Source organism: Gasterosteus aculeatus, chromosome 7 (genome assembly GCF_964276395.1).
Source record: "Gasterosteus aculeatus chromosome 7, fGasAcu3.hap1.1, whole genome shotgun sequence".
NCBI lineage: Eukaryota > Metazoa > Chordata > Actinopteri > Perciformes > Gasterosteidae > Gasterosteus > Gasterosteus aculeatus.
This window is the reverse complement of record NC_135694.1, coordinates 27,486,466-27,630,644: the sequence shown is the minus strand read 5'-3', so window position 1 is coordinate 27,630,644 and position 144,179 is coordinate 27,486,466. Positions and strand designations below refer to the sequence as shown.

Sequence of the window (144,179 nt, the reverse complement as noted above, 5' to 3'; positions counted from 1 at the left end):
AGAGTGAACTACTGCAATGCACTTTCCTGGATTTACAGCAGTCAATACTACTGCTACCTGCGTCGGCTGGATGTGGTATGTTGCAAGGAAACAGCAGCAAAGAAATTCTCAACTGGTGTTGTCATTCTCCAGTAATTAGGAACTATATGTGGTCATATTATTTTGTGTATGTTTCTGTTGTGTTACTGCCATTTCTCAGTCTTTCTATGGAGTCTACATATCTAGACAGAAAACAGTGTTAAAAGAACTACAGCGCTTGGAAGAGAGAGAGAGAGAGAGAGAGAGAGAGAGAGAGAGAGAGAGAGAGATGGGGCTACAATGTGTTCTGATGGGCATCAAGTAAATAGGAGCTGGAAGCATGGACATCGTTAACAGGCATCATTAGTGTCCCGACGGCCACATAAATAATATAAAAAATGCACCGGGGTGCCTTTTTTTTCCCCATTTAGCGCCCAGAGCGTTGGCCAACTGGGTGAAGAAGCTTTGCGTGTGTTAGAGTGTATTTCCATCACGCTCTACTCCCATTGTGGCAACGTCCTTCCCTTTTTTTTTGTGGTTTCCCCTGCGGTTTGGATGCTTTCCTGCACCGTGCAGTATACCGTGGAAAGAAAAGTCCATTATATGAAATGCAAATATACTTCACGTCTATTTGAGTGACATGGCGTGACCCAGGACGTGCTGTTATTCAGCCAGACACAGTCTTCACTCGTGGGAATCGATATTGTTCCACAGTGCTATAGTCTCCTATTTCTGTGTTTCGGATGTAGAAGTCACATGTTACTTACATATGTATTATTAAGTCACTTAATTAGCTTGACGACTTCAGACACAAAAACGTCCCACAAGGGGACATGAATGTGACGACAATGTAATACGGTGTTTTTGGAGGAATTCTTTCCTGGTGGGGACTTGCCTCGTATGATTGAAGATTCATTCTGAGGGGAGACAAGTTCAAAGATGCACGGATGAAAGTTGTGTGACGGGGAAGACAAGGGGATCAGAGAGACCCAGAAGTGCGGGAAAAAAGGGAACTCTGCGGCAAAACAATAAAAGGCGAAGCGGCAGGAGTGTGAAATGCTCGTCTCTTAGGAGCGTGCCGGAGGAATGGGGGGGGGGGGCGTGGTGGGAGAGACACCCAATAGGGAGTGACACGCGTCACCCAACACTGCTCTCCTGTGCAGCAATGTCTGCATTTTCTTTTTTTTGCATCAACAAAACATGACCTATTAAAACGAATCACAACTCCATTCAATCGCCGTCTCGACTGCACAGAGACCAACTATGAAACGCACAAAAGTTTGAATTGCTGGATGCAAGGAGGACCGCACTGGAAAAGAGCAGGCAAAACGCACTTGTTTTAAAACCTGCACGGATAAATATTTGTGGCTCCTTGAGGGTATTTCGACTTGCTGTAAGCACATCTACATATTACAGCTTGACACTATGACACAAATGACCGAGGCCCATGGACACGATGATCCCTCCATGACGGTGGGGGATGGAGGATCTGGTTTTGTCGGCAACAGACCCACGAGAAAGAAAAGAAAAAAACGCCGTGCTGTAATGCACGATCATGTCGAATGATCCTTCATGAGAAATGCCAGATGGAACAGCAGAGCTTCATTAATGCTACCTCAGCGCGCAAATAGACAGTGCTGGCAATTAAAAAGGGCTTTTTGGGGGACACGCGACTTGATTCAGTTTTGGCACACAAGTGCACGTTCCTCCCAAGCGTTTGGTATTAGCGTTCCAAACCGCAAAAACGTTAGTTATTCTAATGTTGCTTTCAGCACACGATTAACACATTTGTTCAATTATGAAGAGAAAAGAAAGTTAACTTTCAAATGTCTCTGAATTATGAATTACTTATTTGTGCTCATTTGACACAGATTTTTTTTTAAATCCAGTCACATGATTATATTATGATAATATTAGAAACTGGCGACATAATTGATATAATATTAATACGTTTTGGGTGTAAGAGGAAATATGTAAACATGAATTAAATATCAAGTCTAACTGTTATACTTATTCCATAAGCGTTGGATGAGAATCAGGGACCCACGTGTCACTCCTCCATCTTCCTGCCACCTTTCTAATGCATTCTGGGAAAGGTTTCAAACCGTGAGGCCGTGTCAAGGATTGAGGGGGAGGGGGGGGGGGCGTGGATAAAGAAAATGGAAAGATATTAAGATATTGAAAAATTGAATTTCAAGCACCATAAGACATCAAATCCTTCACAGCTGAGACGACTACATCAGTGGTGAGCACACACACACACACACACACACACACACACACACACACACACACACACACACACACACACACACAGGAACACACACTCCTACGGACGCACATCGGCATGGTGTACGCACATCCCATTAAGATTCTATCATACGTTCGGGATCTTTCACACACAGACACACACACACACACTGTGACATGTGCACACACACATAATCATCATATCGCTGGTGTTCACCTTGACTCAACAGAGGGCTGCCTTCATGAATCCCTCCTTATCAAGCCTCTCAAATGCAGCCATATGTGTGACCGTGGGATCTGACTGAAATATGTAACACTATCAGCAGCGGTGACGGGCACTCCTGTCACACACACACACACACTCACACACACACACACTCTTGCACACACTGAAACAGAAGCAACAGTAGTTAACCAGTGTCACATAATATATTGATTGATATATTGATATTAAGATCCTCGTGGCCTCCGTGTCCTGCTGGCCCTAATAGAGCCATTGTTGATGTTGGGAAAGTTGCTTGGATGATATTTTAGATTACTCATAATATTTTATGAATTACTCAACGGCAAAGTAGTTAGTTTGACAAGAGACCGGAGCAGGTAAATGGAAAAAAAGAGGAACACAGCGTTCAAATACACCAGGGAGGTGCATGTGATGAGACACAGGGGGATTCAGTCCTCAATCCCAGAGGGACGGGGCAGACAATACGCTTGTAGACGAGAGCAGGCGGCAGCGGAAGGGAGACGTTGATCAAAAACAGTTTCCAGCTGCCTCCAAACGAGTAAACTACAACTCAAAGATCCGCTCTGGTTTACAGACCTCATTCGGATTTATTATTGTACACTCGTTTTGATTAGTTCTATACAAATAAGGAGGATGGTTACGTCGGAGCATGTGACTTGTAGCCAAAAGTTGTGATTTGGTTTTGTATTGAACATAATGTGCACCAAGGAATAATATTTAAAGTATTGGTAAATTTATAAGTAGTCTTTTAAATGTGGCCTACGGCGGTAGGAGAAGGCAACAGTAACCCCACAGTACAATTTTCTTTACCAGTACTTACTGATTTATCTAATATGATGTGGATCAAGATGTTATTCTAACTTGCAAAAGTATTTTATATCAGTTGAAGGGTCTAAAGTAATAAGAAACACAGAAGTACCAAATGCCCTGAGACGTTTCTTGGCATTTCCCGTGTTCCTGCGTACATTAGTACACAGTCAACCGAACATACAATCAAACAGACAGTTACTCAGGCATTTCCATTCAGCATCCTTCTCCCTAAAGGCCTGTACCAACAGCAAAAGTAGACGGAATGGAGAGACCGGCGTGAGGTGGGGGAAGACACCCGGGACTCCAAACATGTCAGTGCATGGAGTGGGAACTGGCTTATTGCTAATGCAGCTCCGGCTGACTTTGAAAAAAAAAAAAAAGAGAGGAGAAATATGTTGGAATGAGACTGAAATGACGGAGAAAAAGGGAAGAGAAAAAAAAAAGTGATAGGAGGAAAGAGTCGGACAAACCCGAGAACACGCTTTTAACATTTTTTTGAATTGGTGGAATTTTGGAGTCGGATGTGCAAGGACGGCCTGCAGGGAGAGCCGTCTCAGGGCAGCAAAGCACTGGGGGACGAGAAGAGAAGGAACACGGGTGGATCAACGAGGTTGATGCTCTGGCATCCAGAGGGAGATCCCACCTGCAGAGCGAAGCCATTGGGCATCGACACTTCCCCTTACATGATTAATGGAGCTGTCACTTTTGACAAATGCACTGTGTACGTGACCTACTTCAAGACAACATTCTCCTTTCGCCTGCTCCTTTTTCTCACTATGTAAACCGAGGGCCGATCACAGCTGACAACTTTGACTGCAGAGGCAGAAACAGGGCAGATGTTCTCTGCCACCTGATACCAGTAACAAAATATTGCAGTAATATCAATATTTCTGTGAACAACGAGCCATAAAAACAACCTGATCCAACAGATATAGGTGACACGGTCACAACCCCCACCATCAGTGGGTAAGTAGCTTGAACCTTCGATTGGTATTGTTGCCCAAACCTGAAATTGTTTTTTGTAATATGCTAGAAAAGATCCAGTTGAATAAGTTGAACTTCTGAGAGGAGGCCGTCTTTATAAATAGGACGTGTAACTTGTAGGTTTTGTCCCAAGTGGTGTAACTATATACTTCTTCTTCTATGTTTAGTTTATGTTTTTCTCCGTAGGCCGTCTCTGCTCAATAACCCCTTAGGGCCTGAACGAAACATCTAAACCCTGCTAGCACACTTTGTAGAGTTCCATTCATAACATATGTGATTGTTTTTTTTTTAAAATCTCATTAATTTTAGTTTACTTCTTCATGCTTATTTTATTTTTTTATTTTAGAAAATTCCAATCCAAGCCTGACTGTTTGAACTTATGTTTTCACCTTATTCCTAAACTCAGCATCCTGCTGCTCACTGCGGCACCGTCGAATGGAACGAGCTGCCTGATGTGTGAACCCGGGAGCAGCAGAAGAAGAACAGAAGAGGTGTACGGGGGGAACCACGGCCTCCCCAGGGATCAATCTAAGGTTAGATGTATGCAAGTGATCCCTTTTCAACAGGATTACTCGATTAATCCTGCGACCCTTACCTTGACATCCTTGTCACCAAAAAGAAGGGGTCGAATAAGGTGCCGTGCACTAAAGACACACAGCGAGAGCAGCTCCCTTTGAGAAACGATTTACTGGGATCAAAGCTCGCGCTTGAGGTCCCGTGAATGACTTGAGTGGAGCCTGCCGGCCCCCTCGCCGGCCCCTCGCCTCCTCATCCTCTCCCACGTGTGTTGTCATGTCCGCACACACCCTAACACGCACTCCTGTCGGTGTCGTCGGCCGTTGCGTCACGTGGGAAAGTCGGCGCACACAAATGTGCATCCTTGCGACGCTGTGATCCTTGAGGTGTTTGTGAGGGGGGGAGAGTGACAGCTCATGTCAAGCCTTTCGCCAGACGGGAGCAGATCGAAGGCAAAAAATACCCAACAACATAGAGACGGAGAACCCTGGTCTTGGCCCGCTCACCGGAGGCTGTTGAGAGCACGACAAGTCCATTCACACGTCCAAGAGAGGAGCAGAAGAAAAGGATAGAAGGGTACAAACAGACACACAGCGACAGATAAGCACATGTACAGGCCTTCAAAGAGACTTATTCACACGCTTTTATTATAGGCAAGAATTTCCCTTTTTTGTCATGTGCCTTCATTTTCTAATCCAACACTATGGCGTGACTTCCCCTCGGGATGAGGCGACACAGTTGGGGACGTCTAATTGTGATATATGTTGTGGTACTTGAACACCAAACAAAGACAAAGATAAAACAAGTTTGACTGTTCAACCTAAAAAAAACTATTTTTTACCAAAATACAAAAGAATGCCATGCATTTTGCCGTGAAGATTAATCAACGTAAATGGGACACCTCTTCCATGTATGTGCAGTAACTATGGCACTAAGTCATCAAGAATAAATAAATGAAACGATTCCGGATCCAAGTCTTTCCTGCTTATGTCATCAATCCACGGACGGTCGGCAGCCGCAAATGGGTTACATTCACACATAACCAGACACTTGCGCTTCTGTGCACAAATTGATCGATTTGACAGGGGACATTCGGGACATGTCATCATGGCTGTAAAAATGAAATGACTTTCATCACTTGCTGAGGACGCAGAGCAAGAGGGACCCGGGCCCCTTCACTTTCTTCTCACAGCTCTATCCCAATATGTCTTCCTCCCGTCACCTCATGTGTCTTTATTCCATTTTTAGTTTACTTTTGTTCTTTCCTTTCTGCTGATAATCCCTTATTTCTGTGCTCTCTCTTGTTTCTCCTTCCCTTTTCCCCTTTCCCATATCATTCTTCATTTACAAATCTGTTTACATTCAATCTCATGTATGCTTTAATCCGGTGTTTATTATCCAGAATATCATGGTACTAGAGATTGACCTTTCATGAGAGACTTTTTCATCAACTTGTGACTAAAATACCAATACGGAGATACATTTTAGAATAATAAAATAATATGTGGATAAATGATTAATTGTCTAATGGTAAAAATATGCATCAATGTGCTTCACCACATTTAAAGTAGTGTGCAAAGAGCAGTCTGTTGTCTCCTGGGTTGACACCAGTGGACAGGCATCCTACATGTTGCTTGAATTTTCTTCCCCCGTGACTTACTGCAAGGACACCATGAGTAAAAAAAAGACATGCTTGACATTTATACTTATTCCAGACATCCTGCGACCTTCTAGTCAGGCCGTTGGAGTGCATTCTGATATTGAAGTAGGGGGAATAAGAGGAATTTGTTGCGTGTCAAGCTTTCAATTAAATTTGAATCAATTTTAAATTAATGAAGGATCGTCTTTACTAGAAATTCCCCAATTGACGTGTTGGAAAATAAGCCCAATGTGGCCATGAATCACAAGTATCCTTTACAACCCTCCTACCACACAATATAAACCTCATGTTTGCCAGTAATCCTGATGTAACCGACACATTCCTCGTCGTAAGGCGTGCATGTATTTCTGCTGGATCTCTCTATGATGGAGACTCCAATATCGCACTAATTTCAGATTGAAGTCAAACACATAGACCATAAACCTCTTCTCCTGAAGGAAGAGAAACGGGCAGCTTGGGCCAAACACTCCTTCATCCTCAAGGAGTTCTGTCCGCCTGACATACAGACCTGTGAGGTTTAACACTTTTCCACTTTCACATGTACTTCTAACAGATGGAGAGCTGGGAAAAACTCCATCTCTGTCTGGCGGTATCTGTTGTCTAACATCATCTCTCTCTCTTCTCTCTTTTCCCCACGGCACCGCTCCACCTCCTTCGGTCTTATATCACAGGGAACATTGTGGAGAGCAGACGGGGGAAGCTGTCAGGATGCATCTTGAGACACATTGAGCACTGCTTCTGACATTGTAAATGGGTTAAACAAAGGCCCAAGGAGAGTCTCTTGAGCGATTCTAATCATCCAGCATCGAGACCGAGAAATGTGACGTAGGTTGACAGTTAACTTAGAATATATAGTGTGAGGGGCGGGGTTGTGTGCACATAGATGGGCAAATTAAATGATCTTGATTGTACAGGGAACATACTAAATACACTCAAGTTATAAATAACAGATAACGTGAAAGGAACGTTTTCACATTGGTGTTTCTTTTAGCCAATTGTGTGTATAAAATATTTAAACCAAAATAAATCCCTAATTTGGAGATAATTACTGATCACACAGCCGGATAAACATTTAAATGCACCACTGGGGTCCATGCCAACTAGTTCACACATAACTGCAAACTACGGCCCAATTGATTATACAGTGATTATCAGTGTGTGAAGGACGAAAAAGAACATTAGAAAAGCTGTTTGAGGTTTTGGCGAGTTTTCATTCGTGAATTCTATTCAGTGTTTTATAAAAAGCAGAGTCCCTTTGAAGCGGTGCCCCTGCTTTGTTGGGAAAGTGGTTGTCTGAACGCTCCGTGGAGATGAAGTGGAAATACTGATCCAAGCAAAACACCATTCAACTGTCCCTGCCTAGACAAACAAGTTACGACAAAATGTAATTCACAGGTTCTGTCCTCTCATCTGACCCCAGAAGAGAGTTAAGCGATAGTTTTAGAGCTTTCTGGGAAAGATTCTTTTCCCCTGTAGCTAAAAATCTTTGTGTTCCATTTGATTGCTGAGGCAGAGAAAACAGAGGTATGATAATGTTTTGAATAGGAATGAATAAAAAATAAATCCAAATCCAATTTTGAGTCCCATTGCATTCTTTTGAATGCGGCACACCACTAACATTTGCATTAACAAATGCTTTTGTGACCTGCCCATTGCAACATGCTGTAAACACATTTATGACATAACATCACATTGTACACTTCATGTAAAACCGGTTTTAACATATATACAGTTTGGACACACTTTCTCATCTAATTGAATTGGAAAATGTGTACTGAATATGTATATATAAGGTAAAAACCACCTCAAGTAATTGTGAAAAACCTTTTTTTTTGTAATATCCGCAGCTATCAATGCTATTAATGTCAACTATGTTACGACATTTTACCAAGAGATGGTTTTAAAAGGTGTACATCTTTCTTTTAGCATTAATATAGAATATTGCACCATGCACACAGACATATTTTGAGCTTACTCTTGAGCTATGTGTCAGTATGAATGCCGTCGTGTTTTAAATGTTTGTTGTTTTCTAAAGCAAAATCCTATTTACTGTTGGCCATGTCCCTACAACTCAGAGTAATCAAATAGTATCTGACAATGCCCATTGCAATGTTCTATGTAAATAGTGTGATTCATATCGCTTTAGAGGCCATTTGCCTTTAGCGTCCTTGAAATCCAACAAAACATCTGAGATTAACTTCACTCAGGGATACATCAAAATCCCTCCACATAATACATTCTGTTGCCTCGCCTTAAGTTAGACCTGACATTGGGCCTCTACGACGCAGCAGCCCATGGTCACAACTCTCCCCAGAAATCAGCTAACAAAAGAGCTTATATGGAGGATCAACGTGAGTTAGTGTTATCTCCCTTTTCGGCCTGAAGCAGTCACGCAGGGAGAAAATGTCAGGGAGGGAAACTGATTCACATTCAGTGTCGGAGCGCAGCTGTCAGTTTGAGAATCCACAGAACGCGCAGTTCTGGGAAGGGTTCTCTCTGCTGGTTCAGCTAATCGCAGTCATTAGTTAAAAACAAGTCATATGTCCTGTGCTATAATTCAGCTTGGGAAATACTCAAAGTACTATTGACACTTTGACCTTTAGCCGCTAGCTGCTAAATATGACCACCGAACATCCCTGTTGTTCATCAGATGAGTACTGCCCAAATAAGTCAGCATGCCTAAAGAAATACGTCATATTTTTAAGAAAGCGAGCTCATAGGGCCCCAGAAACAGGCTTCAGCTCTCACATGAAATGCAATTACTCACTAATGTTGTGGGTCTACCCTGCGGACGTTGGCCACCTCCAGTGAGAGGCATTCAGGAAGCACTTATGTCCTGAATGCCTTATTCAGGAGGCAAACTTGCTGATCTAAACTGTGAACAACAGCACACGCGGGGGCATTTTGCTAGTGGATGTGTATAGCCGTCGGCAGATATGTTCACGTCTGAGGCTACATTACGAAACACCGTAATGTGCACTATTTAATGTTTTCTGCCGACGGACAAAGTTAGTGACAAGCCAGTGAACAGAGGTGAAAGACGAGTAAATATTGGACTTAAAATCGATGTGTCTGTGTGTCACCATATAGAAAGACCACTGTTTTCAGGTTGTTCGTGATAAGAATGCTGATAACCAAAAGTGGCAAAAAAACCCTTCTAATACTGAATCAACCGGAGAATAATGTATTGTTGTTATGTATTGTTTTAAAAAGTAGAGTTTGGACAATTGCAAACTTATTAAAAAATCTAACTAAAATAACATTCAAAATCTTTGAACGTTCCCTGTGCTAACGCAATTTGTTATTAGGAGATGAAGAAAACAATACGCATGCTCGCCACACTCGATCCTCTGCATCAAACAGACCGTCTGTTCCTTAATGACTTCCCACCTGCCGCAATAATTAGCTGCCCACAACAAATCAACGGAGCATGCATGGAATACAGAGAGGGGAGAGGGTTGGTTCTACCAAGTGCCTGTCGAAAACAATTTAACTACCTTTAGTTAACAAAATGTTTTTTCTCAAATGTGTTTGTACCTACAGAACTCTGAAAGGATTTTTAATAGTCAGGGATTTAAGAGAAAACCCTACACACAGTGCGGCAACTGCTTGCTGAAACAGAGCAGCTGTGATATTGATCGTTTGGTTAGATAGCCTGTGGCGCAGAATGGCGGAAAAATCGGTGGCTTAGTGGACCAAGGCCAAGTTTGATGGCCCAAGGAACACGTACTATACGCATTAACAGCAGATGCTGGGTAGACGTTTGCATATTCATAGCCATACATGTAAAAACTAGGGCTGTCAATAGATTAAAAAAAACGACTAATTGATTTTGAAATAGACTAATCACGATTAATCTAGAGGTTTGTTTGTTTAAATTGCGTTAACTGCGTTAAATTATTTAATCACATTAATCCAAGCAACACTAATCACATAGATTAACGCGTTAATGTTGACAGCCTTAGTAAAACCCCACACGTGTCACATTTAAAAGGCAAACACATAACTCATTGACACAAAGTTATCTTTGACCTTTGAAATATATAAATAAATTGTTTGGTACTTCAAAGTACTACAAGTATTGCTTTAGAGAGTTTGTTAACTTTCCCCTACTTTCAGATTGACTTCTTCTAACGCATCGTCTTAGGGGGGAATGCTTTGTATTCTTGAGCGCTTTTACAATTTCACGCACCCCTCAAACATCAAAACATAAAGAAATGTGAAGAGCAGCTTGCGAAAGTGATTCAAGTCCCTGCTTGACAACAGTTGCCTGTATGGCCGTTAGACTTAGGAGGGTGCATGCATGTGTGCTTGTGTGTGTGTGCGTGTAAAGTGATACTCCCTTCCTACCCTTGGTCTCCATGCTGGTATGCTAACGCATGGCTGTGGATGTTCCCGAGGCCTCCGTCTAATTGGATCTCTACAGGGAACACTGATGCTTTCGTACTTCCGTATTGCCATCACTTGCGACATCCAGCATGCCAGTTATTCTTAATCACACACTAAAAGACACACACTACCAGACACATGCTCGCAAAAGCAGCCGTAACATATGTTAATGGTATAAAAAGGCTCATCAATGCCAATAAACATTTTCCTAGATCAGTTAGGTTGGGGGCAACTCTGTCGAAAATTTATTACAGGAGCGTAATTTGGACAGCAGCATAGTGGGGCCTATTTACTTAATCTAACTCTCATCAAGCAGAAAGATCCCATTAACATTTTTTTCCAATTTTTGAATATTTTGAACAAAGATGGACTTGACTGACACATTCGGCTTCTACTGTCACAATAAATTACATTTCTTGACAGCCCAAAAAACAACACGAGGGGCCGCATCCCTTGTGTGAACATTGTTTTATGGCTGATGTCTTGTGAACCTTTTTTCAAATCCATCCGGTTGTATTATGTGTCCCCCGTGGTGATCGGCTCTCAAACCCAATAAGGGTTCCACAGAAGAAGAGGGCCTGATGCATCTAAATAGATGCATCTAAATAGCTAAAATATATACACACTCACAATATTCTGGTCAATTAGCAAGTGATGCAATTAATAGTAAATGTACTGTGCAGAAATTTTGCAACATGCGTGTGTAGTGCTGTACTATTTGGCTGCTCTAATGTAAAATGTTACAATTCCAGCTTAAACCAATGCCCAAACCCAAACCATAACCATAAACTAACCTAAACCGGACCATACCCTCACCTTCAAATATATTATGCTTTTGTTTGTGTTTGTTTTTCATTAAATCAAAGTTGTTATGGCTCTCCTTGATAAATCCATGTGCATCAAACTTGAGTCATGTCAACCATTAAGATCAAAACCCAGAATGGCAGGTGATGAAATTTAAATTCACAAGAGAAGGTCATGCTGTGTGGTATCTTCACACAACCAGTATAGGTTGTTATAGCTGCAGAACTCCTCGCCCATTTCTATAGGAATTAAACCGTGTGAAAATAAATTGGGCAGCCTGTCGAAATGCTGCGCAGGTTTGACGGGCGGACATGCTGTACGTGGGCCAAGTTACGGAGCTGAGACGCAGCAGATGGTGAGACATCCATACGGGGATTTAAAGACACGGGACTGTCAGAATTAAAGTTAAGGAATCTGTGGAGCCAAAGATGAGCACCTTGCACAACTTCTCAGTGAAAACAAGTTGCATGGGTTTAAAATAGCGCACAGAATTTAAAGCGCAGACTATTTCATGCACGCAGCTCTTAAAAAGGCCGGCGGCTAATGGTGCAAACGGCACAGCACAACAACAGTCTTTACAGATTTGACTTAAAGGGGAACCCTGAGGGTGGGCTCTTTGCACATTACATATGTGGGATTGTCTTTCACTTAACAACAACTGACCACCTTGGAACAGAATGACCACCTAGATGGTCGTATTTTAAACAAGCTCGACGAATGGATAAAGTCTGCACTAAATTGTTTCTTTGTTTGGGATTCTTGCAAAAGAGCCTGGTTGCTATAGTTACGTTTGCCATGGCTCCCTTGCAGGCAAGCGTTGGACGGGAAGATGAGAGATCGATCCGTTAACAATCGCTTCCTTTGAACATGATGACATGTTGACATGAAGTTGGGTTTGTTACATGAAGTTACATGATGACATGAAGTTGGGTTTGTTATTTGTCTTTTCCACTTGTAAGCCGAATAAATTAACGTTGGTTTGTGAATAAAGGGCAGAGAACACTGGTGTGGATGGGCCATTGATCCTCAGCATTGTCAACATGTTATTGTGAAAGCCGATTACGTTCGACTCATCAACTGGTGACCTTAAAACCAAGGAGGTGTCTTTGTGTTCAGAGGAATTGGAATATTGAAAAACTGACACCTGGTCAGTGACCTTCACTAACACATTTATATCCATATCCACACTTTGTCAGATGTTCAGTACAACTCTTACATAATATAAACATGCTTGCAGAGAGTCCTCAGTCCTTTTCCAGAATACAATACAACACAATCTTCTAAAATATTCTGGCTGAAATCTGAGCTCAAGGGTACAGAAGACTAATAATATCCATCTTGGGTCACTGTCGATAGGATCAAGTCACTGCTGATTTTGATCTTTTCATGGGATGTATTGGATATCCATATATTGAATTGTAATAAAGACAACTTTATGCTTTAAAGAAACGTGAATATTGCTTAATAAACTATAGCAGCATACGTTTCTGGCTATTAGGCGTGTGTTTCCTGTACATTATGTAACCAACCAACCACACTCACAAGCATATGTGACATGCATCAGGTTATATTTTTATATATGGCGACCGTGCTCCCCACTCACCCACAGGGGCGCCTGTGGGTGAGTGGGGAGCACGGTCGTCCTCCAATCAGAGGGTTGTCGGTTCGATCCCAGGCCCGGCTAACCCGCATGTCGATGTGTCCTTGGGCAAGACACTTAACCCCAACATTGCTCCTGTAGCTGCGACTACAGTGTGTGAATGTTAGTTAATGATGGCAGGTGTCACTGTGTATGGTTCTCCTGCCATCAGTGTATGAATGGGTGTGAATGGGTGAATGTCATGTAGTGTTAAAGCGCTTTGAGTGGTCGGAAGACTAGAAAAGCGCTATACAAGTACAGTCCATGGACTATACAAGTACAGTCCATATATAAATAACTGATACTACTGTGTATGTTGAGAAAGTATTTCTCAAAGACTAATTGAGCCTCACTACTTAAGCAATGCGAGCAGTAAGAATCAAATTATAACTTTTCGTGTGTTTATAATACGATTTCTCTTCTTTGTATTTGAAATATTGGTCAGCCGGTTAAAAAACTGTTCATCCCCCCCCCTCTGTCCTGTCAGCTCAGCGGGGGCTGTGCTGTTGACTGGACAGCTGGCTTGTGCACTGACATTTGTAACTGAGGTCAGAGTCGGTTGGGTTTGAATGGACGGCCGCTCAGGCCCGGCTTCCTCTGTGAATTTACAGTAACGCTGTCTTCACTTGGGTTAAAAATGTATTCGTTTTAAGGTAATCTGGAAACAATGATCTGGAACGAGCTGAGAGTCGTTTGGATGAGTTCGATCTACGGTGATGTGAAAGTGAAATGCAAAAAAAAAAAAAAAAACACATTGGAGTTAATTGCTCAAGTGTAGCTTTGCAGAGAAAACTAATCATTTTGTAGGTTGAGGACAAAAGCTGATTTATAGCCGTTCACACTTATGAGTATAAAGCGGCAGCATACCAGCATAGCTCACTCTATTTCCATTTTTTCCACTCGCTGTCTCTCATATTTAATTATCTGAATCCAATGTTGGGTATACTTTCAATTATATTTCTCATACGTTTTTCTGTGTGCATTTAATTGTAAAGCACTTTCACTGTAATACCGCAAAGCCCTCGAATCCGATATGTATTCAAACCTCACTCGACACATCAACACAACACATGCAGAGGTGGAAAATGAAAGCCGCCTTCGTTTATCGTGCGGCGTGAAGCCACCTAGGAGGAGAAAAAGATTGATTTGGTCCCCCCCCGCTCCCCCCATGATGAGACGTCCTCCCACATAACCTTCACCCCTGGGCTGCCTTTAATCAAGAACAATGTGGAAGAGAGAAATGTGTCTTGAGTTTGGCAGCGGCCGTCCTCTGAACATTCTGACCTTTCAGCAGATGGCCTGCTTATCATTTAATAGGTCGAAACCATTTGATGACTCCCACTCCTCATTTACCCCGGATCCATACAACTGAACAAAGAGAATATCTGGGTTAGTGAAAGTGTGGGCAGGAATAACTAATGTGCAGTGTCATGGCTCATTAAAGCATCAGATATACACTACAAAGCTACCGTCGTCACAAGTGATTTCATCTTAAAATAATGACTTAAATGTGAGCAAACAACTTCACATCAAATGACTTCACTTTATTATTCTTTCTAAAGGAACTTGGAGCAGCCACTACAAATAAAAGAGACGGAGAGAGACACACACATCAATGCATAAATTCTGAACAAAAAACCAACATAATATCCAACAAACAAGCCATAGACATAAAGACAGGAAAACACTCTGCAACAAATGGTGCAGGTTAAAAGAATGAGCTACTTATTCATAACGTTTTAGGAGAAAATATGTAACGTGATGGAGACTTAATCTGATGTAGATAAGAGATAACTTTTGTTTTAATGGAGTAATGGTCAAGGTGCAAAGCCTTCTTCTGATATAAAAGGTAAACTAGAATCTTTCATTAAATAAATAACATGGTTTTTTTTCTCATGTGTTTCCTTTTATTGAATTGTGAGCAATTTAATAATATATATATATATATATATATATATATACATATATATATATATATATATATATATATATATATGTCAACGCACTGAGTAGGCACTTCTTTTCTCTGCTGATTCGTTCCTCCAGGCCAAAACACTGACACTGTTTACTGAAGCTCTAACAGGTCACTATGGAGAAGTTGAGTAAACAAGTGATGCTAAATGTGTCAAATTCTCCAAAATCCCCTCTCTGATTCGCTGTCTCGGTTCCAAAAATCTTACCAGACTTTATAACAATACCACTGGGTCTTGGGACTCAATGAATGCGCAGATTTGTGTAACTTGTAACGCCTTAAGCAAGTGGCATCGCTGAAAGCTTGAGCATTTGATCCAGCGCCCGCTGTATTTATAGTGAAATGTTAATTAGTGTTATAATTTATGCGGCTTTGATTGACTCTTGTCTTGAGGGGACTCAACTCTTATACACAAAACTTTTATTTTGGAGATTTCATCCGCCTGGCAGAAGATGCTGAGACAGAGAGACAGAGAGAGAGAGAGAGAGAGAGAGAGAGAGAGAGAGAGAGAGAGAGAGGCCTTTTGATCACGGGAAAACAAAGGCGACCATCGGTGGACACGGATGAGGCGTCAGAGAGGGACAACAAAGCTCTAACAAACTCAAACCCTCGAACTGAATTCAGGTTGTTTGTTTTCTCGAATCCAATCACGATGCATGCTGGCACTGAACACCATGGGGTGGACGAGTGTTTTGGAACGAGTGCATTGCGAGTTTGCCAAGGTGTGATTACTTTTTGCACTCGTGTGGGAAAGAAGGCGCAAGTAGGACGGAGGTCTTCTTTCTTGAGCAATCTAAATCATGGCATTCAGCCCGCTGGTGCTGTTGTGTGTGAAGGTTTTCGTAGCGATGTGAGGCTCAAGCTGCACTTGGACCGGTTCCTTGCAGACTAGAAACATTGCCTTCTGAATCAAGAGTAGCGTTTACTGAAGTGAAATCAAACCGTCAGAGTGGAGTGTTCGTTGGTGCCATAATCAAAAAGCCAAATTTGATTGTCTTCCTCTAAACATCTGCTATGTGAGATTAAACCGGCGCCCTCATGCAGTGACATCCGAGGGACATGTCCACCTCAGCACGCTGGCGTCCTCGGTAGCTTATGAATTGCTCGGCGTGCCTGCATCTGCTCCTCTCCGTCCCAGAGGGACAGACTCCCCCGGACTCAGCCGTCTCTCTTCCTGCTTTTGTGCCTTGAAATTCTGCGCAAGAAAAGTCGTTGGAAAAATAAACAATTTCCAAAGTAAGGCGGCCGTGTAAAGAGGGGACTGTTTGGGCCATTGAGCACAATTACACAGTGTGTGGGTCTGAAGGGCTCATGGGCTACTTTTTTTTTTCGTTTTGGAGAGAGCCGTGTAAGCTTTAATGAGAGCCAAGGACACCACCTGCAGATGCAAATGCAAGTGCTCTTCTTTAATCTCCAGTGCCCTCGTCCCCAAATCCACTTTAATAGGAATTTGGTAACTATGTGTGTGCATGGGAATAAGCTGAACCCTCGTTTCTAATCTGTGAATGGTGATATGACTTGATATTCAAAAGATTTTATAAGTATCTCACCTTTTCTCTCATTGTCACACACACACACGCGCTAATACTTTCATATCAGCCTCCATCACCTTGACAAAGTTTCACACCTTTAGAAGAAATCCAGAGGGTACAGATAAACTACTTAAATGTACGACTGTACATGTTTTTAAATGTGAAATAACTTAAGTCCACATGGGGGAAAAAAGCGTGTGTTACGGCTCCAGATAACAGAACGATGTATCCATTAAATCGACCTCCATGCCCTCGGCTAGCGTGATAAAGAAACACAAGTGAATGGCGTTCTTTTTTGGCTTATGCCACCGTGAGCGTCAAAGACAACTTTCCAAACTGAAGCGCGCATGTTCACACACCGATGCACCAATCAACAAACACACACAACAACACAGCACCAGCTTCCTGCTTCCTTGCTGTCACACACACACACAGACACACACAACTTGTCTCATTGATGTTTATTGTTGTTAATGGCACCAATGAAGTGGCGTTTGAAAAGGTTTGCCAAATATAACAGAATAGAAATCCATCTGAATCACGACATGAGACCCAGTCGGGGCGTGTGGCCGTTTTTGGTTTTAAATAGGCCTCGTTTGGTAAAAAGAGGCCGATAACTGGTATGTGGACACTAATACACAAATTCTTATTTTGTTTATGTTCGGGGCGTTTCAGCTCGAAGCGTTTGGTCCCCACGAGGAGATGCAACCAGCAAGCAGCGCATCCTCGTTGGCCTTCCGCTCACAGCAGCGAGGTATCGGTTTGTTACATCGTTGTGGGTTTCATGTTCTCCTGTTGGTGCGCGAGTTGGTGTTGTGTGTCACAGGCAGACATAGAGAGGCGCCGACAGGCCACAGCAGGGCGACGCCTGCAACCTCCAACCGCGTTGCACAGAGGCGGGAGGCTGTTTGTTTGTGCTTTAGAACATCACCGCTGTGAAACATTGGGAAGGTAAAGTTGAATCCTTCATGTTCCTTTGCTTTGTTCTCTCTTCATCTTGTCTCTCGGTACTTAAGTCCTTGTCTTTCTAGTTGAAGTGGTCCCTTATGATATTACACAGCTTTTAATATAGCAGTCTTTTCTTTGCCTTAACCTGTGAAGCCTGACACATGGGATAATATTTAGAAAGAACACATTTTCTTTTCACATATGATTATAAAGACACAGAATTTCACCTGATGTGTAACTGTAAAAGCTCCTCTGTGCTCAAAGATGTAGTAATAACAATGCGTTGTTTGACATCAGGAAACACCAGCGTGTTAATGTTAACAGCACTTTATTTTATTAAATCAGATTTGTGAAACAGGACAGATTTATCAGAAGAATGGAGTAAATTGTTAAACGCCTGTTTGTTAGATATCTATATTCTCTGTCTAAAAAAACTAAATGGTGAGTGATCTGCCAATCTGAAAAAATAGGCCACATACTGTACATGGCCCATTTGAAATAACCAGTTATGCAGTGATGTTTTTGTGGTTGGAAGGCTGAACTCTTACATTATGCCAGAATGTTTCCGAATATTTCACACTGCAAGGTGCCTTCGAGCTGAAAACCGCCAGTCAACGGCCAATTACTCCTGAACTCTGATGGAAGGCAAAGTTCCTCAGGTTCCAACTTTTCGTCGCAATCTTGCGAGGGCTTATTAGAACCAATCAATTGATTCAAATCACCTGATTCAAAAGGGCAGCGGAAAAAAAGAGCGAAGCCACGCAACTCGAACCGTGCTCAGCGCTGACGGAGAGGAAGAGCTACGGCAGATATTATTTAATAAAGATCGGTAAGAAGCTGCAACTTTGTGTGAATCTTTTTTCAGCTTTCTGCTTGAAGGGCAAAAGTTTTCCACTACTCCCCTCCATGTATTCTCAATAGCAGGAACGTGGGGGGAAATCAAGATGACTGTCCAGCTGCAGTTGGTGCAAACCTGCGCGGAGAACGCGTACTTAAAAGCACCTGCAGCAGAAGGGAACCTAAGGAAAACTCATCAGTGCAAGTAGAGCATATTGCCTAATATGGAATCGACAGATTGACTTCAACTGCCATGTACACTTTATCAGCGGGAGGCCAATGATGTGAGAACCATGTCCCACTGGATCGATGTGCTCACACTGCGTATAATCAGCTCGGCCCTTTACCGTTTTCGTTCAGGCGGCGCTTTGAAACTGTCGAAGAGGACGTTGGCTGATAATATCACGCTCTCTGCTTAACGCCTTATTAAAATCTACACTGGCAGATGAACAACTTCAGACACTGATGATGTTGACCTTTGTAGCGGGACCTGTCCCAGACGGACCCGCAGAAATAATTGGCCGTGGATTGGCCACAGTCGCTGGGGGATAAGGATGCACTTTATGAAGGCTTGTTAACCCATTTTTATACTTTGTACACAAGATATCTGCGCCATAATTAATTATTCCCTGCTGCCATTAATCCATTCATGTTTTGACTGACAATATTTTCATTTGGGCGAAAATAAAATCGTTGGATTGTCCAATTTTTTTATAACTTTGTCTAGCCAAGTCAATCCATGCTATGCTAATGGACTGGCCCTTTGCGTCCTGCCTATTCCTCATCAAGGCCATCGCCGGCCACGGGCCATTGGTAAGCTAATAGCTCATTTTCACAAGCCAAGTCAGGAGGAAATAATGATTACATTAGATTACATTCAACTTTATTGTCATTGCACAGTGAGTAGAATAGGCCAACTAATAAAAACTCTAGATTGAACCAATACCGGACAAATGGCTACATTTGCAGCACTTCTTACCTAAATCAAGTGCTGCAAATGTGATGTTGGGTTTCACATTAGGATGAATTTCCTAAAGCAAGCACAACGGTTTAACGGTTACACTTTTTTAATGGTCTTTGCAAACATATCAAATATATTCACATATTTCAGTTCTTAACATCAAAAGTTGAATTTGGCTGAGTCACCGCTCTACTCCAGTTCCAGCCCTCTTGCTTGTCAGTCCTTTTGTTCAGCACAAGTAGGATCACTGAGTCATCGGGAGTTAGAGGAGGTCGCAGAGACCTTAAGTGGGAGATGATACATCTTTTTACAAAGAGGACAGAAATAGTTTATTTTAGTTTCCAACATTTTTGCCACAGTTTTAATGAGATTTTCCATCCATTTACATAATATAGGTGTGGGGACATTCATCTCATGCCAAGACAAAGAAATAGGCTGTCATACTGAGTACCTGACATATACTGAAACAATAAAATGTGAGTTTTTTGGACATTTGCAGGACAAACGTTGAATAACAGTTGCCGTATAAACATGTCAGTGGGCATGAACAAATGCGCTCAGCTAAACATTCTGCTGTCGTCAGGAGTTGGAGTTTGGAACAAGAGGAATTTCTTCTTAACACATTTTCAAAACTGCTTTCTTACTTTTCTTTTGTCAAGAAAAGTAAGTCAGTGTGAAATTTTAATTAATAGTAATTAGTGTCACTTTTACGTTGCGGTCTTACTCCAAGGGGACGCTTGATGAATAAACAGAACGTTCTTCATCAGCATTCATAGTTCATCCTTCGCTTTGTTTTTGTAAAAAAGTATCCAGCATCCAGCCACACAAGTAATAATTAAAACAAATGCATGATGGCAGGGACAGGTTGTCTTTTGATAGAGCTTGAACTCGCCTAACAGTGCTTTAATGAAACCACATTTCAGAATCTGTTTACGTCAGTAGACCCAAGCAGATTCCATTCATACCTCTGCTTAAGAAATGAATAACAGTGTATTCCAGTATTTGCAACGTTCTTGAAGCAATTATTTGTCATTCATTGACGATGATCTTCTTTGCCTTTTCAAATCAAAAGATAAAACATCACAGCTATTTTTCCTTTTTTTGTTCCTTTTTACAACCTTCTCTCAGAGTTTTTTTTTTTATTACTTTTAACACACGATGCCTATGAAGGCCATCTACTGCTCGTTGAACTACATTTTATTTTTGAATAGGAACCCTCGTTCAACGTGGTTTGCCGAACACGTCCTGCCCACTTCGGAGCACATTACCCAGATGGATACCCAGATTCACAAATTTCTTGAAGCACTGAAGTGCTCAGAATTCTTTCCGTGATGGATGAATAACATTTCAAACATCCAAAGTGCATTGCTCACTTTGATAGACCACTTTGAGGTGCCATTTGACATTTTTTGTTCGAGATCTGATATTCAGGGAGGTGACATCTCTCAGCCTGACAGCAGTGCTTTTCCACTTCCTCTCCTTAATAGCAGCCCACTCCACCTCCAGTCTTAGTTTACATATCTGTGTAATGGCTGGAGGTTCTTCTCTAAATCACTGACATCAAAGTTACACCTTAGCACTGATTGTGTTTTTTTTTAACTTGTTGCAAAAATGCTCCGTGGCTAAATTACTTTAGGTAATTAAAGTACCGTGCTTCACCTCACAATAGAACAATGCCTTTACCAGTTCACCATTCATATTTTCAAAGACCATTTCAGTCAGCTCTACATGTTAAATACATTTTTTTTCTAAAAATCTTTCTTTATTATTTTGTGTGTGTTCCCAAATGTTCGACATGCCGTCTGTGCAGATTCCTGCGTCCTCTTTAATATGATGGGTTCCTTCGGTTCGATCTTTCCACCATGGCATCAATCTCACGTTCCTAATGAAGTTACAGAGGAAAAGTTAATACTTGATCCCGCTCAAACTCTGATCAAATGTGTATCACAACGCACAAGGACAAATATTGATGTGTGAGAAAATACTCCACAAAAATGTGTCTCTGTTGTATTTCATACTTAAATCTCTCTCTCTCTCTCTCTCTCTCTGTATCTCTCTCTCTCTATGCATGGATAAGCCAATAAATAAGCTCCATGCCTAATTTACAGATGATTTCTTCCATTAATCTGCAGTCTGCCGATGTTGTTCATTTATTCTACTCCTCTAACCTCCTGTTGTCGCAGCTGCTGGAGGTCAGGAATGGAAACTTTGTGAGTGAGTGAGTGTCTAACTGGGGGTGTGTTTGTTGTATTGTGTGTGCGCAAACGTCTGTATGGGCATGTGGAGGTGTTTGCTTCTGCACGTTTTTGCACTAATCGTGTGTTTGTGTGCGTGCATTTGAGTTCCTGTTTGTGTTTTTTTTTTGCATATTTGGATCCTTTGCCAACATGCTTGTTGTTGGGGCAGAGGAACAGGTGGAGTACGAAGGGACACACGCACAGCGAACGAAGCAGGTTACACCTCTTTCAATTGCATCCACCGCAGCACGTGAGGGGAATGCAGCTCTAGCCAACGTTATCCGCAAAACAAGGTGAGAGTGGGCTCTTCTCATTTGCAGGTTGTGTGCATCGTAGTCTTCGTTCTTTTGACATGTGACCCCGAAATTGAATTTAGAGCTCCGTGTTCAAGGATGTATCGATGCCTAAAATGCATCTCAATGAGAGAGGAGGCAGAAGGAGTCGTAAGGGCAAACACACCAAGTTAACCTTTGCGGAAGTATTTTGGCGCTTGCGGCCCGTGCAAGGTGGCCACAATGGACACCTGATGCGGCTATATTTCATTTACATTCTTATAAAGGGCAGCTCACAGGCCACGACGGCAGCATTTTGCTCAAGGCTTGTGTCTATGAAATTTAATGAACCTCGCGTCTCTTTCCCCCCTCCTCTTACATGTGCTCTCCTTGATCCCTCCCAAACTCTAAACTGAAAGGTCAAGCGCTTCTCATACTGACAACCCATTGGCTCCATTGATCTTGATCATGAGTTAATTGGCTGTTGCTTATTGAGGTTTACACTAATTAGCTGAATTAGAAGCGTTACAGCATAAGCTTTGGCAGTGCCAGAGACAGCACTTGTCGTCATGGGCTCGCCGATTGCCTCTGCTGAAGCCTCCTCGTCTCCTCCACAGGCAGCCACAGAAAGTACGGCGAGGTGGAGCAAAGGGCACCGACGGGTCCTGTCACTTTTTATCATCACAATCAACACTGGCTGTTTGGAATGAAAAAGACGGGAAACAAGGACCGAGGACACGAGGAAAACAGCTCAAGGCTTCATCGCACAGCGCGTGCAGCTTTTTGTGGATAACTGTGCTACTTTGACTGTGGATGTCTGCAGCAGGTTTAATTAAACATTAAATAATGTTAAAGTCGACATTAAACATGCATGTAATCCAATCACATCACAGAAACTGGACGTCACATAAATGACACGGCGACAACACTATTTCTCCCCCGTCGTTGATGGAAAATGTGTATTCTTAGAACCCGGCTGACTCATTGAGTTACACAATACATTCCATTAAAGTCAGGTGCAGCATGATTCAGGTTGGGGATCGACTTCAAAGCCAGCGGAGGAATTTTGTTCAGGCGGGGTAAATAATGAAAGAAACAACGTGGCAAATGCTGAGAATAGCATCGGTGATCGTGTTCATGTTGTGAAATTCTTTCTCTATCGCAAAAAGCAGAGTGACCTGAAACCCAGATGCTTACTTTACCGTCTCCTACAGTGCGTCTCCGTCATACGCCGCTTCACACCGATCCCAAAGACCTGCTGGGGGGGGCGACGCCCGAGGCAAATAAACGAAAACATGACAGAAGCTGCGTGAGCCAAAACTGCTCGAAAAAACAAACACAGTTTCCATGCAATCACAGACCTCAGTGAGAACGCGTCTGGGTGGGATTTACCTGGCATGGCATCGGTGGTTAATGTGTCATCCGAGTCCAATGGAGCCAAGGAGGCCATATGCACACACTCGGGGGGGGGGGGGGCTGAGTCACGGAGCCCTGGTCCTGTGGTCAACTGCTCGAGCCAACGTGACAGACCATATGGAGATGAATAATCTCCATGGCGTGGTTCAACGCTTGACCAGTGAGTTTAAGGAACGATCCAATAGAGGCTGCATATGTTATTTGTAACAGTATGTATATCCACGCACATGCAAACATGAATAAAAACAAGATCTGTGAAGGGCTGCGTTGTGTTCTTTCTCTTAACTGCTGATTAATTAAGAAGAAGAAAGCCTTTACGGTCATTTAGAGCGACAGAGCACAGCCGTATTCTCCGCGGACCCGTCGGACGGCTGTACGGAGACTGCGTGATAATAAGTGGCCCATTAGGAGCTTCGGCGAGAGGTGCCGCGCTTTGCCACTGTGTTAGACGGAATAATCGAGGTGCCCGCTCAGTCAGTAATGGAGCTTTGCAGCACTGGGGAAATAGTCCATTCCGAATGAGATGCCCATCTGTGTGTGTGTGTGTGTGTGTGTGTGTGTGTGCAGCTGAATAGATGAAATTGCCCTTCCTAGATTGGGGCACTGCATGGACCTGATATCTTTAGAAAAGATTGGATTTGTGGTTAGTTTTTCTTCTTTTTACTCGTGTTATATTTTTGATTTGTAAAAACTGTACAGAGCATAAATTCCACGACTGTGAAATGTGATTTAGGGTTTTGTGTTTTTAGAATAATGTAATTGATGGGAATGGTTCACCGTGTCTATCTTCGTGCTTCTAACGGGCAAAAAAAAAGCACATTTCGATCTGATGTTACCCGAGCCTGACAAATGGAAGTCAAGCTAATGGAGAGCAACACACATGGAGCTATTGATGTCAAGCAAAAGCAAACTGGCAGAGATAACCCAGGCGGTCCCACTTGAAATGACAGCACATCACGATTGAATATGTTGACCGCTCAAGTACTGGCGTCATCAGAGCGCAGCATGAACAAAAACAGGAATCCAAACCAGAAAAAATCAATACTTTGCTCAAAGGCTTTCAAAGCGTCAAACGTCTTGAAATACAAGGATTGGCTTGAGCGTGAATGTCTCTGTATTCTGGTAGCGGATTTATTGGGTAAAAATAATCCAGCCATCGCTGCCATGTCCAGGGCTAATTGAGAGAATCCCATTTTGAACCCACGGCCTCTCAGTGTTCTTCCTTTGCCTCGGCAGTATCAACACGGCACATTTTCTGAAAATCATTTCTGCAGACGTCATTTAATCGGACGCTGGGGCTTCTGCAGTGTGAGTATGCAGCTGACCCAGAAGTGGACTCGGGGAGAAGTAAGTAAGTAGGATTTTATTGAAATGAATTCAAGCAATTCGATTCAATTCAATTCAAAAACAATTCTGCAGTTGTATAACTGGCATGACCAGAGTCAGAGCCCCCCAGTGAAGCAGTTTAATGGGAATTGCTGACATCTGTTCTGCTCTTACTGGGTAAAAATACAGGCAGACATAAAGCTGTCAGACGCGGGCATTTTCAGTTAGCACCCTGCGAGTCGATGCCTCAACTCCTCCTCGGGCGCGTGGTGATGTGAGCGGTTCATGGGGGCCTGAGGAGCCGTCTCAAACCCGCCTCCAATGGCTCTCATTGGTCGAGAAGCACGGTGACGTCGCACCCTTACTGTGACCCACGATGTGTCCGTGTGTCTATTCAGAGAGTAGGCGAAATACCTTAATTAAGGAATAATGACAAAATAATAACGTGATGATGTCGTGTTAAGGTGCCCAGCACCACTTTTAACACTTTGGCTTGTTGATCGTTTTGCGTTCGTGCGACTGTGGGCCGCAAATACAGGAATATAAAGGAGAAGCTGTGTCTGCAGGCGAGGAGTGTCGGACTCGATGGCGTCTCCATCTTCCCCGGCTGTGTTTGTCTCCTTATCAGTGCTCACCACTCTACCAGCTTCGTGTCAGAGTCAATCAACAACAGCATCCCGACAAAACGCACGCTTTGTTCATCTCGGCGGCGGGAAGGTAAACGGCGCCATTGGTCATGGAGTTGTTGTCACCACGAGTTGTCACAGGAACAGGGAGATTCATTCTTCTCGAGCTTCTCCTGCTCCTCAAGCTGTGTGTCACATTGTCATTGTCACACCCGCACATCTCAGCTACCGTGTTGCTCAGCGAGACTCTTTTCATCCATATGTATGCCGTGTTGTGCAAACACCCAGCAGTCAAAAGTCAGAAAAATAAAATCGATTGAAATTGTTAATTTTTTGGGGGGTGAAAACAAATTTAATTCAGACGGGTCAATACACCGCAAAGCACAACGATTTTGCCAACAAATTAATCCGCGTAAAAGCTTTTTAAATAGTAGTGTTTACTGTTTTCTGAGCTTCATATCATGTGAATTAAAAACAGGAGACCGGGATAATTAACACTGCAAACAGAGTTTAAAGGCCAAATCCCATCAAGCTGTAGTCCTGGTGTGACCCGCTCTTGCTCATACTGGACAGAAACAGCTACCGACTGAGGGACACACCCTGCACGCCACATAAAAGGTCATGCAGAGGGCAGCATCAGAGATATGAAAGGTCAGTGTAACTTAACACTGAGATTAAAGTCACCCGTCTCCACCCCAAGTGAGAGTGATTAAGAGCACGGACAGCTGCACGGCTAGAAAGTGATGGACGCTGTGCGCGCGTGCCGATGTGCACGTGCTTTACTGTTGCCGACACCTTGATGACGGCCATAGAAGTGTGAACAACCAGCAACTAAATGAGGGCATGGCACACTTTTGCACCTAAAAACCACCGGCACAGTCAATCTATTCTATAATCTGACAAAGAACAAAATACAAAATAAATCTATTGGTTTGATAGCGTGTGAGGCAATAAGCTTTATGCAGGAAATAATTCTGTGCTGCTGCATTTCATGAAACATTAGAAAAACTGGGTCAAAACAGTAATGGCGTGTTTCTCTGGCCTGGCTGTTATGGTGTCTAACTTCAAAGGTAAGAAGTAGGTTGCTAGTAGTAGTTGCTAGTGTTTAGTGATGAAATGCCAATAGAGTCACACGGCTGAACGTCCAGCGACAACTCAGCAGTCGTAATTGTCATCAGCCACATTAAGAACGTCAATGCTAACGCAAATACCACATTTGTTCCACACTATCAAGAACATGAAACAAAATGCCACGTTCAGGCCGTCTCCGGGACATCGGGGGGGGGCGGTGAGGGGGGGTCTGCTCTGATCTGCTCTGTCAGCTTGTAGATGGTGGCCAGCCGCCGTCAGTGTGACGGCTGGACACTGAGGACACGAGTGGTTTTGCATTCGGGACACACTCGCCTCGTGTTTGTGCCCGAGACGATTCCATTACCTGACAGGAGACCCAGAGAGCTCAGCTGTGATCCCCATGGCAACGTGACACACACACACACACACACACACACACACACACACACACACACACACACACGTCTCTGTTCTCACCACAAAAACGTCTTCCCCGCGATGTCACTTTTGCACAAAGATTATTTCTCTCACTCTACTATCTGAATTAAACATTGGCGGTGTTGGGATGGTCGGCCATGATGACGTCTGATGTTTAAATCCTTAAAAAACACACAAATTCATACGCACCTTTTGTTGGGATAGTCATTTTAATTGAGCTATTTAATTCTTCCAATGTCTAAGTCATGCGGTTCACTCTGCGTCATGTCCGATTTGCATTAACATGAATTATAGCTGTCCTCCTCCCCTTCGTAGTGCACATTTCATTAAAATTACTTCAATTGTGGGGTATCCAGGTTGTGTAAAACAAATTCAAATTAGATTTGCAGGTCGCAGTGTCGATTGAAGTCGGTTGCCTGAAGTGAGCACATGATGAAAGTGTCAAATGAAAAGAAAAGTAGAAAGAACAAGTTTAAAACCCAGGAAAGTAAGTCTGCAATTTCATGTTAATGTTTCAGAAGCAGCTTTTCAATTTAGCTTTTTCAATATAGCACTTTTAACCTTCTTGATGCTTTCCTGAAGAATGGGAAACATTAGAAGTAGCAGTAGTATCAGAGACATTTCACATATAATGTATGCAATGCATTTCCATTTTCTTTTTCAGTCAAACGAAACGGAAACCATTTTACAAAAACGTATATGATTAAACTAAATAGTTACGCGTTTGAGTGTAATCTCGGTAATAATGTATATTGTACGCTCCACTGTTGCCATCCTGAGGTCAACTGTTAGAACAGTTCCACACCACTGTGTTAATCAGGCTCAACGCGTGATGCAAAGGGAAGTGTAGTTCTGCTGAGTAAGTTAAAAGCAGAAGAAGTTGGAAAACAGAGAATGAGACAATACGCTTAGAATGAAAAGAGATGAGACAAAAAAATAGGGGCATCATCAAGGTCATAACATTTCATTTAGGGAGCTTTTGTGCTGCAGATCTGGATTTGAATGCAGTAACAATTAAAATGCGGATCACGGCAGTCGGAGGCTTTGGGAAATGAGGCGTTTTGCCAAGACACACTCTGTCAGAAATTCAATATGCAACGGCTACCTCGCTGCTAACCAGCGTCTGCGGCCTGATTACAGAGTTTGTCTATGATGAGTGCTTAGACGGACAGTCCATTAGTTCACTGACATCAATCTCCATCACTGTCCTCCTTGTCCCCACATCCATTGTTCCTAAAAATGAAACCACTCACAACATTTTAGTGGATTGATTGGGGCTCACTATCGCCATTTAACAAATTGAGGTTTAGCCCGGTGATGATCCATCTCTGTTAATAGAAAGTGAAACCAAGATATAAAGTTGCCTCACACACGGACTGTCTCGCTCCCCCGTCCTGCCTCGCTCCCTCAAACCCTGCCCCTTCTCCACAACTCCATTATGAACCCGTTCATATCGGCAAAACAATCCACACAGAACCCAGGACTCACATATTCCTGTGTGACACTGCCTCCTAATACAGAAAAAAAAAGAATTATTTCTGATCCTGAAATGCAGACGAAGAGGATTGTGCCTTAAAAGAAGCTATCAACACCTGTCATTAACACACCTTCAATCCAAGATGTCATTTACACATATTCATGAGGATCCGTCCCTTTGCAGTCACGTAACAGTGTGAATCCTTTCGACATTGTGAAATGCACACGGCAAAGGAGGTTCCTGTAACAACGATGTAATGCAATCAATCTATAGGTCATAAACGTAACAGCAAACAGGCAGCTGTGAATGGAGAGGAAATACACCTGTCGATGACTGTCTGTCATTTCATCTGTCATTCCACATCACATTGAGCGCCTTTAGATGGTTGAAGTCGGCCGATTTCCCTTCCATCCCAATAGTGTCCCTTCATATTTACATAACGCTGCTGACCGTCATTGCAGAGTTGGCACTTTCCCCATACTGGTTGATGTGTTGTGGCCTCTCACGCGCAGCACTGAAAACAGGCAACTTTCTGTTGTAATTGAAAACAAAATCTATTTAGCAGCATTAATTGATTACCCAGTTCACTGATGACTTCACCTGAAAATGTTTTTTGGGATTATTTTTCTAGTAAAAAAATACTGCGATAAAATAAAGTACTCCGTTGGCAAAGTATATTAAGTCACCTGGCCATGTTTGCACGACTGCTTCAAGTGTAAATAAAGTGGCTATTTGACAGGAGCATCAAAGGTGTGAAACCTAGTGAGAAATGAGCATCTGTCACCCTGCAGCATAGCATGTGGTCAGAGACTTTTTCCACCAGAGAATCATTATATCATTGTTTTTTTTCCTCCAAAAAATATTCCACTAACAAGCTAAAACAACACTGAGTGCATTTAAAATAGGAAATATTTGGCTAACCGCGATTAGGACTGTTCATAAACGGATCATTGTCTGCTTCCTACAGTCCTCTCTCATAAAAACTCTCATTCTATTGAAAGGAGAATTACAGCGAGCATTTACCAACGGTGCTGCTTTAGAACAGTCCATGGTAATAGTAATGATCATGCTGATAACCTCTGAGGCTTTGGAAGACGGTAACAATGGAAATCGTGTGCTGACGGGAAATTAAAAGTTGTCATGCTGCTTTCAAACAGTGCTTACAGAAAACGCAACCTCCCTTGACATTTTGAAATACTAACCACGATATAATATTCAGCCCTTCTGCACCCCACTGAGCTGTGGATAAACTGGCAAGTCGCTCTGGCAAGTCTTTAGTTGCTCTCGCGAAATGCATTTGTCCCATTCCTCACCACAAATAACACAAATTAATCTAATGTAGGAAGCTTTAATTCATATGCAGACAGAAGACTAAAACACAGGATTTGAATTTTTTAAAAATATTTAGAAATATCAACCGACCAAATCTTTAAAAAAAAAGAAGTATTTTCTGTGTAGCAATAATTTAAAAGGTCTCCCCATAGGCAGAAATTAACACTCAGCTCTGCTAAATTGTCCTTTCTCTACCAGCGACTCGCTAATTTAGTCTCTGGGCTGCAATCCAGAGACCTATAAGCTACATTCTAATGTCGATCTGCAACACATATCCATGACAACTTGTTCTGCACTGCGGTGACACTGAGAAAAAAAGATCCCTTTCCTGTGCCCATGTTTCCCTCCCTCTCCACCACATCCATATGCGTTGCATTCGGCTCTATTATCGCCTCCTCTGCCCCCACATCTGGTTCCGCTGTGGCTCCACACGTATTACAAGCTACCAAGAGACAATTAAAAGGGACAATAAAACATCTTATTATAAACGTACATAAACGTGAATCATGTGTCAATCCTGCGTCATTCTCTTGTGTGTTTTAAATCTGACTCGAATGCGTCGGCATGCATTTCGAATTCAGGCATAATGTGTGGAGGAGTGATGTTTTCTTTTTTTTTTTGCACTCATCAACGCATGGAACAGTTTGTTCTCATCTCATTTGCGAGAAATAGATATGAAAGGCTCACGTGGCGAGTACACATACTACATGTGTGTCACAGCGAGGGCGCTTGTTGTGTTGTTGTCAAAGCAAACAACAAACTGCGTTCAGGCTTCTCAGGACGTATGACACACTGGAGAATGTAGTCATGCGCCATGTAGGCTTCAGTGCAGCGGCCGTATTGCACAGATGTATTTTTGAAAACACGCCCGAGGCTGCAAAGTCTCGTCTTAACCCTTCCAGATGTGGTGTACGTTGCGTCTGATAACAGTGACTCACGCATACATGAATGTGGTGAAAGGTCTATTAATTTGCACCTCATCAGATCAGTGTTAATCACGGGACGAGCCAGGAATGTGTATGCGACATGGATCGTGTAATATTGACAGATCTTCAGAGTGTAACCATGTAACCGGAGTACAGTTCTGTATTCCTCATTTCATGTGGAAACAAAAGCCATCAAGGTTGTACAAACCGTCCACGATCTAAGCACACAGAGGCTTAACATACAGTAAATCGACTGACCACAATAGTAAAGTTTCCTAACAGTTCATAATCTTTCATGTCCCACATGCCCGACTGCTACTTTCAAGTGTGTGGGGATGTTTCAGGTTGTGTGCCTTTATTAGTGTGCACGGACATACACTTTTTGTGTTCTTTCCAAGGCGGAAGAAAGTGAATCTTGCTCCCTTTATCTCTTTTGCATGGAAGCCTCATGGTGGAGCCTAAACCACGCTGCGGGGTAAAATGACTAATTCGCCACACAGAAATAACACATTTTACTAACTAATGCATTTCATAGATTAACATAATATGCATGTTCCATGGAGAATAAAAACATGCACTGTAAGATCACTACTACCCTTGTGGTTACTGTGTTAATAAGGTCACAGTCTGATAGAAGGTATAATGCTTGCATGAGTAAATATTATAATAATAAGTATGCTGGCATTTACTTTTTGCATGTGTTTGAATGTGTGAGCATGGCTTTTAGACGGTACAAGTGTAGTTGCTACACACTTTAAAAGAGATTTCCTTGGTTATTCCCCAGCAGGATGAGCCACAAACATCCTTCCGCTCTCACTCTGGTGATCACTTTTGATTTGCTACGAGTTCCGTTCTCTTCATTGAAACAGAAGCTCTAGTGGATGTTTAAGTCATGTGTTTAATGTAAGATATTAGTTATTGTTAGATCTAAACCATATACAGGTTTTTGCAGTGCTTTCAGATTGTGTAACATATATTCTCTTTGGAGGGCAAAAGCCAAATGAGCATTAAAAAGCTAGAAATGAATCCAAACACACAATAGGGGACGAGACAAGAACAGCATTCACACACAGAAAGAAGGACACCAAACGGAAGCACAGTGGAGGTATTTGCATATTTGAGACTTTTCAGTTTTTTTTTTCACAGGCCAAGAGATTAGATAAAATTGAAAAGAATGAGTGGGAGAGGAGACGTGTCAAACCTCCAGAGATAGAACACATTCCTATACTTTGCATAAGTGTATGCAATTATCTCTAATGAGGCACACAACAAGGGACACAACTTGCTCTTCTTGTGAAACCCACTGGGATTTGGTCCTCTTCAGGAAACGTTCGCTGGGTTCCTAGATGTATCTTAATTTAAAACCAGTGTAGTGTGAGAGAGAATCAGTGATGTCTCAGATTTCAGATGAAGTGATGAGAAAAGTGAAGAATGAGAATTGAGATTACAGGCTGAAGAATTGTAACACACTTGGCGTTTACGAGGAATAAACAAACACTGGACCCAATTGTCAGAGTATAAAACACGAGTTCATGTTTAGGCAGATTTGCTTGAACCTCATTTTGACGGAATGCATCTCGCAATCATTGGGTTTTAAAGAACTTCCAACACGTGTTTTGTCAAAAGCTTCTCAAACGCAACAGCATCAATGTGTGCGGGACATTTCATATGCTTATTTTTGATTTCTAAAGAATGAAATACTCATACTTTTTAATGGAAATACTAAATATTTTATCTGAGAAAGCTATGAATAAAATATGATATTGTTTTGCGAAGCTAAGCATCTCCAGAGCTTTTTTGCTGAGAGGTTTTCTTCCCCCCCTGTTAGAAGTTGAACTATAAAGCATGCAAGCAGCAAATCACGCGCCTCTCAGGAGGACTGTGGGTCCAACCAGCACCCACAGTCCTCCTTTTACAATCACATATTCGTAGTATACTCAAGTATGTAACGTGACTACTTCAATGGGGTCGAACTGACTCTCCACAATACAAACTGAGCTGCCCACCAATGTATTTGTTCACTCTAAATGAAAAGCGGGACAGCGGAGCGAACCCTCTTTTCAAGTTTGCCAGCACAAAAGGTGATGCCCAGTTGATTTAACTTGTGAACGCTAAAGTCAGCTGATAGACACGCCGGTAAGTTGGGAATCACAGAGGAAGAGAAATAGCGAAAACCACAGATTTGTGAGAAAATGAAAGCTGCCAAGTTGTCTTTCTGACTCAACATCCTCAGAAATAAAACTAAAATAAAACATTCAGCTGTGCGGGGAGCGGTCCTCATGATGGAGCTCTTCAAAGCCATCTCAGTAATATCATCCGTGCATGTGCAGCCAAACACACATTGCCAAAGTGGAACACTGGCACTTGCATTTTACTACGCTAGTGTTGGATTCGGACCACTGAAACCCATCTGAAATTTGCTAGGAGGCCGATTGACTGAATCTCTGTTTCTAGGTCGTCGGTTCCCCGCGGAGCCGCGTGTGACTGGTGAGAGAACATCCAACGCAACAAATGATGCAGAAGAGGAGATATACAGAAGAGAAATGATTGTCCCTCTTGCATACTGAAAAGACAGATTAGGTATAGGTATTGATCACTAATGAAATATGCTTGCAGTCTAAGGCTTTTGTTGTTAGTTTTTGTAAACAATCTTTTTCAGTTGTGTTCAGCTTTGTATGAAAATATTTATTGGTTCATTTGTCCTCAAATCTTTGTATTACTAAAAGTAGTATTCATTTAAGAAATACTACGTGCCTTATCTAAATCACATTGAGTGGATGGAGCTCATGAACAGCATAAACGTTATAATGAAAATATTCACTATACACACTTTTTGGTACCGTATCATTTATTTTCCACTCTATTCATCAGACGGTAATTGAGGAGTAAGATTGAACCCATAAAGGAGATACATTTGTCAATATGAAATTATCCTTCATTAAAATGTTGACAAAAAACTATTTTCTCAGAAAAAAATGAATATTTCATTTTAATAGAATACGTGACTGAAAACAAATCAGGGCCGTCCAACGTGAACTCTGATGTAGATGACTCTTATTAGCAGCAACTGAGAAGAGATTCTCCGGTGAATGCTGCCCATTCAAATCCTTATCACACACACTTTCACACAGACACACGGTGTACGTGCAGAGAAATTGTAAGTTTTCTAAGCCCTCAAAATCTTTCATGGGGGTTTCAAAACCCTGATTCTTTCTGCTATGATGGATTCAGTATATTAATAATAGACGGGGCCATTATTCTGGGATATCCAATTTAAAATGATGAAAAAGTTATACACTGAGGCTTCAGTGAAATGAAAAGACATGCAGAAGGGTGCTAGGAAAGGGGAGATGTGCAGAATATTCTATTAGTCCAAAGTAAATGACTCTTGTGTGATTTCTTAATTACTCACAGCAGTTACAGCCTCGGCTGGACTTATGACGCTTTGAAAATTCACAACTAAAAAGCCTGTGTGTGCACAAAATCCCCCCAAAAATAAATTATTATGTAGACTTCAGGGCAAAAACGGCCACTGGACTCTTTGTACTGATATAGGAATGATTGAGGTGTCATTTGTCCCAACCTAATACGTGTGATCAAACTAAAGTAAGAGCCAGAAAGATGCCAGTGAAGGTAGTACACACCCAGAAAAATCCCAAGAAGATGTTTAGTCAGCCACAATAATCAAAATGTACCATGACTGTGCAGGACCTGAAGGGTGTCAAACAAAACGTGTCGAAAAATGAGATGCAAACCGCGTGATCCTGTCGCATAACAAAGGTAGCGTTTATTTCCCATATTGCTGTTTGCAATGTCAACATTTAACTGAGACGTCAGGAACACTCTGTACTTCCTAAAACATCAGTGGGTGAAGCGAAACGCTCGTGAGGGAGCTGATTTATGAACGTTTTCAATCTCCATGACAACTGAGGGAACTCCATCTGCTGATGAACACGAGCTGCTCAGTTAAAAGCTGCAGACAATCCAAGGGGCGTGGATCGAGTGTTGGTACGAAGCTAATAATTTGAGCTTGGGTTGAGATCAAGCACACTTAGTTTTGCCAAATTGTGTGAATGCATTGTTTACATGTTGTTCATACATTTGTTGTATCCTGTAACCGAAGACAACACTTCTCCAATACTTCACAAATTAACCATTTGAGCTTTTTTATTAACCATTTGACAATTCAACATGTGAGAAAAACAAATGAAGTAATGAGTTTTTGATGAATCAATTTGGCTAGGTTGGTTTGTAAGGAAGTGCCGGGGTGAAAGGCGGAATAAAGAGACAGTAACAATAAGGGAGTTGGTCACTTTAACATATGTGCAATTATGTCCACCGCATTAGACAAATGACCTTAAAACATACACACATATTCACACCCGTCCCACACTAAGTAGATGAATTGAGCCCATTCATCACAATGACCAGATCTATTTAACCTTCACGGCCCTTCATGGATCCGGAATGAAGTCAATCACATTTCAAGTTGTTCTTTTTTTCATTCTGTCGTCACCCTCTCTCCCTTTTGTACCCACTTTATTCTTCCTTATCCGTCTCTTCTCTCTACAGCTCTTCTATATTCCACTAAAAAGCCCACGGGGGGGACGGAGTGTGCAGGATGTAACAAAGAAGAAAGAAGCACTCACTGCAGACAGCGCTGCGGGATCCAATCCAAGCTGAAGCAAATGCAAAGACAATATCTCAACAATAGTAACACAATTTGAATTCGATGATTTTGTCCTTAATGCTTTGGTGGAGGGGACAATTGCTGTTGTCACTCAACAACAACAACAACAACAAGCCAAAGCAGATTTGGTGCTGCTGCAGCTGTTACATATGAGGCGAACAACCAATGAGACAATCATGCACCTTGTGAGGACATTATTATGGACGTAAGAGACACTGTCTGACAGCAGCAGCAGCATATTTTCCGTGTTTTTCCCACACTGATGATCAGGTGCTGCTTTGTGACGCAGCCACACTTTACTTCCTCTCCAAGGCATCAACAAAGTACACTTGACTTTGCCCCAAAATGACTTGATTTGATTCACGTGATGATGAATTCTAAGTGTAAGTGTAAATTTGTTGACAAGCTCAAAAGCAATTGGCTGCTACAAGTAAGTGTTAATTTATTAGCGTGAAGGTTTAGTATTTCTGTGAGTGTCCATTCGGCTTGTGTATTTGTTGCTATAACTTGACCTTCAGCTTTATGGATTGCCTGGTTTTTCCCCACACGTTAATCTCCAAGCTTGTTTTTAATGCCATGTTGCCTTGGGCAACAAAATGTCATATTGACGTTGTGCAATTTGCTGTTCTCTGATTCTGTTGATACCTTGTTGTGGTGAGGGTGGGAAGGGTGAGCTTACTAACCCTTTTTCCGATAATCTGACTTGATCGATGGGAAATCACAGTGGAGAGGGTTTGTTCCAGAGACCACAGTTGGATTCGGACCTCTGGGACTGGATCACAGTCATTATTTTTCATTGTGGATGAGGTCAGCAATCATCCAATCAATACATCCTATTAAGTCGTGGTGTTGTAGGTTTAAGATTTTCTCTTTTTTTAGACACTTTTCTATTGGTGATATAGCCTAATGGATGTATCCACATTGGCATATACATATACAGTAATACAAAAGTCAAATACAAATCAGATGCGAGTTGATTTTTCTTCCTTCCTTCACTGGTAATTATCTTGGGAACCACTGCTCAGGACCCGCAGACTTCTTTATTAGGTCTGTTTGCACCTCGTTGCTGGATACCATTTGGGGTAAGTGAGAAAATATGGATTGCAATTTATGTGAACTGACACCTTGAGTACACTCCAACAAGCGCACACACACACACACACACACGCACACGCACTCTGTTGGTGCCATTGCAGTTTTCCCGTGTTAAAGAAGCGTTTGTGGGAAAACGCAGACCACACCAGGCAACAAACTGGAGACCACCTGGACCAGCTGTGATAGAAAACACAAAAGTCCTATGAATAAACAGCGGAACAACACTGCACTGCAATCAAGGGGAAGCAGCTATAGTATAATGGGCTGTTTACATGCCTCGAAGCTGTGGTGAAGTGTCAGTACGCAGAGAGAGCACTTTATTCTTAGGCCGGGTTTAATCAGAATAAAATAACAGACTGTAAGGCCTTGGCAGGGGCTTGTTATGGCCTTGGGGAGGATTTAAATCAGTTTGAAAGGTTGTTGTTCCTGCGTTGTTTTTATCACATCAGTTGGCATCAAACATTAACATCTAATTTGTATTTTTAGTTTTAACAGTTTACTTGTGAACTACGTGACTTCTTTTGCAGGTTGCAGAAACACCTTTTCTATTTCAGGCTGGTCTCACACAAAATGGTGTATTTGCATATAAAGTGTATTTCTTAAGTGCACGACACGACACAGACGTACAAAGATTATAAAAAGTTGTTGTTTGAAGTTACATTGCGTCCTCGTGATACATTCTGTAAGTATCTAATTAGTTATTTTAAGCCAAACCGGGACATTTTTTTTCCATATCTTAATAAAGTACTTTTGTTGCCTGAACCAATCAACTTCAAAAGTTGCACGTTATAAACATCATTACGAGCAGGGTTGTGGAATGACTCACAAAAAGCCCCAAAGAATTAATCTCCATAAAAGTGGCATGGCACTTTTTAAAATGTGTTTTTTATTTTTTCTTTCAAAATAAAATATGAACTCTTACTCTTATAGTCTTATGTTATTTCTTTTGGAAGATATACGTATCGGTTTAAAATGACTTTTTATTACCTACTACTACTACCACTACTGCTATTTGCCTACTAGCTCATTACTGGACTTTGGGAATCTATTCTGCGGATTAGTCAATAGTACTCTGCTACTTATTCATCATTTAGGCTCAAATGTAATAAGCTTTCACTTCCATTGGAACTGAAAGCTGCACAATTCAATGAATTACTGCAATTCAATGAATTACTGCAATGCACTCTCACAAAACACCCTGTTGTATATGTCACCGCGTCGGTCAGTTCACACCCCAAAAATCCGTCCTGACTAATGACTTCAGAATGATAATGATTATATGAAATATCTGAGCACTGAAGAGACAAAAGAACGATACATTGACAAACTAAGGTCTGCAATCTAAATTTATTATTGTTCAGTGAAGAGTGCAGAAATAACATTTAAGACAGCAGTGAGATTTAACATTATTTAAGACAAACTCAAAAGACAGATCTTCACTGTCCGCTAGCTGTTACACGAACAAACCTCCTGACTGCATTGCAGGTATAAAATTCATATTCTGTGGCTGAAGCTTGGTCGTCTCTCTGCAACAGGGCCTGAACAGAATGTAATCATGGGAGGAACAGGGCATCAGGCTTCCCTTCTACCTGCGCCTCTGCATCTGTCCATCTCTAAAGAAACGTGTCAGACGATCTATTTAAGAGCTGGCGTTTTATTTCACTTCATTTTGGGACGATGAATCTTCCAGATTTGAAAGCGAATGGAACGTTCCTGCTCATGTGGCATAAGCACATAAGACATATGAGTCTGGTTCATTTTAGGGCCAGTGTACAGCACTTGATTGCCTCATAAAATCAAATCATCCATTTTATTTCCAGATGTAAAAAGCCAGGAGCTTTACTGTCAGAAGAAGTGAAGGCTTTTCACCTTTTCATTCCCTTAAAACATCAACATCACCTGAGGTTGTTTTCTGTCCTAGAGAGCCCTCAGTAGTTCCTCACTTTTGGCTTTTTCAGTTTGAGGGCTAATATGAGGTGAAGCCTTTTCGGGGGCCGGTCTAATAAACGATCCGTTCCACATGCCTGCTGCGTGTATGTTTTTACTGCAGACTGACGGCACGACGGAACAAAGTCGCCCCTATTGAAGAAGAAGCCGTGCGATCAACCGAGTAATTGGGACGAGTAATCCAACAGGAGTGTGAGCCGGGGGGGCCGATCAGTCAACCGACCGACGGGCCGCCAGCCGACCGATCGCCTGAGCCACTGAAGTCGATGGCGCGGCTTTACTGGTTCCTAGCATACTAATGATGACATTGCACAGGTAGGCAGAGAGCGTGATGGTGAGAATGGACGAGTGAGAGGAACAGAAGCACAGATAGAAGAGCAGCAGGTGAGCAGAGGCAGTTCAGCTCTGGATGAGACTCCAGCAGCCGCAAGTGGAATATCAAGAGACCCTCTCTCTCTCTCTCTCTCTCTCTCTGTATCTCTCTCTTCAAAAATAAGACTTCAGATAACCTGCAGGATTTATATCAACAGATAAATACAAACAATAGAATTAAACGACTGCCCTATTTTTCTGGATGAATCCTTTTTTCTCCACTGTGTGTGTGAGGCTTCAACGGACGCACTGTGATGGCAGCAGGTCTGCTGAGCTGCCAGCAGGGGGGAGTGCTGATCTCTGCAAAATGTGACAGAAAACCACGCGGCACGCACTCGTAAAAAGGCCTATTTTGTTCCAAAGATCTTTTTTTTTTTTTTGAGATTCGCAACCATGTGATACACTACGAGCTTGGAGGTTAATGTTTTTATATTTGTTGGTCTGTTGCAGCACCCACAGAAGACAGTTTACTGGCCGTCAAAGTAAACTTAAATCCAAGAGAAGGTCGCGGCATGTTTCCGCTCTACTGCTGACTGGCGACTTCCATTCGGAGGCTCAATCAGTTTCGTCCAGGGACAAGACTCTTTGTTGCTTCGTACAAGGACAACGGTAAATAGGGGGCCGTGGGTACGTGTGTACCAAAACTTTTATCGAAATGACAGCTCAGATCCAATACCTTCAGGTCAAGCTTGGATAATTTACACCCACACAACATGTGTCATAGGTCATGGGCTAAACATCAATATGACTTTGACGGTGATGATGAGGTCTTTGACCTGCTGCTGTCAGATAACCACATTTCATGTTGAGACTTCTTCTGTAGCTGCAAACAAACAGACTGAATCAAGCCAAACGTAAGGACGACACCTGTCATTCCACTGACGGATGCTTTCCAACGTGACGTCAGACGTTCAACTCAGTCTATAGAAAACAAAACAAAAATGATCACATGTAATGTTACATTGATGTTGCGCAGATGCAGTTTAGCACAAATTACGGGAGGGACCGGTGGGTCGTCCCTCAGGGACAGTTCAGGACAATTCACATCCTGTATTGGGGTGACATGAAATCTCCCATCTATTTTTTGAGGACGGGTCCCTGCTGACCTGCATGTCGGGGGTCTCTGTGCGGCCACTGGAACATTTTCCACAACAAGCTGCTGCTTCGCTAAAATGTCTCCACTGACGTAGGACATTTCTGGTGGGGGGGGGGAGTCACAGTGTGATTTCCAGTCAATGCGATGACAGTCTGTGCTGACCAGCTGGCCCCCACCTTCACGCTGATCTTCAACAGATCCCCTCCAGCTTCAAACGCTCCACCATAATCCCGATCCCCCTAGAAAGCCCCCCATCACAGGATAGAAGACCACAGGCTCGTCGCCCCCCCCCCACACAGCTGGTCCTCAGCTGTGGTCAGTGCAACCTGCAGCTGAAGAAGCTCAAAGCTGTGGAGATGACAGTGGACTTTAGGACGAGTCCCCCAACAGGCTTCTGGAATGCAAACTGGGCCTCCAGCATGGACGCCATCAGAGAGAAGCCCCAGCAGAAGGTTGTGCTTCGTTAGGGACGCGGCCCACTTCGTCCACAGGCAATGTTTTATTAAAGGGTAAAACGATAAAACCCGTAGGGTCACGTTTTCAGAAACATATGGAGTAACATGTCTAACGAGTCGCACTCAAATGATCCTGATCACATTTTATTTTGAACTTAATGTTACTGATATCTCATAGATTCATTATCTTAACTGTAAAAAATGCTGTTGTAATATATTTACCTTGTACAATGAAAAACTTGTTGCGTAGCACATAAGCACTATAAAAGATATGTGAAATCATTCTTTCTTGCTGTTTTGTTGTCTGGCCCCAGCATTCCTCTCCTGTTTTATTTGGGGCAATTTCAAGGTTACGCTCTCTGATTCTAATGAACTGCATACGAATATGAAACACAACACGTACACATCCCAACAGTGACCTGAACAAAGAGCCGCTGAGGCTCAAAACCACGTTAAAGAAAACTACTTCTGTTGAGCTTTTCAGTGCGGTGATCCACTTAACCTTTCCTTTAATTCATAGTGAAGTTTGTAATCTCATATCGTAATGTCTCGTCCTCTGTGTATTCGGGCAAAGTTCATGCATTTTAACAATAACAGCAGATTAACAGCATAATAACCAGCGGCACAAAGTGGGCGGTTCCTAATCCCGTCGTTCTGGCGCCTTTGCTTGAACCACACCTTTCTGACCTCCTTTGTATCCCTAATGAAAGCAACTCTTCTTGATTCTAATATCATTTCTGATTGGGCTGCATCATTTCATTTTGGATATTAAAATACAAGACCATTATTGCGAAACTCTTCCCTCCGTGTTCTTTTTTCCACATTCAAATGTTAAGGAAATTAAGTAAATTTGAGATTGCTTGTAGGTGCAGGCGATGCAGCTGTGCAGCACCGTACTGTACGTGCATTCGGATGTATTGTCTATGAGCTTCGCACTGTAGATGCTAGAGATCCAGAATGAGTGAGTATTAGTCGTGTCTTTTGACTGTGACGCCTGAGTTGAAAAGTTGTGTGAGAGCCCTTGAGCAGGAAACGCCGTAATGGATACGAGTGTGTGGGGCAAGACGTTCAATACTACTGTCGGGTTGTGTTCAAGTGTGTCCGTGTCTATATGTGCACATATTTGTGTGTGCTTGCAGGTGTTTCCATATGTCTGCTTCCTGAGCGAGGACCAGCTGCTCACAGCAGCCACATCAACTGCTGTAGTCGTGTAACTCATCAGCAGTTCTTAGGGAGGGAAAATAGAGACGGAAAAAGCCACTGCACAAGCATTTGTTATGCATCACATATGGCTGTGTATCTTTATATATACGTGTTGTGATGCCTGTACGTATTAATGTGTCCATCGGTCGACTCGGCTGTGAATGTCGACGTTATTACTCAAGCGTTAGGCCTCAGTTTTGCGGTTTAACTTCACTGTCAAAGCTGATGATGTAGTTTGAGAAAGAACGCTGTGAAAAGGAGCTGCCGAAAATATCTCACCGCCGCTACTTTGAAACTCCCTTTATGTTTAACAGCCCCGTAAAACAATGCGCCGACCGCAAAGGTGAAAACACATCTTGCTCGTGTTCAGCGGTCCGTGAAGTAAAGATGCAGATATTAAGCCAACTGAATCCGTCAGGATTCAAAACCAAGAACTCTGTGTTTCCAAAGCGGATTGTTGAGCAGACTGAGCAGCTCGCCCTGACCTGAGGACGCACCCACGGACCGCACAACACATCATGTGCAACGTTCCGTAGCACATTTGCCTCGCTTTGTCAATATAATCGCAGGTGCTGTTGTTGTAAAATGAGCAAGAATTGTCTATTTCAGTCATTTCTCCTCTGGGGTTTTATCTCCTGTTGGGTCAATTTTGGAGGGCTTCTTTTTGTTGGGTAACCAAAAAAACAAAAATACAGAATGGATAATTCCTTTAAGAAGAAAGGATGTGATACTGCAACAGGATTCAAGACCAATTCAGCTCCACTTCCTGTCATTTTATACTTTAAAATTCCCTCAAATCGAATCATTCTATCCCGCTGTCCTCATGCAAACGTCATCAACTACCGACTCTTACATGTTGGAAATCATCCCTCTCTCTATACTGAATTACTGTATCCTTTGTGAGGTTATTTTGTGTATAATTGCATTTGACACTATTGTAAACAAACCGAGCAGCAGGAGGGAGAAATTACAGCGAATAAACATTCATTCATTCGTGTGGGCACATCATTTCAGAGGGGGCTTCACCGGCTACGCGCAATGCTGACATGCAGATTGAACAATTGACGCAATTAAGGTTTAACAGTTTTAGAAAAAAAAAATGTTGTTCATGAATCTTTTCTTTTTCATGCAAATATATTCCCTTCTGGATCTACGAGTTCAGCTGCTGCTGAGAAAAATCGTTACGCACGGAAGCCCAACTCTTGTGAAATGTGACAACACTGCATTTCCAGGACAAAAGCCAAGTGAAATACACTGGAAATTCTTTATATTTTATTGTATACAGATAACAAGACGCCTCGCCCACACTACCAGTCACCTTGACACTATTCTTCCGGCTTATTGATGCGTTTCATACTTGAACACAACTCTAAAACCTAAAAAACTTGTATCAGACTACTTTTGCGTGTAAAAACACGTTCAATTAGCGCCTGAACACGTCCTTTAAAACATCCTTTAAAAGTGAAGAAAACCCCTTTTTGTAACACCCAGATAAGATTTGTATTCCTCGTTGTGCTTTGTCTATAATCTCTCTCCTCTCATCTTCTTACACACACATAAATATGCACGACAGCCGATGCATGGCTAACCACTGTCAGTTGGAGCTAAACAAAGCGATTACAATTCTCCAGGTGAGCGAGCGATAAGGCAGTTTCCTAAATGATGGAGGCCAAAGTTACGCTTTCCACCCTTTTCAATTGTTAAAGATTCTTACTGAGTTTGAGAAAAATGTCAACTGCTATTTTCCGTTGAATGCGCACCTCCAAACTAAAAGCAAACATACAAACTAAAATGTGTCCAAACACGCATGTTACTTGAGAGGAGCAGGCAGCATCCTTCACCACCAATCTCTCTCGCGCACGCTGGTTTCCTTACTAACGGGTGAATTGGTGTGTGTCACACCGGGTATTTTCATGTACGCTTCAAGCTGCAGTTTGTATGAGCAACAACAGAAGGGACATTAGAGAGGGGGGGCACTCTAACGTTAAGTCAAGTTGACAGCTTTGTTTTTTTTGGTCCATTTCGTGTTGTTTTGATGTGACACACGGCCTCACCCCCTCTCAGACTTCCATCGACAACCTTCGGAAAACACTGAAACATGCGTTGGCACTTTGATCAAGTATAAAGAGACGATTCGGACTTAAAACTGCTGTGTCCTGAAAAGGGAGCTGGGCGTGACACGGACTGCGCCACAATCCATCAACTCCCAGCCACATGGGGTGCAGAGTACGCAGTGAGTCCGTGGCAAGTGGCTCAAAGAATCACTGCCTCCTATCTGACGCAAATGAATTGCTCTCACTTAAGGGCCCCCCCCCCCCCCCCCCCCCGTCAGCTCGGAGAATAAGATTTTGTACTTCTGCTTCTCCGAGAAAAAAACAAAGTGTTTTGTTACGGAGTGGTTTGAACGATACGAGGAGTGATTTGTATTTAAAACCTTTTTCAAAGGTTTCTGCAGACATTCAAATGAGATAATAAAAAAAAAGAACAGGATGCAAAGCAAAAAAAAAAACGCGGTTGTTATCTCGGAAATAAAAAAGCAATAGGAATTCTGTCAGTTTTTAAGTCCTAGAAGTCAGTTCCATTTAAAAAGCCGGGACAGCTGATTGCCAAAGCCACCCGCCAAGGGACGACTACATATGGACATCAGCTTTCATCTGCCCCATGGGTGGTAGCGGCAGGCCACGAGGACAGGCGACCTCGGTGGCCCGACCTCGGGTGACTTATGAGCGGCTGCCTGTTGACCGGTAGCGCAGATCGCTCACGTTGTTTGATCGACACACAGAGACGACGGCAGGCCGACACGGCGCCTGCTCCTGCAAATATTTGAGAGCGTAAATCAAGGCCGTGCAGCTGAATGCTAAAACTCACAGCATAGTCGCACAAGTGCACCAAGTTACACGGAAACTAACACAAACGTACCCAGCGTTCAATGAGGAACGGCCCTATTTTACTGACTGTGACACAAACCAAATGAGCTATATGCAAGAAGAACAGCCCAACAAGGCTATTTAAACAGAAGAGTTATTGTGCGCGTGATATCAGATTGTCTGCTGCAGGCACAGCTCGAGTGGTTTTCCATACAATGGGACAGCCAGGAGTTCATCTTCTGTCTGCAGTAAGTTCAGTTCTTAACCTCACAGCGTCTCTCTGTTCTTCTTGTACAGGCCCAATTCCACTCACGTCTGCATTTGACAAAAAAGCAAGTGCGTCGGGACGTTAAGATGAAAGGCAGATGTCTGAATAGTTCTTTGTTAAGAGGTTGTAAACGATATCACTGCAATGTGATAAATACATCAAGGGTAGCTTGAAATAGAAAACAGGTGTGTGACGGCACTTTTAAAGAGCTGCTGTATCTTTATTCAGATGTGAAATCCCTCTACTTCAAGTGTACAATTAATCAAGCAGTGGAGCAGGGCAGCCCAAAGGCAAAGGGAGGCATGATGGATGCCTAGCATGGGCACTAACAGGTCTCTTGGACTTTCCAATGGTAATTATACCAGCATAATAGGTCCCCGGAGAATAGTTGAAATTACTGGACGGAACACACAGTGACAACAAAACAGTCATCTACCATAGATCACTATTACTGCCGGAGCAACGGATGCTGCAATGCATGCTGTTAAGCTAAAGAGGTAAAATTTGTTCCTTCTGCAAATCTAGAGGGTTGGACGAATTACATGTGAAATATATCAAATGGGGTGTGAATCCTATTTCTGTTCAAGATATTCTGTATTACTAAGTCGGGGGAAACTTTGAAGGACACAACAAACAAGGTCACTCCAAAATACTGAATTAAAATGTAAAATCTTGCCAATTTTGAGGCTCTGAATATGGATAACTGAGTAATACTCAGACCACACTGAGCATTTCTGATCTGCTGCTTACCTTACAATCCATCCCGACCCTTTATGTTGTCTGGGTCGGTTCTCTTATCTGTTCCCAGAATGAGAACAAACACAGAGAAATTCAGTTTTTCTGTGCCACGTATCTGGAACAAACTGAAAGAAAGCTGCATAGGGGCAGCCTGCCAATTTAAACAGTGTCCAGTTATACTATGAGAATGTTCTCAAAGGATTCAATGTGATTATGAATTAACACACAGCTAAATCTGTGGTGAACTTCTTTTCTTGTGATCGCCGTTTTGTTTGATACCCGACTACAAATGTGTAAAAGATTACTAAGCCATTCGAAATTCGTCATACAAATCCGACGCTGACTCATGCTTTTTGTACATTTCTGTGGCCTTTTTTTTTTCTTCCTTTCCACCCTGCAGCTCTTTGTACTCCTCCCTCTCCTCCCCTTTGCTTTTGTCCATCCTCCTGTCCCTCCAAACCTGGTGGGATTTGCTCCTGTTGGATAGGCCCAGAACCAGATGGTGCTCGAAGGCTTAAAGGTTCGGAGTGGCACTGTTTCTGATTTGTGCTTATCTGGCCGTAAGCCGCCTCTCGTGCTGCAGAAAACATCCGGGCCAGTGGTTCATGTCTGTTTATGCGGAGCGCTGCTGACCTTTGGGATTCCAGCCATCCAGTCTGCTGCACAAGGGGACAAGCTGTCTGCCCCCGGTGCTCCATGATGCAAAGCACATGGCACTTGATAAGACCTTAAAAACTGCTATGTTTGCATGCATGTGTGTGCATGTGCTGTATGAGCTAGGGGGGAAAAAAAAGACACACACATTTTGTTGTTGTGTGCTCATTTACTGGATACACAAATCATTTAGAGATCCCTCACTCTCTCACACAGAGACTAAGACACATTTAGACATATCAAACAACTGCTGAAATGGGAAATTCAATATCATGCTCTGCAACTCTGATGGTTATCTTCCCTTATCTGCTTTGTCATACCGGCAGTGCTCACACTGAAGAGGTGCGTGATAAGGAGGGGGAGGTGGGTTGCTAAAATAACAGGAACGTGACCAGAGATACTAGAAGCAACGTGGGGGTCTTCTCCAGAAAGTCTGTGGCAACACGAATATGAGACAGATCGCAGGTGGAAAGGAGAAAGAGCCCGAGAACCTGAATGTCGTGATGAATTAACAAAAGGAAATATTCAAACTCTTTTTGTGCGTTCATACGTTATTGTGCGCGTTAATTAAGATAATGCAGCTTGTCAGTGAAATCATCTGTAATTGCTAATTACATTTACCAACCAAAATACATTCACATTGCTTTATCGAATCTCAAAATCTTCCTTTCATGGGGGACACAAAGACCACCACGGAGTCAACCATCTCGCTGTCTAGTTGTCCGTGGGAGCCAGTCGGTGGGCTTGTCTCCCCTGTAGTGGACTCTGAATCTACTTTAAATACATCCAGAGTAAGCCAGTAGGTGACACTGTTCTCTGTAAAGATCTTTGACTTTGTAGTTTGACTTTCAGCGTCTTTTTATCTCTACAATATTCCATGGATGGAAAAGGCTGTGACAGAGGAGAATGAGGATAAGGAGGCAGAGTCACAAAAAGAAATGTCCTTATTTTCATCTGCTACTTATTGTTTCTTCATATGATTGATTTCTGAAAAGTGAATCTGTGTCAAGGATAATACCCCCCCCCCCCCCATCTTACTCCAAAAATAATGCCATGAGAAGATGCATTTGGGAGTTTATGAATGTGTCCTGGTTTGCTTTGGTGCTCAGTGTTCCTTTGTTTTTCATACTGATGCATCATATTTTATCAGACGCTGGAGGCAGAAATTGAGTTGACTTCGAATGCCCTCCTGAAGCAGGACATCTTATGGTGATCAACAGGTGGTCTCGTTGTTGAATGGCACTATTTACGTGTGAAATCTTGAGCGGCTTTATCGAGCACTGACTGTCATCCTGTGCTTACTGGTCCTTCACGTAGAAAAGCCATTTCCATTCCCTCTGTTATACGCTAAGTATGAAACTATTACCCCATTGCAGTTATTTCCATTTTATTTTGGCTTTCCATCTAACTCCATCATCTATTTCCGTCTCTTACCATGTACACGTTTTCCTCTCTCCTCCCTTTTCACGCATTCACCCTTTAGCTCCTGCATGCCGCCATCAGGTGCAACATGTCCCCCCCCCCCACTTCTATCAGCAAATGAAGCTCACCCAGGGCCACTGGCAGATCAGTATCATTTCAGTTTAACAAAAAGACAATTAGTCATTAAAAGGACAACCCTTTACCCCCTCTGACACACACACACACACACACACACACACACACACACACACACACACACACACACACACACACACACACACACACACACACACACACACACACACACACACAAGTTCCACAGCAATCATTCTACATCTTTCACAAATCTCTGCTTTAGCCGCCATCACTCTCCCACTCTCAGTCATTCCATCTGCCATCAGCCCGTCCTCTCACTCAGCGTCTCCGTCTGTTCCTTTCTCCGTCTCACTGACCCTTTCAATCATTAGCTTCTTACTCACAGTTGCCTTAACGTGATAAATGCCGCGTCTTGCTGCGAGGGTTATTTTCAGTTGGGCGTACACATCTCGTATTGGGTACATAAACGGATGGTTAAAGTAGGGAATTAAATGCAAGAATTGAAATAAAATTATACCGGGCACAGGCATGCAAGCCCTTATTGATCAAGCAGCTTACAATTCTCAGCTGGAAAAGATTGTTAGCAAAGTGTGCTTAATCAGGGCAAACTCCCTTCACTTCAATCAGCAGGTGGCTGGCAATCAAAATGCGACAACTTGACCCGGGTCCAGAGGCGTCATCGCACTTATTCACCAACAAACAAACACACAGCAATGCCACATACACTTCTCTCTCTCTCTCTCTCTCTCTCTCTCTCTCTCTCTCTCTCTCTCTCTCCCACTCTCTCTCTGTTTCTCTTCATTTTTTGCACGCGTGCATGTTCCTGTTTACGTGCTTGCACTTCCAACTTCAGTGCGGCAGCGCAAAAAAGACTGATCATTTGAAACAACTGTGACCTTGTCAGTCAATATTGCCTGGTTAAAATGGTCTGTTTGCATTATTAAAGGCTGCAATCAGTCAGGTGTGATTCAGCTGCACAACATTAAAGCACCGTCCACTTATCCTGCTGCACTGTTTCAGCGTGGAAGCTGTGTCGGTGTACTTTAATTTACATAAAAACTCTTTTGAATTGGCGTCTACTCCCCTCTGCTTAAGCATTTCTTTGGCCGCCAAAATGAATAAATGTGAAAGCAAAAGTAACTAAATATTAGCTTGGTGTGTAATCCAAATAATGCAACCCGGAAAGTGCAATTTACAACTTCGCTCAATGACGGAAATGTCATTCTCACTCACACTCACTCACTCTTTTGTCTCTGCTACAGAGAATTTGATTATGGAAAACAACATACGATGTGAAAGATACAACAAAACTGTTTGGTTTATGCCTTGCAGGTTGACAAAGGACCCTGAATATTAAAAACTTGCATTGTGCTGTGCTCTCTCATGGTCAGAGGGGGGCGGAGAGCAGGCAAAGAAGTGCATGATGACAAAGGAATAAAAAGAACTGAGGAAGGTTACTGTGTATTTGTATGGAAAATAACAATAAAGTTGATCCCTGGAGCTGAAAACAGGTCAGAATGACTTTTGCCTCTTGCGGGATTCACCGCCAATATGACTTTGTTTTATTATTAGTGTCAAAGCTTAGGGGATGTACCTATTGTTCTGGTGCTCTAGATCTAGTTTCCCTGACCTATATGGCAGACATCATTGTGTTCTCAAATATTATCATTATCATATTATGTCTGGATTGCCATGCATCTGTCATTGGGGCACATGCATCTATAATTCAGACACTTTCTTAATTAATCAAATAAGTTGCTGGTGAAGAAAGCTGCAGTTCCATAAACTGGAAACAGTAAATGAAAGAATATTGTGAATATTGCAACCCTACTATTTAGCAGGCGGTGAGGAATTGTTGAACTTGAAAGTAACACATGTTTTAAACATATTATCCATTTGCACTTAATAAGATAATTTAGTGAAATATCAAGGGATTTTTTTAGACATTTACTGGGATTTAGCTCCTTTTCTTATCTTCTAAATCCATGGATGTAATACAGAATGTGTTTTTGAGGCTCATTTCTCACTACAGTTACCATGAAAAATGACCAAGAAGGTAACACCTAAGACAAAATGCTGTATAGACTATCCTGAATTGTATAGAATAGTCTCAAATGACATTCTGTGTTAAAATTGCCTCATCCATCTGATCTCATTATCTTTCAAGATTATACATTTACACCAGAAATGCTAAAACCGTCCTTAATTATTTTTCCCACTGTAGGCTCAATGGCTTTCAAAGATGACTGTAGGAAGAGGCTGATTCGTATAAATCAGATTACAGACACACTGCAGAAGAGTGCAATGCAGGACGTTTGATTAAACATGAAACTACAAAAGTTAAAGGATGAGGTGCTTTTAACTGAGCTTTAGGTGAGTAGACAACTGCAAAAAAACACTTGTTGCAATAGTGTCTTGTTTATGCAAACGTATGTGCCCCCCCCCCACACACACATGCATATGAAATGTGCATACAAATGTGTGCTCACACACGTAATCGCACTCCTACACAGGAACACACTCCTACATGGAGTCAACTAATTCGGGCTTGTGTTGAGGAGAGGCAGAAAACATGCTGTGCAAAAATAGATAAGCCCAGTTAGAAAGTCAAAACATCAAACAATGAGAGTTAACATTGATTGGCGTCTTTGTTGTCACTGTTATCTTTCATGTTCAACCGTATACACAATGGAAGCCAATACGGCGACAAAACATTTGAGACAACCGGTTATTACACAAGACAAGCATATAATCATACCCGTCAAACAATTAAAATCACAGGCCCCGTGGTTATTTTTTGTGATAAAGTATCAAAAAGAAAATCTCATTATGTTGCGATTGCCTGGCAGCTTTTTCTAATGATGAATTTCCAACAAAATCTTCTCCTCTCTTTTCCTCTGTGACATCTGCTTCACTGGTTTTAACCATCATGACTTAAAGCTTACTGTTCTGTGTGCATTTCCCTGCGAGTTTGCTCGTCATAGACAAATGTATCAATAAGTCGGCTAGCTTCAAACTATTCCGTGTTGGAGCTTGTGCACCAGCTGGCACTGCTGGGGAGGAAAAAGTCTCCTCTCAACCTCCAGCTGGTGCTTCCCACCCTCCCACCCACCCAGGCCCCAACAGCTTGCATCCTTATCAATTCCCTCTTCTTGACACATCACTAAAAAAACCTTTTCTCTCAACTCCTACTGCCTTCTTTAAAAATCCCAGATTCCTTCAGACCATCTTTCCTATTCACAGGGAATATCTAAGGATGAATCAATAGTGTTCCAGCTTGAAATGTGGAATCACTGGAGCGGAGTTGAGTTTTGAGGAGAATAGCTATCAAGCTACAGTACATATGTGGTTATAGCTGGTTGGATAATCTGTAATGCGCCAGCTCACATTTGGAAAGATGTTTAAAACGAACAACTGGTATTACTGCAGGTTTCTGTATGATGCAAATGCCAGTACAAGCCTGGTGTTAGTGGCTTAGAAGAGCTGCAGGAAGAGGTTGGTGGTGTTTTCTTTTTTGTGCTTACCATGTAGTTCCACTTTGATTATGATATAATATTCTTGCAGAAATACCACAGCGTTGATACAGTAGTCTATTTGAGGGAATTCAATTAGTCATAGTCCACCTGCTCCAGTGAGCAGTTTCATGAAATCAAAGAAAACCAGTCATGTTATTATGCCTCCGCAAGTTGCTAAAACTGTAGCAAGTTTTAGTTCAAATTTATGTCTTTCCAAAATATGATTACTTAAACATTTGATTCTAAATGGCTATTTAGGCAGGTTTGGTAGTATTAAACACATTGGAAATGAGTATTTTGTCACACGCAACTGTGACAAGAGAGCATTTTCAAATACATTTACTTAAACAAATTGTAATTTTGACATTTTTGCTCCACTTCTTAATGCCATCCATCTTAAAAGATATAAATTAGACACAAGAGAGGCCCCATGAGTGCTTGTGCCGACAGGACACCAACTCAGCATCTATCGCCTCTCTTATCTTGCTGCTTTTCTCTCTGCTTCCTCACCTTACTTTTCCCCAATGTCCGACACATCCCTCTGACTGACACTTGCAGCCAAAGGAGAGGAGGCACGAGTGGAATTCAAAGAAGTGAAGCACCTCGTCTGCTGACAGCCTGCTGGCCGTCCCTCCGAAGACAGGTCAGGTGTGAAATGAGAACTGCTCAACCAGAGCTCTTTTTGTCTGATCTGCACGTGAGTTTCTGCACTTTATTTGTGAGTGCCTGCATGTATGTAGGACACAGAGGACCCCGTGCACCTCCACATGTCTTTGTGCATGAAGAAGCTGGCGTTGCATTTACAGCCTACACTCACTGTTATGAAAGACTTGTCTCCGGTTTGTTTCTTTTTGTTTTGTTAGATTTAGAACTAGAGTATTGCACACGACACGCTTAAAACTTTGTGCCTGCTTGTCTCATCAATAGATTGGACTGGATGTTAATTGATAACCACTCCCATAACCAGTGAGCAAAAAAGTCAGTGACTGTGGGAACGACATGTAGCCCTTCTGATGTGCAACTGGACATGCTGCAGTATTTATGGATTTGTCACCGTCATAGCAACATGGGTCTTTTTTGAAAAACGGGGAGGGATGCAAACAAAAAAACTATAGAGTTGTACCCATTTGCAACACGAAGAAATAATGACAAACCATCAAAACAGAAACCGTATTTAATTCCTGGAGAGTTTTTCACTCAGCAAACCCTACCTTAAGAGAAAGAAACTGAGCGTGCGTCCGAAAAGAGGTCAACTTGCCTGAAATATGTGTGTGTAGCCGTGAGCATAATGCAAACCTCTGCAAACATTACCTTAAGATTTAAGGGCACAAGCGTGCGTCCCAAACGAGGTCAACCCACCGCTGTGTGAAATGTCTAGTGGTTGCAGCGAGCACGCCGCAGGCCTCAGCAAACACCATCCCGTGATTTAAGGCTGCAAGCACGCGTCCTAAACGAGTGAGTCAAGCGTCTGTTTGGTAGGAGGCAAAGCGAAATGTTCAGCAAACATTAGGATATTGACCTACTTTAAGGTTAAATATCGATAATATTTAAATATATATATATATGAAGCACTAAGCCTGCTACCGACCTCAACTTTTAGGTGTTGCTTTTCTGGGAGGGATGCGAGCGTGGATCCCGAGAGAGTTCATGCTATCTAGATCAAGCAGTGAATCCCCAGCCAACCACATTTTATTTATTTATTTACTCATTATTTAGTTAAATTTGTACCCAATCGCCGCCCCGTGTGAAAACTCCAACATGTTTAATGTTAATTTATACCGATTTAAAAGGTATTGAATAATCGTTCAGTTTCAATGACATGTGCCAGAAAAATTCTCATAGTAATTTCAAGAGGGGTCACCCAGACGTTATGACAACAACAAGATTTATACCTACTTAAACCATCTGAGGATTGTTTTAGGTTCATTCCCTTACCTAAACCATCGCGCAGGTGTTTAACAACTTGTGAATCACATTCTGGACACGCCTGGCTTCAGCAAGTTGCCAAACTATCCTGCTGCCCACAGCACTGTTTGGGTTTTGTAGCTGCAAATTGCTTGAGGGACCAGGGGTCTAAAAGGGAAGGAAGAAGTGCAGCGGAATGTCCACATGAGATCAAGGTGACAGGATGCATTCGGCATGCTCAATTCCATACGCCTAAGATAAAGTGCTGGTATTTTACAGCCTCTCTCTCACTTGGACTGTTGTGCTTCCTGACAACGTTTTACTTGTATCCAGCTGTACAGGAGGAAGCAGAATGTTCATCGCAGAATTTGAAGGGTTTATTAAAATCACAATTACCGTTTAGTCGGAGAACATGAGAGATGGAGAACAATGTCGATTTAGAGATAAAACTTTGGTGAAAATGTTCCTGTGAAATGCTGAGAACAGATTCAAAGCAATGTGAAGCAGCTAACACGGATGAGTTGTAATGTGATCACAGTTTTCACCTTTTCATAGCGGAGCAGCAGAGAAATGCTACACGCATCTTTTGCGCGTCACACGCTGACATGTTTGGGGAGGCATGTGCAGATGCATGTTCATGAGATGTCAATGCCCTGCTGGATGGCGAGGGGAGAGGGATGGGGGGGGGGGGGGGGGGCTACTGCTTCCTTGGCCGTGTTCCAACGAAGATGATTATAATGATGCTGGAAATTTAATTGGTGTTCATAAATAAATGCAACAGAAAGAGGCCGCCCAGTTTCCTCTCTTTCTGATGATAATCCACCTTGAGGCATAATTCCAGGATTTCTTTAGATTGTTAACGGCGCTGCAGCAGGATCAAGATGCTAGATGTGACAATGCCACGACACTGCAGCAGTTTATCGCTCTCTCAGTTATTTATGCCCATTTTGTCCAATTAGTGCAGCAGGTAGGGGCTTAGTAATCGATCTGAGATAGAAAAGAGATTGATGAATTTCCATTCGCATGTCTCCAGGACAAGTTACAATTTTTTTACATCACGGTTGGATTGTCTTGAATCATCCCTGAGCACCTGGCACACAGGACTCGGTCACATCTCATAATTAGCTTCTAGATGGGCTTTTTTATGTTTGCTAATTTGTGCCCTGAGGCCTTGGTATTCAAGCCTTACCAATTTAGCTTGCGTGCTGACGTACAATGTATGTATTTAAATGTAAAAAAGAGGAATTATTGTGATGGCTCGTGAACATTTGTTTCAAGCAGCTAATTGTGTTGATGACCTCTTTGACTGTTGGAAGGTAGGAGATTTGTTTTTTTTTTCCCGGACTACCAATCTTGTTTTTTACCCAAAGGAGTACTCCGGGTCCCATGAGTCTGAGTTAGTGGTCATCAGGAGAAATGATGAACAGGATGAGAGATGATAGTGTCACAAGCTAAAGGTCACCTTTTGTTTCATAAAGCTTTGTGACAGTCGGAAATTAGAAATTAGACCGGGTCTCATCTTTTCTGAATCCATTTTCTTTCCATTAGAGCCAGTCAAAAAGAATCATAAAAGTGACACTTCATACAGTGAAATGCAAATTCCCTAAATTAAGTGGTTTGTTCACAATATGAATCATTCATTACAACGTTTTGTTTGTCCCACTGCATTCGTTCTTCAGCTGTTATTTGTGTTATGGGGCTCTGGGAATTTAAACATCATTTAAACACATGCAGTCTATGTCAAATATGAACTTAAAATGAAACATTAACAGTTGATGATTTTCTTTTTCTGATTCGAATGATTAACCGCAGTTATTCTTTTTTGGTTTTCTTCTGTATGAGGAAGGAAATACTGCGAACATCTGCTGTCAGATGCTTTTAAGATGCGTCATTGTCAATAAGGCAGTTCTGCTATCGCTTACATGAGCAACCAGCAAAGGATGGACGTGACAGATCCCATTAAAGCCAATAGAGTAGTTCCCCCACCTCAACGCTGTGAAAACTCAAATTTTGTCTTTTCATTTTAAAGGCTGCTAGAAATGCAAAGTGCTTCAGAAAAAAAAATCCTATAACTGATAAATGTGGGATTATTACATTTTCTGACAATTCACTTGAGGGATTTACTTGATGTAAGAAATCTTGTTGAAAGCTTTTCTCCCACGACGCCCCAAAGAACCGACACAACATTGCCACACAACACAGTTTTATAATTCAAGCTATACACAAAAAAGGAAATGAGTGGAGCGTGAGACTACTACGCAGATTAAGGACTTTGACACAACACGGCCATTTACGTAACAAACATACTTACGCGTGCGTGAACAATACTAATTAAGATGGGAAAACATATTTGGAAGACTTTGCGTGTAATGCGTGAAAATGTTATTGCCTTCGCTGACTCCAAAACTGAGGCTAAATGCATAAATCAATGATGATGTAAAGCCCTGTGTCATCATTCATCTGTTTTTATTAGTTGAATAGGTCAACAAACTTAATGAGGGTAAAATTAAACGTGTAATAAAGTGTATATAGAAGACTGAGTGAGTCGAGTCATTTTTGTATAGCCCAATACCACAAATTTCCCGCAAGAGGCTTTACAATGTTTATTTTTAAAACAACAAACTGCCTTGTCACTGTATGACGATGAGTAATGTAGCAATGGAAATAATTGAGTTACTGTTATATTAGACACTGCCAAGTATAAACTCTTAGATTGAATGGATTGATTTGTCCGTGACACCGTCTACTCCTGGCATTAATAATCCAATTAAATTGGATAGTGCTCCTTGTTGTCTTGGGTGTGCCCCGAGAAGACAAACCTCAAAGTCAGATATGCGGCCCCCCTCCCCGTGATGGGGGGCATTACAGGTGTCAGCGCGCCACGCTGCAAGATCTGCACGAATCTCAATCAAATCAGGCGATTCCTGCATGCAAACGTTTTTTTGGTGCTTTGTATTGTTTTTATGACTTCCTATTAATGTTAGCAAAAAAAAAATGCTCATAAGGAACACACACATTGTTATTTCCTGTTGTTATGCAGCCCCATTAGCTGTTCAATAGATGGGACTGCACTTTTTGTTTGATGACTAATAACTATTATTGAATTGGAAATGTGTTTTTCATATATATATATATATATATATATATATATATATACTTTGTACAAAAAAGAAAAAACTGAGTTGTGTGGGAGAACTGATCCACAATCTATCTGCATTAACGGGGATTTTATAATATTATGCCATAATACAAAAAACACGCATACAGAATCATACGACTACAACAATTTCTGATTATGAAATATGTTTGAGAAAGGGTTCAGCCTGATTTCATTTTGACATTGAGGGGAACTAACATTGAAATAACAGTGTTGTGCTTTGTGACGCCAAGGAGCTGTAATGAAGCCGTGTGGTTCACCTGCTTGTCACCTTGTCCAACAGTCCTGTTGTGCGTTTCTGCCACTGCTGAAGTCGTGTCTGTTCTGACTGCACAATTTAGTTCCAGCTGTTTGCTCGTGAGCTCGGTCTGTTTTTGACTGTTGCTCACTTGGCTGCTGCATTTCATTTTCACTGACTTACCTTTCTGTCGCCAAGCTTGTGTTTCAACAAGCAACACACAAACTGCTTTAATGTCCTACGTTCTGTTGCCTCTGCAAACGGCTTCCTGTGCCTCACTGACTTTATGACATTAGCATTTCATAGCAGGGTCTGCACAGGCGTTACTAATAACATTGGCATACAGTCATACAGTCATGTGATCGAGCCGCCATGCACAACACTAGCAGCTGGAAACGAAGGCAGCTAAAGAAAATCCAGCAGTCTTTCATCTTACTATATATATATATAAGAGCTATTAATTATGTTATTGTAGGTTATTGTTAAGACATTTCACCATCTGAGAATTTAGCCGAAAGCCATAATAAAGGACTTTCAGAGTAAATTGAGCAAAAAATTTAAATTGAAATAGGTTTAGGCAATAGTTATTATTATTGCTTACAAAACCAACTATCTGCAAAGATAATCTAGCAATTCAGACAGAAAACAATCCTTAACCTGATATGATTGAAAACTTTAAAGCTCTTCCAAGATTAAAACAATTATATGAATGAGAAGAAAAGTCGAGCAATCATTTTGTTCAATGCAAGTACACTTCTACTACAATGAGGACGATCCTGGCCTTCTTGCCAGATGAAGTCTATGTTCTCAAAACCGATTTGTTCACTGCAGCATCTAAATGAGCAGTAACCAATAATCTAAATCCAGCGCGTCGCGCTCGCTGCCCGCCGGAGACAGACGAGCTGCTTCTGAACACCGAGGCGATTGGCTGACTTCTGCTCGGGAGAGGCCCTCAGCGCCGAGCTGTGGCGCCTTCGCAGCATCAGCCGGTTAAGTGACGCGAGGCGTCCGGTAACCAAAGGGGCTGGGGGAGGAGCCGGGAGGGGCCGGCTAACCGAGCGAGCGAATGACTCATCGTCCACGGCCCACGCGCTCATAATCAGAGAGGGTCGCAAAACATGAGGCTACGCGCTCTAAGGGGTCTGCAAAAGCACATTAACGACCACGTCGTTTGTCACATAACCATGCGTGCGTAGACGAGAGGCCACGCTCACCTCGTCACTTCCAGCCAGATTATCAGCGTGCGCCGGGTGTGCATGAAGGAAATGCAAAGAAAAACTGCATCAAGACTTCAGAGTGTAAGCGTTGCTATCAATTCACAAAGTATTTGGGCTCCCGTGAGCTACATTACATATGTGTGCATACTTATTTTTCATCTCAATGCATAAACATGCCAGAAATCATAGTCGTATCATGAAAAAGTCCGGGCAGAAGATGTATTTCCTGGGACAGCTCAGGAAGTTTGACCTTCATCAGGATTGATTATCCTCTTGGTCCAAAATCTGCACACAAGCTGCCATCAGCTGTTCTAGGTTGTAAAGGGACACAGAATGTTTTTGCAAATATAATTGCAATTGCTCAATAGCCCAGGGAAAGCATTGCTCCAAGGCAGTTGTTGGGATGTTACACTGGTTCTGGTTTAGGGAAACATTATGGTTTGGTTTGAATTACTACTTTTCATAAAGGTACGGAGAGGTTCATCAGCATGGTCACAGCAACAAACACTGACTTCTGTGTGGGAAATAGTCCCTCTGTAAAGCTTTAAATTCACCCAAACCCACTTTCATGCCACGATTATTACGTCGGCTGAAGGGCTTTGTATAAAAAACAAGTTGTATTGTTCAGTAGTCATTTATCATTTCTGTTTCTGTGTGTGTTTTTATTTTTTGATTGTGGAAAAAAAGTAAATGCAGCTCAAACCAAATCAAATTTGGATGTGTACAATGTTCTTGTGTTATGCCAGAGTAATTGTAAAATCCATGTTAATGCAAAGAGATGGTGGATCTGTTCTCCCACACAACTGTTCCTATTTTTTATGTTTTTTTGTTCTCCAGGATCCTTTCAAAATGGCTTCAATCAGAGCCACAGAATATCCAAATTATTTAAATAGAGTTCTGGTGTGAGGATTTTGTAATAACAGACATGTTCAATATTTGGCAGCAAAGGCTGTAAAAGATTACGGACAAAGAATAACGCATGTGAATTTGATGTCTATATTTGTCGATGATCCTATTCAAGCCAATTGTTCCACAGAACCTAAACTCCCTGAGAAACCAAAAAGAAAAATCCCAAGCTGGCATAGAATCAAATACACTCACAATCTTTTGCTAAAATGGATTTATAATTGATCCAAAACATAGGGTTGCATTTGGTTAAGATGCTCTTCAACAGAGGAATACACTGTTTATCTCTTTATACGCACACAGACACAGCAAAAGTGGGTTCTGTGTACGTAGAAACAGAATTGGATATAGCGTTAGAGACGGGCTCTGCTTAATCCTGTGAAATCGTTTCTATGACCATGCGTGAGATGGAGAGTATATAAATACTTTTTTACTCCAAGATGAGAGCGCCTGAAAGACTGCAAGTCTGCTGTTTGAATTCCACGTAAAAACATTGACCAGTCTTGCGCTCCGGCTATTTAGTATATTCCAAGCCAAATGATTTATTGCTAATCTTTGCTGTGGCGGAGGGTCGGCTTCGTCCCTCCCGTTTTCATGGGCACATTAACACGTAGCGATGCAACATGTGTGCACAGCGAGGCCACCCTGTGGCATCCACCTGGTGCGTGAGTTTCACAGCGCCTCTTTTCCTCAACACATGCTACTCACAGGAAGTGGAGGTCACGCTCAATGACGCCATTGACTAGTCCAGCGTGCGCAGTGATGATGATTTCACTGACGTCTGTTTTATTTGGGATAAAACTGCGGGAGGGAGATTTTGGAGGGTAACATGCAATTTTCCATCAGTGCTATTTTTGGGTCTTTTATTCTATTTTTGGGCAAGAGCACTTACTGAATTCCATCATCGCTGCGGTATGCTGTCATCTGAGCAGTTTACTAAATCACTGTCTGTTCCAAGGTGTAACCTGAATTTCCACGGTACAAATACAGCGATGGTATAAACCTGAATATTATCAGCATCTATTTTGTAGTAACCCCAACTCATCCCTCCAACAGTGGAGCTGGATAAACGCAGCATGTGCAGTTTCGAAATGTTTTTCCAAATACATTTTCCATACAATTCATTACTGTTGACTGCATTTAATTATGAAGACTGTTGACGAATGAAAATGTCGTTCCCTGATATCTGTTCCTCAAGGGGATGTAGGTACATGCAGCACACAGATTTCCATTTTACAGAAACCCATTTGTAAACCATTTGGCGACATTGAAATACAGGTAAATTGACTGTAAATGTAATAAAAAGTTAAATATTATGTGGTTGCAAAGAAATTGAACGAATAGAATGACATTTTTATTTACAATTGGTTATTCTTTGTCGAGAAAGCCTAAAGAAAATATTGATTGCTCAAAACATTGCAAATAGACACAAAAACTTCAACTTCACACAAAAATATAAAGTTCACAAAAGAAAAAACACAGGAAAATTGTCAAAAGAATTGTAAAACTGTGAGAACGTGTGAAAAGTGTGAACTTGACGACACAGATTTAAATATACATTTGGTAACTTATATGTAGCACTAGAATACATTTTGCAAGAAAGTCAAAACAAGAAATAATCCAGGATAAACAAAAATGTTTGGTTCCACGAACTAACAGCAACCGTTTCACTGTTAACGGATGGCATAAAATTCCAATTGGATTGGCTTGCAAAAAAAGAGGAAAGGATAAAAGATTCTTTAAGCTATCGCCATGAATCAGATGTAGCGTTGCATTTGTAAGAGACAAAATAAGATGTGTTGCACGGTGCAAAATGAAAAATAAACAACTCATGCCTCCACTAAATCACTAAGCCATTTCTTTGTGCCCCAGCTCGGAAATTGCACACCCGTAAGAAAAAAGGCGTATATCGCTGCAGCCACAAGGTCTGTGTGAATCACTTCGGTGTCATAATAAAGGGATTTTGTCTGAGTGAAATCTGTTGTGTTTTGTTCGGATCAGGTTGTTTATTGCAATTTGTGAACTTAGTCCCTGAAATTATTTATCATTAATCACTATTTGTACTACCAGACCATTTAAGTATGAGTCATGCCATGTATCTATGTGTTGTTGATCTATTTGGAAATGGGCAGGCGATGAAAGTCTTTTTCCTCCATGACACTTTATGTTACAAATTACAGTTAATACATTATTTTTGTTCAGCAACTGAGGCAAGCAAGGTAAAATAAAACCACTTTGTAACCACTACTGTTCAAAATTCAAGAAAGCAGCTAAAGAATCTGACCAGAACAACCGTTCCTCTAATTAACCCTACTGGGTTCCTTGACCCTGACAATGTAGCTTTAGACTCCATTTATGGTAGGAAGAGTTATGGCTAATCAACACTCATTCTTTTGACATTTTTAAATATGAGAAATGGAGCGTTTTGTAATTTTATAGAATTTAACCAAAGATCTGGACCAGAAAATGGGAACCTGACTAATGTGTGTCTTTCTGCACATTTCATCCCGAGGATTCATGAGAGGAGACTTAACTCTTTTTCTCAATATTCTCCATACAGTACGTTGTTTCTTTGCTTCATCCGGTGACCTATTTACATCAACTTTGAACAAGAAATGTCAATGGCTGGCAGCACACATACATGCAATCCCTGCCTGCACTATAAATGTTTAACATCAAAGGGCATGTGATTAATATGCATGATCCAAACAGCAAAGAGAGTCACATGCGTCATGGAAACTGTGACCCGGAAGACCGCCTTGTGTTTTCAAATGCAGGTGCATATGTCTGGGGATTTTGTGTGTGTGTGTGTGTGTGTGTGTGTGTGTTCTTTGCCTTCTAGTTCCTCTGGTTATCAGTTGATAAATAGGCATTTGCTTGGATAACTGGTACCCACTAGAGAATATACCAAATGGGCACATCAATCATGTAGAAAATGTTCTGTTGCCTGGCTGTACTGAGCTCTGATCATTGTTAGGAAAAACAAAACAAAACAACAACTATGTTGAAATTCACATTGGCATTAAGGTCATTGAGATGCTTTTCTTTCATCATCTTTTGAATATTGGTCTCCCGGTCTGAAGTGAGAGGAGATGAGAGGCTTTTTCTCTATGAGAGGATGTCACATATCAATCCTTGTTGAGACCAGTGTTTAGAATGAACTCTGAGTTAGTGGCAAAAACTAAACTCAAACCTACTATCTGGCACATAAATATATTTACAGTATGTAACATATCATAATTTTTATAAAATCCAAGAGTCATTGCCAAGGCATTAAATAACTGGAAAATGATGTAAACAGTTTTCAACAATTTCTTCATATACTGTACTTATATCCTATTGAGTTTATGCTACGAGTCGTACATTTTAGTACTTTTTTGATAGCTGTCATTCAAATGCAGAGAAACGGCGAGTACTTTTAGGAAATTATGACTGGACGACATGGACAACGTGTCATTTGGCCTTGAGGTATTACAGCAGGTCTGCTGTAAATTGTTGTCTTTCAATTCACCAAACTGTTAGAAATCTATAGAGCACTTTCACAGGGAGGAAAAAGGTTTGCTCTAATGGCTTGTGACTAATATCATTCACGCTCTCATAATTCATTGTGTTTATTCCAGCCTGTCAAATGGTGCTGCACATGTATTTCGAAATGCACTATTTACTGTGTTGATGTAAGGCAAAGATCCATCTGATCAGATTGATTAATGTCAAATATATAGAGTGGTTGTTCTCTCGCCACAAATTTGTCGAATGCAAAACATATTAATGTTAATTTACATACGAAAATTTGTCATTGTGGAAGTGAAACAGCATTTTCCACTTTTCTCACTGCAACAATTTACATGACGACCCTTGCCATGTATGTACTATGTAAGTCTGTCAACAAGTCATTTCATGTAGCTTTACTCCCAAACATCTACAATAACTTCATAAAAATGTATTTGTGAATGGTTGGCAACACATCAGGACGTCAGTCCTTTCTCAAGCAATCAAACTCTCCCTCTGCCATGAATGAATCCAATCTGCATTCATTCTCCAGCGCGTACATTGATGCATACACCCGTCATGGTGTAAGTACTTCATGTTTACGTCATTTGTGAAGGCGCGCAGCATCTAATGTAGAGAAGCTTCCTGCACCAGAGGGACGACGCTCATTCTTACAACCTGCACATGCTGTTTTCTTGACGTATATATGGCAAAGCATTTGGGCAATGCTGTAAAAAAAAAAGAAACCTGGAGAAAACAGGAATGAATAGAGAGGAAAAAAGCGACAGTGACTGAGTGGAAGAGAAACTGAGAATAAGTGTGACTCACATGAAGAGAAACTGAGAGGCAGCAAGCTAGAGCCTGACAAAAGGAATTGTTAATGTGACTCCTTTTGGCGCTTCACAACACTCTGTTGCTGTGCTGGATGCAGCCCAGAACATGAGCAGAACGCTGTGTGGTTTTCCTCCAGCAGAACTCCTGCCCTCACATCTGCAGAATCAGGGTAAAGGAGCAAAATAAAGAAAAAGAAACTTGCACCAAAAAATGCACAAACAGACCAGTTATCAGACAGATCACATGTATTCAGCTTGTGGACTTCTGCAGTTCAAATCAAAGCCAAATCAGAGCATTGCTTTTTGTAATGAAACAGTAATTGCGCATTGTGACCGTGAGGTGTTGGGGGGAGAATTGATCTCATGCACACTGTGAGCGTGAACGCTGTAGCCTCTCACAAAAGGATCGGTTTCATTTTCAACATTGTTTAATCTGCTCGCCCGGCGCGTGGAGGAGCTTCGGTGATTTCATCGACAAACGAGCCAGCAGCGAGACGCAAACACGAGCGCACAACTGGCTGCTCTAATCAGAATCTTAATTAGTCTGCGAGCAGCGTCCCATTAACATGTATTCCTCCTAATTAACGAGGGCCACACACATACGGAGCGACAGAGGCTGAGCCAGAGAAGCGAAAGATGTTCTTTAACTTTGATAAATATGAGAAAATAAATGAACAAAGCAGAATAAATACGCTAGAGTTGAATCTAACAACCTCGTTTTTTCTTGCTGAAAAAAAAAAAGTAGAGATATTAAGTGGAATATTTCTGGCCTTGTCAAGTGACAAAGACTGGAAGGTCCCAAGATCAAAATGCAAACAGGCAGATCTGACTAAATGAGGCTGGCAGGAAAACACACCCAAACCCTTTAGCTGCCCCAAGTTAAACTAGACTAAACCACAACACACACACACAACACACACACAACACACACACACACCGGTCCCGGCAGAGGCCCCGGGGGCCGTCACACCCGTCATATATTCATAATACATTCAGCTCGGGGATTGGCTGAGAGCGCGACCGGGACCTCCACACCTCCACAGACTAATTTGCCACATTACAGCCGTAATTATTTCTCCATGAAGTTATCAGCTTCCTGTGCTCTCAACTATTGCGCAGCACATGTAATGACTGAAAAGAAAAACAGTTTGTGGCTATTAGCAAAGCTTTTAAGATTCTGTTTCCTTCACAGTAAAGCTGGGAATGTATTTATCATGGACACAGTTCATGATGTAGTGTGAACAAACGCATTGCCCTGAATATTACTTATGTTATTAAGTTAGGACTGAATCCGTGGCTTCTTCTATTGCTTTGAACCCAATTCCTAACAAGGCCGTGCTTTTATTTTTAACAAGTATCTCTCATAGGTGAGTCACCCGCCACAATGAAGCTGGTGTGATGTAACGGCTGAACAAACACGGCTTTCTTTTGTTCGTGTAATCTGCAGCGCCGTATGATTTAGAAAAATGACGCCGTGGGTTGGTCACAGACACGCACACACACACACACACACAAGGGCTGTTGGTGATGACCAAAAATGGTGTTGTGGGTGGAAGATGAAAAGGAGCCTTTTGCATTGGATTGTCTTTGTTGTAATGCCAGGCTTGCCTACAGTTGCGTGTCATGACTCATGTCCCATCCAGAGCTGCGAGAGCTCTATTTCTACGTCGCGGCTCGCTTTCCTCTGCGAAATGAAAAAAAAAAAGGCAATGAAACCTTTGAAAAAGATCTTTGCCGCTACGGGATGCAGATTATTTAGACAAAGGCGAATTTCGCTTGCCTACGTTCGCATTTTCAACAGGCACATGAACTGGAAACCGGACAAAATGTGTCAACAAAAAAAACCTTTCACACCAACTTTGAGCTGTTTTGGTGCAGTTTTTCGTTTCATGGCTTTTCATTCCATCGCTTCTGAAGCAAAATTCAGTGAGATATTTTGACGGCTTTAGTCATGTGGCTCTGCTTCATGTCAGCAGTCTGTAGTGACAGCTGACTTACAGAAACCACATTCTCTCATTAAAACCTTTTCTGTCATGATTTGAAGCACCAACAAGACCACCATCCCAGCGCAGATCACACAGGCCACTTTTGCACTTCATGGGGATTCAGCACTCATTTGTCGTACTGGGAATCTTTGATCTTAGCACGGCCTTAGCGTGAACGCCGTCAACAACTTTTTTCTAGTCGACGCTTTTTCAATATAACGTTTAATTAATAACTGATGAGAGTCACTCATTTGTATCGCTAGAGAGTCGAGCTACCATGAGAGTGTATTTGTAGGCAACAGCATGCATTTGACACACATATATGGGCTATAAAAATGAAGGCTGGTGTGGCGTCATTGAAGCTGGTCATGGGATTTTATATCAGAAGCAAAATAATAGAAAAATATCGAGATCATAAAATGTTTAAAGAGAAGCTCATTAAAGATTCTCACGGCGAAAAAAACCTACTGACCTTCTCGAATTTCCGTCCCTTGATGGCAGTTTATGAATGTAAGAAAATGACCTATAGTGTTATATTCTTAGCGATTTAATGAACCAGGCTGCGAGGTCATTTTCACGTGTTAAAACCTCCATCAAATTCCGACAAGAGTCCTTGTTCGCAGCACGAATCCTCTTTTGTTGAAAGCTAAACTACTTTTTTGACACTTGACAGAACAATTCTGCAAAAGAACACTGACTCTCAGCAGTCTGGATGCTTTAAATATACTGAAATATACAATGAAAAATGTATATACCACACATTGTATGAAAGTCAAATGTATTGATGAGCCCGGTTTAATAGAACTATTAAAGAATGTAATAAAGATCAAACTCCTGGAGGATGACGTTTCCTGATCCAAAAGTAAAAAAAAAAGCTTCTGCACTTTGATAAATGTGCATCAGAGAGTTAAACGGCCTCTTTTTCACTTCTACCCATGAATGATTGACAGCAGAACTGCACGTAAGTATTTGACTGTTCTCATGAAGGATTTGCTGATATCTCCTTATCCCGGGTCTCTCAGCATCACGTTATTCTGCTTTCTTCAGATAATTCCCTCAACGTCTGAATGCATGATATCGATCTATGTGACGTGAGGCCTTACAATTCAAATGAATGAACAGTGGTTTGGATTATTTGCCAACTCACTGCCAGCGAGTGTCGAGGTGACCTCAAAGCTACTGAGCTTTGAAACTGTCACGGTGTGGTTCACTTCCTGTTGTATTTTGTAGTTTTCTTACACTCGTGTCCCCGGGTAACTTTACTTCCTGCCTTGTCCCGTAATCCCCTGTGATCGTCTAATAGTTCACCTGCACCTCCCTTGTGTATTTAAGCAGTGTGTCTCTTGTGTCACTTGTCGCGTCATTGTCTATCGTCGTGGATGTTCTTAGTTTCCTGCCTGCTGGTTTCCCCCTGGTTCCTGTGTGTTTTTGCCCCTTGGCCCTTTGATTTTGCCTTTTTTTTACAATTAAAGTCTTTTGTTTCCGGAGAAGTCTGCGTTTGAGTCCTGCCTCCTCCACGCATCCCCTGACAGAAACAAAGTTATTTGCAACTTTAGCTGTAATGTGATTCAGAACTAGTTGCTCAAATTCATAACAAGCGCCGGCTAAGATTCCAAATACATCCCAATTAGAATCGCGTTGTTTGAAGTCGCTCAACCATGAGCAATCAGTTCGATCACCTGGATTATTATATAACCTTGAATATTTTGATGAAATGCTCAATTGTCTCTTCAAGCAAGTGCAAAAAAAAAAAAGCCACTGGCGGATTTAGAACTGTATACAATATTTATTGACAAGGTACTCATCTCCATAGGTTTTTCATAGTTAAGACAGACACGGACTCGTACGGGGGCTTAGCTTTGAGAAGGGTGCGCCTCCGGGCTGCAGGGGATGTTCTTGTGAGTGGCACATACGAGGAGGGGTGGGGGGGGGGTTCAAGGTGGAGGGTGTCGCGAGAGGGTAGAAGGATTAAATTGCTCCTTGGAGTGAAGTCCAGGGTAGCAGGAGGCTAAGGCTTCTTCTGTGAGTGTGTGCAAACATACACCGTCACCGAGATGTGTGTCGTTTCAGAACGTCACTCTGTCCGAGATCTCCACAAAAGACTCTGTTGTGTGATGAACCTTGCGTTTTCAAAAAAACCTTAACTTTCCAGGAATATAGACACAAAAGCCATTTTCAAACCAGGTAAACCCGTGTCTTTTTTTTCTCAACTCTATACAAGGGATGTTGACAGGAGGTTTTTTTTACGTTTTAAGTTTCCAGAATCACTGGAGTAGAATGTAATCATTCTGTATAGTATAAATGTGAAAATTGCCAAAATTGGATTTACAAGTTTTCGCCCCAAAAACAGTGTTTGCAGTTGTTGTTTTTTACACAGGAGTATAGAAGTATAAAAATATATGAAACAAAAAAAGCGCCGTGAAGTACAAACACATATTTAAAGTGTAGAACTCATGAAGCAGACCTTTCTTGCAAGGTGCTACTGTGCTTTGGAAACACACTTCCCTCTGGTGAACACACATCCACCTCTCACTCTCACACTCACATAAAGCATCCATTAGTATATTTCGGAAATTTTAAGAAATTTGTGTTGGATACATTGAGGCGGATTTGGATTCAGCGCCTGAATGTATTTTTAAATCAATTTGGTGTTTATTTTCTGCCAATGCTAAAATTATGCTGCTCTGTTTGTAGTCTAACTGTGTGCCGTGCGTGACCTCGTGTTAAACAGAGGACAAAGCAAACTATTTAAAGTACTTTAATTCTTGGGTCTGAAATTCAGATTGTGGTTGTATTGTTGTTACAACCAGTGAATTGTGCTGACCTGAGATGGTTGACTTTCAGGTTGATACAAAGGCATTGCCAGCCTCTTTATCACCGGACCATTTTATGTGTGTGTGTGTGAGTGTTTGTAGCTGATCATTGGTACAAATAATTGTAATACTTTTGCTGACAGATTGCAGCAAAAACATGCTGCAAACGAATATCAACTACATTCATGAATACAGAATATATGTTACATTTTGGCAAAACAAATAGAGCAAAAAGAAAACCAGAGGTGATCAAGTGACACTGCAAAATAGACTATTTACATGGTTGAACATCAGCCTTTGCATTCTCTCAACATTACTGTATAAATCATATTCAAAATGTCCTCTTTGTATGTTCCAAAAATTAATACTATGTTATGAGATATATATACATACTACATGTGTTTGATTCTGAATCTGAATTCATTCCAACTCATCCTCATCTATAGAAAAATGCACAACGTCAATAATCTGTATAAGTAGATCTGGATCCCTTTTGTGTGTTCTTGTTTGAATGAATCCTGAAAAATAAACAAGTAAAAGAAAGAAAGATGAGAAGAATTTGATCAACCAAAATTACCAGAACTATCAAAAAAAACTATTTACTTTTTCAATACCTGGATCACCACAATGTGAAAATGGTTCATTTTAATGAGTAACATGTAAACACCGCTGAGGTTATTGTAATTGAGAACGGGACACAATGTTCAATCAAAGCTTACATTTCAGTTATCTGGCAGTGCTTGTGAAAAAAAGGTTATTTTTAAAACAGTTGGAACTCTTATGTAAATGCTTTTTTAGAAAAATGTAAATATTCTTGATAGCATTGTTAATATTTGAAATACCAATCAGACACAGTTAATAAATTGCAATCACAGACTCATGTTTGCTCAATTGTAAATGGAATTAGTGAATTCATTAAATGAAATAATTCAGTGAAAAAGGAGAAAAGTGAGCAAAGAACGGAGAATGAAGGCGTTACTACTGTACAGAGCATGCATTAAATGAAACATGATAACATTAAGTGTTTACACACACGCACTTCCACAACCATAATGATGGCATTCCAGGACAAAATGGACCTTTTAGATTGTGTCTTTGTCAGGTGAACTCAAAACAATCCCGAGAATAAAGAATCCAGTCCTTAGTTTGAAGGATGTTTGGAGTCACCTTCTTTTGCAGAGGCTCTGGCTTCTGATTTGGTGGTATATGAATACTGGAATAACACCATGAAGCCAGAGTTTATTCACATAGATTGTGTGGAAAATCTACAGGGAAATGGATAAGAAACTTATTCTTATGTGTTGCTACTTATATTTCCACATTTTAACCTTGCTGTAACTGAAACATACTGTGTGACTGGAATCGTATTGATAAAGTTCCTCTTTGTGATGCAGTTGCCTTAAGCACCAGGTGTTAGAAGAACAATACAGCCTCTATGGCTTTTAAAATGTATGTGCAAAATATTTTATAAAAATCTACGTTTTGTCCAAAGAACAGCATCATTAGTAAATAATCTGCAATCGTCAATTAAATGTTGGTTTGGGATTTACGGCTATTTCCTATCATGAGAATCGCTGTATTTTTAATCTGAAAATGACGCACAATTGAGAGGACTTTTCATACAAAAGCCATAGATAACTTTTAGGCAACCAACAGATAAGAAATGTTATTGAATAATGGTGTCAAAGGCTGATATTTGAAGTCTGTTTGTGCTTTTCTATCCATTGTAGACTTTATGTAAAGTGCCTTTTGGCAGTTCACACTTTTTTTCTATCAATTTTGTAAATACAGGAAGTGAGTATAGAAGGCTAAAAGGGGAATTTTGTCTGTCAAAGTATCCTTATAATAATAAGAATCCCTATATACCTTTTTTTCCCTTAGTGCAATCAGAGTTAAAACCTGGAATTTTTGGAATGCTCTTTGCTAATATTACATAATGTTTCTGTATTAAAATGGTTTATTAACTGAGAAGATGCTTAGAAATAAATCCTTTAGCGCTCCCATTATAATATATAAGTAGAAAAAGATTGATAAGTTACTCTGATAGTACATCATGTTGTACACATACTAACCTCATGTTAGTATGAAATCAATGTGAGTAACTACACATTTTGTGTGTTTGACATAATTCATCCCCAAAACACTATTAAACACTATTAAGTTGTGTCATAATATTCCACAATAATTTTGTGTCAACTGTCAATTGGTTTCTAACTGATATGATATTTTTGGCAAATAATTTAATTTATGTGTGCTGTGGATCTAACATAATAAAAAAATACAAAAGTATCCAGAAAGATACAAATAAAATGGCAGGATTCACAATGCACACAGTATGTACAAATTGAGACAATTACTCAGGAACAGGCACCTTATATGTTTGTAATCTCTCTTTTATAAGGTTTTTACGTGTTATATGATAGTTCCAGTTCTGAATAAAGTAATTCAGTCCAGTTTTACAAGATCACATAAAAATGAAACAACCCGAATACAAACAACAAATGAGCAACATGTTTTGCTATTTGTTCTCGCACTCACTGTCCTTTGTGTCTTTTAATTGACGTAGTAAAGCCAATAAATGATGTTGAATAAGGAGAAGACCGTCGGGAAGATGATCCTCGACCATTTGTCAATAGAGTTTACATCAGTCAAGTCTGGGATGTTGATCTTTAGCTGGGACGCGCGCCTCCGTAGCCGGCTCTTCTTTTGAGTCATGTGACACTCCAGCGTGTTTCGCCCAAAGTTGTGCCTGGCGAGCCCGGCTTTGCGGTACTGCAGGGTCGAGCTGTCGTAGGTCAGCATGGTGTTGCGCGGGTCGTTGAGGCCCAGCGCCAGCTCGGAGATGCCCATGTCGTTCTTGATGTCCAGGGTGCCCAAAAGGATGTTTTCATGTGGGTCCATCTACCCGAGAAACACATGCAAACGTGTGTCGTGCATCATCATCATGCAACGAGAGGGTTTAACACAGACACGACATATTTCATTTAACTAGGTGGAAAATGCTGGGGAGCACTCAGACAATTATGATCATCAATTGAGCATTTCAGCATCTTTGATCATTGTCACCACCAAAAAGCGGAGAAAAAGAAATGTGCTAAAGGTCAATAATTATCCAACAACATAGATAATATTAATAATATAATAATAAGCCATTGAAGTATTTTTTCTAGTTTTATTCCAAATAACTGTAATACAGTCTGAAATCAAATGGGTGGTCGCAGTGTTACATTGTTTGACTTAAAGTTTAAAGTTTGGTATTACCTTGTTCTTTTGTTCGCCAAGTCCAATCGCTCCATCATCCACAAAGATCGGTTCCCAAATGGAGTCATGACCATCAAGATCCCTTTGTTTCATTCTTGCATACAGAGTATCATCTCGGCCAACTACGTTCCCTACCAGCCACTGCAAGCAAACATAGTCACCATGGTTACTAAAATATGTGTGAAGATGAGGAATAGAAGGAGGTAAAGAACATAAAAATGTTATCACAAGTCCAGTTTGAGTGCTTCTCTTCTTCTTCACGTGACACTTTCAAATGTCAATTCCAATTTTCTCCTTCTGCTCAGTAAAGACAGTGTTTGTTATCAAACTAATTTAAGTACTTCCAGTAAGTAATTGGTTCACTTCACCTGGGAGCACCAACCGAGCGGAGTGAACACATCTCGCTCTACCAAGACAAGGAGCCAAGTGGCTTTGAGACCTTCTTTTCGTCCGTTGCAGCTGGCAACATCTCTTATTTAGAATTCAAACCGGGCTAGCACGCTTATTAAGCCGCCTTCCTTGGCGCACTAAAGGCAGGAAACAGTAGGTCAACCCTTTTGATTTGAAGTGTTGACATTTTCTTTTTTCTTGTAATTTTTCTAAGTTCCTTAGACAGCTGGATAAATAATTTGTTTCAAATTTCACTGCAAAGTAAAAGAAAAATTGTGATTTTTGGGGAATCTAAAGCAAAGAAAACAGGAGCTCATCCTCTTTGGCTCTACTGAAAATAGAACATACATTTTTTAAACTAAAAAGCGTTGTTACCTTGTTGGGATCCATCCTCATCTTTTCATTGTTAGCTGTGGTTAGTTTCTCGGCCGCCCTTTTCTGACGCTGTGGGCCGCGTCCAAAGAATATGTAGTTGACCAACGCGTACTCCAGCAGCGCCAGGAAGACGAAGACGAAGCAGCCCATGAGGTACATATCGATGGCCTTGACGTAGGGGATTTTGGGGAGGGTTTCTCTCAGGTGGGTGTTAATGGTCGTCATGGTCAGCACCGTGGTAATACCTGGGGGGAAATTCCTTTACATTATAATAGAACGACTAGGAGGCAATAACGTTGCATTTTTATTTAATTAATTTCCATTTTAACGTTATAATTTATGCACCACCATCATTTATAAACGCGTTCTGTTCCGAATGAATGCGTGACAGTTTCATGTGTTTTAATGCTCGCGACTGCCAGACGTCTATCTGATCTACTTGATCACATGTCTGTGCTTGATTAAGCCTGCCAGGATCAATGAACGCGAGGGATTTACCCCCATGACATCAAACCACGAGACGAGAAAAGAGACGCGCACCTGAAGCGGCGCGTAGCTATTTGAAATTCAAACGTCAACTTTGGTCCCATTCATTAGCAGAGAACTCCTACTGAGGAAATAAATGTGTAGACAGTTTTCCCATCGTTGGCCAGCAAGCTGTGGATGATGGTTACTGTCGGATTTACTATGCACATCGTTGAGTTGAGCTTCTGTTTATTACGACTCACGCACTCACTCTTGCTGGAAGTGATTGCATTACATATTGTTGTTTTAGGAAAGGAGCGGCCGTTGGACGTGGTGTATTTACAATTGGTGTCGGTAGTGTTTTAGATATGTGGGAGTTGTGAAAGCTAAATAATTGTGTTCATAGCTCCTGAAGCCCTCACAAATTGTCCCAGGCGCGCCTGTCTATTCTACCGTGAAAGCACACACAAGAGTGGTTTTTAAAAGGCTATTTCTATTGGGACTCTCAGTAAACAATTACTAAAATATTTTACAGCTGTCTCAAAGTTGTGAGGCATCCAGCGTTCGATAGGATTCGGGGCAATTTCGCCAAGCTGTTGCTCCAAGGGCTTAACAATAACAGCAGAGGACTGCGGCAGCACAGTGGCCATGTGATTCAGCCATCACTGGTCCATTTTATTCCCAGAAACCAGGTCAGAATTAAGTGGTTTCTGAATCTGGTGTGGACTACGGAGTGATCCAACATTCCCCAACTCTGCTGACCTGCCTCCATTATGGAGTATTAGCTTTTTTTCTTTTTTTTTCATGAAATCCCATGCATGCCTTACCCCCGGATCACTAAATGCAGCTCAGTCGTCAATCAGCCAAATTGCCTTGTCGACTGCAGCGAGGGACGGGCTTGAAGGATGGAGGGAGTTAGGTGAAAAGAAGACAGGGAGCTTCCAATAGTTACTGAGGACGCTGGAAGTTCAATGCGAACCCCATAGGCCACACAGAGTGTGCATGTTTTAGAAGGTCAAAGGGATATTGTGACAACCAGAAAAAGCTCAGAGGCCCTTGAAACAAATGAAAAAACGATTGCCCCCCCCCCCCATAACCAGCAACATGCGTTGTACTTGTACTTGGGTGGATGATTGACCCAATTAACATCCATAGTGATTATTCAAGAGATGCACATGAAAATGACTTCCCTGCTAATCTTGTTGTATTTTGCAAAAAGCTAAAAATATGCTTTTTCCCTCGACCACAAACAAACTAAAGAAACCACAGCGTGCTTGTGGATTAGTGCCGTGCTATATTTAACGTATAATGACTATGTCAAAAATGAATGAAGGCAAAAAAGCACAGTAACTAATAAATGATTGAATTGAAGGAAATAGGCCAAATCCTTTGTCAGTATATTTAAAGTTTAGGTCTGCTACCGATGTTCTTGCATGACTTGATGAAAAATGTTCCAGATATGTTTTGCTCAAATCGTCCCTGTCAGGTTACTTGTCTCCATTTGCCCTGTCGGTGAAGTATGTACATTTGACGAGTTAAAATTGGCAAAATTGGCAAAATTGAGAGGGGAAAAAATAATATCTATATTGAGCATCCTCTGGCCAATGTTTTTAAAGAGTCAATGTCCTGTCATTCTGTCTGCATTTATCTTCCACGCCTCACCCAGAGCCACCCTGGCAGCAGAGGCGTCGTAGTTGATCCAGAAGGAGACCCAGGAGAGGATCGTGATGAGTATGGAAGGCATGTATGTCTGCAGGATGAAGTACCCGATGTTTCGCTTCAGTTTAAAACTAAGGGACAGACGAGGGTAAGAACCTGCAGAGAAGAGACGGGAGACAAAAGACACAGGAATTTATTCAAATGTGCCCTATGGTAAAGGTACAGTGTGGTTAAACGTAGCTACTAAATCGTTTAGTTGGTGGGACATGAAGTAAGGATGCCAGTTTTCTATTTCTTCAAATGGTTACAAATGGTGAACAAAAAAGGTAACCGACATTCAAAAGTGACACTTGTCCAAATAACCAAATGGTAAGACACTCAAATCCAGACGAGGGAGCACTATCTCTTGTTTCATGATAACCAAAGATAACTGATTCCTTATTAACTACGATAGGAGGGTTTCCTAAAATGTACTTTGTTCAAGCGTTTCAACAAATGTGTTTTTCAGTTTTGCTTATCTTGCTCTATTTGATAAAAGCTCACTGTTGTATTTTGGGCTTGGGAGAAATTGTATCACCACACATATTTTTCTCCTTGGCTGTATTTTGGTTTGAGTTGCAGCTGAATGGAGGAGGCAACAAAAGAAGAACACGTTTCAATGCTCAGTTTATTCAAGCGTCATGCAGATCCAGAGGACGGGTGAAGGAGAAACACGAATGAAAGCCCCAACAACCCACCAGCCCCTTAGAGCTGCTTTTTCATTTAGCTAATGTTAGCATGAGCCACTGAGAGAATCCTTGAATTATTTATTCATGAAGCGAGGAAACCGGTCGGGTAAAAATGACAGTAAGTATTCATAATTCATAATGCTAAGATGACATTGCCTGTCCGTAGACTGAAACATGTCACTTGTATTTGGTAAACGCCCCGGCACTTGTGCTGATGTGCGCATCTCTGAGAGCCCCCTCTCTCCCCCCCCAGGTCACTCAGTCCACATCGCAATAGACAGCAAATGAAAAGGGAATCCCCCCGCTAACCATGTCTCTGAATAGGACAACGCAAGCAGACACATGCAGGGACACATTAGGTAGATAGCAAACACATACACTCATGCATACGCAAACGTTGTGCACATATCAGAAGGCATTACGTTACTAATAGGGTGGTGTGAATTGTCTGACCCCTGCTGTCAAAACTAGCCTTCTCGTTACCGGCGTCGCTCGGCTCTTGTTGCATTAGTGTTCAGCTCTTTTTCTCTTCAGTATCCATGAGGTGAATTCAGCTGAAACGAAGTGCTGCTTTCTGATTGCTTGCTTGCGCGACAAATGTGTAAACATGAAAGTGAATGAATATTTCATTGAATCAGACCGTATTCTTTTTTTTTATAGTCAAATAGTCATAAGTATTTTTTAAGTCAAGTTCCAGGAGGTTACTTCATTTGAAAGTGTGCATGTCTGTTCATATGTGTACATATAATGCAGAGTTTCTGGAAGTGAGTGCGTGCTAGTTCTCACTCAATGCAAATTGTGAAATGAGTCGACTCTCATAATGACCCTTCTTGCAGTATTATCACGATAAGGAAGTTTGATTAACCTCACAGAAAGAAAACAACAAAATGACTTATTTAATGGAAATCAAAGCAAAGAAGTAAGAGTGTGTGCATGTGTGCAAAACAATAACATGATATATGCTTCAGGGTGATTTTTGCTTCAGGGATAATACTGCTGGAAAGCATTATGTTGCACTCCATACCATCAACAAATCATTCACGCCTTTCAACCTGCTTGTTACCTGTGGAGAAGACGACATTCTTGGAGATGAGATTGTGATCCACGATGGAAAACTGAGGCAGTTCGATCTTGTCTACCCCTGTCACAGCATTGTTTCCCCCCCGCCAGTAGAACTCGATGTCGTCTGTAGTGTAGCCATCTGAGACACAGGAACAGGGCACAGCAATTATTGAGGACTGTTGGAGATCTGTGCAGCGTACATCCGTTCATAGTCATGTCCCATCTGCATCCGGTACAATCGTCGACTAGTCACATTACATGGTTTCATTATGTAAGTAATGCAATTATTGTTATCAGCATCATTATCTATGATAATGTGAGCTAATTTAGAGGGAGACAGATTCCAGGGTGCATGTATTTGTCCTATTCGTAACAGTAAAATAATACATAAAATAAACTCCACGCACTAATTAACATCCCTAGTGGCCACTTCTAGACTTCGCCATCCCCGGGCCGTCCCAGTTAGATTCAAAGAACCACCGCTTTTAAGTGCCTCTTAACAGCAACGTCTGAAGTCACATGCTTATCCCTATTCTTCACAATACCGCAATCCTGGATTGTGTTAGGGATTTAAGCCAGAAGTGCACCCCTAGTCATAGAATTTGTAGTACGTGTAATAATGTTTAGTGTTAGAATTATATTTTGTGTGTTATTAGATATTAGTTATTACATTAACATGTTAGATTAAGTGAATGCAATTTCAATCAAACACAATTCATAGTCATTTAAATCATATAAACACTGTACACATTAACATTCTGTCACAATGTGATGTTAAAACCTGGGGACGGATGCCAATTGCCGTTCTTTATGGATTTCTCCCAATTTTATCCCCAAAGAGGGTTTTTTGGGAGTTTTTTCTCCTGTCAGGTAATAAATGAACAACTTAATGTAAGGCAGCCGACTGAGGCAAATGTCTTGAGAATTGAACCACATGAACTGTTTTAGATCTTATGATGAAATGTGATGAACGGTGATCATTAATGATGGGTTGTTGTAATGAAAGTGTACTAGTTATAAGATGAAGACTTAAACGATGTATGCTTTGTTGGGTTCACTCATTGAGGCATAAAGCCAACTGTATCTACATTGAGTGCATTGGAATGTGAGGGACAGCTAGGACAGAGAGGTTTCAGGTTACAGCTGCAGCTTCACACCTCGACGTGAAGGGGATAATGGAGGAGGTGACCCTTTGGAGAAGAAGCCAATGACATTCAATTGCACCAAAGAAGACACACCTCAAGAGGTTTCAAAGGACCATGGCGGGGGAAAGACTGTTAGAATTTCTCCTGCAGCCGCGTTGATAAGTCCCTTCAGACTTGCTCAGAGGATTCTCTATTTCGCGAAATATTCCACTGTTCGCTTAGTATTTCACTTTGTAATTGTAATCCCTATTACGTTGTTCAGTTATTAAATAACTTTTGATTTTTGAATTTAAACGAATTGACTCATTCGTGTCCTCGTTTCCGGCCGGGACGAGAACAAAGGATTGAGTCCTCCCTCGAGAGCTTCCGAAACCTTAACAATTGTTACGGCATACAACATAGCTGAGGAAAATCCTTACATGTATATGACTCAACTTTACAATGTTTTGTCCAATGGGCAACTAAATTATTAAATACCCATAGCAAGAATGATGAATAAACAGGCCTAGAAACCATTTTCATTTCTGAAACCCGGAGAAATCGATAGAGAGGCAAGTAGCAAGTCCATTAATATTAATCCGATACCACGGCTTCTCGCTCTTTTGCTCTCATTTTGGCCCAATCAGTGGGGACGTGGACAGCAGGGCGACTCGTGGGCCGCAGCAAAGAATGATTGAGTAACATGTAGTTAGAGTTGAAGACAAGTGCCGATGTAAAAAGTAGAAAATGTTTATTAGACCATGAAACTTGACTCTTGCATAATCCACTGCCTACTGTCTGCTTTAGTGCAGCTGACATGTCTGCTGACTCGGGGGCATAAGAGGCTGGGAAGGAGATGAGGAGACAAGGTTAAACAGGAGACAGCCGGGATTAGTGCACTTTAGGAGGCCGGCCTCCAATTAATGACCAGCAAAATGTTGGGCTCAATTAATGTTGAGCGCTACAAAGAGTGCAACATACCGGTGTGTATATATATATATATATATATATATATATATATATATATATATGTGAACATGCTTACATGTGCATGAATGACTCAATGAATTTGTTTTGAGGCCTTACTACAATCAAAACGGGAGACATTGTGGAAAAACTAAAAATGTAAAATAGCAGAATCCTGAAGAAACCCACTTGTGTAGCAGACTTATTGTAAAAATCAAAAAAGTGGCATAATTGCTTTTCTCCGGTTTTCAGGGCCACGAAGGTGTTGCTTCACAACACCAAGCTCCCAGTGATCGAGCTACGCAGTTAGACGACTATATTTGTATATACAGCAGCGGCAGATTGCCTCAGACGTCTGACAGCACATCACGGCGCGTGTGTTGAAGCGTGCACTTGCTCAACCGAGAGGCAGAAGGGCCGTGACTTGCAATACACGTTCCTGCATTGAAACAAACAACTGAATATTATGGTCTTGTTACTTAGAAGTGCTTTCGCCATTCAGTCACTCCCCTGTTTAGCTTTGCATTATAGATAACAGCAGGAGGTGGACTATAAAACACATCTGGATGCTTATTTCACTAAATCAACATGCAACACAACAACCATTTCAATCACAGTTGTTACATCCGCATTTGTTTGCTTCAACAGGGATTTGCATGCACGCTTGTAAATTCGGCCTGAGCCATTAGTGTTATAGTGTTATATCATATCACTTCATTAAATGCAGGGAAGTTCTTTTTACGCTGTTGTGCGGCCATTACTCTGTCAAACGCTAACGATAGGGAGATCGAGCAGCTATAAGGTGAATTTGATGTTGGATTTATGTGAGAATGTACAAAGTGTGCATGTTTGGCTGTGATTAAAGACCCCGGATGATGAAGGAAAACACATTTGAAAGAACACTTAAGAGGCAACTGCGAAACGAAACAGCCCGGCTGTTTCGTTGAGTGGTGCACATAACACCGACCACACCTCCTCTTATCTTCCTCCTCTGGTCTCTCCTCTTCGCCAGCACTCTTCCTCTCCTGCTTGTTCTTGTTTTTAATCAGCATTCTCCCATCCCTTTTTTTCCAGTTGATTACACTCCTCTCTCTCTCTCTCCCTCTCTCTCTCTCTCTCTCTCTCTCCTTTCTGTCATAACTACGTGTCTGTCCGTCTCTCACTCTACCTTCCCTCTTCCTCTTCTTCACCCTGTTCTGTTTAATTAATACTCGTGTGACCTATTTAGTTGCTCTGAATCATTAATGCAGAGTCGTCCGTGGCTGCATTTTACACTCTTGGTCCTCCTTGACGAGAGGGGGAAGTGGATGCTCACCCTGTTCAGATGCACTGTACGTCTAAAACATTGATGTACAGTATCGTCATTAGCACACATAAGAGGTAATTAATGAATTGAAGCAGCCCGGGGGGGCGTGTGGGGGGTGAATGTGTTCCATCTTCTCAGTTAAAAGCGAGGTAGCTGCGTTTTGAAACAACGAACGGAACATCGAGCGCTTCTCTACTAAGTGCAGAGTAAGCAAATTGTATTAGCCGCCGTGGGATGAAGGCCGGTCGGGTCGGGGGCAGACAGAAATAACTTAATTTTGGATGCATTTCTTAAGTGATGAAATGGAGACTGAGCTCCCTCCTCTACTCGAGATTTAAAATTTAAATTTGAGGCAATTGGTTCAGTCCCAGAGGATTAGTCCTAAATGATGAGAGCTCATTTTATTGATGACCCCTTGAGTTCTCCTCTTGCGTCAGCACCTGGGCCAAGCACACATGTCAATAAGTACCGAGATGGAGCTTTACCACAATCCTTCTACCTGGAAGATGAATCGTTTCTGCTTGGCTCAGAAATGCGCTCGTGCAGAAACGTCACCTCTCCCAATGATCTCCAGATTTAGCAGGCGGATTATAATGCACAGTCCCAGGACAGGGCGAAACCTTCATGACCCCGTGACCTTTCCTCAGACACATCGGGAAGCAATTTAATCAAAGCACTGGCGAAGGAATTTGTCAATGTACTGTTTGGTCCAACGTGTGAGGTATCATGGGGTCTATGGGGCAGCCACGGCAACACACCCCCGTGAATATAGACCTCCAGGAAGAAAGAGGTTGAGGCAATGATGTGAACTGGCCCACATTCTTTTGGATGTCCGGCCACCCAATCCACTTAACTCCATTGTGTCCACGGAATTGAGGCTGACTATGCAGTTCTGCATCACCTCGCTTTCATACCAAATTGTTACGTCACAGTATTCGCCACGGATAGATTAGCGTGATTCCTGGTGAATAGAACTGACTGAAGTGTGTGAGGGTCGACAGTACATCAAATACATATTAAACAATGCAATAGGAAAAGGGGGGAGTGAAGCTAATCCTCTAGTACAAAACCAAAGAAAAACACTGTGACCATATGTTTTACAGTAGCACAACGGCTTCTTTCATGGATTTAAAAGTCTAGTGAGTGTTGGCAGGCTAGAAATGAATGAAATTGTTCCCGATAGCATCAGAAGAGATAGCAATACAATACTAAGGCTATTTAACTGGGACTCTGGCTTATCTCCCTGATTAAATCTGACTGCAGGCCTTTTTTTATAAGGCCTTTGAAATAATGTCTCCATTGATTTATTTTAATGGGCAAAGATGCATTTTGGAAGGTGATAAAACACTGACTTTGATATTGCTCTGGCCTAAAACATGATTAAGGATGAGAAAGGTTTTTGCTTTGCTTCCAACATCACATCTCTGTAATAAGACTAATTTTCTTCACTTCTTTGAGAATGACTTTTTAACATCTCAGTGTTTACATGCTGGAGAACAGCTCCATTTTTTGAAACCACGTATGGTTTGGTATACGTTGCTTTTTGGGGAATGTTTCTCAATTTAATGCATTATTAGACAAAGTTTTTATTTTGTTGCACATCCCACAGAAATAGAGCAGAACACATGAAGACACACATGCTGGCTTAAAACCAAAGAGACATCGCCTCTCATGCACACGGGTCAAGTAAAAAAAACAAAAATTACAGAACAACTGCCTGCTGTTCCTATGAGCGAAAAAGGCCACTCTACGCTTTAATATGTCTCAGATGAATCTTTGATTTCAGTTCAAAGCCACTTTAATGTTATTCCTTGGGTCTAATTAAAAAAGGTCTCGGAAACTTTTGCAGTACACAGCGAGCTGCAGCAGGCTGCGCTTCTGGAAAGGGACAGAACATCTGAAGGATGAGATGAATAAATAAGCCTTGCAAGACCAAGAGTACAACACTATTCACACCCCACAGGATCCTTTCAGTTTCTAAAAGTGCTGTTTGATTGGCAAGGATAGCCGAGAGAGATAAACAGTGGAGGTGGCTGTGTTCGTATGATGTGGTTCGCTGGTGCAGAAAATATAACTGTTACTTGGTAGAAATGCTGTAATGAAATGATAGTTTCATTGTCAGTGCAGAGCAACCGTGTGAAATAACGGCTGTAATGGCCCGATCACCCTCCTCTGTATGAAAACAGAACCGGGGAATATCTTTGTCTGTTTGTGCTCGCATGTGCGACGTCGCTATTGCATTGGCCACGAAATGCTTCTTTGTACGATTCAGTGTTAAACAACTTAGTGACCCTGCTTTTAGCATGATTAATTAAACAGGTGCACAGCTGGTGTACTTGTAAAGTCAATGTTATATATTTAACTACAATGAGTTTCCTGTGAAGTGCTGGCGTTCAGAAGCGTTCATACTGTACATTGTGCATTCATTTAACAGTGACCCAGAACATCCAGTTTAACCCTTTTAAATAATGCCTGAAATGGTATCTCCAAGCCTGCGTGGCCTGGTATGCTGGTTGAAGGCCTGGATTACACGTGCATTATGGAGATGCTGGGGAAATAGCAACAAAACAAATGCAGGTTGACAGGCTTTGCCTTGCCAGGGTTTAAAGCCAATTCTTTTATAATATTGTTGAATGTGCGGTAGAGGCAATGGAGTGTTAAACAAAATCACAAAATTTTCCATTTTGAGTATTCACCATTTGACTCACTCTTTCTCTCTCTCTCTTCTTCCTGTTTTTCAATTACTGCATCTATGTTTATGAATATATTACATGAATGTTGGTCATTTTTATTATCTTATTTATTCTTGCAAAACTCGCAAACCAAAATACGGTTGAGCAATTTATGAAACCACCAAACCAGCAGTCACACGCAGGATGGGAAAACCCTTCGACTGTCCAGAACAAATGATTTACCTCTCGCCATCTTTAACATTTAACCACTTTAAGAATGTATTTGTTTTGTTTATTTTCCATTGTGTGTGAAGCTCCAATTAGTGTCAAACATGCTTTTGATGACAAACTAATGATGCGTCTTCATGCATGAAGTCCTGATGTGAATCCTGATGTGAACAAAATTGGTACTTACAAGAGGAATTTGCAAAGCCTTCTATATATATATTGATGGTGATCTTTATCAGGGGAACTCTTAAAGAGCCTGTGAACCAATATATTTAATGTTGCTGATGTGATATGAAGTGTGGTCTCAGACGTGGACTATTTCTGAACACCCACTCTATTTGACTATGCAGGTTTGGAACAAAAATTCTGTTATTAGATCTTTTCTGCGGGAGGTAATGATGAGGTTAATGATATTAGTTGAATATAATTTCTTGTCGAATTCAAACCGCTAAGGCTCCATCCTCACACAAAGTACCTGCGCTGATGTAGCAATCACCTCCTGAAACAGCTTTTTATTGCGTAATTAAAAAGGCAATCAAACCAGGTTCGGCATGAAATTGATTGAAAGTCCCCAAACAGTGTTTTTTATACTTGAAGCCTGTCACCAAATTAAAAGAGAAGGATGTGTGCTTGGGGATGGATGACAAGCTGTGTTGTGGGGCACACTCATCAGTAAACAGCCCATGTCCCTCTCCGTCTCCCTCTCACTCGCCTTCCATAAGTCCCTGAACAAGTAGTTTAAGTGGACACTGCACATAAAGAGACATGATTTGCAGTTGCAGGCACTTTGCTGTCCTACCAAAGGAATTACAGGTTCCAACTTAAGTTGTATTATGCATTTATGATTGTTGTGGCTCCCGACAAGAAAGAAACTATGGTTGTGTTGGCCTGAAGGTCACCTTTTTACCAGCAGCATAAGCACACTACTTCTTTTTTAACCATTATTAGTTGATGAAAAGGTTTCTTCTTGCCTAAAGGTTTATATATTTTAAACGATTATCTACCTGGCTTTTTTTGCTGTGAATTTTTTGTTTTTCCATGTTGACGGGCTTAATGTTGAGGAATCAGGAACTTCATTAGTGGTATGAGGAGGAATCCCTAATTGTGGGCTACAGTGTTGAAGCCTAAAAGGTCTCTAGGGGAGGTTCAGTGAGGGAGCTACGATACCAACCACACGTTTACCACTGAAGGACAGAGGGAGGCCGCGCAGCTGACCCCAGGCTCACCTTGTCAAATCTGTAGACAAAAAGATCTAATTGGTTTGTCCCCTCCTGGTTTCCCTTCAACCATTTGGCCTTAACAAGAATCTTTCTCACCTATATTCCACTTCTCTTTCACACTGATCTTCCAGAGCCGGATTTCAATTATCTCTTTTCATGAAACCCTGTCTTCGGTTTGTTTGGACTACTTTTTTACATTCTAACTGTGTGCACCTGAGAGTTTGCCGCGACATGTAGGGCTGTGGGTGCAGTTGATTTATGTACCCTCGCACACCGCTCCATTAGCCAAATGCAATCCTGTGCCAACATTCGCACAGAACGTTGTCAGTCTGTTAGGGAAAGGAAAATATTTAAAACAACCGTGACTATTAGAGTTTAACCGTGTTGTCTGATCCCGGGTAAAAAAAAAAGTAATGCTTAAATAACTTCTTTTGCTCCTTATGCTCTATTTCCTTTTGTACAACAGCACCAGCTGTGAGCCTTCTAGCTCACATTGCACAGTTGAGTACAGCACTCTTAACTCTTTCTAGATGGAAACTAGATTCAGAGGCATTTGCAATCATCCAGTTTAGTTGACAAAGCTTCATCATGTTTACATGTGCAAGTAAATATCATTTTGCACAAGATGGGAGAAGATTTCGGAAAGGAAACCTTTTTGGCCTCACCATTCACCATTGGAAGTATAGTTCTATCCATCCTGAGTGAGACAGAAACTAAGGAGGCAGTTTTTCTTCCCTCTTTTTTGCATTGATGCAGCCGTTTGCTTATTAAGTTATGATTAAAGACGACCCGCTATTTTAAATAAAACATTATTAAATGTAACTGTGGAGATCCTGTACTGCATAATGTTCTCAAATAGATGAAAAACTAGGCGAGGGAAAAGCAAACTCGAACCTTGTAACCGAGCAGGCTGTGGTGAAATAGCAGAGCACCATTGTTATCATTATTGTTATTGAAGTGCACCAGAGGAACCACCGCGCCCCTCATGAAGCGCTGCTCATCAGTTTTTGTCATTTGAACTTGGCTGCAGCTTTGAGAAGCTTTAGCAATAGCTGCACTTCATCCCTTCAGCACCACGGACAGCACACGTTACACAGAAGATGCTGCTGCTCCGGTGAGGAAAGACGCACTTATTGATCTCTGTCCATTAGTGCATTTGATGAAAGCTATCTGGTGCACAAGATGGCTGCTCAACTTTAAGTTGCCTTCCTCTTTAAGTCACATCGCTCTAGCGATGTGACTTTCTCCTTGGGACATAATTGTGTGCGATGAAAACAGCTTTACTTTATTAGCTGAAATGATGCAGTATTTATTTAGTGAAAGAGAAAACTTAGCTGAGGGTGGTTTTAGGGAGGAAATAATGCATCTGCCTCCATCAAGGGAGACAGTCGATTGAACAATTATGCAAAGCATTGTGTCTGTGCATTACAGAAGAGGATAAATAGTTTGGACCCAGTCACATGTAGCTTTTATGCCAGTATATGGGTACAAAACTTAAGAAAGTCCAGAGGTGCATGGCTTGGAAAAGAAACAAAAAGATAAATGACGTGAAGAAAATAATGAATTAATCAAGGGAGGAATTACTCACAACTCTCTATCTCGAGTGTGCAGTTCTGTTCGTCCAGTGGATACCTTCTCAGGTCCATCATACAAGCAGCGGTGGTAGTGATTCTGAAAACACATAACACAACATATTACTTTGGGTAGGTTTCGTTGGACAGCAGACTGGCTGTTGGTCAGTAGGAGATTTAGAGGTCAGATTCCAGTCCGGTATCATGAATCAAGGCTTGAAAATCTGCATGGAAAACAGTGCAGTTCATCGTATAAAAAAATACCTTTTACATTAAATAAACCATGTGCAAAAAAGGACATAAATCTTTCAAAACCTCTAAACATAAACACAGGAACCTTTGAGGGGTTGTGATGCAGCAGTGGTCACAACTCAATTGGGGATTATGGGGCCAAAAAGTAATCCTTCCGTCCCGGTTTAAGCATTGTTTGGATTATCCTGTGGAGCCTCTGTCAGGCGCCAGCGACAGTGTGAGTCACAGAGTGTGTTCAATGACTAGTGCGCGTGGGATAAATTGGGTTTTATGAACTAAATACTGATACCACTATATAACAACAAGAATAATACAAACCAAGATTGTTCCAAGTTACCAGTCCAACTATGTGGGAATTGCATTATTTGTGTAGGCCTTGTGTGAGTGTAAAGAAAGTTGTCCGTCCTCTGTTCATTTGACTGACAGTGGTTGATTTTATTCAGTGTGGAAATCTCCATAAATAAACAAAGATCAAATGAATTGTGGAAGGTTATTTTGTGGTTGTCTGCCCAGAGGAAGAGTAAATGTTCATTTCGATATAAAATAAATCTTAAACTCGGCTGTGTGAACTCTATTTCAAAACTGTCAGTGATACATATCTTCTTTAGCTTTGAAGACGTTCAGTGATGAATTATTCTTTTGTTCTCTCCATAGGGTGTTCATTTCTCATCGTTTAAAGGAAAACAACTCCGAAATTGACCTCCATCTCTGAGTTTCTGCCTATTTGAGCAGCAGCTAAATGAGCAAACTCATCCAAAAGTAAAACACATTGATGTTGGTTGAATTGTTTGACACTAAGCTGCTTCAAACACAACTGTAAACGTTTTTGACAAGGGAACAAAGGTCAATACCACAACGGTTGTCTACTTGAAATCCTGGTCTAACGATCCATATAAACCACATACGCGATACATGAACTACAAATGAAGCCAATCTGCTTTTAAATCTAATCCTCCAAGAATTATTTTCCGCATTGTATGGGATTCTATAACAGCTGCCAACAGCAGAAGCCAATGAATAGCCTTCTGCTTTACTGCCCCTGCCACGTACTGTGTTGTGTACGCTGCATATATGTCACCATAATATCGCGTAGCCTCTCAATCTCTATCAAAATAGACAGGGATTGATACTAAGGGATAATAAGAGCAGCCAACCACGAGTCAATAGATGAGGACGTGTTCTCCATCAGACTGCGTGACAGGGACACCAGGACTATGCTGTGAATAATAGGCTGCCTTTTCTTGCGATAGAACTTGACTCCCACTGGGGGAGCCGCCACGGAGCAGCACAGCATGGTGGGTAATCGTCTCGGCACACCTGACAACATAGATACATTTGTGCCAGAGGAGAGGCTCATCTTGAGTCCGATCCTCCGTGTTACTAAGCAGAGATAATCACCCCTTGTGTGTCTGTGTGCCTCCGTTTCTGGCTCTGTTTTGCCTTCTGCCCTCCGTATTCTATTTTTGTCACCATTCCAGTAATGCAAAGACCATCAGCCACTGCAATGGCATCTTTTTGCATAACATAAGTTCATCCAAGGAACACACCATTGCATACTGGACAAATTCTGTAAGCAAACTTTTAAAGTGATGATGCAGCAATACTTTAATGGTGTAAATTGTGTGTGTCTGTAGGCAACATATGGCCAACAAATTGTACGTCATCGACCCATTTGTTTGTGCTCTGTGTCTCTCCTTAACAAATGGCCAGAAAGTCAGTGTTCCCATGAAGATAAGAGATTTTTTTAAAAATTCACCCATTTTATAAGATCTTTCTCTGCTTTGGGAGACCCAACGTTGGATAATTACAGTTAAATTGAATGTTAAACATTAGTACTTTTAATCTGTTCATTCGGATGGGAAAGAAGAACCAGTCTAAAGGTAACACAATGTGTGTGGGAAGGTAGATGCTGTGAATACGGTTTGGGATGGCAAGAAAATCGTTACAGTCAGATGCATCCAAGCAGCAAGTAATGACAGTAAAAACCCTGACATCACTTAATCATTCTCTCTATAACTTATTCATATTTCATAGTATTTCCCCTTTTGCATTTGCCAGGTGGTTGGACAACGTGTTCCACATCACTGCTTTCGCTGGTGTTTCTTTAATAGGTCTTGAGTAAATACCGTTTATAGTCGGTGACCATTGACGCCTCTAAAGAGGGAAACCACTTTCTACTGGTGATTCAAATACTGAGAATAAACTAGTTTAGTCAAATAATACATCTTGTTTGTGACTATACTGGTATAACTTTAACAACTTAATTTCCTTCTCCCACCAAACGTTCAGTTATTTTTCTGCTGTTTGGATATAATTAATGACCGGCAGCCACTTTTGAATTTTGTGAGATGAATACTGTTTCCTTGAACATCACCATGAAAGGAGTTCAGCTATGCAGAAGATACCAAAGAACTTTAACGACGGAGATTTCTAGCATCAACATGCTGTTTAATATTAAACACCTCGGGGGTTTCCACCCCCTCAGAATGAGACACGGAGGCGGTTCGAAGCCTTTTCTTGTACCCTGTCTGTGTCGGCGTTTACTTCTCTCCGATGGATTGTCTCCTGGTGAAGGTGCACTCTGGCCTTGCGTGTTCAACCAAGGAGTAAATTGACGGTTACTTTCCGTCAACTCCCTGATCTCTGTGTAAAGATGGAGTCAGCGGTGTAGAACTCAGAGCAAGAGCCTCTGGCAGGGAAAGGTTGAGTTTTTTTTGCACGTTTGCCGGGGATTGCCGTGTGCATATGTGCCCCTCAGCGTGTTTGTTATTTTGCTCTAACCCTTCTGGATGTGTTCATGTGTGCGTGAGTGCCTGATTGTGTTTGCAGCTGTCTCGCTCTCTCCGTTCACTCTCGCGTACTTTTCCGCTTGTCCCGTCCTCTAAATGATGCACAGACGCGTGTCTCACTCCGCCTTAGTGCTCGGCTGTTTGGCTGCAGCATGAGGAGACTGACAACCGCACCGACTGAGTCCCGTTTTGTTGCATCACCTGCAGCGACCCGCCATATTCATCAGATTTTGCACAAAGACTGCGATCACGGATGGATCAAACGTAGGAGGTTAAATCGGGGACAATAACAATATAAAAGCATTCAGAGAGGCCTCACCCCGCACTGCAAACTGCTGCTGACGATGGAAGGACGATGCCCACAGAACCAAATCACTCGGATGCCTTAACATTAACATTGACATCATTTGTATTAGGTTTACATGTTTTTACTCTGCATGTGCCGGGTGGATTTTTTGTGCCTTCTCTGACATGTTTAAGATCCTGTGACTCAATTTAGGATTTAAAAAGAAATCTGGTTACCCTTCTTAAATGATATTGACTGTCAAGAATGATGGACTTCTTTTCCCTTTTTCAATCTAATCCCACTTCATCCTAATGAATATGTGCACTGACTTGTCATACTGCCTGTAGTGCGTGGGAATTGTGCGGAACCATATCCCAAGTGGTTATGGATTCCTCATTTGAATATTTTATCCAACGGTTGATTTGATAGTGTGTAGGTTATTCGATTTAAGCACATTGCCCCGATACAGGGATGATTCGCATGGTTTCTGTTCTATTCAGGCATAATCTGACCCTCACGCTCTGCTGGCGCGTCTCCGGCTTTCTTCATTGTCTCTTTGTCTACTCTTGATGTTGCAGGCAATGAGCATAATCTCAGAGAGAAGCGCTGCAAAGAAAAAGGAAATCAAGAACCTCAATCTCATGAAATGAACAGCACATGTTCCTTGGTATTAAATGCAATTATCTTCAAAGGGGACCGGCAGTATTTCACCGTGTTCAGGATGTCACCAACGTCAGTTAACCAATTTTTTTTTAATTTGACGGCAGGATTTGGTTTTCACCGTGGGGTTTATGATTTAATATAAAAGCAATAAAATGTGTCAGAGACTAAAAATAATTCTAAAACACCGTGTTCTAGTTCACCTAGTATTATTGGAAACTGCAGTCAAGTGGATGTCCCCAAAATCCCACGGAGTAAAACATGTCGGGTCCTAAATACTAATGCCTCTGTTTGGTAGGAAGGTTTCGTCATTTAACTCGAGGCCATAGGTTTGATTGATATCGATGTTGATATTGACCCGATTGTTGTTGTGCAGAGGTCAGCAGTGTAGAGCTAAATGTGTATTTTACAGGCAAAGTGGCTGGTCGTATGAATGTTTGCTGCACTTATTTTCCGTCCCTCGTGCTTGTGTCTTTCGTCATCTGATGTTTCTCTTAGTCGCATTCAAGTGTGTAGAATGTGTAGAATCAGTAGGATATGTTGCTTTGGTCGGCATGGAAGTAGTCATGGTAACATGATGGAACTGTATTCAGAGGACTTCAGATTAGGTTCAAAGCAAATCATAACATGCTGGACACCGTGGATGGGTATCGGCTGAGTAATGAAGACAGATAACAATGATGACCACGGGAAAAAATGTCTAATTATCTTCTTAACCGCCGTCTCTCTCCTTCTTTTTTTCATTGTCTCTCTGTATATATTCAACTGCACTCTCCCGCAGCAGCACTAATGTGCTGACAGGGTGGCCATTAAGATGTTATGGTTTTCAATAACTTTTTATAGTTTGGGCATCAGAGGACAATTTGTAAAATGAGCTGTTGAGACATCGGGGTCAATCAGTTAATATTGTACTAGTGGATTTTATTTCTGGCAAACTGAAACACTGATTCAACGTGTCATCAACACATGTAAAAGTCTTAAATAGCAATATTCCGAATATTTTCTCTGCTCCCCCAAGAGAGGATTGTGTACAATCAAAAGATAAAAACGGATGTTTTGTACAAGTCGTATTGAACAAACAAACACACCCTCACTGTCTGAGTGTGTTTCCCCCGAGTTTGAGAAGGTTGTAAAATAAATTACAACCACACGGTAGGAGACATAACTAAGATCACCAAGCTTTCATTCAGAGTGCGGTCAAAAATAATGTCAGCCGTCAATTCGGTGTTAATAGCTTTTCATGATTGAAAGGAGGAAGAGACGTCTCTATGGGAAGAGCCAAAAGGTTCCTCTTCTCTCTGAGTGTCTGCAGGGGCTCGTCAGTGAAACGGGTTGAGTGATCACAGGAGAGAAAATAAACAAACTTTTGATCAGTAATATTACAGAGTTTAGATGGAGTCAACGTCTGAGGAATATGACATTTGCAGCTTTTAAGCAATTTTTTATTATCTTGCATACGGTAAATATATTTTAGCAGGGCACTTCTTCCTGCTGGGTGTTGGTTCGCTCGTAGTTTTAGCGAGCCGTGCCGCAGCACAAGACAAAGTGTGGGACCGCTAATGGACCCCGCAGGGCAGGCTGCTGGATGGTTCCTCATCCGCACGCAAGAATTTGATTGATTGTGTAATATAAATTGTCAATCTTGGAATCCGGAGAACTCGAGCATTCCCACCGGTTGATGCACAGACAGAGAAAATAATCATGAAGCCGTGAAGTACAGACTGAAAAAAAATATAGTAAAGCATATGATCTATAGTCAAACTTCACACATACTTTTTGTGGCTATGTAAATTATGCACAAACCTACTAAGAGTCCTCAGTTTAGTGACTATGTGCACGTGTCCACTAAACCAGCGGAAGGGAGATTTATGTGTTCATTTGTGACTTTAAACCTTACACCTTCCTGGTCTTGTTGTAGAGTCCAAAATGTTATTCTTTGAGATTAAATCTCACCTGAGGCCGTACAGTACGGTACCGTCCGGGTGCAGTCGGATCATTCGATTTTTCACCGTGACGCCGTGGACGAAGGATTTCTTGTCGTTGAGGAAGTAGGTGTCGGGGACCCACAGCTGGTCAGCCACCCGGTTATCTAAGGTCAGGTTGAGGGGGATCTCCGAGTAGGACAGCCGCTTGTCTCGCCAGGCCTGCTGAAAGTACATCGTCAGCGTGTAGTCCTGAGAGTGGACAGAGAGGGAGCAAAAGGATGACGGAGGGGGGGAGTGGAAGAGGTAGAAAATCGAGAAAAAGGAGACAGAAATGAGGAACGGCCCGGGAGAGGGAGGAGGAGAAATGTAGGGAAAAGAGCGAGAGAAGACACGGTTAATCCAAGAAGTGACCCTTTTACACAGCTGCTCTGTACTACAAACACTCTGATTAGACCAGACTAGGCTTTAATATTGGATGAAGTTCACTTAAAAGCAAATGGAACAGTTGGAGTACAGGCCCAAGAAAAAAAAAACTGTAGCGAAAAAAAGCAATGGGGAATTCCTTCTTTTCACAGAAAGACGAGATTTGACAGACAGTATAAAAGAGTGTGTCAGAGAGGGGGAGGGAGACTGATGGTTTGGCTTTGCGTGTGTGAGAGAGTGTATATGATGAAAGCATGTTTGTGAGGGGGGCGACAGGTCGAAAGAACACCCTTTGTTCAGGAGTGAGCTGTTGTCTCCCTCCCCCCCTCCAACCTCACCCCCCTTTATTCACAGGAGTCATGAGTGAAGTTAGTGAAGTCACCGTGAATCACACTTGATGTGTAAGCTTTGGTCTGTTAGGATATAATGACCAAATGAGAACACACGCTCCAGACAAATGAAAACAACCTGCATTTTGTTTTGCTTGGACAGATGCTATCCTGCTAAATTAGCTCACTGTGTTGTACTTGCATAACATATTCACCTATTTACTTCTGCTTGTCCTCCCCCAATCACAATGGTAGACTGTCGTCTTGTGTCAGCAGAGACAGCAAATGAGAGTCAGACATCAAAGTGTGTTGGGAATAACATGCATGTGTGCCGTCATCATGTGCACGGGTAAGAGCAAAAGGACACTACTATATGAGGCAAATTTGTATGGATGTTTGTTACGAACCAGTTGAAGGTTAGTAACAATTAGTTTTACTATCGAGCAATGTTTCGTGTTTCTTTGTAGTATTTGTAAGCCTCAAGGTTTGAAGGAACGTGCACAATCCTAAATACATACATGCATGTGCATGCCTGTAAGGCAATATACTGTATATTCCTGTTACGGTTTTGTATAGTTTGCAGATTAGCAGTTGTTGGCAGTGAGTCAGCAACACATTCATAATGGTGGCAGCAAAGGATACGAACAGGGAAGATGCTAAATAGCAATTATTCATGTTAACAATGCCGTTTTCAAAATAGTTATGAAAAATGAGTGGATATCTATCAGAACGTTAATCCATTATTTAGACCTCTAGAATGCATCACAACCACAAATGGTTTTATAAATAGGTTTGCACATTAAGTACAACCCTGCAGACGGAGCACTATGGTGAGAAACACAGAACTGTTGACAAACAGCCTTCCCTATAGAATATGCAGGCCAGTAGAGTTATTGAAATTCAAAGCATTCATAGGGCTGATTGTTCCAAAATCCAAGCTATTGGGATGATACAAGCACGCGCTTTCTCTCATTAGGAAGAAACACTCAAAACCTGAACAGAATACACACGGTTAATAATTCAGAAACAAATAGAGGAATTTCCATAACTTGCAGTTCAAGTCCATGACTCTGAATCTAGGACGCAGTAAAACAGTCAAGCCAGCAGTCAGACGCTCATGTATTTCACTGAAGTACGAAGCCTAGCAATCATCCATGAAAAACTAAGTTAAAATAAACATGCTGTCTCAGGGAACTTTTTGTCGTGACTGGCACATCCGCTTCCTGGCAAAGAGGCTGAACATGCATTTTTCAATATGCCCATCGGCTACAGATCTGACGTCCGACAGCACCTCGGGACCTGGAGGCTCGGATATTGACTGCATGGAGTCAGGAAAACAGGGGCAGCTTTTCTCCGCCAAGCCCTTGTATGACAAATAGCTTTTGTTATGTTGTTGTTTTTACCTTATTTGGCATCGTGTGCTGACAACCACAAGTTTGAAATTTGACACAAACAGCCTAGTGGCAATTCCTTATTCAGTTCATCCAGGCTGAAAAACGCATAATTGGTTTGTGTCGTTCTGTTTAACTGGAGAGGTCTAATATCTGGGTTGCTTCACACTTTCCATCGACGGTCTTTGGCTGCACGTGCTTCCCTCGCAACACTTCCATCCCTGCTCGGTGGTTATGTAACACCTCACACTCTCCCTGGCATGCTGTGCGTCGCTGCTCATGTGGCAGAGGAGATGCTTGTTGCCATGTAGTTCTCCTTAACTACCGTCGCTGCACTCATCAATACACAGCGTCGAGCGAGCGAGCCGGGATTACTGTGATGGATGAAACATCAGAGAGGCTTCTCCGTGTCTCTTTCTTGTGGGACACACACACACACGCACACACACAAATAGAGTGGCTCTTTCTGTTTTGTAAGTCGCATTAGTCTGTTCAGTTTAGTTAGTTTGCAGTGTTATCAGTTGTATCGACCAATTGTTTTCTTGAACAAACAATGAATTGCTCGGTCTTTAAAAAGTCAGGTAACAAATGTTGAGATTAGTGACTAACGTGTGATTGTTTGCTGTTCTTCAGAGATAACAATATGCAAAGAATGCAGCTTGGGATTGTTGCCTGGCTCAGTGTAATATGTAATATTGCAACATGTTAACAGCAGGAATGAGATAGAATGAAGCATTATCGTGCATGTTACAGCCCCTACATGTATAATGTGCATGATTTGAGAGTTCCTCAGTACAGCGGCCACATTTTGAATCTGAAATGATCATAAGTAGTCGTGAGATGTTTGATAAAAGGCTGACTTGATGGAGTAAAAAGGAAGGCAACAATGCGACCTGGGGCGTGATACTAAAACGGCGCATGTTTCCATTGTCATCCTTCAGGGCCTATTATTGCAGGCCTACATACGGGAGGAAGTTGTGGTTGTTATAGAGGACCAACTTGTGGAGGTGCCACGGTGGCTAGTTTACAGTAAATATGAAGCTGTTATTGAAGACAGCTATATAGTTTGCTCCTCTCCTTCTCCTTCTGGGGCGGGAGGGGGTTGTAAATCACCGGAATAACTGCAGTGGCTGTGCGCATGTGAGTGCAAGAGAGGCTGTCATAACAACAGTAATAATGAGCATCAGTATATTAACTCTGTTCCAGAGAGAAGGGAAGAATATGAGAGATAAAGGGAAAGAGACAGAGAGTGATGCTGGCTTTATGAGTGCAGGATATGCTGTGCTGCCACGTTCCAAAGGACATTACAAAGTGGGCATTATGTACTCCACTCTAAGCCATCACAGTCCATCATAATTAATAACTATTATTAAGGTCCACAGCATACCACATACTGTATGCCGTTTCCCCATTTTACTTTTCTTAAAGACATTTCTTACAGATCACACAAGCTATTGTTTTAGTCAAACAGTCGGTTTTGTTCATATTTACTCCTGTTACTGTCTATTGAATCCCAAAATACAATTTATGAGATCAAAAAGGACATTTGTTGACGATATCAAAAGTTTCTACAGTACAGAACACAAAATTTAAAACATCTGCATTATGCAAGATTGACGCAGCTGCACACGGCTACATCATCATCATCATCATCATCATCATCAAAAGCCTGCCAGCGTGCAATCGTCTGCTTGGGGAGAATCTGGCGATGTTACATCATCAGACTCCCCTCACCTGGCCCACTGACGGCGTGCGCCGCTCACCCGAGAGAGGCGGCGTCATCGCCTCTCTGCAGGAGCTCGTGGCCATCAGAGCGAGTGGGAGGCAATTGGAACAGCTTACACGGAGTGGTCAACACACACCGAAAGTCTGACCTTTGACCTCGCTAGTCATCTCACCCAAAGCCACAAACGGGCAAAAAAGACTTGTCTAGTCATAATGACCCGTTTGGGCCAAATGTAAGCCTGCACGCACTCAAAATAACACATAAAGGACAAATAAATGCTTAGTGAAAGCTGCTTATGGCATTGTCGCGCAATTCAAGTCCGAATATTTCAAAAAGTCTGAAATTAATATCCAAAGTATAGCCCATTTAAAACCTAATATGTGTAACAATCCCCATGAGATAATGTTTGCCGTAACCTGATTCCTAATTAGTCTATAAATCAGCTTGAAGAAATAACAGGCCTGAGCTGCTGAGTGAATTAAAACTTATTTAGCAATGAGAGCAAGTGAGAGGTAAAGGTATGGTGAGATATCTGACATTTAAAGTGCTCTGCAGTGTGAATGGGCGCATCGCTTTGGCACAGATGACATCATGTTCCACTACAGAGTTCTATATTTCTGAATTGGACACACAATGTGTGACATGGACAATGTTTCATGCCATGGATACTGCAGTATGACTTGACTGACAGGTAGATCCATGAGGGCTATGATTGCTGGTAAATAACCATCTCACATTGAACAAATGAATAACACGTCACATGCTGTGTCTGTTTCGGGCCTCTACAACTTGCATTCTTTTTTGAGTATTAAAGAAATACAAAGAATTCAACTTTGCAATTGTTAATATTGTTATAAATAGATCAGCTGGGATCGGTTTAGACTAGAGGAGAACAACAAACAATTGACCAATTGAAAATGAAAAGAAAAAAAGATGTTCCCGTTGCCCACTATGACCTGGTAAACCCGCTCATCCTCCAAGCTGCCGTGTCCACTAACCCCTCACATCTCATCCCAGCCCCCGCAACACATGGACTCTGGGGCAGAAGGCAGTTTTATGACTATTTAGTTGGACAGTTTGAGACCCCTTTTAAATCCACAGTGTGTGCTGGTCAAATGTTCCAACTTTGCTTCGTTATTTATCCCCTGCAATGTACAATCTTTATTTTATCTCACACTTAGAAGGAAGTCACAACACATGAAACAAATTAAATTGTTGTAACTGTACTTTTCCGATCAGATTAAGTTCAGGCAACAAATGGCTTGATTAGAGTGACTGTTGAATCTTTGTACAATAACAATGGATCACATCACTATCTATGACGTAAAAAGCGTTGCTCATAGCGATAAATCCACTTTAACTATTGATTATAACTCTGCAGTTCCCTGTTAGCTCTACACAGAGCTAGATTACTGTGTTGGTTCACTGTCACTGTTCTCACACTGACACGCAGCTGTTTTCATTGAACAAGCTTTAACCATCTACCAGCCCAACACAGGTGACGTAAAAGGCAAAGGTGAATACTAGCAGGTGAGCATGAAGGTGCACAATGTGAAGAACCAGATGAGATGAAATTGACAAAGTGGATTTACATTTACAAGGTGGCCAGAAATACATCTCTGTGTGTCTGCTGGATGTGTCTTAGTACAGAGCACTAGGTTTATATATATAAATATCGCTTTCTTCCCACTGGAATGGTGTGGTGGTGTGGCTGGAAGAGACGCGGGATGTGAGAGGGCTAAATGAAAGGCACTGGAAAGCTCAATGGAGCAGAGATGCATTTTTTTTTTATTCCCTCAGCCCCTCAAGTCGAGTCCCTGAATTCAGCACCACCAATGACCAACCTCTGACACTTTCTCTCCCTGCTCTTTATCTTTTTATTCGTCTGCCCGAGCTATTACATTCTGACCTATCCCTTCATTCCCATCTATTCTTCTGTACGGCTTCCCCTCTTCCCCGTCTCCTTTCTCCTTCCAGCCATCTCACTCTCAGGTGAAGGGGGAACATCCGGGTGGGGAATGCAGGGCCACATTCAGACAATTTAACTTGGGAGTGTGTATTTTTTCGTCTCCTTTTTTTTGAAAACCGTCACATTTTGTGGGTTTGAGCACCAAATCAACACATGATTGCATGGACTGTGTCAGGGATGTGGGTGGGAGGCAGGACTCAAACGCAGACTTTGCGGGAAACAAAAAGGACTTTAATAGTCAAAAGGCCGAAAAACACAGGAACCAAGGGAAGAACAGCTGGCAGGAAACTAAGCACATCCACAACGAGACACGGACATGCGTGGCGAAAGACAATGACGCGACCAGTGACACAGGAGACACACGGCTTAAATACACAAGGGAGGTGCAGGTGATTGGACACAGGTGGAAACTATTAGACAATCACAGGGGATGACGGGACAAGGCAGGAAGTGAAGTTACCCGGGGACACGAGTGGCAGAAAACTACAAAATATAACAGGAAGTGAACCACACCGTGACAGACTGATTATCATGTGATTTCGATATTGAAAATGTTCTACTATTTTCTAACTTAAATTGTTCCGACTGTGTACTGACCTTGAACAGTGGCCCCAAAAGCAAAAGCCGTCTTCCTCATGCTACTATCGTTACAATATCTTTATTGGGGGGGAAATTAACACTGCCCGTCTCATGTTGTATGTCCATGCCACACTTTTTCACCCCCCTTTTTCAGTTCCTCCAGAAGCCCTCCAACAACAAGTTGCGTTCAATTTACTCTCACACGGCCCTCATGCTGTCAGCGACAGGGTGTGAGGAGCCTGGCATAGGCCACAGTATTTCCACCGAGACCTAATAATAAACAGCCCCATCCCCACTGTGCTGAGTGACATATATTCCCCGGTCTCTGGGGATCTGTGTGTGGAGTCTTTAGGATTCTGCGCTGTATCTGGAACAGCTTGTGCACCACATGTTGTAAATCTGCAACCAGAAAGAATACGGGGGGGCTGCCGCAGGGGTTTCGTTTGGTCCATTTGCCCCAGAATAATGTTGATAAGATATATTTCAACCCAACAGTCAGACGGCTTCGGCAGAAACCAAAGGAATTATCAGAATAGACATAAAAAGAGACATCCATCTCAAATGCCTTGAGTGCATACGTCTGAATTTACATAATGACATGACTCCTCTCTCCTTTTCTCTTAGTCTTTTATCACTCTCTCTCTATATTTCTCCATTTTCCTCCAACGCTCTATAATTTACTGAGGCCTGGAAGCTACTTTGAAGAGAGCTAGCTGCTGAAAGTGCATCAGATTTAGAGGGACCTTATTTTCCTTCTGAGAGCTCTCCCAAAGCACAGGTTCAGAGTTTGGCCAGTTGGCAAGTGGTGCGGCTTAACTGACTACATACGATTTATTAGAAACGATTGGAGCATCTGGAGGCCCTTTTGTGTCCTTGGAGAGGAGTAGAGTGGAGTGGCAATTCCAAGACAGGAAGGGTTGGTGGTGGGGGCAATGGGGCGATGGGGAAGAGAGGGCCGAGCAGAAGGCAAATTGTGAGGGCGCCTCTTGAAGCCCCCTGGAAGACAAGAGGGGGAAGTTGATGGGGGATTTCACTTTCTGTCATTCAAGCTGGATGAAAGGTTAGCTAGCTCATCCGCCCCATTTACTGCTTCACCCGCTCAAAGAGCTTATGTGCTAAAGATGTATATTTATGTCTCTTTTGCCACAAACTTGCCAAAATCTCTGCCAAAGCATCAGGCAGCTGCCCTTTGAATATCCCACATACACAATTCACATATGAATACGGCGAGTCTCACAGCTCATGCATTATGGAGGACAGGGGAACCGAGGAAGAAGCTGATTGCTATTCAAACAGAGTACAAAAGAAGCAGGCACCACCTACAAACATTGTCAACAATGAGATAATGCAATACGTAGACATCTGTAGATCGATCACGCACGAAGGTCTTGAGTAGAGAACGATGGTTGTTAACCTGTATATGAACAAAATCAGTTTACACGTGATTATGCTGCCTTTTTTCGTTTGTCTGTCTACGGAGTTGTGTGAGCTCAGATTTGATTTGCCTGCACACAGTGTCTCCTTGAGCAAGGACACCCTGGAAGATATCTCCTCCAAGTTGGGATGACCTACATGAGGCACACTGTGGGGCTTTAGGAGGGTGTCAGCTTCAGAATATCTGTGTGTGTGTGCTCATTTGCCTACATATATTAACTTATTCCACATTGGACCAGTGGGCAAACAAGGGATATATTAGGAGGTCTGAATATTGTCACGTATTGAAAACGTGTTAAAATCAAGAATAAAACCTTTTTGCAATCTATTGCAAATGTATCCAAGTTGCAAGCACACATGCATTCCCGCTGAGATGGGTATATTTGCACACATTACTAACCAAGCTAAGCTTAGTAAGGCAGGCTTTCAAGCAAAAGACTTTTTAAAATTTTCTATTTGAACATTATTGACTTCAGTGGAACCGAGGTATTAAATAAAAAAAAAAAAAATTTTTTTAAACTCATCTAACATCTGACGTGGTGCTTGAATTGGAGATTTGCCAACTGTCTATAAATGCAATTTGTTGTTGTATAATGAAGGACAGTCAAGGCCTTCATTATACCTATTGACCAAAGTCCTCTGGTTGCTTGTATTTAACAACACATGTTGCCTCTTAGAAAGCCTGGAGTGATAAAGCACTCCAGAATGGATGAATAATAAATAAATAAGCCAAATGTAGTGTTCTTACAAGGAAATACAAATGTACATAATGCATCTAGTTTTTTCAATTTCTGTTAACTTAGGGAGAGAAGTGTGAGGCAGTGCTGATTGGCAAAATCAGTACTATGGAAAACATCCTTAAAACATATACAGAATAAAAAATGTTCAAATTATATAATCAGCCCTTTATTTGCGTGAAGATGAGATTTTTCTCTGTTTTTATACAAGATGTTGCATGGTAAATACCTTGATTTAAAAAGTGGTCTCATTCATACCAATCAAAAACCAATAATAGTGAACAATAAAAAAGACATAAGAAGGCCTTAATATCCAAAGTACTCCTGAATTAAAGTGCATCTCATGCAAACACGATCATGCATCATGGTTAACACTAATCGTCACAATGTTATTTGTTTTTCAAGGGAGTTGCTCCTCTCCTCATCTCATCCTAACTGACCTATTTAAGTGGTGAGAGGGATCAAGATTATTGACTTGTTTTTCATCTCATTGGCAAGGATAAATAGATACAATCCAGATTTTACTTCAGTATCTTGAAGGCAGTATATTTGTAATTCTCCTCGTATCTTTCAGATTCTTAAAAAAGACTGGCACTATTTAGTGCAGATAATAATACTTTAGTTAAGAGTAAATACCGGCTACCACTTCGCATAGAAAGAGACGGTGACAGAACATGGGCGTCGACTGCCTTTTCTGACAGCTACTGGCAAGCTCTCCGGCTACTTAACAAGCAATAAAACACTCAGTACGTCGATGTTACAGACACAGGAAACACTTAGGAAGCATTGCATAGAATGTAACCACATACAAAAATACCAAATAAATCAATATTTATTTATTTATGTGAGTGAGAGTGGGAGAAATGTAAGGCTAACATCTAGTCCAGGTTGTCTCTTCGTCTTTTATAGTCCATTATCCTGGAAGCTTTGAGGATTCATATCATGCTGAATTGCTGATTTTAAACTCATTAAAATAACCCAAAAGTCACATTTACTTTTTCGCTTCAATTTACCAAAGATACCATTTCTCTGGTATCAAAAGACTAAAACTATTTAAAAAAATCTGTAACCGTAGACCCTGAGAAGCAAGGCTGGAAGTAATGGTAAATATATCACTCAGACCGAGAGCAACTTCGGCCTCACATCTCGCCGCCATCCCATCATCAGCTTTCATTGTCATTTTCAGCTTCTCTGTGAAAACCAATCCACACCCACCATCTCTTCTTTTTGTCGTTATCAACTTTATCTGTGTTGACAAGCTGTGATATAGCAGAGCGGAGTCTGGTGCTCCATTGGCAAACTGTTCGTACACACTTTGACTTCTTAGGGATAGTTCTAGACATAACCTACAGTGACCAACAGGACCAATTATAAAGCTTTATTAACAAGATAGAAGAGCAGAAACCATGTGAGTGAATCTATTCAGATTGTGAAAAACACACACACACACACACTTTTGTACACAGTGTTGTTATCAATACCCCTAAAATTCGGCTTTATGAAAAGAATTTCTGCTCTGGAAACCTGTAAAACTGTGAGCTACATGTAAGTGGGGAAATAGTTCAAATTCAACTGTATTACATATATTTTCCTAATAAAAGGAGGATTATAGAATGTTCCACAACTTTCAGATAACGTCAAGTTAATGGCAACCAAAGCTTCTGGTGCCTGAATCCCCACACGTTCTTTCCTTATTGAGTTTCAGTAACTTGAGATGAAGTTTTTAAATTGATGTAGCCCTGGATGTAAATCCAGTGTTAATAAATAGTTTCACTCAATAACAAAATAAACAGTTTATTAAAAGTTAAGATTAAACTACATATTTATTTTGCGTATGATAAAATGTAATGTTCATGGGTAAGAATGTTAAAAGTACACTGGTGTATTTTACGTTTCCTTTGTAATATAAACAGTTGATTTCACATGTTTTGTGTCTGTAGAGGTGTGTGTGGTCACGTGCGTGGGAGAGCGCGGGCGAGAGTGAGGGGGAATAGGTGGGAAAAAATTGGGTTTTGTCCAAAGTGTCCAAAGTGATAATGGAAGTATAATATTTCCATAAAGTATGAATTCTCAGGAAGACAATTTGCCAGGCTACCTGTGTGAGGAGTAGCAGTGAACTTCCACGCGTAGTTTTGACATCCTGTGACTTATTTTACTCTTTAATTCAGCGGGTGGCTAACGTTAGTTAGCAACGTGAACAGACTTTAGCCTGCTGCTAGCTAACGCTCCTAGCTTTGTCTGGGCTGTTGGTGACGGTGAACCGAGTGAGGACCACCAGATATCCCCTTGAGCTACCTGGTAATGCTCTTCTTCTTTGGATAACACTAGATAACCCTCTGAATCGTGCTCACGGACTGAATTGTGCTCCCGGACTGAGACCCGTGGACTGGTCACCTTGTCTGCAAGTCTGCATCGTTCGAGAAGTACCACCCGTGTACTTGCAAAGTTTTTGGTTTCTGCGATCCCGAGCATCCTGCAACTTTTGCAACCTTTGTTATTTTTCAAGGCTAATGTACCGGCTTAGTTAGGTTATTACTTGCATAACGTTTCATAGATAGGGTTTACCTAAATACAAATGGACTGCAGGAACAACAAATAATAGCACCGGGTTAAGGTTCAGATAATTATGACACACACCGACATACACTGCTTTGAGCTTAGCTTTGCCGTGCAAGATAACGTTAGCGATATTTTAACATTGTGACCCCTATATTTATACGAGCCAAGGAGCTTTTCTGTCTTACTCCGTGTCTGTGTACTTGATTATAGAAGTCGGATCAGGTGTATGGCTGCTAATCAGCCTCAATCAATTTTGCTTTAATTACTGGGCTTTAACTCCACCACACTGTCAGCTCATAGTCTTACCTACTCAGTTATTCACGGCACAGCCATTTGACACCCAGCTAATCCCATAAATACCATATTGAAGCCTGACACTTTGAATGCCTCGACGGCTGACAGGAAGTTAGGGTCCTCCTATAAGTGAACGCAAAATGACAAAAACCTTATTGTATTTCTTTCTTTCTTTCTAAAAAAAATAGCGTATTCCCTAATTTATTTATTATATATGTCTTACGGAAGAGTTCCTAATACTCCATTAAAAACTGCTTCCGGCAGCACGGGGGGTCATCAAGTGGTCCATCACCCAACGTCCACGCGATGGCGAGAAGGATGCCCTGCATGCAATTTAGCAAATTTTGATCCTCTTTGCTGTCAATGTTAAGAGGACCACGGACATCCTCTACCTGCGTGGAAAAGCCTCCTCTGCTGAAATCACTCTTGCATCCACGATTTTGACCTCCGTTATTTCACCGTGGGTAGATGAGCTGAAATAAAGCAATCCCACTCTGCAATCTCACACTTTATGGGATATCATACGGAGTGTGTCAGTCTAAACACGTTACCTTGATTAACAATCTAAAAATAGGTACCACACGGTAATGACTTTAGTCCCTTCAACACAACACAGCAGTTACTGACAAACTGAAGTCAGGAATGGGATAATTTTGAATTTGCTGGAAACAAAAGGCTTTGGAGTTTCTGAAAAATGTATTGGTAAGTAGCTCATCTTTTTTTTTCAAATATTGATAAAATTTGAATGTTTTCTTGCTGGTACTATCACACTTGGTTCTTTTATTTTGATTTGGGAAATAACCGCTGATTATTAGTACATCTTGTTGTCGCTCTTCATATGAAATGTTTGCCACGATGTGTCAAGTTTCACTGCATCTCTTCCATTGGGTTAAGCAATTACCCCTCAGCTGCCTGCGCCTCTTCAGGGCGTAGACAGCGCCGAGGCATCTCCTGCAGCCAGGATGAAGGTCCGCCATGAGGACGCAGACAACCTCGGCAGCAGACGGACAACATTAGACTTGTATTATATTCTCCATTTAACAAATTAAGGATAAGATAAATGTCTAATAAAATGAAAAAGATTCTCAACTGCGCATATATGAATGGATAAACCCAAGAGCGATTCATTCGTTCATTTTATGTATTTTAGTTATGCTTATAAATAGCAGACACTTTGCGTTTCCCAAATGTAGGCCAGCCGGTCATCTCTTTGATTTTTAGCTCTGTCTCAAACTGTGCCCCAGTTGAGTGTCTCTGCCAAACAGGCAAAAGAGGAAACACAAATGAGCGACCAGACGGTGAGTGAGGACCAGAGGAATGAGCGAATGTTGTTAAAGAGAGTTTCATCAACCACAGGAGGACACAGGACAGGTGTGGAAGTGATTGCACTGCAATGAGCGAATCACACAGCCACAACGCGCTGTCCATTCCAGGAGCTCTGCCCAGCAAACCTCCAGATGCTGTCTTTTACCAGTCGTACCTACAGCTGCATCCCGATGGTTAAAACTCCACCCAATCGTTCACTGCCACCGGCAGGGTGAATCAGATGCCTGACTAGTGAGAATTTTTAACCTGGGGGAATTGATTACACGCCTTCCTTCGCCTGACATTAGAGCTGTGTTATTAATTGTTCAATAAGCAGTGTGTGTAACATTAATAATGACTTAATCAGTAGACACTGTTACTTTATGACAGTGTGTGTACTGCTAATGGTCTATGCCACTCCATTTATAAATGTGGCATATCATGCTAAAATATATGCACATATTTGTTGTATACACTCAAAAAAGCAGAAATGTGACAAGTACCCCCAATTACAAATTCTCTCTCACCCACACCTGAAAAAAAGTTCATGCATTTCTCTTTTTACGGCTTAGTTACTGTAACTCCTTCTCTGTGGCATCACCGAAAAGTCACTTTCTCAACTAGCTCAGAATGCACCAGCTTGGCTTCTCACTGGCTTTAACAGACCACATCACATCATCCCAATCGGGACTTCCCTTCAGTGGCTCAGTCTTTGTTTTAGAATGCATTTTACCGATATCACGTTTGAAGCTGATGTATACGGCTCTAAAATAAACAATGATTATGATTAGGACATCTTCGAGGTTACAGAGTCGGGTTTCCAAAAATTCTGCGAATTTTGTTTTTCACACAATTTTTGGTGATATAATTGTTTGAGTTGTTTAATGTAGAAAAGCAGGTCATTCTCCCCAATCTGCAGAAACCAGTTGAACAGACCAGTGATGAGAGAGATTTGCAGTGACTGCAGAAATAATGGCAGCCTCACGCCTCAGTCACCATTTTGCCAGACATCGTTGTGCACACAGCTTATGAGATTTTGACTGTGAAAAAAAGGTAATCTTGTCAGGCCGACAGTTGCTCCGTCTACCTCTCCTCCTTCCTCCACCTGTAGTTCCTCCTGGCTACATTCCCTCTTCTTTGAGTTCTTCTAACTGTTTAGTTTTCCTCGGCCAGACTGCTGATGTTCCCTTTGCTGTTCGGTTTTCCCTGTCTGTTCTTGTTTATACATTGTGATGAAAAATGATGTCTAGAGTTGTTCATTTTATTTTTTTTAATAGTTTTGTACAACAGAGCAGGTTTTCGACTCCTCTGAATGGCTGTGAGATGTGAACTATAGATATGTATGACAGCTTTCAGCTAATTAACTTAGTATTGCTTTGATGATTGACTGTTTATATTGTATATATTCTTCTGATTGTTCTTAATCTTCCAGATGAAGTAACAAATCGTGTTGTGTCCTCATCATTTGCATAGAGGTCATTGGTTCTGCTAATGAGTAAACACGTGCCAATATGTACTGTTCTCACCGGTGGCAATCCTTTTTCGATATACAAAGAACCAATTAAATATCTGTCCGTTTCCTGCTTTCAAGTGGCACACTGTGTAATCTAAATGGATTACTAGAACTCTTGAGCCAAACACATGTATCTAAACCTACCAGCATAAATAATGCATGTTGGGGCATTGGTGGTTTCAGCACTCCACTCACACAATTCATCCGCCCCTCCTTTGGTACCTCCAACATCCCCTGCAACTTTCCTCTGCACCAGCTCGCTGTAAGTATTTTTACTATTTCTATGTTAGCACAATGTATTCAGCTCCTTTGAGCTTTCTGTTTTGCTCTGTCTTTTGTTGCTGAGTCTGTGGGTAAGTGTGGCAGGTTGATGCCAATCTCTTCATGTTGGGAACAGAGGGGGTGGAGAGAAAAAAAAGAAAGCCTCACATCAAAGCACAATAATTAAACGAGTAAAATGGACGTCGTGACATGAGTGAAAATAAGTTGTCATCTCCTGAATAATTGGTGTCAGACCTCACATCTGTCCAGCTGACCTACTGCATTGGTCACGCCTGTATCTTGGGCTGTAAGGAGTTAAAAGGGTTGAAGTACTTTGTGGGCATTTGGTACATTGACAACACTGGCTGAATATATAATTTGATGACTTCCTGCATCGTCCTTTCCTGCTACTTCAAAACGTGATGCAAAAATATCCCTTAAACAGCTGTCCCATTTTGAGCTTCCGTATTGACGTTCAGCCCATTCAACGGCCCTAGCCGAACAAGGTAGCAGTATTTATTAGTGTGTGTATAAATATCTTCATGGACAGATATTTCTGTTTGAAATGGATGCGCACGGTAATGGAAAGTTAAAAGTTCTAGACAAAGGCATTGTCATTCATCGGGATTATTAGAACTAGTATTCAGAACCCACCGTTAGACGTCCTGACTGGTGGGGGCAGGCTTGACATTTCTATCTTAGTAATAGGTCAAATAACTACAGGTAATATGAAAGGTGTGTTTAGTAATTATTAATGAGTGAATTCTCATTCAACATTATAACGTCTTTTTTTAACTCCTATATAATAGGCTAATAGGCAACTGTACAAAATATAATATTTTGATCAAACATGTCAACACTCAAATGTGTGCACGTATAGTCTATAGAAAGTTGTTAGATTCTCGTCTTGTCCTTAGAAACCCCAAGTTTTAGAAAACCTTGTTCAATGTGAGTAAATAGGTTTTAAAAGGCTATTTCTTCTCATGAGTGAAGTGAAATGCGGCCCATTTTTCTGGTGTAATTCTTAACTGATATGTTCCTGCGGTTGTGCATTCTATTGGCAGCAGTCAGTACAGTGATGATATTAACATGAAACTGCTAACAAGAAGAATGGACAACGTGATATCCTTCAAACCAAAATCTAACCCGTGAGTACTGTCTTAATGTCTTATGCTTTCTTCCCACATAACATGCAGCTAATACATATGCATGAGGTCCTTCTTAAGTACACACTATAAGTCAACTGGCTCGTATTTTAAAGCCTATTCATGCTGTTTTTTAATTAAATTGTGTTGTAACAGGAGCTAGGAAATGATTCCCGACCAATGTATCATCAATCCTAAGCAATGAAAATAAATCAATGCTGCTATCATTAGAGTCCCGTTTTCCTCATACATTATGTTGTCTCCATTGCAGCACCAAATCAAATCCTTCCTGAACCCTGGTTGAGTTTGCCTCCGCCCGGTCTGTTACATAATGCCAAGAGCGACATTCCTGGAGGCTACGTTAACATACCCATTTGTGAGGAGGCTGGACTGGAGAACAGTGAGGGATTCAAATTATAGAACGTGTATGAGCAGAAAATGAGTGAAACATTCCCACTAGAGACATTGAAAGTGTTCAACTATGCTGAAGTCTACTCTAAATGGTAGCAGACTCAATATAGACTGTGAATTAGAAAGAAGACAAGCATTTGTTGCAATTGCAAGCAATTCTCAACAACAAATTCAGGCACCAATACCTCTAAGGTACCGATTGGAGTTGTGTAAATCCCCTTTACAGGCAACGTTTTGATTGGTTCCATCCAGCACTGTACATTTACAAAGTTTACTATTGGTAGTTTTAATAAACTGTAGTTATTAAATATGTGCTGTATCAGGGAGAATTGCATCTGCTCCCCAGTTGCTCATTAACTTTTGGAATATAGTATGTAGATATTTTGGATAGTTTGACAGCTTATTTTACAATAGCACCACTTTGGAGTGTGTTTGTTTCTCCCCACAATTGGAATGCATTTCAGCCTGTGAATCTTCACACATTGTCGCGACACTCTTATTAGTAAACTGTGCATCCCTCGTGGATCAGCACTTGTCCACAATTCTGTGAAAACCGGCCCAAAAAAAAGTGTGCGTGCACGAAAATAGAGACAATAGTGTCTCTGTATCCTATTAAATTGTATTAATTACTTTCAAATATTCATTATATCACCCTCTGAATTGATGTCATTGACATTACAGTAAGTTGATCAGGGTGAGATTTTCCTAGTCAATAACTGCCATGAGGCAATTTAAGTCATGTTCATTTTGTATATTGGCTTAGGTCTAATGTTCAAATTGACTCTGAAAATTGAGTCTGCCCACATCAACAATAGACAATTGAAGGTAGCTTTCAAATCGATCAAGACACAAGAAGTAGACTTCCTATCATTGTGAAGCTCTTAGAAATGCAGCGGAAATATGCAATAATTTATAAGTACCCCCTTATCTCCTTCCCTTTCATTATCTAAGGGCTGAGCCTACATCAATTATAATGTAACTGTTTGTATAATGTATGTGTCAGTGTGATCTTTATTATGGCGTATATCCTATCTGAGAAATCTACCGAGAAGTGGAAATAACTGGGTTCAAAAATGGGGGGGCTCTTAAATTTTACAGTCCTTCTCAAATAATCAATAAGCTGGTTTTGACCTTTGGGTGCATCAATAATGGTATTTCTGCCTCTTGAGAGAAGAGAAGAACTTTCGTTGATCCTCAGACTATTCTGAGCGGTATTTCTTCCCTTGTGAAAACGGTCAGCTCAGGATTCAAGTGCTCATGAGCTCAACCAAAAGCAAATATTGAGACTGAAATGGCAGCAGCCGAAGAAATTTCACAAAGGAGAAATGCTGGGAAGAAGAAAAAATAAAGAAATCCACAACCTTCTTCCTATGCTTACTATTCTCCCTTTGAACAGTGCAGGAATTGAGGCTCGCCTGGTCACTTGCAATGTGTTGAATGTCCAACATAACATGGCTATTCCGTGTCTGCGTCCCTGTCCCTCTCTGTGTGTCCACTCCTGAGTCATACATGACCTTCTCTACGACACCACCACTGCTTCTGGCTCTCTGCATAGAGCAGAGCACTCTCTCGCCTATATATGTATCTCTCCCGCTCTCTTTCACATGAATACAGAGTTAAACATTTGACTCCAAGGTCTTAAACAATCAAATCGTATTGCTGTTCTCCCTCGGAGGCTTGGGACTTTGCCCCTGACACCCATGGACAATGAGCTTTAATGGGATGTAATGAACACTTCCTGTCTGGCTCCAGGCCCAAGTGACATTTAAGTGTGGTTTTCTACATAGCATATACCTCCATTAAGCCAGCTATTGGAGCGGTCTTATCTTTAGCATGCACAAACGGTCACCAGTCCGAGAGGCTTGTCTATTAAAAAGCTAAAGTCAGAAGGGGGTTTTGGGGAAAGGTTCTGCAACATGCTTGAGTCCAGGTCGTGCAATTAGACCTGCTTACATGACCATTAGTTAAGTGGACTTTGTGTCCTCTGGGGGACACTCGCTTGAAGGATTGCATACTTATTTTGGTGACACATTCAAAGTGAGCTACAGGCCTGTGTTGTGGGCTTCTGCTCTGTGACACACAGTGGGTAACAATGTGTTAAAGCAGATGTCTGCCACGTCTCTGCTTTCAATGGCAGGACTTCAGCAGAGAGCCGTGTTGGGTGGAGAATACATTAACACACACCAAAGCATAGGTGTCTTTGCTCGGCCGTAATAGCTAATAGAACACTGCTGGATATACCCCTCGATGACATCTCTCCATTATGTTGTACCCTGTTTCTCATTTGCTCTCTAAAGAAAGAACACACGATGGTTCCATCCCCACACCAAAATAAGTGGCAGACAAAGAGCCAGATGGGGGAGAGGAAATGGAAGATGGAAAGTGGTTCCACACCAGCTGCAATCCTGAAGAGTGGTTACATTTATAGGAAGGGGAGCAGATCAAAGATGCCGAAACCATTACGCACACATGTGGCCTCTTCTTTTCATGAGGCTCCAATGGGTTAGGTGGTAATGACTCCCCTTTCACATTAGGGATTGTTTAGTAGGCCATAGCTGACAAAAGAATGAAATGATCAAAGACGTTGTGTAGCATTGGCTGTGTGTGTTTGGATGGAGAGTGGGATTTACTTTTGTTCGGCCTTTGTTTGTGGGCTTGTGTGGATATAAGCCCTGACCATGACGCACATCTGGGTAGGAGTAATGAACTTGGGATCTATTTTACTGCTGCTATCATCTCTGGGGTACAACTTTTAGAAAACAGCAGAGAAAACAGTAAACACAGCACAAATATCTCCTGTTATCGTACAGTTGCAACACTGTGGCTACACATCTTGTTTGTGGCCCCTGTCCACACTGCTTGGATTTCCATTCGCTCTATGCTACTGTAAAAGAACAAATGATCAACATATTTTTTGTTTTGCCTGCACAATCGAGTGGCGATTCAACACAACTAAATCACTGCCTTTCTGCTCAGAAAAGCTATATATAGATTGAATGAAATGTCTATTATGCATTAGGTGATTGGCTGTAGATACAAATAACATCTTACATAATACTTAAGTATTTGATTTCTGGAAGTGCCTGCCATATGCACACTTATGGAATGCACACTGAACCTGCAGGCACTCGTTTAGATGCACACATGTGCATGAGCGCCAGTTTCACTGGGAAAATATACCTTTATCTAAGGATTCAAGGCCACTTTTCAGGACTCTGTAGACCTGCATTGTGTATGCATGTATCTGTATGTGCCTATGGTTGTGCAGGTCTTCTGGTTAAACACATGAAAATAGACATAGCATCATCAGTTCTCTCATCTCGTCTCTACACATCAGCAGCACAGAGATAACAACGTGAGCAACAGCCTTTGGGTGCTGCTGCCAAAAATATTCCAGTGCGTAACCATTCCCAGAGATTGCAATATGACTCATCTCACAGCCAGAAACACCTAAAGAACTGCAACAGCAGGAAGCATCTCCGCGAAATGTAAAGAACTTGTGAATTAAAACAGTAGTGGTCAATCATAGAAAGAGACAATTGTACAAAAGAAGAAAAATGGATGAAAGAGGACAGTTAAAATGTAATGCTTATTTTCATATATAAACATTTATTCTTATGTTGTCAACTGTATAGTGTGTGTGTGTGTGTGTGTGTGTGTGTGTGTCAAGATTCACAGTGTATAAATGTAAAATGCAGCATCGAGCTTCTCTCGGAAGTCAGGTGCAGTTCCAACATTTCATCACTAGGAGGTGCACTTGTATGAAGCAAAACTTCTCCACTACTTCATATACACAACTCTGAAATTCTTCCACTGACACTGTTTCTAAGCGTTTTAAACCAGCCATAACAGACCATCTAAAAATGTCTCACAGAGGAACATAAATGTCAGTGTGAAATATTTCCAGAGTTAAGACTTGAGCTTACTTTAATGTCCCCATTAAGAAACTGTGATTGCATTGGACTTTTATTTCCCAATACCATTTGTTTTGTGGAGTTACTGTTGACTGGCTTTGTGCCTGCTGGGTGTATTAAGCTGGAATCAATTCATGAAACCGAAGACAGTGATCATCCAAGACGATCAATTTCAATAACCCGGACAGGTTGAATGAATGCCTCCGACCCTCAAACCAAACAACCTTTTTGCCTTTCGCTGCTCAGACGCACAAACCATTCAACACAGGCCTTCGTCTGGCGGGGGTTCCCCCCGCAGTCTGGGAGGGTATTCCCCAGGGACGTTTATGTTTAGCAGGGGTCATTATTCATGAAGGGTCTCACGTTGACCAGTGGAGGCGAGGATGCCCTACTTACCATATTGACTTCTGACACCATGTCTATGCTGGCGATGTCTATGTTCATTCCCACTCCGACCGGAGGACCTGGAACAGGTGAAAGCAACATTGAGCATCGAGAGGTCTCTATGATTGACTGACACATTTTTTTTTTTACAAAAGATGGTTGATAATGTGCGCGTGATAGAAGCACACGTTGACACTTGTGAATGTAGCCCGTTGTCAGCCGGATAATAGTTTGCAGTGTTTATTTCGGGGACTGAGGGGTGGAGGGGGAGAAGAGGAGGTGACGCGCTGAGCTGCGGTGGTTCCCCCTAAAAGTTAAATCCCCCCCCTCCCTCCCAGTCCTAAAACATGTTTCCCTCACAGCGAACACGTGAATTGGAACATGATCCTAACCAAGAACTGGCACCATTATGTTTTACATACAAATTGTGCTGTGAGTTTTGACAGCCCCCCCCCCCCCCCCCCCCCCCTCTTCCGCCTTATTTTTTTGCCTGTCTAGATTTGTCACTGAAATAACTAAGACGGTGTGTTTTATCGTCCTCACGCACACCGATGATGTGTGTTCTCGTCTTGCCGCTACTCCCGGTTGTTTTGACACATTTTGCCTCGACTGTATCGTGGAAAATATCCGACTGGGGCAAAATCTGATAAGACGGGTCTATTTTACTTTCCGAAATCGCAATCACCCATTGAGTTATCGGGGAATAAACACTGTACTATTACACGGACTGACAGGGCGCAAACTGGATCAGAGTTGATGACAAAACGATTTCATTTACCTCCAAAATCTGGCCTCAATCGTATATCATAACCTTTCAACAGCCTATCCACCGTTTCTTTAACCAAAGACATATTGCTAGGATCATTGACACCGGCACTATGGGAGAGAAAAGAGAGAAACATGTGCACAGGGAATTTAAATACGAGACATTCTTGGACCACAAAGTGTCCAAGTATTTTTCCATTTCGTCTGTAACACAGTCACACTTTAAAGAAGAAGAAAAAAGATTGAGTGGAGCATTCTCCGACCTTTTCGCTTACCTTTGAACGCACACCACGGTCACCACGAGAGGGAAGAACCAAACCCCGAAACACCTCATTCTTCTGATCCTGAACACCGACATACTTATGTTGTGTGTCTTTTTCTTTTACCGAAGACGGACGAGGTCCAACTTATTCTTCCCAGTGCAGTAATTCCAATGCCGGGCGCATGCGTATTCCCGACCACAACATCAAGAAGCTGCGCTACCGCTGCTGATGGTAGTGGCAGATGTGGTACCCGGGCACGGAGGGGATTTAAAGGAGAACCGTGACTACAAGTTACCCAGCGGTACATAAGGGTGTGTGGGGGGGGGGTCTACCTTGTTTCTATAAACCCTGTGTCACTGTTTTAAAAACAAACGGCGAGCGTGAGTTGTCGGTTCAGATCCAGTGTGTGTGATGGGGAGGAGGAGGGGGGGGGGGGATGTGGGTGGAGTTGCCTGTCTGCGCTCGTTCTTTTAGAACGCCGTCAGCCAGCTCATCTAGCTGTCCCTGAGCAAGGCACTTAACCTCGGTGCTCCAGCGGGGAGCCGCCGCTGCGGGTCTCCCGGCTGACGTACGCAACTGGACAGCGTTTTTAGTGTGAATGTGTCCGACTTCCGAAGCGCGAAGCGGAGCGATTACTTAAATAGCATTCAAGTGAATCTAGTGGAATACACGTGTGAGTTGGCAATTAAACCGATGGAGATTGCATTTGTATTAAGCTATAGTTCTCATTATATATGCGTTTAATCTGCATGCATTGCTCTCTGGCATCTGTGCGTGGGTGCAAACTTGTGTTTCGGAGTTTCCACGGGTACTGTTAGTCGGGTCCCACGGGGGATGTTCCCCGTATGTTCATTCCTTCCAAAAGAAAGAAAGGGAGGACAAACAAGCCGGGTATCAGTTGTCCATGGTGCTGACGCGTGTGCGTTCAGTCCCCCACTCTCTGTCCATGGTGCTGACGTGAATGTACTCTGCTCTCTCGCTATCGCTTTCGCTTCCTCACAAACGAGGGTCCTCCGTGCTGTAAATGCATCCCTGCGCCAACAGTTGTTCATGCATCAAATCTCCAACCACTCAGGCCTCAGACGACAAAACGAATTGCGTCCGCGGCTGAGTACTCTGAACGGCGCGGTGTACCAATGCAGTGCCTCGGGGTCGGGAGCGGGACGCATGCACGGGGCAGAGCAGAGCAGGATGCACTGAACTGCGTGCACTTAGCACTTGTCCCGCAGGCCGTGCGCGCTCCTGGCTCCAAGCACCGGTGAGCAGGATGTGCGCCGCTGCGTAAACTCGGACACGAATGGTCACGGATATGGATACGCGGATCAGACTCGGATGCCGGAGCACTGAGTCTATATGCAGAAGCCACAGAGCAGCTCTACCGCCCGACTGAGGAGGGATACGGGAGTGATCCTACAAGGATGATGCTAAATTCAATACTTTGTAAAAGGACATGTCGGTGATAGGATTCTTTTCAGGGACTGTATTGATTTTGATCACGTACACGAATCAAATCAAATCCCCTTTTGATCTGATGGGGGCGCTGTCAAATATGAAAGATTGTGATGCAAAATCAAATGCACTTTTCTCCATTTTTGCATAGCCCAATTGTCAAATTATTGAGAGACAAATACATGTTTGGCTGCTGTATTTCCGGCTTTTAAATGAATCATAAAAAAATACTTTTCATTTTTGCTTTGAAATAATAATAATTGTATAATACAAAAGTTGATTGTTATGGATTAACATAACTTCTTCTATAGCTTAATATGTCTCTGTGCACTGATTTTAACTATAGATACACAGACAAATGTGACCTCTCTCGGTAATATTCGTCTTTTGAACATTGTTGTGGATTTGACAATTTTTTTTTTTTTTTTTTTAAGACTGAGCAATATAGAGACAGAACAATGTGCTCGATGATTCACTCCAGAAAGATCCGTGACATGGATCGCACCCACGGCATTCTGTTCGGCTTCTTGCAGATTTCCCTCACGGGCTCACCAATATGTTTAATAGCAATCGTGTCGTCAAGAAAAAATAATCTTTTGTCAGAATCAAACAGCCAGTTTGCTTCTCCAGCTTGCACAGATTACCGTGGCTGTCATGAAAAGCAAGGCAATACAACTAATGTACAAGTTTGTTTATCCGGCACAGGAAGGGCATGATCACTATCCATCAAAGCTTTTTTGTATCATGACCTCTTTTTACTGTGTGTTCCATAGCTCACTAATATTAGTCAGAGGGTGAACAGATGGTGGAGTCATAGTGCGCTTTGACAATCACAATATAATGAGTATGGAAAAAAGGAGTATTGCAACCCTGCAATGGGAGTGGGTGGATCTTCACATCCCTTTGAACCTGAGTGAGGCCAGCAGAGAGATATTTTGACCTGCTCTGCAGTTCTTAATGCCTGATTTACTTTTTTGTTCAACATTCCCATAAGAGCTCGCTCATCTTTTCTCTTTGTACCGGTTACTCTGCATCTTTGCACTAAGAGGAAATATAATGACTACTTCTCTGAGCCTCTTGGTAAAATGCCCTGAATTTCCAGTAGTGAAATATTCACATTTCTGTGCGCTGATGAATAAAAAAGGATGTTCACAATGTCTGAAAAGGCATTAGAGTTGTTTCATGTCAGTAAAAAACAAGGTGGAATCTTGAGAATGATGGAAATGTCCATGAGTAGAAAGCTTGTCATCTCTCTCTTGCTCTATGTGGTTGTGCGTTTGCATGTTTGTGTGAGTGTGTGTGTGTGCGTGTGTCTGTGTGTGAGCATGAGGACTCTGTGCCTGACTACATAGATTACCCATCTCAGTCCATTGCCTGCCATGACATTGACTTTTGCTTTTGCAATTATCAACCAGCGCAATGAAAGAAAACAAATATTGGCACACAATGTCACACACTCAGTGTTTAGTTGGGCGTTGCATTGAATGTCTAAACGCATACAGACACACACACACACACACACACACACACACACACACATTGTCATGGTTTGACTTTTTGCTTTCCCAGTCTCCACAAATGACTTTTGTCTCTGCACTTTTAGTAACAGCAGATACATAATTCTAGTAATCCTGCAAATCAAATTCATTTGTTGAAATATTTTGGTTCATAATTACAATGATGAGAAGTTCTTGCATGTTGAATCGCTTGGCTATAATTCTATATCTACCCACCACATGTCTCATTCATGAATGCTTCCTCGATTAGGTCTAGCTGATGCTCTGAGGAGGCCTCGCCAAATATTACCAAACTGATAATGATGATTTAGATCCGCTTTCATTTATATTTTGCACATTTCAGATGAATCCAGTGACAGTGGATGAGGAGGAGGGTGGATTACTATGCAGTGCTTAATGAATCTCTACAGCTTGTTGTGTTACTGTGGAGTTTGCACCTGGTCTGTTCTCAGCAGGTAACACCACCCATGGAACGACTGTCTGATATCCGCCCAGCATCACAGGGATGGAGCGGCAGGATGCCAAAGCACATGGCCAAAATGCAGAAGGATCATTTCACCCACTTACTGCCATGATTGTGCCGACGCGATGGCAATCGACAGTGTGGAGATACAATTACTATATAAATGTTTACTGTATATTATGTGTACAGGTGTGGAGGAGTGTGTGCGTGTGTGTGTGTGTGTGTTTGTATGTTTGGCTTAAAATGACTAGAAATGCTTTTCAGTTTGGTTGTCAGATGAAAAAGGAACAAAAAGCATACTCTTTAACAGTGAACATTTACAGTATAATTATGCACAGTGTCCCTACCAGAGATGAACATTGTACTGTGCGTTTCCCTGTACTTAAAAACATCTTTTGGTGTTTCGGTTTCAAGTGTTAGCATTGCCATTGTTGATTAAAGCACCTTAACTCAGCGGGAAAGCTGAGGCTTGTGAAAGGCACATTTAAATAATGGATTTTTAATTACCTACAAGATGAGTATTTAGATCCATTTTGCACAAAAGTCATTCACAATGCAGAAAAAAAAGTGACAACCACCAAAGTATAATGTGATTATGGCTGTCTGTGAAATTATTGATTTTATTCATGCATTCCTAGACAGGAAATACACCAATCTGCACAGGTGTGTTTGTTGGAAAGGGACATGAATTCATCTTAGCAGCAGCTGCTATTCTGCTCTGTAAAAATATTCTCATTGCAACTGAAGCTGAAGTAAGGATGTATTTCTGGAAATGTGCACGCTCCACATCCAAAGAAAAAAACAAAATTCATTGTACAAAGCGCCCTCTGTCAGTGAGTTACAGCATCAAACTCATTACTGGATTAGTGATAACTGGGTAAGCAGCAAATGTAACCACTAAAATGGTGTTGGGTGGTTATACAGCACAGAAATGCGTTTAAAAACTCTAATTGTAAAACTGTACCTTGTCATTTTTATTGCAAATAGAATTGTGACTGCAGTTTTCAAATATCTCTGGACAGTTGTTAACTCGTGACTAAAAACCAACCCAACTAAAGCGCCATGTCATGTTTTCCTAGCTCATCATCACCACACACTGGATAATCCAAAATAATGCATTTCCACTGGACAAGATCTGACCATTTTGCCAGCGATGATGTTCATGATGTTGTAACTGCACCTCAAAGCCCTATAGTTGCATTCTATCCATCACTATTTACCTAAACTGGTGGTCAAATGGCTCATCAGCGTTTCCCGCCTCGGCACCACCAGAGGGCCGTTGTTGGCCAGGATCTCCGCCTGTCTCTGGCAAAATGGCACATTGGGGCTTTCGACCTCTGAAGTGTGAATATATGCAGGACAAATAAACTCCATCAGTTAAACCCTATGCGTCATTACACTTCATCTACCAGAGGAGGCGCCACCTGCTACTTCCACAAGGTTGCGGCGCCCTTCCCTGGTTGCCACCACAACACCAGACAGCTGGCGGACTCCTTGCCCACCTTCACACATTCTCTCTCTCTCTCTCTCTCTCTCTCTCTCTCTCTCTCTCGCTCTGCCACTGACAGACGTTGGTTATCAGTGCCAGAACTGCTGACAGGAGTCCGGGGTGAGTGTCAGCTTTAGCCACGGTCCGAGCGGGTGGAAAGATGGGCGGGAGTGGGGGAGGGAGTGAGCGACGGGAAGATAATTTGGAGGGCCTGTGCCAAAAGCCGCTCTTCTGGTGACTGAGGTGATGATTTGGTCGATGAAACAGGATGACAACGCGGCAGTTGGCCACTAGAAAGCCATTAAACCACAACGCCTGCAGACTACAAAGATGGAGTCCCACTGTGACACATGGAGGTGGACACTTGATGCCTTTCCAAGTCGCCATGTAGATAGTATACAACGGACTCCGATTCTTGATTTTGATGGACGCAAAGACATTTTCTTTATGTGTTTGACCTTTTTTTTTGTTTACAATGGTGCATTGTAGTTTTCATTGTAAAATTTTCTGCGGGATTCTTGTGCTTAAAAGCTAACTAAGCCCCGCATGCTTTCAGGTGACAACCATCTGCTTTGACCAGGTCAAATTTAATCGGATCAACTCAGATTAAATATACAGCTCTGCAGAGTTGGCACAGCAGCACCTCTGTGGGCTCGCTGACTTTGACTTGACATTGATTCTTTTTCCATAACTACAAGTGGTAACCATAGAGACTGAATACTAACTCTGTTCTTACATCTGCTGAGGGATGATATCATAAGCATGGTACAAATTTAGCATCAGCTACAGGCTTTGTCTTTTATTTTTCATGAGTGCCGAAAAGGGCAAAACACTTGATGGATGGATGGATGGATATATGTACATCATGGGGGGGGGGGGGGGGGGGGGGGGGGGTTAGTGCTGATGTTTCTCTCATTTGCTTTGAGGTTGAATTTCAGACATCAGAGTGTTGTTTCTACAGTGGTCGTCATTGACACTCAAGAGGCTTTGTTTAACTAAAATGAGGTTTGAATTACTGTTATCACATTTTCACCATCCATGTGAGCGTTGTGACTTTAGCACTGAGGAAGGGGAGTGCAATATTCATCAGTTATAAAGTCATTAACACATTTATTTATTTGACATGAAGTGTGTGTGTGTTGTGAGTGATTTTCAGGAATAAACTGTCTTCACAGCACAAAAGGAATTCTGTCATTACGCTTAATATTTTAGGGACTAAAACAAATTTTCAGCAACAGAAAAAAGTATAAATAGGCTTGTTACCATTGTTACAGTTCTATGACATTTGGAGAAGATATGAATTATTTTGAAATCTTTATACATTACTCGAGGCAATAAAGTTATTTTTAAATGTAAAAGTTTTTGCGCTCTATTATTATTAATATTTATTTTCTCTGTGTTTCAAAGCCTTCACTCCCTCTCTCTGTACTGGAGGCTCTTGGCAGTTGTCCAGAGCGGTTCGTTGTCAAGATTTTGGCTGCAGTCAGTGGAAAGGTCAACCCAGGCGGTGAGGACAGTGTTTTTTTTACCAAATCAACATTCATCTTTCTATGATATGGTTTGGTTTCCATGGAAACTGCACTGGAATTATTTCACTCTTTTCCCAACAGTAAAATCCACTGGAGGTGATGCAGCACATCGTGTCTGAGGACGACTGTTTGTGTTCAGTGTTGTGTGTGTGTCTGTGTGTGTGCGTCTGTCTGTGGGGGAGAGAAAAAGACAACACACAGTCACAAAGTTTTCAATCCAATGACTTTAAAGAACTTCAGCCACAAATTCACTGGTGAAGAGGCACTTTGAGCTGCATGTTCATGGACGTAATACCAAACAGATAACGTTTAACACACACACACACGTTTAATTGTGAATCTTCATCTCCAAAATATTCCACACTCATGCTCAACTTTCTGCCTCCACTTTCTAACACTATCTGACCCTTTTCACCAAAAAACATTTCTGAATACAAGTCTTAGTTCAGCCTTTTTGACCACCACACGCTGAATGAACCTCAGCTCGCTCACTTGCCTGAAGTTATTTCTTAACTTTAGCCCGACCCTGCGGCCCACCCGAGTCAATTTCAGATGGAACGAAGGACCAGAAATGCCTCACCTTTCTATTTCTGTGAAGACATTCAGTTCTTAATATTCCAGAAGTACACAGAAACACGCACACACACAGACAGACATTTCACCACACAGGCTGAGCTTCCTCTACTGTAAGTGGTTACCATAGATACCACATGGCGAGGCTCATGAAGTACAGTGAGTCCCTCTCACGTGGGAGCTATCGTGTATTTATAGAAGCACTGTGGTGCGGCCAGGAACGAGTTTAGACAATCAAATTTTGGGGCAATAACAAGCAGTGCTGTAGCTGGTGAGATGTAATGTGAGCAACATTCTACTTGTACTTGACTTCCTTCTTTTTTCTGCAGCTCTTTATTATTTAATCGCCCTCCCAGCATGCCTTTGTGTACGTCAGTCTCTGTCTCTCCACAGACCGATTCTAGGACTCGCGCTGAGAGAAAAGCTTGACAAAAGCTTGACAAAAGCTCCCATTTCTAGTTCTGCCGTCTCAGAGCTCTTCCTGCAAAAGGTCAGCAAGTTTTTGGAAGTTTATTGTGATAATCTGCTAGCTCTGCACCAAGCTGCGTGTTATTGGGAATCAAATACGCAGTACATATCATGACATGTTTAATTAAATCCTATTTAGCTGAATAATGAACTAATTAACAAACTCCTACTGAAGGGGTTTTTTCTTCTTCTTCGAAACACATTGGATTTCGAAGTATGTCCCCTTATCTTCCCAAAGTAATTGCACTTCCTAAACTGACATAATTGAATTGCCACCCAGTCTCGCGCATGAGGTGTATTGTTCTAAAGGGATGAAGCATACGCATTTACAATCCATTATAATCACTGAGCCTTCATCTCAATTCAGACTAAAGTTTAATAATGGTTCACTGATTATGTTTTGTAGAAATATTGTCTATAAGACATTAGGGTCTATTATTTAACATTGTCCCAATGACACGCACTTTAAAAAGTAATGGCGAGGTACACGGATGCACGATTTCGGCTAAATCGAATAGAGAATGAGATGTCAGGAGATGTCGGCTTTAACGGGGTAATCAATAAGACAGGTGAAAGGATTCACCTGAGCCTATATTGACTTTCCGTAAGTAGGACTAATATCTGTTATATGCAATGATGTGCTTTTGCACAGCGCCCATTGTATCCAGTCCAACCATCTGCCTCCCTGCTCTCCGGAGTACTTATGTTTGGCTGCGTGCCTGACAGAGCATTTACTTCAAGGCTTGGTATCCAGGAAGACAGTGATCCGGTCAGGAAGACAGGCGTCACATTTTAATAGCTGTCTATAAGTCAGTCACTCATGCCGCCCTTCAGAATATGCATCCGGCTACGCAGGACACCATTCTACAAACAGGCCATTTATCCAGTCAGTCAGTCAGACAATCACCCAGCCAACAAGCTTGGATTGTAATCACTGTACCAAACGGACAAGAATGACACTGCTGCATGCAGGAACCCACACACGCATGTGGGTGCTCACAAAGAATCCCCATTTCGGCCACAGCAGACGTCTCTAATAAAGAACAATACGGCTTCATGGAGATTGAATTGGATGGTGCATGTGACAAGCTTGAAAAGCAGAGATTAATAATGACTGCACGGGTGTTCCCAGTGCGTGATACGTACAATCCATGGAGGGGGGATTAAAGAGTAATGGCTCCTGTCTGTGTTATGTGAACATGAACGCCACATAAATGGGTCTCTGACTGACCGTGATGTGAGAAGTCGTTGAACGCTGCGTGAGACGTTTACACCAATCGGGGAGAGAGATAGTTTTCGTCCCGAGTCATGCAGGAGCCCGTCTGTCGCCGGCAGAGTGAATCAGGTCAGGCGTCCGTCATGGTCAGACGAGCTGACCTCATGGTTGATAAGTTGATCCCGACATTATGGTGAGATTACTTTGTCTACCAGCCGGGCAACGGGAATCTTCATTTGTTCACAAATTATATAAATTTGTCTCAATTGCCAATGTGCCGCTGCTGAATACTGCTGCTGCTACTTGATGACACTGATACCTCTATGTCCACCTTTACTACTATTCCTACGGCTATTCAGCCCATACCACCACTCCTACTTCTTCTGTTGCTTTAACTCTTGGTCGGCTGCCGTGGATCCCGAGAAAGAAAAAACAAACATCTAAAGTTCTTTGGTTTGATCTTCCAGTACATCCATTAGGGATAAGTATGTATCTCACCAACACACCAGCATCAAGAAACTCAATTCATGGGAAGTGCATGTGAATTGTTGTGACTCTTCGAGCTTTAGTATTTAGGGCTAAATAGCTAAATAGTATTAACCATGATTTTTCTGTTCATGCGGTTATTTATACCCTTTGAATGCTTGCGTTCGATTTGAAAGTCCTTTGTTGTTTTATACATATCATTTAAATCATCATTTTGAGATCGTTATATAACTTGTGTTTTGAGTAGAACCAGACCAGAGTAAAAGGATTATGTTCCACATTTGAATGCTGTCAGAAGATTATCCTTTATTTCTCTCTCTCACATTAATTATTGACAGCTATAATGAAAAAGTAATGCTGAGGAGAATAAATCTATGCTTGCCTATTGACCAATCGGGACACAATTTAGTGAACATATTTGGTGGAGATGGAACCATGTTTTCAATTATAGAGTCTGGGAAAGTTAAGGCTCGCAGTGTGCAGTGCATGTCTTTAAATCGGAACGTTAGTCGGCAAACAACGAAATCCCTCGGAAAGATGCCTCCCAAAAGCCTTTTGGGAGGCATCTTCATTGTGACCTTTGACATAACCACTTCATGGTTGTGCACGCTGCCGAGTGAGCCGCTGCTGAGAGATCAACTTTACTGGGTCAATGTGAAAATGAATTTAGTTTTTGCAAAGATATGAACTCAGCGTTGTGGGAATAGCTGTGTGTGTGTGTGTGTGTGTGTGTGTGTGTGTGTGTGTGCGCGCGCGCTCCGTCTGTGGACAGTGTGAGTTTGAAGTTGCACTAAATGCATCTACCACCTACTCCACTCAACCACTATATGAATCACAGGTCATCGTGCTTTACCCCTAGTAGCAATTTGCCATCTTTCTATAGCCAAGCATCGCACACGCTCACGCTCATGAGCACGCGCGCACACGCCACACGCAGACACGCGCGCACACAAAGAAGCCAGCCGCAAAAATGATATCATTTTAAAATGGTTCTGCACTCAAAAGGTCACCGGCGTGCCGTCTATTGATCGGATAGTATTAGTGCACTTCTCCACGCAGCCGCTCTGTTTTCTGTTTTTTTTATCCTCGCCATCGCCTCCACTCAACATCCTTATTTAATGAATAAATAACCGTCATCATCTCCATCAAACAGACGCATGTTTTAAATATACAAGTTGCTTTTGGGAGCGTGGGGGAGTCTTGTAAAGAGTCTTTTTAAGAGCTCCGTTAATGCCCCCCGCCCCCCCCTTCCTCTTCACTCTCTCAAAAACTCTTCAGGTTTTGTCTAACTGAGCGATTCCGAGGCGGGCGCAACCGCACTGGAGGGGAAGTCAAGTCGTGCCAGACTGGCGCGATATATCCTCGCACGGTTCGCAACTAAAAGAAGATCCGACGCGCGTTTAATCATGCTTTTAAATGATGGGAGATGCTGATTTTAAAAGTTGACCAGGGATTTCTAGTTGTGGGGTGTTTGCGAGGGATGGCTTTCCTTTTAACTTGCTTATGTCTGTCTTGGTGAGTATGGCAACTCTTTCCTCGGCGTGTTGTCCGACTTTTACGCACGGGTGTACCGTGGATTTGTGTGCATGTGAGATGCATTTTCAATCGTGTAGTAATCTGTTAGAATGCATCTCATTCGTGCATATCTACTTTAGTTACAGTGTAAGCGGTGTTTGGGGAAATCAGAACGGCGATACCAGCATCTATTTGGACAACATCACGCGCATATTGGATAGATTACTGGATGGCTACGACAACAGGCTGCGACCTGGATTTGGAGGTATGCACGCTAATGACCGTGACATGTTCTCTTTTATTCGATATTGTCTGTCTTTATTGGATCATGTGTCTTTTCTCAGAAGATAAACTTTTACTCCAGGAGCTGTGTGTGTGTGTGTGTGTGTGTGTGTGTGCAGATTTTTTATACTCTATTCGTGCTGTAAAGGTTCAATTGTACAGTTTAATCTCTTGTAAATACGTATAACACTACTAACAACTGCAAAGTGTTTGCAAATCAGCTAAACTCAATTGCATGTTCCTTTTGGATTTCCAGTGTTCATTTTCTCTTTGAATATATATTAGAATATAGCTTTTTTTTTCACTGCTCTGTGTTTAAAAAATGGTCTCTACCAAATATTTTGTTATTGTGTGTGTCAAAGCAACTACTTATCCTCCTGCTGTAGGTCCAGTTACAGAGGTCAAAACTGACATCTTTGTCACCAGCTTTGGACCTGTTTCAGATGTTGAGATGGTATGTAAACCATGCTGAAGCTGATTCACATACACACGCATCAGTTCTCGTCACTTATTACCAAAGTCAGCCCACGTGTGTGAATACCAAAGACAATACGTGCAGTTTTCCCTGTATCTCTGTGAATGCAGCATCTCGTCATGGCTCTCCTAGCCTTCATTATTCCAGCATTTGGGCAGGACGTCATTAGTGCGGCTTAGGATTTTAATCTGGTTGACAATCCTCCCGTCAGGGAGGGAGAGAGAGAGAGAGAGGACGAGAGAGATATGTGGCTGATGTTGGGACGAGGTTTTCTTTATGTGTCATGGGATAGGCTGAGCGCTGTCGGTCTGAAGTAGTGCTTTAGCTTTCACTGTATCTAAAGCCCACTTGAACTGCCATGTGATAGACTAGTAGCAGCTCTAGAAAGACGCATGTAAAAGGCTCTTCGCAGCAGCACGGCCGTCCTTTTGATCTTAAGTCATCACAGATCTGCTGCTGGCTACAGATGGATTAAACTGTTTCAGTGTTCAATGATTGCATCATCAAATACACAACAAACGTACTTGATTTTTTATTAATGGGAGATAATATGATCAAACAAATATGTTACAAACTATGTTTTAGTGGGTCTGTTTGAGTTGCATTGAAGTAATTTATGTGTCTGTTGAAGAAAAATCATCAATTTCGAGAAGATGACCGTATGTCTAAAACTCCCCTAAAAAAGAAACAATAAAAGATGAAGGTCTTCATAGTAGAATATTTTAATAAAAAACCTTTGTTTTTACTCTGTTTGCAATGGCAGCAAAATAATAATGGTCCAGAAACAGAGAATCAAAGGTCTACATCAAAGGTCTTTAAAAAAAAAAAACGGCTCACAAACCCATCTGCCGCTCTCTCTCCGTGGGCTGGAGGACGTAGTAGCGGCAGGAGCAGAATCAGCACCAGCAGTGGGACTGGTAGTAGTAGTAGCTGTGGCTGTAAATAAATCCTTAACCCACATTCCAACGTCCATCCAGGAATACACCATGGACGTCTTCTTCCGCCAGACCTGGATTGACGAGCGGCTGAAATTCGAGGGCCCTATCGAGATCCTGCGGCTCAACAACCTGATGGTCAGCAAGATCTGGACGCCGGACACCTTTTTCCGGAATGGCAAGAGGTCGATCTCTCACAACATGACCACCCCCAACAAGCTGTTCCGCATCATGCAGAACGGAACTATCCTCTACACCATGAGGTAACAGTGCTGGATGGTGAGCTCCAAGCCAAGCCAAGACCGGAATAGAGCGCAAGCCTGGAAGGCAAATCAAACAAAACAAGCATCCAAGAATATGCACAGACATAAAAAAGAAAACGTAGAGTGCCATTCCAAAAAAAACTAGATGTGTGCCATCTGATATTGAAAAACAGGCTTGGAAAGCGACTCAAACAAACATGACTCCGGCTGCGTTCCAATATAGCATGAAAAACAGTAATCCCTCTAAGTTACAGACAGCCCAAATTTAGATGATTTAAATGGATTAACTTTACTTTAAATACTCACTGAACAACTTCAGTGATCTTTTTCTTTTATATTTTTTTTTATTTAATTGTGTTTTTATTTTTCCTTGCAAAAGGCTCAGTTGAATTATTTGACATTTCTATTTTGTATTTGTATTTGTATTTTCTATTTTCTATTTTCTATTTTATATATATATATATATGAAACACTCATTTCAATTCTTCTCTATTCTGACAGATTAACCATAAATGCAGAGTGTCCCATGCGCCTGATGAACTTCCCCATGGATGGCCATGCCTGTCCGCTCAAGTTCGGGAGTTGTGAGTTTGTTTTTGTTAAGTCACCAATTATTATGTCAGTTTTACTCGTCTCAACTACCTTTGGGAAACTTTGAAGATAAAACCCAGCAATCTTTGTTGTATTAAACTATTTTTCAGTGTTGCTTGTTTTATTTCTTTCACTTGCTTTATCTATTTTAGTTATTGTAATTTAACGTTTGAAATAATCACCTCTGGTTTCATAGCCAGTAACATATTTGTCTCTTTGTCAGTTAACCCTTTCAGAGTGTCAAAGTCTTTTTTGTGCTTTGTGTCCCAAATGATCTAAAAAAACAAAATGGAAAAAAATGAAATCTTCAGATGGTTGTTGTTATTTTGATCAAACGTTGTCACCCATCCCATGCAGATGCTTACCCCATGAGCGAGATCGTGTACACTTGGAAGAAAGGTCCCCAGTCCTCTGTGGAGGTGCCACAGGAATCGTCCAGTCTGTTGCAGTACGACCTCATCGGTCAGACGGTGTCAAGTGAGAGACTAAAGTCCAACACAGGTGAGGAGAGATTGTGCTTTGCAACGTGCAGTATCTAATTATATTGATATAAAACCATTTCTCAGTTATTGGTTTATTTTATGTGATGTGTGATGTGTTTTTGTATCTCTGGGATAAGTATCCTCTATTATACATTACCAGATATTTAATGTTAAAAAAATATATATATGTTAATCAAAACATTAAAAGTACAAATGTTGTGTTGATGAATCAGGGATATGACACCAATAGCAATACAAATGTTTGGTGTTTACCCTCAGGTGAATATGTCATCATGACGGTCCACTTCCACCTGCAGAGGAAAATGGGCTTCTTCCTGATTCAGACGTATATTCCCTGTATCATGACCGTCATCCTGGCCCAAGTCTCTTTCTGGATTAATAAAGAATCAGTTCCAGCGAGGACGGTGTTTGGTAAGATTTCGTTGAATTTACTCAAATGCCGAAAACAAATTCCAGCTAAAGTTTCAAGCCCGTTTTCAAAGAAAAGGGGAAATCAATTCTGTTGCTCATTGTTTTCCTGCTTTGTCATTTTGGCTGCCAAGACTCTATGAATTGCAAATAATACTGTTCTCTCGGTAGCCGTCTCACTTGTTATTTTTCCTAAGAGGAGTACAGTGTTTTCTAAAATGTAAATCACACCACTTACCTGAGTGGACAAGACATCTCCAATGCTGTGCCACTTGCTTACAGATCCTCCATCGCCATTCTAACCTTTCTTAATCATCTCTATTCCTCTGCCACTGTGGTGGAGCTGAATTAATTGGGAATAAATATCCCTTTTTTTAAACTGGTCATGCAGGGCAGTGAGCGAGAGGATGTTTGCTCGGCCCTCTCCGGAGCACTCACAGGTTCCACTTGGTCACGTTAGATCACGCTACAGTTGCCACCGAGCGCTCGCCTCAGGAGCAGAGAGACACACTGAAGAGAGAATGAGACCGAAAGAAATGAGAGGCAAAGAGACAGGGACAAAAGTACGCGTAAAAACATGGCGTGGGAAGTGTTGGAAGTTCCTCTCTTTTTTAATCATTTGACCCGTGTTTTTTTTCATTTTCATCTTTGCTGGACCTTGCATATCATGGATCTATAGCTTGTGCTTGTTTTGGCAAGCGAGCCGGCGCTTTAACAAGCATGGATGCTTTTATAGACGATGGATCCCAACCATTAGTGTTGGCATGAAAGTCTGTGGCAACTCCTTAAACCTTGCTCGTTCTGCTGTTTTTTGTTTCACTTAATATTGGGAAAAAATAGGAGAAAAACATTTATTGTCTGGACTTGTTGTTGTTAGAAAGGATCTTTGGGCCAACCACGGGCAACGCTGGCTGTTTTTGAAGAAGTTGTTTTGCAAAAATCCGCCTATTGGATATTCACAGATCCAAACTTCCTTGGATCCTTCCTTCCATTAAAGGCCTTTAGGGACAATGTCTCATTTCTCTCTCTCTCTCTCATTTATCAAAATGCTAAAAAGAGCCATTATCCGATTAAGTTTGCTTCACACTCCCAATGGTGCGCGTGTGATGGAAAAGAGAAGGCAAACTGGTGTATGCATGCGCTCCACCCTGACAGAACATTAACTCATCGTACGCCAACAACCTCTCTAAGAGCTGAAAGTCCCTCGAGCGCAGGTCTCACAGACTTAATTGAGTGTGGCCTAATTTGTACCTTGCTTTTTTTTTCATGTAAAGGCACATAAATGCCCCCAGCGTTTCATTTCTATACTGTTTTGATACTTCGTCCCCCTCCCTCCTACTCCTTTCTTCCATCATCTTTCTTTTGCCTCTCGCCCGTAACCATAAAGGCCTTCTTGCCCCCTCCCCATCGCCTTAGCAGCCATTCAGCTTGTGCTTGAGCATGGGACAGTCGCCGTTGGCTGGCTATTGGAGGAAGTTGTATTTGAGAACTTTAGCTCTCACTTCTCACAAGTGTTGTGTCGAACATGCTTTTAAGACATTAAGAGTTGCATTAAATTCCACATAAGTTCCTACGCTGCAAATTTGACCACAGTGCACGTTCGCTAAAAGCCCGGGCTGCAGTATTCAATGGCCCCTTTTCTCTGCTTCCTATTGCTTGGTGAGAATGAATTAGAAATGGACTTTGCTAATGTGTCATTGAAAGAAGGGTTCAATATCTGCATCTTCTTACTTAATGAGGTTAGAATCCGGCCAAGATGCAAGAAAATCTCTTTCCTAAGGATTAAGAGTTTTTTCCGTAGGTGTTTTTTTAATAGTTTGACACTTTAAAAGTTCCTTTAAAATGCACCTGCAATGGATCTTGTGTTCATTTTAAACCACCATGTATTTAAGGTAGTTAAAATATTTTTCTTTATTGAATAGTGCTCAAAGGATCTTTGTACTCTGAGTAATAGCCAGAAGTTTGAAAAGAACTTTCAACGTGGCTGAAAAGAGCACTATTTATTTAATTAAGAAAGAAAGAAATCAAAAACAAATGTTGCTTATCAGTTGATTCATGTATTTTCCCTTCTTCCCACTTCTTCCTTAGTTCAGTCTGTTGTCCTTCCCATAAGACCCGTGGCTTCAGTTAATAGCAACTAGCAGTTAAACAGATATTAGTAAAGGCTTTGTGTGCGGGTCATTGAATCAATGGTAACGAAATGGATTTCTTTGGGAATGTTTACAGATACATTTGGTTTTGTTTCCTCGTGCAGGGGCACAAGTTAGTCTGTTTATGGAGAGATTATCTTCAACTGAAGTGACTTTTTGGCAAAGCTGGTTGAGCCTGACATTCTAGCTCAATGGCATCAAACAGTTTATGCCCCTTTTCAAAGATAATCTTTGAGACAATAGTCTTTTTTTGAAAATCACTTTACATCTATTCACACAACACAACACAGATTTTCATAGTTTGCATGTATGTTTAAAGGTTGAGTAAGAATTCTTCTTGATTTGTAGAATATTTGGACAATTTAAATAATTATAAATTACTCAATCCAAAGCTTCAGCTTCATGCCACCGTTTTTAGACATAAGTGGACATTCAAACACAAATTTAGTCCATATTGAAGCAGAGTGTAACTAGCACTAATAAGTCATTTTTTATACTTGTTCATCTTGTACATTTTCTTTCACAAACTGGGTCTTCAGAAAATCCCCAAATCATAGTGGTGATAGCGTTTCAAACCGCGTGTTAATGATCTCACTCACAAAGTAGCTTTGTATCATCCTGCAGTTATTTGGTCTAATCAATCCTGAAACAACAGAGGATTCAGCTTCTATTATCTCGGCGTTGCTGAAGTGATCACAGGCCTTGTTTTCCAGATGGTATATCTTACGCAGAAAGAAAAAATACTGCAGTTCTGTTTGTGACTTAAAAGATAAAAAACTTCCTTGAGCAGATCGGATATGATGTATTGATTTTTAGGTTAAAGACGCTTTGTCGGAAAATCACAAGTTGAATAGTGGCTGCTTACTACTTGGCTACTTGGCTACGTATATAACTTGTTTATAACATTACATTTGCGTGCAAGTGTTTATGTGTCCGTCGAAAAGATGCTGATTGCAATGGTATCTCTTAAGCAGGCATCTGCATGGCCAGAAATTGAAACGTAAATGTCGTCATACGTCATTTACATCAACGTCATAAACACATTTTTTTTATTGTTCTTCAACTTGCTTCATAATTCTGAAACATTTCTATTTGCAACATAGTACGGTTCATGGTAACTAACCACTGACATCCATGTGTTCATTTTTTTTCCATTAGAGAGGGGTCAGCGAACGAGAAAAAGAAATCGCCCTTAGGATTAAAACAAAATATACCATATTATACAAGAAACATGTATTCTAAGCTAGCATACTGCCTCACTAAACTCTGTAAGTAAACATACGAATGGACAGGCCCATGACCCAAGTACCATGTGACTTAAACAGTGCACTCATAACTTCTGTCTCCAGGTATCACCACGGTCTTGACCATGACAACACTCAGCATCAGTGCCCGCCACTCCCTCCCCAAAGTTTCTTACGCCACGGCCATGGACTGGTTCATCGCCGTTTGCTTTGCCTTCGTTTTCTCCGCGCTGATCGAGTTTGCGGCCGTCAACTACTTCTCCACCCTGCAGGCCAACAGGGAACTGAAGAAAGCGGCGGCCACCAAGGCGGCTCAGGAGGCGGCTGCAGCTGCGCAACCGGCTGCGGCCACGGGGATCGACGGAGACGTTTCCTCGGTGAGTCTTTCGAATGTTTCATGCTCGCTGTGTTTGCATTAGGGCTGTCAATAAATACAAATTAAAAAAAGTAATTAATCGCACATTTTGAAATGTATTAATCTCGATTAATGGCGATTAAAGAATTTTGATATTGTTTTTAAAATTATGTTTTTATTGAATGTTTGTGTTGAGTAATCACTTTTGAAAGTGTGTATTTTAGACCCTGTTGTTGTTTAATTGTTAATGTTATTTTAAACACAAAACCCCTCACATTTGAGCATCTTGGAGACAGAATTCCACCGGGTGGAACTTGAACATGTTGACAATTAGTGACTCTTCCTGCTGTCTTCGTGCAATTTGCTGTCAACTCGCCATCCTTTAACGGCTGTGTTTAAAGTGCCAACAATCTCCCCACATTTAGCCAGAACGTTTTCAAACCATGGTCTTTTAGGGATACGGTGGTGGTCCTCTGCAGACTGTGTGCTGCTCAGAGTAACGTTAGATGTTGAGATGGAAGTAGCCTAGCAGCTAGCTTAACATAGCGGTGCTTTAAGTGGTCTGTGTTCCACTTACCCATCCTCTGTTTGACCCGTGGAGTAATTCCTTTGCACAGGTACATCCGATGCAAATCGATGTAACTGACTGCAGCTAGCGGCCATTTAGTTTCCGCGGTCAACTTCCGGTTAACAAACGAATGTTAACTACGTTAAAATATTTTGCTGCATGAATTCGGCCACATTAATCGCATTGATTAATGCGTTTGAGTTGACAGTCCTAGTTTGCATGAATCCACTAATTGGTCCCGGCTGGAGTTTATGCCTGTGCAAATGGGAAGGCAAACAAACAGGACTTCAGAATATGTTGTTGTTAAAATGCAAGTGTTACATAATATCCATTCCCTGTGTCATGAAATCAACCGCCAATAGCCATACTGAGCCTTTTACCTCAATTTTAAAATCTCAAGCGACCTTTTGAAGTGTGGGATGGGGACACGCCCGACTGATGAAGCTGATAAAGTAGGCTGAATTGTTTAGTCAGATCGCCTCAGCTGACCCACGAGAGAGATTCTGTCAGGAAGTGAGTCTTGATCTTTTTTTTTTTTATGTGAGTAGATATTGGCCGTGTTTCATCCTGTCTGGGGATGAAGATTATAAATATATTACCGGACATGTGAGTTTAACGGTAGGTGCATCAAATGAAATTTGGCGAAAGCAATTCCTGAATGGAACACTACATTTGAATCCTATGCTTCATTGAACTAATTAAGATAATTATTTTCTGTTTCACAGGGTTGTTTCACTATTTGTTCCGTGTTATAAATGTAGATTACATGCAGAGGTGGGATTAATGGTGATGTGTTGAGACCTTACAAATTGCTCAGAGTTTCTGTGATAAATGATGATCACAGCTGATGCTGCACTTACAGGAAATGAAAAGGGCTTCACTTGGCCTCATTACATGCCTCTACATCTCTTCATCCAACCACTCCACTGGCTCCGCCGCACTTCTGGATTTTTTTATCACACATCTAAACTGCTAAATAACACAATTCGCCACTTGGCTTCTAACTGAATGTGCTGAGAGTTTGCGGTTGAAATGTCAGTACTTCTTTTCAGCTACTTTCTCCTATATTGGACCAAGGGAATGTAGTTTGGCTATGTAATGTTTAAAAACAACATTTAGAATTTTTTTTTAAACTACATGTCCAATTTTAGCAACGTTTGCTGACTGCCAATACTTTTATGTACATATATATACTCTAAGAGTTAGTGAAGCACCTAGCATCGACTGTCGCTTTCTCACAGCAACATTTTTTTATCCAAATTGACCGGGCACATTTTTTTTTAGATGTTAGATGTTTTTAGATGTTGCACCAGCTAAAAGCAGTTAGGGTTTGCTCTGTAGTCAAACGATACACAGATTCCGCCAACAACATGCTTATGAAACATTCTTCCGGTTGGACAGACTGATAACGCAGAGATTGGGTGTGATTTCCACGGTAGTGGGCTAGACGTAAACCCAAATGAGGGAAAATAATGCCAGTATAGCCTGCGGTACTGAATATTCTATTCTATTCTGGATTCTCGCATGAATCACTACCATGGCTCTATACGTCTGGTTTTCCTCCTGCCTTTTCTTTGCCTTTTCTTTTTCTGGTTCTCAGTTGTTGTCTCTTGATAAACATGCCTCTATTTCTCCTCCTGCCCATCTCACTCTGTTCGTCTCTCCCTGGATCTAAATTCATTCTCAGATATTTCAGTTCATACAATTTCATTGTTCTCCTCCCTTTCCAATTCAATCTGGCTTTATTGGCATCGCATGTAAACAAAGCTTTGTCGCAAAGGCACATCAAATTAAAAGTAGATTGAGAAAAAGAAAGCAATTCTGAACATAATAAACACTGGTGAATCAATATGAACAGTGAACATTAAAGAATATGATTAGATTTAATTGCGTCTTTAAATTCTGGACACACCGAGGACATTTCATACATCATTTGTACAATCTTTGCAGTCATTCCACCAGTTGAACGTCTCTGTCGAGATTGTTGCTGCGTGATTTGTTTCATCCTTGCCCTCTTCTCTAGGATTGGTTCAGTGGTTTCGCGTCCACATTCGTCCCAGTGATTACTTAAGAGAGGTGCATGAAAAGAGGCTTGATGACAGATTTAGATGGTTTATTATATCTTTATATCACTCATGTAGAATTTCTACTTCTTGACCTGCTTTCTTGGAATGCACGCTGTACTGTGTACAGTCTCTCTTTTTAATCCTCGGCCCCGTCAGCGACCAACTCATATACTTCTCCATCTAATCGATACCTTCATCCTTCTTTCCTTTCAAAACGCACAGACAAAAAGTGCACCAACATGTAACATTATCCCTCCTCTCCAGCCCCCTGTGGTGCTCTTCATTTGAACCCTTTATTCCCGACACACTGTCTCTTCCGCTCTCTGTTATATGCACACACACACACACACACACACACACACACACACACACACACACACACACACACCTCTGACCTCTTGACCATCGCTCTCGAGCCTTTTCCCTCTCACTTTCCCCCTTTCCCCCTGACACAACGCACGGCCACGCATAATCTGCAGCGCGCACTCAAACCCTCACACGGGCCTCCATATAACACAGACGCGTAATCTGCAGCAATTTATGGCCCTTGACGTCCAATCAATTCAGTCACCCCTCTCTACGATGTCCTGTCCATCCATCCGTCCATCTATAGCACGTCTATCATCAACCCATCCCTCTGTGCCAGTCTTCCAGTCGGCCCTGTACCCGGCTGATACCCACAGAGTGACACGAGGAGACAGCCAGTGGCTCTGTGAACGATGTTGCTGCAGATTATGTAAGAGCCATAGATTAAGGGAATATCCAGCAGATCACTGCAGGCTCACATGAAGGAGGGCAGCAAGTAGAGGAGGAGGGGGCGGTGGGGCGGTGGGGGGGGGTTGAGAAAGCTTGCCCAGTCGGTTTTCTGCGGCGCAAGATGGAGAGATGGATGTGAGGCACCAACAGGGTTGTTTTTTGTGTTGAGTGTGTGTGTGAAAGAGAGAGAGAGAGAGATACACCGAGGGAAGGAGAGAGTGGGAGGGATGCATCATGGAAAATGACCGCTTTCAACAAATATGTAGGAGGAAATACTCTACACAGAGAAAAGAAACACAATGGTGGACCACTGGGGCTAGAAATAGCCACCCCACAGTCACGCTTTGGAATACTACCTGTGATGACTGTCAGGTGATGCCACAGCAGGAAAGGACACCTCAGAGCAACAAGAGACATGTCTCATTTGATGAGCTTGATGCACAAATGAAAACACAAGCATTTCCAGTGGCTCATGTGAGTAGGCGTTGCAGTATGTGGTGCAGGAAATAAACAGAAAATAAAACATTGGTGGGAGAGAATTACGGCGAGGGAGAGAGACAGAGAGAGAGAGAGAGAGAGAGAGAGAGATGAAGAAGGGACCTTTATTTGTAGACACGTCCTGATTGCATTGGGACAAGTTTGATTTTCATGCATTTGTCCCGTCGTCACAGTGTCCGGATGAATTAGTCCTGGGAGTTATTGGCTTTCAAGCTCTGGCCACAGTTTTGACACCAGATGTGCTGTTGGTTTTTTGTGGAGGTTTTGTGTTTGTCACACAGTACATTCTGCGCACTCTTGAGTCATAGCGACTACGACTGTTCTGTGATCAGTGGGATCATTTGAAATCAAGAGACCCGTTTAATGTTCATTATGCAACCTGTGCTGTATGGCTGCCGTGCACTGCTCATTGGCATGTTTGACCTGCTCAGGCACGTCATCGCGTTTCCCGGCTTGTGTCCGTGCAGAAAACGAGCGTGAATAAAACATGGTAACATTCATCAAAAAATTTGTGCTTGTGAGTAAAAAGCTCCACAGGGTATATGTAGAAGTTTAATCTTTTATTTATATGTCAGTCGTGGTTATTAGTGATGCAATATATGGATAGTTTTCATTTGTAGAGTTTGCTCAGCAAAACAAAGGAGTACAGCAGCGTCGGCTGAAATATTGGATTTAAATGTTAAATGAATGGAGAGAAAGCATCATTGTAATATTTGACTCTTCCTCCGGGCTTTGTGTAAGGAAGACCGTAAAGCGTTATGTCATCGCAGTTTTTATAGTTTCCCTTTGGGCGAGCCGCTGGAAGCTAGTGGTAATAATACACCAGCGTTCACATTTGTTGTATGAACATGTATGACTAAGATGAATATGCTTTTTTCACTTTCCTCAGTTCATGTTTAGAATGCAGTGTGGTGTTATGTTGTGAAAGGGGGTAAACTCACATTTTATTCATTGCTAATGATCAGAAAATCTCTCCCTTTTCGTTGCACAACTCGTGCAGTTACGCATAAGGAATAGCTAAAGTAAACAGAAACAGAATTAAATAAACAGAATATTGTATTGTTTATTCCAACTGATGTACATATTCTGTATTCTCTTTCCTTTCTAGAAATAAACAAACAAAGTAGAGGATCATAGCTGATGTATTCAGTACATGTAGCCACCGCTCGCTACTTCCTTTCAATACATTAACACACAACATACATCCTCCATAAGTTCATATACACCCACTCAACACCCACTTAGATGAGCCTGACATCTCCCATGTCGGTGGTGCACAGTAACCTTATTTCACAAACTCACCTCCACATACATAATAAAACTCACTTACGTGTAGCTCCCACCCACGCATACCAATACCCACACCCAAACAAGCATCCGTACATCCATCAGGCCCGTCCTCGCTGTGTGAGTGGTTCTGCAAAGAGAAGAGGAGATTATTCCTCTGGGATCCCTCAGGAAGAAGCCTTACAAGCCTGTTGTTATTATTAACAAAACACATAACACACTGCATGATCATTGACAGCTATAGGAAGCATTATAGTTTTAGGATATCAATAACTAAGTTCTGTAGTCAAATGTTGGAAGATTCCCCATCAGCCAGAGGATTGGAATAGATTGAGAGTTTCTTAACCTGTAGAGGAGCGTGTAATCCTGTTGCCTCACAAATCCAGCCTAAATCTTACAAGATTTTTTCCCAAACTATAGTCTGGAGAAAAAAAAAAACACCACGCACTGCGGCTGGAATGAGCTCCACCGTTTAACGGGAACAAGTCGGTGAACTACAGTATGTATGAAGTTTATTTACTCCACACTGAGGTGATCATTATTCTTTTGAAGTATGGTTTATTTGACAAACACAAACCTGTGCTTGGTTAATAATTTAGGAAAAGCCCATAGCGTGTGGTACCGAACTAGCATCAATGGACTTGTTTTTTTGAGTCTGGTCTCTGGTGATAGATATGGCTGCTCCTGATATTGGCCTTCGGGTGACTTTTGTTGCACCATGTGACTAAGCTCTCATTAGCTTTTTTACAAACACTTCCTCTATGGCTCAACTAGAGAGCAGAATTAAAACATATTTTCTGAACAAAAACATTCATACCTCATCACCAGCCTGCAGGAAGGTGGCAGATTCTGAATGAAAGCAGCCCGAGGGACGCTTCGTTCTGCCACGGTCCGATCCCTGTGTGCGCGCTGACCCGTGAGCTCCGTGAGCCTCGGTACACCGAGCGGCGTGACAAATCTGCACAATTTGACCCGGGGATGAGAACGGGCTGAACATCCTGCTTAATGGCCCGGGGCTGTACTCCCACGTGGAGTCAATACATATATATATATTGTACATATACACATGGAACATTAGATCTTCCAATAATTCTAAGATGGTTGTTGTTGTTGTTTTTTTATTGACGGAAGATGTGTAAATGTTACACTATGCACACCTACACTACATCTTAATGAAGGTTGTGTTTGGTCCCTTCTTGATCCATCCAAGAATCAATTCCGTTTCTCCCTCTTTCGATGTCTCTGTCATTCTCTCGGCCACTACAGCCGACGCAATGTTCCTCGACCCGTTTCCGAGATGCACGCTCCCTCCCTTCGATCGGTACGCGTGCTGCAGCTGATTTACAGCTGCTGGAGCAGCGTGCTGAGATCACACTGGTTTACTGAAAGCTGGCGAGCCACAGCGCTGTGTCTATACGGTGCAGGTTTCTGTGTGCGAGGTGTTTTGTTTGCTTCCCATGACTGTATCACTCCTCGCGGAACGGGTTGATGGAAAGCAAATCAAATCAAAAAACAGAAGAGCATCGATTTCCTTTGTTGTCCTTAATTGCTCGTGGAACTCATCGGTATCCGAAACAGTTTTTGCAAACATACACGTTTCCCACATGCAATAATCAACTTTTTTTAAATTATGTCTTTAATGTGTTGACATAAATTACATTGGATCGAGTTGTCCCCTTTAAACACACACTTTGCACTTAGCGTCCATATTTTACGACCTCCTATATGATGATTTCATGAATCTGGAAACCGCACAGCTCTCGTTCGATTAACAATGCCCTCATATTACATCATGCACAATCTTCCTCAATACCACTTTCCTCATACCCATTAAATGCATTGTGCTTTTTCCGTCTCCAAGCTGGATGCCAGCAGTGTGCTGAAGAAGAGGATGAACTCTGCCTCGCTGTTTGACCGCCCTGCCAAAACATTTCCCAACCCACCTGTCAATGCCCAAGCCTTCCTGCAGCAGGGTTCAGCGGTGCCGGACAACAACGTCCTGACGGGCACCAGCATCATCGACAAATACTCCCGCATCCTTTTCCCGCTCTCGTTCGGCGCCTTCAACCTGGTTTACTGGATCGTCTATCTCACTAAGGACACCATGGAGATGTCCAGGTGCGTAGGGGAGATTTTATTACAAATACTTACATTACATTTAATATAGTAACAGAGAGGTGTGCGCAATAGTCGTGCAACAGGTTATCAGTGTGTATATGATGTTGCGCTTTGTACATTTGGTCAAAAACAGTAACATGACACAATGTGTATTAGATTGCAAATTGATTATTTTAAGTTTCGGAGCACAGCAAGCCGTATTTAAACAAACACCAAATGGTTCAGTGCACAGAATTGTGTGCTTGCCTGATGTCTTGATGTATTATTTTACACTTTCGGCTCTAATGATTTACAGTGTGGCTTCTAGGTGGTCAAAGGCTCCACGGATATATGAGTCATGTTTACAACTGCAATACAAGAGCACCAGGCAACGCTAGCAGGCCGTTTGTGTGCAGCGCCAACAGGCTGCAGCACACATGGCCTGCTGGGTGTCAGTGCTTTCCTTACACAGGGAACTGTGTGTAGTCTTTATGATTGCAAGAAAAGTGTTTTTGGCCTCAGGGGGCCATTTGCTTGACATAGATTACACTATTATTCTGGCATACGAGTATTGAAGGTTTAAGAAAGTGATTACAAAAAGCTTTCAGACACGAACCCCACCGGCCGCTTTCCTGCTGCTGCCAAATCGCTTTGACACATAATATCTGTGATTTCTGGTTCTGTAGCTACTGTCGTTTGCAGAGCAAACTGTAAAAGCTCAGAGGCACATTAATGTCATTCTCACAAGTGGTGTCTTTAATTTCATGTGATAAACTGAGACAGGATTCACAGTTGCAGCGCATAGGCCGTCTTTGTGCCGTTGTTACTGCCAAAGCAATGTGTCTGCCATCAGACGAAACCGTCTCGTTGGTCCTTTGATGACAACAAGCTACCCATGTTGCTCGCATACATGACCTCGGTGGACCCCGCGAGCGCTGATGGGGATGCCGGTTGAAGAAGACGGCTTTATTTCCGCGCGTGTTTGTTTGCAAGTTTGTGACTACCAAACGCTACAGACGGATGCATGTTCCTGCTCGTAACCACGGGCCTTTTCATCTACGCGGGTTCAGCTCCTTTCATTCCTCGTTTTGCTCTTTCCTCTTAAAAAGGGAACAGCTCGGAGCCTTGAACTGGTACGAGTCAAATGGCGCTGGGATGGTTCTGTGTGACTAACCCTCTTAGTAACACTGTCTCGACTGCTTCTATTAATTGATAGGGACTTTAAAGCCTGACAGAGTTCGTGTACGAATGCCGAAGAGCGGCAGCCTTCAAGGCTGTTGGAAATAGAAACATGGAAAATAAGCTGCATTTTGGTTACACCGTTGAAAATCAAGATCTTTAACATTGACAGAACCACAAGACTGTTCAGACAGTCACCCCTGGTGAAAATTAAAGCATTCGTGCTCAGTAATCTGGGCTGAATCGCGGTCCACCGTGCAATGCTTCGCACTTCCATAATTAACACTTTTACATTTCATAGCTATTTCTATTCGGCACCACCCACGCTAGCAAACCCTTGATTCCCAGTCAGATCCACGCATCACATCAATTAGATGTAAGCGGGCCGTCCTTTTCTCTCCAGGTAGATAAATATACAGCTCCGCTGGCCCCCGGCTGGAAGCAGCTAACAGCGCATGCAGCCTCCTCTACCTCTTTATGTAAGTTTGCATTTAATCGAGAGGCTCCTACTGCAAAGATAAGCCGCGGCGGAAGAAAATACTCTCTGTTTGTGCACGTGTGTGCGCAGGTGTACGTGTGCGCGTGTGTGTGTGCTTTTGTGAGGATCCAGGGGGACGAGTGTATGAATGTGCCGTGGCAGCAGTGCCTACTGACTGGAGGCTGTTTGAATGAATAGCACCATTCAGGGGAAGACACGTAGGAAACAAATTTGATGAAAACACTTCCTTCCATCAAGGGCCACAGCTGGTTGGCTCGCTGGCTGCAGACCGGCTGGCTGACTGGTGTCTCCGAGTGGCCACAGCAGGCTGAAAAACCACTTCCCCATTTTTGGGCTTAAATCAAAAAAATACTAAACGTCGTCCTTTTTCCCGACTGCAAGGCAGCAGCCATAAATGCGCTGCAGTGATCACTCGACTATCGGCCGACTCAGGAAGTGAAGAAGACCAATAAAACCGATGTATCATATTTCTCAAGGAAATTGCTTCATGCACCTCTGTCACGTAGTTGGACTGTTTGCACGAGTGCGTTTCTCACACAGCCACCTGTGCTTACGTGGACGTGTGTCTGTAAACATTTATAATTTCTCTGCTGATCTCCGCTCCTGCCTTCGCTTTCTCATATACGAGCTTTCACTTTAGTCTACACCATCACTCCCACTCAATTGCCTTCCTCTATTTCTCACTATCTCTGTGTCACCCCTTTTTCAAACACACACACACCCTCCCTCCCTCCCTCCGCTTCCTTCCCTCCCTGCCGCTTCGCTCCCCAGCCCCTCCGTCTCCCTCCATCCCGCGGGGGAAGAGCCTGTTCCAATGCTTCCTCTTTGATGAAGCAGGATGAGCAAAGATGGGTGTCCTTCTATCTTACCCACACGGCATCTTTCATCCAGGTGTTTCCGTGCAGAGCGAGGTCGCGTCCATCGCGTCTCCATAGGACTTTTGCAAATGTGTCTATCTGTCTACTTTACCGAGCGCGTAGATGCATATTGGCCATCTGGCCGAACCGCAGAGCAGGGCGGCGTTATCTAGGGAGAAATGGGCCCGTTTCACAAGGAAAGGTTAAAAGTTCAACAGTGTGCGTGTGTCACAGATCCTGTGCACACTGATTACCGATCGCTCTTTTTTATTAATAAAGCTTTGTCTTGGATTAAAAGTATTTGATAGCCAGTTGAGATGGTCTATTAATATAATATAATATGATCATCATACAACGATATAGTTATGATGGCGTTGCAACAGAAATTACATTTTTCTGGTGTTATATAACTGGTCAAAGTTAGTGGACAGCGGTTTACGTCAGTATGAGCAGTGAGATAAATTAAACTGAAGATAACCAGATCAACATTTTTCTCCTCAACCTCTTTCACTAAATAACTACTGTGTGTCATGGAACGTTCGCCTCCAGTTACACGTACAAACACACATTTGTACATTGCAAAATGTTTTCATTTGCAAATAAATGTTTATTTATCAGCGTTTTGCTCTCATGTTTGGCCTTAAAGGCACACGGGCAGAGCAGTTATTCTATCTTAGTGCGTATTACAGAAGAAGTTGGTTCTCATTGCCAGCAGCAGACTTCTCTGGCTGAAAATGTTTCTCGGCGCTGTGGAAAGTATCTCCTGCTTTAGCGCATCAGACGTAGGATGTGGAGGTGTGAACTAACTGGCAGAGGTTTCAAGACGAGCTTCACAAGGTCTTTGTGAACAACATTGGCAGCGAGGGACTGAATAAATTCAAATTTTAAAATCAGCCTCGAACAGATGCCAAGCTTCACAGTGAAGCTGATCTGGAGCGGGTGGTTACATCATGCCCATGTGCGCTGTGCAGGCAGATGTGGACTCGTGCGAGAGGGAGTAGGTGTCTGTGGAGGTGTATGCATTTTTTCTGTATAATTAAGTTTGATCAAATATAAAAATCCATAAGTCAAAGAGAGAAACCCGCCGTGGTGCCGCTCTTTCTCTGGTCCCTCGATTTAGTTTCCCTGTCTTCAGGTGAAGTTCTTTCCACTAATTCCACCTGTTTTCTCTCTTCTTTCTGTCTTACAGGGATCCCGTGTAAGCCAATGGTTCTTCGTCTTCCTGGAAACATGTCCTACACACATACGTATTCACAATAAATAGGTGACAGACGCTTGCCAAGCACTATTTTAAGCCGTCTCAGTGCATTGTATTTCTTTTTAAAGAACTCCCTTGGAAAGCGAGTGTTTTAAGAGCAGATGTACCGGCTCCTATTGCCAACTTGACCCGGGAGCTCACAGCCGGTGGGCACCAGGCTCTGGAATCATTTCAAACAGGTAGTGCAGCATCTCTCTCCGTGTGTCCCTCACTTCTTTTGTTTTTTCTATCCCCGGTGGACGGGCCAAGATGCAGCAGCTGAGCAAGCCGGGCTGCACAACCAGAGGCACTACTGTTTTTTTAACTTGTTTTTATAGCTGTCAGCGTGCAACATGCATGCGGTTCCACACGTAGTGACTTTGCATGTTGTTTAAAAAAAAATACACTTCCTCCTCTATGATGCTTAGTGCTCATTAATGGGAACGACGTAGCCTGTTGAATCCAGTGAACTCACAGCTCTTCTTTCTCCTCTTTTCTTTCCCTACAACCAATCATTTTTAATACATTGGTTTAATTTCCCTCCAAATGGTGGAGGACAGGCGGCGTCAGAGGAAATCTTCAAAGGGTTTTTTGCGGAGTGTTCCACGGACACACGGGTCTGGTTGAATATTAACTGTCACGTGCATGTGTTGATGGAGAAATGTGCATGTATAGAATTAAAATGGAAATAGCTCCTTGATTTACATGAAATAGAAATGCAGTGACGAACGACCATCATAAAAATACAAAGCTGAAATCTGTAATCAATCTAGAATTATAGAGACACAGTACCTTGGAACAAGTGAGGAATAAATAATGCGTCAGAGAGTCGTTTTTACTGAAGCCTTTGTCATCTTTCCCCAGAGAAGATTAGGTCATTTTTACGCAATAATTGTAATCATTTTTCTTTTGTACTGTCTGTACTTATTGCATCTGTTTTAATTAGACTTAAAGGATTCCTACACTGGTTGCCAATTATCTTTTGAGATGACGGCACACGCTTCTTTTGAAAAAGTAGCAAAAAATAGTTGCCTAAACCCATCATCATCAATTAAATAAAAAATAAAAAAACACATTTTCATAAATAGTCCACTTGTGTGGATTTGCATATTTCTGTGCAGAGCTTCTAATTAAGTACAGATTGTGTGACATATTTAAACCCTGCGGTGTCTAAATATAAACGTATTGGTGACTGCTTCCTCACGACATCCATCATCCGTGAGGATGTTCTCATTAAAGGTGTCCCTTATTAACACGGCACCTTTTGAAATGGAATCAAAAAGCCAACAATCCATCTGGTTGTTTACTGGGTGTCAGTTATTAAAGACAAATCCAACTCACACTTAATGTTAAAATTAGGAGGAAAAGTGTGCATATTTTTTCAAAATACATAGTGTTCATACGCATACATATCACATCCTGGTGATTTGTAGTTTTGTTCTGGTTTGGAAAGAAACTTTTAATTTGCTGTATTTATGTGTATTTCCTGAAAGACCTTCTGATTTGTAACAACACCAGAATGGTCGAGCTCACTTCAACCATACTGATAAGAGTAATAAATAATTATTATTCAATGATTCGGCATTAACATAAAATAATTATATTCAACGCTAGAAAAATGCAATATTGATTCTAGTTCGACCCCCCCAGGTTTGTTATTTCATGAAACTGGTTGCAAACAGGGAACTCAATCATCAAAAGTTAATGGAGAATCCCTCCGACTGGCAACAGCTCGGATTGCATCCAGCGCCAGAGAGTTTTTAATTATTGCTTTTTACAACATCCATGAAATACAGCAACGGTATGATGAGCGAGAGTCATGGGTGAGGCTGCAAAAACGTAAAAAGGCAAACATTTGACGAGACAATTATGGGGATCAAAGAATGTCTTCATTCTAAGGACTGTTGCATGTTTTCTTTATTATTTGTGGACTAAGGGAACAGTTGTTTCAGACCGTATGGACTCTTTGAATCCCCAATAACCTGCAATGGGACGGTGTGACAGAGTGAGCTTCTTCTCAGGCGATTGAGCTCGTTGTCTCCTACAAGCGACACCCGTAGATCTGCCCTCTGACCCCGGCCTAGCGGCTCGCCTACGAGAGCTGCGCTTGCATGACCTCTGCCCCTTCATGTGCTTGTTAGGATCGCTGAATGTAGAAGGTTTTGAACTCCATAGTATATTGAATTATATTGCTATGGCGACTGAGGCCACGGACTCCACAGGCATGGGCTTTATTGATTGTTTCATTTAGTCAGTTAATCTCTTCTGTTTTTTTCTTTCTTAAATTACACAAGTCACACGCCTAGAAATTGTGCACACAATTTAGAAGACGATGAATGCTCTACATTGTTGTTTGTATCTGTATATTTTGTGAATATGATTACGTTTTGATGTAGGCGCCTGTTTGTATTCTGACTATACGACCCTGCTTGAAGATCAGCTACACTGCATTCACATTTGTACCGGTTTGAACGACAAGACTACAAACTTTTGTATTTCTAACAGTTTGGATCATCCACGTTTTTCTCCTTGTACACATTCCTCTCCATTAGTTGTGATCAGGAACGCCTGTTTTTACCGGAACAGAGAATAATATTTGCATTCAGCTCGTTTGTCCCCTGTGAATAGATGAACCCGCACTTCTTTTCCCACATGATTGTATATTACTATGTTCAATAAAGCCAGATTATGTATATAAATATTAAAAAAAGAATCTTTTCCACTTTGTATAAGGCAGACTGAGAAATGAATGATATGAATCTATATAAACTTCACACATGAATGTCACTGTATACTAAATGTGAGTCCTTTAACTCGATACGATAATCCCAGTAATGATGTTGAGATATGAGATGACACGAGAAACTGTTTTTAATCGCACATTCATGTAAATCAGTCACAATGTGTTCTACTCATTGAATGGATTGAATGGATTACACTTAAGTTAACTACAGTTATTGAGACTTTACACTGCAAGCCCACACAAACCATCATATTTATTACGCTACATACAGACATGAACAGACACGCATGAAGTACAATTCCAAATGATAAAACAAGTCCACCAATGTTTGTTTGTTATGGGATTATTTTCGCTTAAACCACCGTTTCCCACACATCAATTCATGCATTCAGCCCCAAAGTTATTAACTAAAAGCCACATCGGAGATAACTCTCCATTCATTCACATAGAGTGGTGTAACCCCCCCACCCACCCCCCTCCAGCCACACTCTCAT

At 41.9% G+C, this 144,179-nt stretch overlaps 2 protein-coding genes across 2 annotated transcripts; one reads left to right on the top strand and one right to left on the bottom strand.

The window, feature by feature from the left end:
* Positions 1–66,599: 66,599 nt before the first annotated feature.
* On the bottom strand, positions 66,600–112,360 carry gabrb2b (gamma-aminobutyric acid type A receptor subunit beta2b). Its single transcript, XM_040181017.2, has 10 exons — positions 112,000–112,360; positions 111,738–111,835; positions 110,972–111,039; positions 90,614–90,834; positions 84,691–84,773; positions 75,588–75,725; positions 73,800–73,952; positions 71,673–71,917; positions 70,908–71,048; positions 66,600–70,547 (listed from the first exon to the last, which is right to left on the bottom strand). Exons 1-10 carry the CDS (start codon positions 112,080–112,082, stop codon positions 70,200–70,202), a joined length of 1,578 nt encoding a protein of 525 aa, XP_040036951.1. The 5' UTR covers positions 112,083–112,360; the 3' UTR covers positions 66,600–70,199.
* A 10,093-nt stretch (positions 112,361–122,453) lies between these two features.
* gabra6b (gamma-aminobutyric acid type A receptor subunit alpha6b) lies at positions 122,454–143,652 on the top strand. Its single transcript, XM_040181024.2, has 10 exons — positions 122,454–122,692; positions 122,833–122,957; positions 123,361–123,428; positions 124,427–124,647; positions 125,149–125,231; positions 125,596–125,739; positions 126,000–126,152; positions 129,649–129,920; positions 136,935–137,191; positions 140,895–143,652. The coding sequence occupies exons 1-10, from the start codon at positions 122,604–122,606 to the stop codon at positions 140,905–140,907; spliced, it is 1,425 nt and encodes a 474-aa protein (XP_040036958.2). The 5' UTR covers positions 122,454–122,603; the 3' UTR covers positions 140,908–143,652.
* Positions 143,653–144,179: the final 527 nt, after the last annotated feature.

Bases quoted from the DNA above. Each gene is read 5' to 3' on its own strand.
- gabrb2b (XM_040181017.2), bottom strand. From the start codon at position 112,082: ATGTCGGTGTTCAGGATCAGAAGAATGAGGTGTTTCGGGGTTTGGTTC. The intron at 111,836-111,999 runs GTAAGCGAAAAG...TCTCTCCCATAG, and splicing joins ACCGTGGTGTGCGTTCAAAG to TGCCGGTGTCAATGATCCTA. The intron at 84,774-90,613 runs GTGAGATTTAAT...ATGTGTTTTCAG, and splicing joins ACCGTACTGTACGGCCTCAG to AATCACTACCACCGCTGCTT.
- gabra6b (XM_040181024.2), top strand. From the start codon at position 122,604: ATGCTGATTTTAAAAGTTGACCAGGGATTTCTAGTTGTGGGGTGTTTG. The intron at 125,740-125,999 runs GTGAGGAGAGAT...GTTTACCCTCAG, and splicing joins GAGACTAAAGTCCAACACAG to GTGAATATGTCATCATGACG. The intron at 126,153-129,648 runs GTAAGATTTCGT...TTCTGTCTCCAG, and splicing joins TCCAGCGAGGACGGTGTTTG to GTATCACCACGGTCTTGACC.